Here is a 144,179-nt window from a genome sequence, read left to right as displayed (position 1 = left end):
GCACAATAAATTATTTCACTGCTTAGGTATTGGATTTCAAAGGGATAAAAGAGAACACACAAGGATATTAGAGTGGCCTATATTGGATCTTTGGGAATTGCTGTCAAATATTGATGAAAACAGAGAGACTGTAGGAGATCAGATAAAAGGAAGAAATGATTACATTTGGAAGAACAATGTGAAAACTGCAGCCAACGGAGACTTCAAATGTAAGTGAATAGCAATCCACCAAAGAACAAAGTTGGAGGATGTCCCATTCATCCGACTCCATTTACAGTCAAGCAGCATATGTAAAAATGTTATATCACATTTCCCCTCCTATTTGAAACGTACAAAACATTGTGTTTAACGGCTTTGGCTGCACGCGACCGTTACTGTTTGTCAATAAGCTTGTGGCTGGAATGCATGAAAAAACAAAGACAATGCCAGTTTCAGTTCTAGTTCTATAACTTTCTGATTAGACAACTAACTTTCCTAGTCAGTTTTATTCTTGATGCACAGTTATGGCAAGCATACAGTTTTATTGCCAGTATACCACAAGCAATGCATTGTAGACTTAGACCCATGAGCAGGGCTGGCTCAAGGTTTGAGGGTCTCTCCGCCTAAGGTTCTAGCAACCCTTCCATGTTGGCAGCCTGAACCCATGGCAGTGGGTGCTCTCTCCTCCTCTATTTATTTCCACCCAGATATGCATGGGCAAATTAACCTCCAGAAGGGGATGATAGCAGCAGTAGAGGTAGTGGTGGCAATCTTCTGATGGGCAACTGATGGTCGTTATTATTTATTTATTCGACTTATTATCATCTCCCTGGCTAAGGAGGGCCCTTCCCTGGAGAGATTTCAGTATTGGCACATGTGGGACACAAGAAACAGTATCCAGAACCACAGTTACAGTGTATCTGCCTATTTACAGGAGGAGGGGGTGGTACAAAAGTGATAAAATATTGCAACAATGCTGAATCCCTGGTGACTTGGCACTGACTCCAAAATGGAGACCTTTCTGGATTAATTAACAGCAGATCTGCCAAAAGCAGTACAAAGTTAAATAAGCAAGCCTTCCACTTTTCCAATTTGATAGGATTTAGACCTGAATTCTGTCTTAGGTGGAATTTGACTGCAATCTTAAATTACACACATAATTACCCACCAGTCATGGGCATAAGAACATAAGAACATAAGAAGAGCCTGCTGGATCAGGCCAGTGGCCCATCTAGTCCAGCATCCTGTTCTCACAGTGGCCAACCAGGTGCCTGGGGGAAGCCCGCAAGCAGGACCCGAGGGAAGAACACTCTCCCCTCCTGAGGCTTCCGGCAACTGGTTTTCAGAAGCATGCTGCCTCTGACTAGGGTGGCAGAGCACAGCCATCATGGCTAGTAGCCATTGATAGCCCTGTCCTCCATGAATTTGTCTAATCTTCTTTTAAAGCCATCCAAGCTGGTGGCCATTACTGCATCTTGTGGGAGCAAATTCCATAGTTTAACTATGCGCTGAGTAAAGAAGTACTTCCTTTTGTATGTCCTGAATCTTCCAACATTCAGCTTCTTTGAATGTCCACGAGTTCTAGTATTATGAGAGAGGGAGAAGAACTTTTCTCTATCCACTTTCTCAATGCCATGCATAATTTTATACACTTCTATCATGTCTCCTCTGACCCGCCTTTTCTCTCAACTAAAAAGCCCCAAATGCTGCAACCTTTCCTCGTAAGGGAGTCACTCCATCCCCTTGATCATTCTGGTTGCCCTCTTCTGAACCTTTTCCAACTCTATAATATCCTTTTTGAGATGAGGCGAGCAGAACTGTACACGGTATTCCAAATGCGGCCGCACCATAGATTTATACAATGGCATTATGATATCGGCTGTTTTATTTTCAATACCTTTCCTAATTATTGCTAGCATGGAATTTGCCTTTTTCACAGCTGCCGCACACTGGGTCGACATTTTCATCGTGCTGTCCACCACAACCCCGAGGTCTCTCTCCTGGTCGGTCACCGCCAGTTCAGACCCCATGAGCGTATATGTGAAATTCAGATTTTTTGCTCCAATATGCATAATTTTACACTTGTTTATATTGAATTGCATTTGCCATTTTTCCACCCATTCACTCAGTTTGGAGAGGTCTTTTTGGAGCTCTTCGCAATCCCTTTTTGTTTTAACAACCCTGAACAATTTAGTGTCATCAGCAAACTTGGCCACTGCACTGCTCACTCCTAATTCTAGGTCATTAATGAACAAGTTGAAAAGTACAGGTCCCAATACCGATCCTTGAGGGACTCCACTTTCTACAGCCTTCCATTGGGAGAACTGTCCGTTTATTCCTACTCTCTGCTTTCTGCTTCTTAACCAATTCCTTATCCACAAGAGGACCTCTCCTCTTATTCCATGACTCCTAAGCTTCCTCAGAAGCCTTTGGTGAGGTACCTTGTCAAACGCTTTTTGAAAGTCTAAGTACACTATGTCCACTGGATCACCTCTATCTATATGCTTGTTGACACTCTCAAAGAATTCTAATAGGTTACTGAGACAGGACTTTCCCTTGCAGAAGCCATGCTGGCTCTGCTTCAGCAAGGCTTGTTCTTCTATGTGCTTAGTTAATCTAGCTTTAATAATACTTGCTACCAGTTTTCCAGGGACAGAAGTTAAGCTAACTGGCCTGTAATTTCCGGGATCCCCTCTGGATCCCTTTTTGAAGATTGGCGTTCCATTTGCCACTTTCCAGTCCTCAGGCACGGAGGAGGACCCAAGGGACAAGTTACATATTTTAGTTAGCAGATCAGCAATTTCACCTTTGAGTTCTTTGAGAACTCTCGGGTGGATGCCATCCGGGCCCGGTGATTTGTCAGTTTTTATATTGTCCATTAAGCTTAGAACTTCCTCTCTCGTTACCACTATTTGTCTCAGTTCCTCAGAATCCCTTCCTGCAAATGTTAGTTCAGGTTCAGGGATCTGCCCTATATCTTCCACTGTGAAGACAGATGCAAAGAATTCATTTAGCTTCTCTGCAATCTCCTTATCGTTCTTTAGGACACCTTTGACTCCCTTATCATCCAAGGGTCTAATTGTCTCCCTAGATGGTCTCCTGCTTTGAATGTATTTATAGAATTTTTTGTTGTTGGTTTTTATGTCCTTAGCAATGTGCTCCTCAAATTCTTTTTTAGCATCCCTTATTGTCTTCTTGCATTTATTTTGCCAGAGTTTGTGTTCTTTTTTATTTTCTTCATTCGGACAAGACTTCCATTTTCTGAAGGAAGACTTTTTGCCTCTAAGAGCTTCCTTGACTTTGCTCGTTAACCATGCTGGCATCTTCTTGGCCCTGGCGGTACCTTTTCTGATCTGCGGTATGCATTCCAGTTGAGCTTCTAACATAGTGTTTTTAAACAACTTCCAAGCATTTTCGAGGCATGCCAGATTACTCCTGAATTCTCAGCATGGTTACATCCATAGATCAATCTATATGGTTTTTGCGATGGTAAGATTTCATTGATGTGAATTATTTGACACTATCATCAAAACATGATTTTCACTTGCAAAACTGATCCAAGTACGATGGCTTAACTCTGTGATTTTCAAACTGTTTGTCTTCAAGGAACCCTTTGCACATTGACTTACCTGCTGAGAAATCCACATAAATCTGTCATTGAAACTTGTGCACTGCAGAAGATTCTGAGATGCGTTATTGGGACTAACAATGCACAGCTCAGTGTTCTTAGGCCTCACCACCACCACATGTAAATTTACACCCTCAAATATGCCCAACACATGGCTATACATTGCAAGAGAAGATTGGCAATGGTCTTTCAGAGACGCTTATTTATTTATTTATTTATTTATTAAATTTATATACCGCCCGACTAGCAATAGCTCTCTGGGCGGTGAACATAAAATAGCATAAAAATACAATGAATAACAAAATAATACTAAAATACAATCAACAATCCAATACAATAAACATTTTTAAAAGTAAATCAGTGTAACTTAAAATGCTTCAGAGAATAGGAAGGTTTTGACCTGGCGCTGGAAGGAGAGCAGAGTCGGCGCCAGTCATACTTCCTTGGGGAGACTGTTCCATAGTTCGGGGGCCACCACTGAGAAGGCCCTAGATCTTGTCATCACCCTCCGGGCCTCCCTGTGAGTTGGAACCCGGAGGAGGGCCTTCGTAGCAGAACGTAGTGCACGGGCCGGTTCATATCGGAAGAGGCGTTCCGCAAGGTATCGTGGTCCCGCACCGTATAAGGCTTTATAGGTTAATACCAACACTTTGAATCTAGCCCGGAAACATATTGGCAACCAGTGCAAGCTGGCCAGAACAGGTGTTATATGCTCGGACCGCTTGGTCCTTGTCAGCAATCTGGCCGCCGCATTTTGCACTAGTTGTAGCTTCCGAACTGTCTTCAAAGGTAGCCCTACGTAAAGCGCATTACAGTAATCCAAACGTGAGGTTACCAGAGCATGTACCACTGATGTAAGGTCCTCTTTACTCAAATACGGACGTAGCTGGGCTACCAACCGAAGTTGGTAAAACGCATTCCTAACCACCGAGGCTACTTGAGCCTCAAGTGAGAGGGAAGAGTCTAAAAAGACTCCCAGACTACGAACCCGGTCCTTTAGGGGGAGTGTAACCCCGTCCAGGACAGGGTATATATCCACTATCCGATCAGAGAACCCGTCCACCAACAGCATCTCAGTCTTGTCTGGATTGAGCTTCAGTTTGTTAACTCTCATCCAGTCCATTGTCGCGTCTCAGTCTTGTCTGGATTGAGCTTCAGTTTGTTAACTCTCATCCAGTCCATTGTCGCGGCCAGGCACTGCTGATGATATAGGAATTCTTTTACAGCATTTTTATTGCAGTTTTTGTTTTTTTTATGTTTGTATTGTTTTATTGAGTTTTAGTCCACTATAGAGATTTATGGCAGCCTTCTCCAGCTTGTAGATGATAGTTGTAGTCCAACAACATCAGGGGGCCCAAGGTTGTGAAAGGCTGGTCTATGTTTCAAGGAGAGGTTCTCAGACTGTGATCTGCAGACCACTGGTGGTCCACAAGCTCTATTCAGATGGTCCACAGAAAGGCCATGGAACTGGGAGACAAGATCAAGGAAAAAGCCACAAGTCGGGACCGAAAAATAACCAATGATACAAAAATATGCCAGAAACCTCAGGAAGACCTTGTTGTTTAAACAAGGATCAACTTGCATGCATTTTGGTGCACACTTCTCCCAATATACACATTTCTGTACTTTGTTTTGTGTGATATTTGCTTTTTTGCAAGTAATTTCCCCTAATGCATGTTTGTTTATTTACACACATTTTTGTGTGCACCTTTTCCTAATATACTCATTTTTATGTACTTTTACCTGGAGATCTACATCACAAAATTTGGACTTTCAAAGCATAGCTGTGTTTCAGTTTACATATTGGTTCTGGAAATTCAAATTAGGTGGGTTGGCATTAAAATGTGAATTGGACAGATTTCTACCCTATCCTTACAGCTGAGGCATAGCTAATTGATTAGTTGTTCTTTGTATACTTTGTATACTTGATTAAGAACATCAAAGATGTTTTGTTGTATTGGATCAAGATAAGCTTTTGGGGCACTCTAGTGTTCCACAAAGCTGAGTGTGAAAATGTCTGATCTAAATGAATGGCAAATAAGGTACCAAAGATCCCAGGGTGAACCAAAACATTAAAGACAAACCTGTGAAACAAAGAACTTTGTTAACATCCTGCTTTCCCAGTCTTTATGTTACTTCCCAGGCAAAAGATATTTGAAAGAGAGACTTTCAAAACCACAAATTTCCACTCAGATAACTTTCATGAACAATGGAGGACTGGCAACACTCTCTCTATCGAGACAAAGAACTTTGTGATTTTTTTAATGCTTCAATTTATTATGCCTAGTAAATGAAAAAAAATTTCCATTCAGAAATGTGAAGCTTCTTATGTCCCTTTGAAAGGAACAACACAGGGAGCATCATATAGGCAGCACAGCTTTAAGAGTTTTAAAAAGACTGTAATGTATTTAAAAAACAATTTTCTTAAAACCTCCACAAATAGCCTTGGTTCAGCTTTTCAGATAATTGAACAGTGGAAAAACCATGCACCCAACAACAAAAATTCCAGTCATTAGGTTCTAAACAGTGATGGCTTTACCTTAGTGCAGGGGTGGGGAACCTTTCGCCCTCCAGATGTTACTGAATTACTACTTCCATCATCCCTTGCCATCGGTGAAGATTGCTGGGGCTGATGGTAGTTGTAGTTCGGCAACATCTGGAGAGCCAAAGTTTCCCCACCCCTACTTTAATGGAAAACTTGTCTGTTCACAGATGTTGGAGAACTCAATTATTTCTCAATTCCTCTAGCCACTGCGGCCCTCTGCACCACACCCTTTTGTGTTTTTAAGCCCCCCCCCCAACCCTAGGGAGAAATATATTTTGGAGGATTGGGGATCTTAAGGGGCATGTTTCAAATTTGGCCAGAATCAAATATGTACATGAAAAACAAAAGTTAGGAGTTTCCCACCCCATCTGACCCCACTTGGAACTCTGAGCATAAAGCTAGGCAACTGAATGCTAAGGATTGGGAGACCTTAGAATGTTGAGGTGAACAAGAAACTTTTGTTCATTCAAAATATGTGTGCCATGGACTTTCAAATGACACCTCGATGATGCAAGCCAGTTAGGCCATTTGGGAGCCTTTTGATGGAAAGCCACTGATTAAAGTCTTATAAATGATATTCGCTGCTTCTAATATATGATAGGCTTAACCAATGTGGTGCCCTCCATATATTCTTGGGCTCCAGTTCGCATAATCCCTGACCATTGACCATGCTGGCTGGGGCTGATGGGAGTTGGAGTCCAACAACATCTGGAGGGCACCACATTGGCTTCCCCTGCAGTAGCTGGACATTAGGAATGGAGGTGGGAGGAAAAAACAGTAGCTGTAGAATAGGTACAAGGCACTGTCTAACTCACCCACCCCCTGACAAAATTGGCAAGCCTTTGGTTTCTGAGGCCTAACAGGAACAACCCATATAATTCCAAACATTTCTGCTCAGCAAAGAAGGAAGAAGGAAGTTGTTGTAGGGATCCAAGCCTCCGTGCCATATCTAGGGATGAAGGAGGAATTTGTTTGGTCTACTGCAGTTTTGGTTCAAAAAAGGGTGCACAAAAATATGTGTAACAATCAAAATATGTATTTTACAGAAAAGAAGGTATTGAAAAAAATTGGAAAATGTGTTTTTTTGTTACAACCCAAATGGATGGACTTAGATTGAACGTTCCATCTTCAGCCATATCCTTTTAGGAGACTATGGAAGATCTTAATCCTCAATTGCTATATCATGGTAGAATCCAGTAGAAATCTAAATTATTTCCTTTCCAGAAAAATGGATTAACACTGGAGAAAAAGTGTTGGAAGACTGGTACTCTTTCCATAGCTTTGTATTTCTGCATTTTTCTTAGTTAGCATCATAGCCTCAATGTTATTTAAATTTGCTTTTGAGAAAAAACAACAACAATTTCCTGTTTCGTTTATATAAAGTGGGGAAAATCTGTCATAGATGTATATGAAATGCCTGCTTTGCTCCTTCAAGGATGAATTAGGGTGCAAGCCAAATTTTATTTAAATTGTTTTTAAGCAAGGGTTGCAATAGTGCTTCAATCAATGTATATTTATATTCATTTTTAAAATGAACACTGGGCCAAAATCTGTTTTCAGTAACATATGTATGAGCATATCTGCTGACTTCACTGCATAGTGGCAAATACAGAGAACGGAGAGAACAATTTGGCTGTGCTCTTTCCACTGCGTATATGCAAACATACAAGAGTGTTATCCATTGTCACACAGCTGGAAGTGAGACTAGGCTTTTTTCCACAAGTACTAGGAGGACTACAATTAGGAAATCCATGATGTTATGCCTTTGGTTCAAAATCCCCTGGGCTGAAATTTTATATCCACAGAGTCAGCCCAGAATGTGTTTGTACAATTGAGTTACATACGTAAGCCTGAAAACATTGATGGGAAGCTATCTGTGTGATGCCAGAGGTAGTGGTGCATCTATGCCACTATGAAAAAAATAATATTCTAAATCAGGGGTGAGGAATCTCAAGAATGAGAACTGTATGCAGGCCTCCTGGCCTATCTGGCCCTCGGGACCCTTCCCAGGTTGCACCTCTCCCCGCCCCTACTTTGTGCCCTCCTCAAATGCCTGTGCCTGGCTGGAAAGTGACCTTGAACTCTGATAATGCCTCTTCCTTGGAGGGAGGGAGGATGGAGAGATGCAGGGCATGTACATGGGGAAAGAAGTCTGGGTGGCTAGAATATAGCCTACTGAACAAAGGTTAAGAGCCATGTCCATTGCTCTACCCACTTGTTGCCTCTCACCCCACCCATTACTAGCATACAGCCCTGAAAGCTTGCCCATGAGGAAATGGACTTGAGCCCCTCAAGTCCCTCTTCTAAATGAAGGAAAAGTTATCAACGACACTACGCACCTAACTACCAGTGCATACATACTATAAATTTGAACTGGTTTGAAGTGAAAATGATGAGTATGATGTAGACCCACAAGAAGAGTCCTTTGGCAGCTTAAAGAGGGGCAGAGCAATCCAAACCCCATTTGTGCTGGGGCGGGGGTTGGACTGGGTGGAAGTATCTCTCTGTTCAACTGTGGCAGCAAAGCTGGCTTCCCACCGGAGAACAGAGTTATGCAACCATCACTCTGCCAGTATGGCAGTCAGTGGAAGATCTCAAAACAGCATGTTCTGGGGGGAGGGGGCAGGGGATGAGCCAGCCTGGGATCTGTTGGATACCAAGCCAGTCCCATTGCCATTACATGATGGCATCAATCGTGATCCAGCCCCAATCACTGCATCAGCTTCAGGTTGGCACGCTGATCATCCTGTCTCCCCTTCTGCACCAGTCGCTGTGTGCTGCAGGGCAGTGAATGCAGCAGTGGCCCTGCTGATCCATAAACACCACTGCCCTACAGCCCAGGAAGTGGAGGCTGGTCCACCAGGTCTACTGGTAAGCAAAATTGCAAGCAAAAATTTTACGGTTTCAAAACGAATCTCAAAAGCTGTACTCTGTCCTGTCATCATATGACACATGCATATCCTTCCATTTGAACTTAGAAACACTTCTGGGAATATTTCTGACAATCAGCTCTCTGCACCTCTCAGCTAACCCAATCCAAAATTATATTCCTATGACCAGGAAGTTTCACCCATCCATCTATAGGCAGAAATACCATGTGAAAATTTTGCATTTAAGAGCTGTAGGCACTTCAGAATAGACACTTTTGCAGGCTCTCTTCCCTTTGACCCGGATGGCAATTCAGCCAAACACAGGAAGGTGCTTATCGCAGTTCAAGGACACATTCCAGCCAGGGAGGAAAAAAATCAGATGACACGGAGTAGGAATGGTAATGGGTGTGGCTTAGGGAGAGTGGCATCGCCTAGGAAGACTCTCAATGGCCCTATATAAAGATTCATGTAGCTGTGGGAGTGAGATCCTCCATCCCTAGTTTAGATGTAAGGGGAGATATTGAGGGAACAGAGAATCACCCTCTCCCCTTCTTCTAGCAGGAGCATCCTGCTCACAGGATCAAAGCCAATCAAAGTTATTGTGGCATACACTTTCAAAGCCAAAGCCTAAATTCACCATATGCATCACTGTTAGCCGCCTTGGTAGGAGATGCTTCTGCATCTGGCTGAGAACACAGATAGCAACTTTTATCAGACACACCAGAATCACTGCTGTGTCATCACAACAAACCAACAGTCCTGCTGGGATCGGATCCAATATTCCATCTAATGTGGCACCCTGTTGCCCACAGTGGCCAATCAGATGCCCCTAAGCAGCATATATCAGGGTCCCAGCCTTCCGCAGCTGTTGTGGCTTGCACTGGCATCCTTCCTCTGCACAAGTGGATAATGCAAAATAGGAGTTGACCCTTCATGGTGGCTGATCATACCGTAAGATAGCCTGGCCTTCACATTTTGGGTAGAGAAGGCAGACAGTGCCCTGTACGTGACCATTTCCCCCCCTTGATCCATTCTTGAAACATTTTGAACTTGCTTCTCCCCTTCCATATAAGCCAGTGCTACAAGCAGTTCACAACTCAAATGAACTGCAGGACATTCTGGGAAATAAATTACTGACAATTGATGAAAAACAGTCTTTCACTTGCAAATCATTGTGCAACCAAGTTATGTAAGGAGGAAACACCAGGGAGGTAAACTCTTGGATTGGCAGTCAGATAGCTTTGCCTTTCAAACACCATGCATAACCTTTCAAATTCTTTAGGGAGGAAACAACAGCAACAGAATTTGGGTTAACACGTCCTGATTGTATAAAAGGGGAGAACCCTCTGGGGTGGTCTTTCAGAAATTAATGACTTGTCAGAGAACTGAAAATAGGCTGAGGGCCAATGAAAATATTAAGCCATGGTGATGCACTATGTCAGACGCTTCTACCGGAGGACTCACAGTATGCCTGCACTGCTCTGGATTCTATTATACATCTCAGGATTAATTGTGTGTACTCTTGAAACTGATAACTATACCAAGAGCATCTTTTCTACTTTGGGTTTATGCTGGTCCGGTCATGAGATAAGCTGAGGGAGCTGCATCAGGTGACAGTTTTTAAGCATCATTAACAGACAGACATTTTCATTATATATTTTTATTGTGGGTGTAATTTGAATTCTCTGTCTCACAAGAAGTGTCTTGGACCATTTGAGAAGCTGGAAAAGAAATGGACCTTTTCCTGTTTTACATAAATAAAGGCTTAGATCCTAACTAAGTGTCCATGAATGGAAAGATTCCTTGTAAAAGGGGAGTGGGAAGATAATTTTTGCCAATTCTCCCTTCCCCACGCAGCTTCCTGTCATGCTGTTCTAGAAGGCCTCGCAATCCGCCAAAGCAGATTGGGGGAGGGCACAGGGAAGAGACATCAGTGAAAGTTGCCTTCCCTCTTTCATATGAGATTAAATCTGCCATCAGAACGCTACGGTTGTATCTACTCAGAAGTAGACCAATGGAAATGAATGGATCTAAGTCAGTCAGGTCCTTTAATTTCAGTGGGTTTACTTTGTGTATGACTAATGGACATAACCCATAGCTAGGATCCTAAGCCCATATCTCCTAGAGATCTAGGAGGGGAATTGCCTCAAAATTCAAGGGACGAGAAAGGATGACAATTTTTTATCCAGGAATTATCCATAAATAATGGGGTCAGGAAACCATCATGCTATCCAATTTTCTTTACAAGATTCCTTTTCAAAGTATTCACTTCAACCCTGTAGCTTGGGTGGGGCAAATGGGTGCACACTCTGAGCTGTGCTTCACCTCCCTTAAGATTTTTTAAATTATCTTTTTAATTTGTCACATGACAGACAATTAAAGCCTCCATCTAAAGAATGACAGCTTGTTTTAAGAACAGGAGCAATTTAAGAATAGGACCCTCTGAAAAATTCAGTGAATTAAGCGGAGCAAGTATACATCTATAGAGCTCCCAAAGTCTGCTCACTCAAGGCCTTTCCTGACTGAGGGTGGGTGATCACAGTCACCCTATAATTATTTAAGTGATCCTGAAAAAAATAGTCTGTATAGTAAGTAACATGACCCTTGAAGAGTTAAATGTTTGTATAGTGGGTTAGAGTTAAACTCTACTCCTTGGACTTTCCTTTGCTCTGCTTTTCAGTTTCAGTTGTGTTTTCTACCCGTAGCCAGCAACGAAGAAGTTTGTTTGCCTGCAGTAAAAAGTGTTTGTTTATTCTGCACTTATTATGATATTTAGAGCAGGATTAGGTGCTTATTGGTAAAGGGTGAAATAAAGAGATAAAGTAATCTAAAAAAAAAATCTAGCCTAAGTTACCCTTAACTCTTTTAAAGCACTCATTATAGTTGCAGTCACAGTGGCTATTTTGTTTTCTTTTTCTTGAATATTTGATGGCAAAGGATAAAAACAGTGCTAAAGCAACAGAAACACTGCTGTGCACACTACAAATAGTTGGCTAGCCACCTTGCTGTAACTCAGGCCTAACTTCTGATTTTCCCAATGTGTGCAGCTCAGCATGAGGGCTTTTCAGGGTTTCTGGGCAGAAAAATCAACCCAGCAACCAGTAAAAAAATCCAATTGCTTCCAAAATTATTTTATTTATTAATTAAATTTATATCCCACCCTTCCTCCCAGAAGGAGCCCAGGATGGCAAACAAAACACTAAAAACACTCTAAAACATCTTAAAAACAGACTTTAAAATATATTAAAACAAAATATCTTTAAGAACATATTAAAACAAGCTTTTTTTAAAAGCCTTTAAAAAAAGCTTTAAAAACATCTTGAAAAGCAAATTAGTTTCCATTTGCTTTGTTAGTTCTTTATATAACAACCAATTAAAACGTTTTCCTGATTGTCCAACAGGAAGGAAAATCTAAAGGTCAGGAACAAGCCTAGAAGGAGGGTACCTCAATGAGAAGTTAACAAACACATCCCAAAGTATTTATTTTCTTTCTGTGAATGTGTATCATGAACCTACCATTCAGAAAACTTTCTTGCATGTTTATCAAGCATTTTTATAAGTTTACAAAAGGAAGTCTATATTGCAGTAAAAACTGGACAAAGTTAAGGACTCAATCTCATTAACTTCAACAAGAAAGTTATGCATATTGTTCTCGGCATGCTTGCCCTAAATGCTTGACTATGGTTGCATTGTAATGACCTCTTATTCTGTTTCTAAACCTATTTTGGATTGGTGTTGTCCTGATACAAGATTTTATTATTTTATTTTTATTTATTTATTATTTGATTCATATCCCGCCCTTCCTCCCAGCAGGAGCCCAGGGCGGCAAACAAAAGCACCAAAAGCACCCCAAAACATCGTAAAAACAGACCTTAAAATACATTAAAATAAAACAACTTTAAAAACATTTTTTTAAAAAAGCTTTAAAGATATCAAACAAAGGTTAAAAAAAATATTGTTTTTTAAGAAAAGGTCTAAAAAAACATATTAAAAAGCAATTCCAACATATATGCAGACTGGGATAAGTCTCAACTTAAAAGGCTTGTTGAAAGAGGAAAGTCTTCAAAAGGCGTCAAAAAGTTAACAGAGATGGCGCCTGCCAAATATTTAAGGGGAGGGAATTCCACAGGGTAGGTGCTGCCACACTAAAGGTCCATTTCCTATATTGTGCAGAACGAACCTCCTGATAAGGTGGCATCTACAGGAGGCCCTTACCTGCAGAGCACAGTGATCGACTGGGTATATAAGGGGTAAGATGGTGTTTCACCTGGTCCCAAGCTGTACAGGGCTTTGTACACCAAAACTAGAACCTTGAACTTGATTAAAGTTCAAGATTACAACTGAATATTTGAGGAAACAAGGTCAATGCTAGTTTTTAACTTCTTAGTTATAGTATAAACTATTTTGTTTGTTTATATCTTTTTTGTATCAACATCCTTTTTTCTTACGTAACCAAACATATGACAGTCATTTAATTCCTAATGTTCATACAATATTTTCTGTTAACTTACATAATGGGCTATGTAAAAGTCATGTTAACACGCTCTCTGCATGGAAGAGGACAAACAGGAGAGGTCACTGCCTTCCCCTTTCCCTGACCCTCACATCCTCTCCACCAGTGTGTGTTTGTTGGGGGGAATTGGCTGGCACTATGCACCTCCCCGCCCATTGCCCCACCTAGAAATATGGCTGCCCCACCTAACAAGGAAGGCTGGCTGCAGGGCTTACAGTGCTATCCTGTTATATATCTATATCTATATCCACACACTGCTTACTGCCAAAATAGGCATTTAAGCAGTTTACAAATATAAAAACTAATGATGCAAACATTAAAATATAAACATCCATAATTAAAAAATACAATAAAACAATCTCATTGAAACAACACAGTGATTAAAACAGGAGGCTCTCCCACTGAGTTCAATGCGACATCCTTCCAGGCAGGATACAGAGAATAAGCCTCACTTAACTCAGTGGGACTTTCTTCTCTTTTCAGTAGACATGTATAATAGAATTGCACTCTTAGGGTTTTGTCTATTTCAGCAGTCTGAACTTTTAGCCTGGATTGTCCAGAAAATTTCTGACGAATAATAAGTAGTTCTTACTATTTTATTATGCAAATTTTTTAGACTGCTAAATATCCAGAATATCAGTAGTACACAGAATAAGGAGAAATACATCATATAAAACTTCAAAACATTATTAAAGCCGAGCAGACACATTTCAAACATATTCACAGTTTTGAAACATATCCACAATGTAAGCACTGTAGTATCTCAGACACCTTCTCCTGTTTATGAAGCCCCACTTACCTGGGCAGCATGGATAAGCAGGGCATAGTTGCGAGGAGAGAGCGATGCTGCCGCGGCCATCTTCGTTAAGGGCAACGTCGTGTGTTGCAGCGTTATGTGTGCGTGACGTGCGGCAGGGAGGGGAGGGGCCATGGGCCTATTTAGGCCAGGCCGCCCCTCCTACCTCCTCTTTCAGCGAGCAACAAGAGGACAACGAGGGACATAGCAGAGAAAGCTGCAGGACAGTCAGCGTTGGTTGGGCCTATTAGGCCTAATTTGTTACCCCCAGAGGGGGTTTTGGCAGCCCCAACAGCTGTGGGTGGAAGCATTGCGGCATGGCTGCGACTGGGGCAGGCCTTGTAAAGGGGCCTGACCAGTGGGCCTCGTAGTGGGGCCTAGCAGCGGCACGTCCAATACCCCCCCACACCTAGCAGTTGTGGAGGGGTTGATTGAGGCCTTTTATTAAGCAGCGCGACGTTAGTGCTGCTGCTGGTTAAAAGAAAGACAGGAAGTTTAAAAATAAATGAGACTATACTGGATATACAAACAAAATTAAATATAGTCATGCTAATACACTGGTTAAAGACAGACTCATGCACATAATGGGAAATTAAAAATAAATCAGAATAAAAGGGACGAACAAAAGAAATTGTATCTAATTCTTCTAGTTTAAGTTCCCTCTGAGCACTCTCCCCCCAACAGGTTCAGCTTAGCCCCCCCTGATGATATACGCAGGTTGGTTCTTTATTATATTATTACAGGGTGGATGCATGATGTGATGGCAGAGCCCTTTTGTGAGGCGTATGACTTCTTGCTAGGCCCAGGCATAGGTACAACTTCTTGCTAGGCCCAGGGATGTATGAGGTTTGAAGTACTTAATTATATGATTATTATACTACATACTAGTATATTGGTGGGGCCTAGTGAGCCTTTTTAGCCTTTGGGCCTTTCATAGTTATATGATCATAAGGGTGGAGATAATAGTTTGCTAGAAAATGTCTAAATTGCTGTATCTTAAGTGAGCGATCCTTTTGCATTCCAAGTGTTAATTTCAGGCTATTTGTTCACTCTGAGACAGAAGAGGCATTTACCTGAATTTAGTTAGGAATGGAAAGTTTAGCAGATGGTAATCATATTGATTGGGGAATAGGAATAAAGAGGAAAGCCCGATTTGCCTAATAGAGATCCCTCATATTACAGGATCTTAGACTCTTATTGACATAGGGCTGCCTTTTAAGGTCCAGGCAGACTCTTTCCCCCTTTACTGAGGATTGTGGCACCAACAACGAAACATCATTACCTGAAATTACATTTTAGTTAGGACTTCTGATATCATTACCTGGAATTACATATAGCGTGCAACTGTTGCATTGGCTCATCTATTTTGATATGTGTTGGAAAACCTGCTATAGTGCAGCCACATATTGGTGACAGCAACACATCTTCAGCATCTGCTGCTCTTGGATTTATGATATCATTTACTAGAAAGGGATATAGGATGTTAATTTTGCATTTTGGACATCTATTATGATAGGTGTTTGGAAGCCTACAAGAGGGAGGCCGCTGCAGTGGGCCAAATATGGGTGGCAGTGCCATATCTCCAGTATCTGTGCTTTGGGGGACTGGGTTAGCTGCACTAAAATGGTGGCTGGGAAAGTGTGCTTACTCATAAATTATTTCCTTTCTTTATGTGAAACAGGGAAATATGAGGCCAGTGGCCCTCACAGCAGTGAGGAGAAGCACCCAGCAGTAGCTGCTCAAGGAAAGCGTCCCTCCCCTGTTAAGCTCGAGGTACTGGGACCTTGCTTGCAGACTGCTCAGTTCCTGGGGAGGTTTGTTTTGTTATGGGGTTTTCTTTCAGTTTCTGGATCCCATATTGTAGTCTCAGGGCTTGCCTTAAGGGCCTGCACTCTTAAATTTGTCTTGGGCATAGACGCAATGGCAATCAGTAATGGCTTCCTACCAGTTAGTTAATGCACTGCCTATGAGAAAGTATGACATCTAATCTGTTTTTTCATCTACTGTGGGGATACAAGGGGATTTATAGCTGCTGGGTTTTTGCCTTTTCAGTCAATTCTATGAAGTAGAGCATTACATATGGGCTGCTCTATTTGTAGCACGGAGCGCTTCAGCTCCTTCCTTGAAGGGGCTGTCGGGATGAGAGGGTAAAAAATTTGGATGCATGTTAACACCTGATGTCACAGATTATGGAATGGCTATGTAACTGGTTCATCTTAATGGCTGTGTCAATGGACCATCCTGCCCGGTGTTAACCTTCCTGGGTATACCACCTAATTCACCACCAATCATACTTATGTGGTCAGTCAGTAAGGGCTTCATGCCAGTTAGGCCAAGAAAGTGTTTCTTGTCTGCCCTCCAGGTATTAGAGGTCTTTTCCGGTGGTTTATGAGGTCGTAGCAGGGCTTTCACAGCCTTACTACAGGTTCAGGTTTGTGGCTGTATAATAATTTAATGCTTGTTGTGATCAAATATTGATCAAGAAATTAGAGCCAAACTGCAGGTTACATTTTATATTCTGGCCCAAATCATTTGGTCTAGTTTTCCCACGCTCCTGGGGAAGAACTAACTAACTTGCTGTAGAATTACGTGACATAGCTCAGGGCTAGAGCCTCTGAACTGCAGGCTGAAGGTCCATAGCATCTCTAGGTAGGGCTGGGATGTAGAACTGGAAGTCCGTGGATGCATCGGGGTTTTTGTGCTGGCTGCAGGCTTGGACTTATAGGCAGTGAGGCTTGGGAACTCTCCCGTCCATTTTAGTGGGATAACATGGTCATGGGACAGGTCTGTGACTTCCTTCTATTTCGGAACGGTAGGGTTATGGCCCTTGTCTGTTCCTTTGTTCTCTAGTGCCCAGATTTGAATGTTTTCTTTTGGGGCATGGTAAGGTAGAGTATTGACACTGTTTTACTGAGGTGCTGTCATGGACTCAGGTGGAGTGGTTCAGCTGTGCTGTGCAACCGCACATTGGGAGATTGGGGAGCAGAGTCAAAGATGGCCATAAGCCGGTCTGTCGCCCCAGCATGCTCAACAGCTATCAGAATGCAGGAAGGGGTTTTCCCAGGACTTCTGGGCCGGCAAGGGCTATGCGCCAGAGTGGCCTATTCAGTGAGTCACCTGCTGGGATTGCCTAGTGAATGGCTGGAGACTGGGCCTCTCAGTCCAAGCACTTCGAGGTAAAGGCTGATGATTTCCCCACTTATTCCAGGGACTTTAGAGTCCGCCGTATGTTAGCTGGGTGGGCTAGAGAACACCCTGCCACCCTCGATCCCCGTTGCCCTTTCTCACAGGACATTTTATTGAGTATGGTGGGCCAGTGAAAAACAGTATGCTCCTCAAGCTATGAAGCCAGACTATTCCAGGCGGCAGACCTTATGCTGGTTTTTGGAGCTTTTAGGATAGGTGAGGTGGTGGCTGGATCCAAGGAAGATTTGTCTCGACGGGCCCTCCAGCAATCAGATGTCTCCATGGAAGGGAGTTGTACCTGTATAACATTGATGGACAGGCAATGTTGCTGGACAGGGATGGAGCAGCTGCGCACCCTATCCTGGGCTTACAGTTAGGCCTCAGTCAATGGGCTGCAGTGTGGTGGCTTGGTTGGCGAGGAATACTTTGGGACGGACTCCTACCCACTTTGTTCCAGCTTGGCTCAGTGCGGACATCTCCGCATGTGGTGGTCATTTCCCGAGTTGGGAATGACCTCAGTATTTGAGGCAAGGCCCTCCGGTGGCGGGCATGTGCAGACATGCAGTTCGGGACGCAACGATGGCCTCGGTTACCTAAGGGCATGGCCCTCAGTTTGGCAGGCATGTGCGGACATGCAGTTGGCGAGGCAACGGAAGGGCATGGCCCTCAGTTTGGCAGGCATGTGCAGACATGCAGTTCAGGAGGCAACAGAAGGGCATGGCCCTCAGTTTGGCAGGCATGTGCGGACATGCAGTTCAGGAGGCAACGATGGCCTCGGTTACTTAAGGGCATGGCCCTCAGTTTGGCAGGCATGTGCGGACATGCAGTTGGCGAGGCAACGGAAGGGCATGGCCCTCAGTTTGGCAGGCATGTGCGGACATGCAGTTCAGGAGGCAACGGAAGGGCATGGCCCTCAGTTTGGCAGGCATGTGCGGACATGCAGTTCAGGAGGCAACGGAAGGGCATGGGCCTCAGTTTGGCAGGCATGTGTGGACATGCAGTTCAGGAGGCAACTATGGCCTCAGTTACTTAAGGGCATGGCCCTCAGTTGCAACGAAAGGGCATGGCCCTCAGTTTGGCAGGCATGCATGGCATGCAGTTAATAAGGCAATGTCGGCCTTGGGTACGTCTGCTTTGGTCAGACATACTCCCGCGAAGGGTTTGGCGTGGTGTCTGGAGCCCGATAGGGATGGACCAAGCGCGAAAGAAGGTCAACCGGCAAATTCGGTTGGCTATTCTGGGGCAGGGGGGGTTGGCTATTTCACACCCTGCATTCAGCATTGGATGGGTGAACTGTACAGGGCCGATGGCGTTCACCTGTCTGACACAGGTAACGTCTTTTTGGCAGACCTGCAGAGGTGCTTCTCAGCAGTGGGTAAAAGGGGACTAAATAGAGATTTGTCCCCTTTTTGTGGCGGGAAGGTGCAGGAAATAGGTAAGGACAGCTCGGTGGCCCCCTTAGGCACCTTTGGAGGTGATTGGCGGTTCCAGAGGCCTGTCTGTCAGAGCTTTGCGGCTTGAGGGCAGGAAATGGGCTGCTTTTGGGGCCAACTTAACTCATCCACCCGAGGGTTGTGCGGCCCCGGGGGGTGGTGACCTGAGAAGGCCCCCCTACTCACCTACTGGGTGTGGCTGGCGGAAGGGGTAAGCAGATGGGGCTTGCCCTTGTCCCAAGCAGGGGCTGGTCGCCTGTGAGCTGTATGGCAAGATTCTTGCTTATAGATCTGCACCTAGGTTTCCCTCTGCAGGTCACTTTAAAAGGTGTTTTTGTATAGTTTAATAAAGTGGCCCTTGTTCAACCCAAGCTGATGTGTCCTTGTCTTATTTCGCCCCTTCACTCGCAATTACTGTACTACACAAATTTATTGAATCATATTGCATTATTAGCTACTTAAACAACTGTGGAAAATAATGATTGTTTACTTATAGTGCAAACCTAGAAATCTCTGCTCAAACATTTGAGTTCTGAGCTTTATGTAAAATAATAAAGAGTGCATACAGGATTGTAGCTTGAAAACATTGGTCCCAGCCTATTTTATGAGGAAGAAAAGGCAATCTCTCTACCTGGAAGATAGTTGTTTCCCCACTAGCCAATGAAAAAACAGGTCACTTCCCGCTAAAGTGGCCATATCTCCTACTGTATAGAGGACAGACCTCTGTTTCAGGGGTTTCCAAATCTTTCTGGGCACATTTGGGAATTTTCAAAAGTATTGTGGGCACCACCACAAAATGTCAGCTTTAGGGGTCTTTGCCCAGCACAGAATCACTGCCATGGCCCAAGGGAGGCCCACTCACAAACTTTTGAGAGTGCCCTCTGCTTGCATGCAAACATGCAAACAGAGTCTCAAGGAGGAAGAGGGGCAAATAAACAGGTCCTAGCAGAACAGAGGAAGCCGATATCAAAGAAACGTAAGACTCCTTCCAGATGGGGGGGGGGATAAAAAATAAAAAGCAAAGATGACTCACCAAAAGAAGGGGGACAACAAAAGTGCAGGAAAACAAAACCAGAATAGACCCCCAAAGAGAAGGAGAGGAAAACAAAAAAGCACAAACCCCCAGAGATGAGGGAAAGCAAACACTCGCTATGCCTTCCCTCCTCTCCACTTTCCTTTCCTTTCTTACTTACAGAATATTTTCCCGCATTCCAGCCTAGTGGCTGTGCTTTCTGCTCAGGTGCCAATCTCACCCTGAAAAACTAGAGAGCTGAAAAAGGAAGTGGATTAGAGCAAGGCTCCTCCCACTTCCTCTCCTGCTTCTCTGTAGTTTTCTATTTATTTATTTATTAATTTATTACATTTATATACTGCCCCATAGCCGAAGCTGTCTGGGCGGTTTACAGTAATTCTAGGCTGAGACGACTCCCTTCTCACTGCCAAATAGGGAGGAAAGGGAAATCCTGGTGAAGAGAGGAGTGAGAAGGAATGCAGAAGTTTCATAGGAGCCATTGTACCTGTAGGTGTGACATTGGGACCCCACCTCTATTTGAAGGAGTCCTCTATTTGAAGGGCTGCCCAGTATAAGTGTGGTTTAAAGGTAATGAGTTGTCAGAGGACAAAATTTAAAAGTCCTAAAAGAGGAAAGGTCCATAAACTAGGCAAACAAGGGCCTTCAAGTTGCCCGTCAACTGTTAGCACCTGGATAGCAAATTAAGCAGGTCACTTGGAGAGATGTATTTATATTTAAATTAGTGGTATCCAGATCTGTATCCAGATGGTATTTATTATATTTATATATTGTCCTTTTACCTTTTATGTACACCGCCCAGAGAGCCTTCGGGCTTCGGGCGGTATATAAATTAAAATAAATAAATAAATAAATAAATAAATCTGCACCTGTAAATATACAAATTTATGCAAATCTGTATTCTCTTTTATTTTTTATTGTAATGTGTAAGAGGCCACTGTCTCCAGTTGGAATCATCCTTTTGTGAAAAAGTAAACTGTATGTAAGTAGTTTCACTAGAGATCATATCACAAACATATGTTGGATAATGGAATGGAGCAAGGAATTTCAGAAGAAAATCACCCTGTGCTTTATAGATTACAGCAAAGCCTTTGATTGTGTAGAATAGATCATGAGAAACTATGGAATGCTTTAAAAGAAATGGGGGTGCCACAGCATCTGATGCTCTGGACAAGAAGCTACTGTAAGGACAGAATATGGAAAAACCGATTGGTTCCCAATTGGAAAGGATGTGAGACAGGGGTGTATTTTATCACCCTATTTGTTTAATCTATATGAAGAAGATATCATACAGAAAGTGGGATTCGACCAAGATGAAGGAGGTGTGAAAATTGGAGGGAGAAATACAGTACCAATAATTTAAGATACGCAGACGATACCATACTACTAGCAGAAACCAGTAATGATTTGAAACAAATGCTGTGGAAAGTTAAAGAGGAAGCACAAAAGCAGGACTAAAGCTGAATGTCAAGAAGACTAAAATAATGACAACAGAAGATTTATGTAACTTTAAAGGTCACAACGAGGACTTTAAACTTGTCAAGGATTATCAATATCTTGGTACAGTCATTAACCAAAATGGAGACAATAGTCAAGAAATCAGGAGAAGGCTAGGAGGAGGGCATCTATGGGAGAACTAGAAAAGGATCATTCAGACCATGGTATTCCCGATCTCTATGTATGGATGTGAAAGTTGGACAGTGAAAAAAGAAGATAAGAGAAAAATCAACTCATTTGATATGTGGTGTTGGAGGAGAGCTATGCGGATACCATGGACTTCGAAAAAGACAAATAATTGGGTGTTGGAACAGATGATACCAGAACTATCATTAGAAGCTAAAATGATGAAACTGAGTTATCCTACTTTGGACACATAATGAGAAGACATGATTCACTAGAAAACAAAATAATGCTGGAAAAACAGAAGGGAGTAGAAAAAGAGGAAAGCCAAACAAGAGATGGATTGATTCCATAAAGGAAGCCACAGACCTGAACTTACAAGATCTGAACAGAGTGGTTTATAACAGATGCTCTTGGAGGTCGCTGATACATTCATAGGGTCGCTATAAGTCATAATCGATTTGAAGGCACATAACAACAACAACAACAAAGTAGTTTCACTTAACCAGGTTGAAGGAGTGGGTTGAAAAAGGATCCACCAGTATTCAAAATTCACATTAACCCAGAAGCCTGATAGGTGGACTTTGGTACTAGTACCTAAAACTTCACTGAAGCCGCCTCTAGTGCCATAATAATAAATCCCCAACTGTAAAGTTGATTGCATAAGAGCAAAACAATTTTAAGTGATTATATTAACAAAAAGCACTTCTTCTGCTCGAAAGTTTACATGTAACTGGCTCTGAGTACACACTTTGTTTTTCTTAGGAAAGAGGGAAGCTTAATCTTGCCTTCCATAACATTTGAAGAGTTTTTCAAAAGCAACATTGAATAGACACTGGTGTCAAAAGATTGTTCCATAAAAACACAGTCACTAAAACCTTCAGCACAAATTAAATCATCCTTATATTTTGGTGGAGTTGGAAAGCAGAGTAGGTCATACAATTGGTGATTCATTAGTGCTAATTAACAATTTTTCCATGCCAGTTGCAAACTGAAGAGAGCCTGTTTTTCAGCATTAATCATTCTAAAGTTACAGTCATGGTAAGATTTATATATCAGCCTCTTGTGAGTTTAACTGAATGCATTTCAAAGCAAGTTTATAAACTAGATTGAAGATGTTGATGTCTAAAAACAATTGGATAAAAGCCATGGCAAATTCACTGCCCATTCATATGGCAAAAAGCCATAGGATCCTTTCCTGTAGTCCATGACCCAATGAAATTGTGATGAAGGCCATAATTACACACCAAAGGGAACGACTACTTTTTTCCCTTCTAAACATAACTGCAGCATGATCTTTGTTGAGATTGCATCTGAGGAGGTAAGGGTTAAATGGCTCGATTAAGGCTTCTGGGACTCCACATGTAAGTAGCTTGACTAAACTGAGCTCTGTTCAAAGCAGCATGGTCTGGGCATAAGGTGAATAAATACAGATTTCTTGTTCCACCTGAAGGTTCTGGAGGCAACATCGAGGGATCAGGGGAGGAAAAAGTAGTTGAAAGTAGCCTTCCTTGGTTGCACACAAACATATGATTACTGTGGAGTGGAGGAATTCTTTAGTGTTTGACATTCTACCTAATTCATTTTATGGATAAATGTCTGCATTAAAGTGTTACACCATGGACATCATTCCATTTGTGTGTTTCCATGGACTATTTGTTTACTTCAGTGCTTTCCTTCAATAATCCGTGCACAGAACTGTGTGTTTCATCAATAGCTTGAAAAGTGTAAATTCTGCAAAAATATGTTACCATTTCCTTTTGTTCAGCTGCCCATTTGAGCACTTTGGCTGGAGGCTTTTGCTGCAGTAAGGAATTTAATTTTAATGCCATATTTCTGTACTTGTTTTCTTTTGCTGTTTTTTACAGAGAGAGAGAGAGAAGCTTTCATTACTGCAAAAAATTGACTAAATGGATAAAAGTGTGTCTCAAGCTGTGGACATTTTCCCTGGTGCTGCTGGGAACACCCTAAAGAAAGAGAAGGGGGAAAATTGCATGCTTTTTCATGCCATGTTATAAATATTCAAAGGTCTGGAGCATGATGGCCTGCTGAGATTTTTGAAAAAGAGGAAAATTGTAACCCAATACAGAAGTTACTCTCCACATGTTCCAAGGATTGCTGGCGGAGTGGAGCCCACATGCTGCCTCTACCTCCAATGACTCTGTTCCTGTCAGCTCATCCCCAGACCATAGTGAGGAAAAATCTATGGTTTGTGTTCTGGGAACATGTGTAGGGTAATTTTTGTATGGGCTTGTGAGTCTCGGCATAAAGACAGATAAGCAACTTAGCACATAGATGAGCAGCTTAGCACATAGAAAGGTTTACAAGGTTGTCTGCATTAACACAAATGTACTTTTTTCTGTCATATTCTCTGTGACACAATGCAAATTAATTTGTTTCTGCTGCAGTTGTGATGTGGGCATTAAGGTGGGAAAAGCCCTAAAAGAATGTTCACTTTACACTATCAAATCAACAGAGAATTTCACAGACTTGACAGCAACAGAATACTTACTAAAAAGTCAGAATTTAGAACAGATTAATTATTTAATTCTCTACACAAACAAAATAATAACCAGGAAGTCCATCCATGAATTGGATGGCAGTCGCATTGTTTGATACCAAGCTACACATAAATATTTTGTAAACATGGATTTAATGAAGCTATGTGCCTTTTAAGAAATTGCCTATAATAATAATAATAATAATATTTAATTTGTTTGTCGCCTATCTGGCAATTAGCCACTCTAGGCGACATACATTAAAAAAGATAAAATACAATAATAGGGACACTTTCTTTTTCCTTGTCTGTCTGAAATTTAGCAGGTCTGATCTGAGCAGTAGAATGAACATCCTGGCAGCTGGATTGAAAAGGTAGTTACCGCAGCAGAAGAGCAGCTGGGTTTCCCACTGAATGCATTGAGAAATGGAAACAAATGGGAATAATGAAAATGAATGAAATAATAATGAAAATTAATGTGATTTTAATGAATGGACAACTAAGCAAATTAGGTTTTAATAATGAAATAACCAAACAAATGGTATAACAAAACATGCAAAAGATCTTGCTCACTCCATATTTCTAAATCTCTGGAGATTTTTTTAAAGTGTTACCAACAGAATGCAAAATGTATATATCTAAAAATCAGAGCAATTTGCTGTCATAAAAAGGTGTGATTATTATTAGCCTGTCTGCCCTGTGCATGTCTGCTTAGCTAATACTGAGCTGATCTTGGTTTTGTGGGATGTTTATGAAATGTTGTTGTTGTTGTTGTTATTCCATGTGTTACCATCTAAATGATGGTAATACAGCTTTGCACCACATTACATACAGATGTTTGCTAGGAACAAAAATATAGTTCCATTTGCAACTCAAATATTCTAGACCTAGGCTTGCCTTAAAACTAGAGTAGAAATTAAGATGTTATTTCTATTTTCTCACTCAGATTTGAATATTTACTTTATTTAAGAAAACTCTTAATTGCTGTACAGTGTACAGCACACTTTAGAATGTTTGCACATATATTTTCAAGCACTGAAAGTAGAGAGCTAGATGAACACTCACAGAATAAACAGTGCAAGCAGGACAATTGGGGGGAAAGAACTGAACTAGCAATGTATTAAAACAAGAGAGAGATAAAAATGCAGAATAAGAAAACAAGAAAAAGAGTGTTAGAAAAAGCAAGTATCCGCCGAAGTTTGTAAGGATAGGAACCAAACAGCACAAGAGATACTATGAAGAGAGAGAACTGAAAGAGAATGGGTAAATAAAGAAAAATACTCTAAATGCCAAAAACCTCTAGTAAAAGAAAATAAAGCTGAAAAATAGCAGAGAGGAAAGCCACAAAATTGCAGTTTCCACAGCAGAGCAAGCAAGTATCTGTGATAGTTTTCCCTGCAGCGCTTATTTGGTGATCAGATCATCAATAGGCAGAGGACTTGCAAAGGGTCTGTAGGGCACAAGGGCCTAATGGCCAGGCTTGGTGAGCAGAGGCAGGGCAGGGCAAGGGCACTGCTAGATACCTAAATACTGTATTGCAGTGTATGAAATATATCAAGGCTGGGGAACCTCTGTGGCACTCCAGATGCTGTTGAACTCCAGCTTCCATCAGCCCCAGCCAGCATGGCCAACAATCCAGAGGTTTTTGAGAGCTATAATCTAACAACATCTGAAGGGCCACAGTTTCCCCAGCCTTGCAATATATACAGATCTTACACATATGTATAAATGCAAATTTAGCTCTCTGAGCAAATTAAGGAGGTAGGCGGGATCTTACCAGCATGCTGCAGTTCGCAGGAAGCCCACCAACCCTGTAAACAATTATTTTAAAGTATTTAAAGTTTTTAAAAAAAAATAAAAAAGGGAGGGAAGGTGCAGGAAATCTGGGGCCCAGCACAAAAAAGGCCAGGATCTGAAGCTACTTCACTGAGAAGCTGCCCTTGTGGGTCACTACATAGGGCAGCCGCACATAGAGCCATTGGGTTGTATTCAGTACAATGGTGAATGTGTTATATTCAGTACAATGGCTATGATTAATGTTCTGTCAGCACAAGGATTTTTCCTTGTGCAATGGAATGTTCTCCCCCTCCTTCCTGCTACATCTGTGCTGGAGGTTCCCCTGACCTCCCAAAGCAGATTTGGGGACAGTGTGGGATGGTCACAGGGGGAAGGAGGAGGGGGGAAGTCCCATTGTCTCATTGAATACTGCTCATCAGTTCTTGACATGGGGCAGGGTCTGAAGGTACATGGTGTCATAGGAGGACGAGCCCACAGTGGCTAGAATCTCTCCAGCACTTTATGAAAATCCTGTTAGCCGCACTTGAATACAGACCTGGATAGACAAGAATTTCCCCCAGGGAACCACTGTAATTTTGCCGAACACTCACCCAAATACATTGCAAGGTCTTTTGGATCAATCAATGTGGTTATGAGATGCAAAGACAGGCTCAACCCACAGCAGCTGACCTCTGTATCTCAAAGTACCAAAAGCCACTTCACAGCACAATAAGAAGTACCAGGAAGTGAGTCAACCTTTAGTTTAGCCCTCAGAGGTAAAACAGGATGCAGTATGCATATGTACTATGCAGTAACCACAAGGCAGAACTTCAAGTGACAATTAATCGCTTAGCCACAATATTATGAGGCAGATGCATTTTAAAGAATAGAAATCATACAAATCAAGTTCAGGTCTGTGGCTTCCTTTATGGAATCAATCCATCTCTTGTTTGGCCTTCCTCTTTTTCTACTCTCTTCTGTTTTTCCCAGCATTACGGTCTTTTCTAGTGAATCATGTCTTCTCATTATGTGTCCAAAGTATGACAACCTCAGTTTCATAATTTTAGCTTCTAGTGACAGTTCTGGTTGAACAATCAATTCTTTCCAAAAGCCTAGGTGAAAAGGTATATCTTGATTTGACGCTAAAAGCCTTATGACGGGGCCATCAGCCCTTCAGGGAGAGGGAATCTCATAATCAGCACTGTGCAATGGGCTACACCCACTGGTGGAACATTGACAAGCAACACCCTTCATCTTTCCTTATCCTTCAACTCAGTACCAAAATGAGTATTTGTGTGATAGGAACATAGGACAATGTCTTATACCGAGTGAGAGCATTGGTCCATCTAGCTTAGTATTGTTGACACTGACTGGCAGCAGTTCCCAAGGTTTTAGGCAGGACCTTTACCAAGCCCTACTTAGAGACACCAGGGATTGCTCCTGGGACCTTCTGCATGCAAAGCATGTGCTCTACCACTAAGCTATGGCCCTAATATCCAATCCAATGATTCCTTCTCACCCTGAAGCAACTTCCAGCAGTGAGAAAGAAAGGCAAGGCAAGATCATTAACTTCTGTGGTCCCTTTGGAGTTAGATCATCTGGACTAACATCAGGTAAACATTCAAACTCCTGGGTGGTTTCCCCATCAAAACCAAACTTCTGGATCTCTGGCATAAGATAGTGAAGAATGAGAAATATTTGAAGCACTGTACAAGCAGAAAGGGAGAGCAGCATAGCGAGAGTTTACACAGCTCTTTGCTTCAGTTGAGTTTTGTTGATACTCTGAATTCTTAGAATACATATGAAGGGATATAGGTTGCATTGCTTTGTATACTTTGAGAAGTGCATGTGTTTGAAATACATGCTTGATTTCTCATAGTGGCATGGCACTGAATGTCCCATTTGTTTCATCTCCCACTCATTATGAGGTATGTACCTCACCTCTGACTAGGGATGGAAAGATCTGTCAAATGTGGATCTCTGTTTCTCATTTTTCCAATCTTAAATTTGGTTTTCTGCATTTCTGCGGCAATTTGTGATTATTTTTTTTAAATCCTCATGAAAATTCTCAAGCATTTTTGTATGAATTTCTCGTAATAAATACATTTTTGTAGACGCTTTAGACTAATGTACACATTTTTGCAAGCCAATTCTTGTCATATAATGCATTTTATGTGTTATTTTCACTCACACATTCATTGTAATTTTCACGCATACATAACAATGAATGCAAAAATGACATATGCATTTTTGTAAATACTGGTGAACAGCATAGCAAAATTCAAACGTGTGAATCTGGAAGGAGCATGTCCCCACAGCAGCAATTCATGATAAAAAAACCTGTAAAGGTGCCATGCTAGCTGGCTTATATTTCAGTCCTCAGGCTTAATTTTTTTTTTGTTGGAAAGCCCTTCCCACTTTCCGTAACTGCCCATAAATCCCAATTGCTTCATTTATGTTTTAATGATTTTTTTGGATATGGGGTATTTCTTGAGATAAGTTTATTTCTATAAAGGCTTTCTACTTAAAGAACAGTTATACTTTTGAAGATGGAGTCCTTTTAGTTTTGGGTCTCTGGCCAAGTTTTCTTTTGACAAAACAGCACATTTATTACGATGAGTGCTTTTAATCAGTGTTTTTCCTCGGTGTGGCCTGTTTGCACTGAAGATCACTCAGAAGATAAGTAGATACTGTGCCCAGTGTAGAGAAAGTCCATCAGTAATGCTGTGCAGTTTCAAAACAGGATAGTATGAGGGATTTCAATGGCTTCCGTTGTGCTGGCGTCATGCTATAAAATGGAAGTTGGAGCTCCTTAACTACATAGATGAAACCGTGTTTTTCCAAAATGCAGTGGAATCAATTCTCTCTCTCTCTCTCTCTCTCTGTTTCTGTCTGTCTCTCTGTCTGTCTCTCCTTGTGGAATTTCCATTGGGAAAATACAACTTGAAAAGCTCTTGGCCTTGCTCCAAGAATACAATATCTTTAATGGCCCTTTCAACATTTGCCTATAATCATTCCCTCTAACAGCAAACTCAGGTGTTAAATACCAGTGGCTGTGTAAGTACTGAGAAATAAGAGGAAAGCAGCAATATGCTTAGAGGAATCGAAAGGTGGGAAGGGAAATGGCCACCCCTCTGAAATTCTCAGAAATGTCTACCACCATTCTAAATGTTTTGGGGCATTTCCAATTGCCGAACAAATGTGGACCAAAAAGGTTGACTCCCAAAAAATTTGGAAAAAAATTGAATTGCTGATAATATGCTTATTTTTATATTAAATGGTGTTTTATGTTTTTAACATTGTACACTGCCTTGACATTTTATGATATGGTGGTATACAAATACTTCTATAAAACAAACATCTTGTTGGACAATTAGGTCTCGCAAATGTATCTTTAATCAAAAGAGTAAACCCATTTTGGTTTTTGAATCTGTAGAGGACAGGATGTTGCTGAATAAATAAATCCATTCTATAGCAGGCAATATTTCATTTGGTAGGGAGCTCGGATAGTAACCCTTTATTTATATTTATAAAATATTTTCATATATATACATATACACATGCCGCCTATCAGCCCTAAAAAGTGCCCCAAGGCCATTCACATTAGAATAATATTACAATTACAACCAGAGAACACTGTAACAAATAATTAATACAAATCCAGGCAAGTAAGAATTGAAATGACGTTAAACAGTGGGATTTACTCTTAGGTAAGTTTGTATAGAATTGCAGCCTTATCTGTATGCATTGGTTTAAGAATTGCTAAGAAGCGCTCATCAGCTGGAGCGGAGCCACTCTGTTAACTTCCTGGAAGTGACCAGAAAGTAGCAGGGAGGTGGCAAGGAGGTCAGCATAGAGCAAGCACACCAGCAGAGTCAGTCCAGCAACTCCTGCTGGAGCATTTGCACAACTCCCTGCCACCTCCCTCCAGGTAAGGAAAAGAGACCCACCTGCCAGAAAGATAGCATAACAATTCCACCCCACCTGGTGGAGCTGCTTGGGAAATTGGTGTGCTATTTAGAGAGACCACTGTGAAGGGCACTCCTTTATTTGAAGGGCTGTAGAGAATCTATTTGAAGGTGTCCTATGTATGAAGGGCTGTCCAAGTCTAGTTGACAGATACAGAACCATAAGAAGGGAGAGCAGGAGAGGCCTTGAAGTTGCCCGTCATCATTGAGCACCTAGTCAGCAGGTTGAGGAGGGACACAGGTTGCTTGGTCAGAGGAATGCTCCCCACTATTGTGGGATGGATTGTAGTTCTATGTAAATTAGTGACATCGAACTTGTCAAGGATTATCAATACCTCGGCACAGTCATTAACTAAAATGGAGACAATAGTCAAGAAATCAGAAGAAGGCTAGGACTGAGGAGGGCAGCTGTGAGAGAACTAGAAAAGGTCCTCAAATGCAAAGATGTATCACTGAACACCAAAGTCAGGATCATTCAGACCATGGTATTCACGATCTCTATGTATGGATGTGAAAATTGGACAGTGAAAAAAGTGGATAAGAGAAAAATCAACTCATTTGAAATATGGTGCTGGAGGAGAGCTTTGCGCATACCATGAACTGCGAAAAAAACAAATAATTGGGTGTTAGAACAAATTAAACCAGAACTCTCACTAGAAGCTAAAATGATGAAACTGAGGTTATCATACTTTGGACACATCATGAGAAGACATAATTCACTAGAAAAGACAATAATGCTGGGAAAAACAGAAGGGAGTAGAAAAAGAGGAAGGCCAAACGAGAGATGGATTGATTCCATAAAGGAAGCCACAGACCTGAACTTACAAGATCTGAGCAGGGTGGTTCATGACAGATGCTCTTCGAGGTCACTGATTCATAGGGTCACCATAAGTCGTTATCGACTTGAAGGCACATAACAGCAACGACAACAAACTTGCAACTAAACATATAATTCTGTATCACTGATTGCTTTATGCTTTCATTATTATATTTTAGACTATGGTTTTTAATGTGTTTTTAGCTGTTAGCTGCCCTGGGCTCTGTATAACAAAAAATGTACTGCCTTCAGGTCAATTCTGACTTACGGCGACCCTATGAATAGGGTTTTCATGAGGCTGAGAGGCAGTGACTGGCCCAAGGCCACCCAGTGAGCTTCAAGGATATGTGGGGATTCAAACCCTGGTCTCCCAGGTCATCATCCTCATCCTCCAATACGTCTACTTAGAAGCATGCCCTTACTCTCAGGTAAGTGTGGGCTGGATTGTGTACTAAATTACCATATGCAAATTTTATGCCAATTTGTATCCTCATGTGTGTGTTTTTGGCTATGCATTTCCAAATTCATTTTGGCAATGAGTAAGTGGCCCCTCTGTGTGTGTTACAAGAACGCCTCTTTTCATCTGTGAAGTGCTGGAGGTTATGCTGGTTTTTTGTTTTTTAAAAAAATCCACCCCACATTTCTGTCTTGCAAATGTAGAAGACAGCTACCAACAAACATTAAAATTACAACAAAGCAAAACATGATGTGAAAAATATAGATCATTTTGAGTAAAAACAAACCATACAAAGGTAAAAGAGCCCTAAATGGATAAGCATCAGCAATAACATAGATTTACACATTTTCTAGGCTGCTGAAAGTAAATATTCTTAAGTTGGTGCCTGAAGGTCAGTGAGGAACACACAAGGCAAATATTGACAGTTTCACAAAATAGAGAATATGTTTTCAAGGACCTAATTTATTAGGGAATTAGCATAGCCCCAGAACTCAATTTCTGGTTCTAAGGCTCTGTTCAAGAACAGGTTAAGTGATAAGATCGCATCTTGGAGAATTTGCTGAGTACTGCAACTTTACCACTGAACACCCATAACCAGTTCCTGCACACTTTGGTTTACCAGAAAGGTCAGAGGGTGATTTCAAGATGGCACTGTTTGAATAAGCTCTGGTTGAGCCTTAAATACACATCCAGGAAAGAATCCGATACTCAGAAACACAACTTCTATCACTAAGGTTTCTTTATGAAAACCACTTGCAACTGTATTCTTAACCCCCCCAAACACAAACCAATATAAACATTTACTGGAAAGCATTAGTTTCATGTAAAATAAAATATCTATTTACAGTTATATATAAATATATTCAGACACGCAGGCAGAATGGCATAAATGTTTTAATTATGTGTTTCCCCCTTTTGGATGCACACCTTAACATGGTGAGGGGGTTTGAGAGTGTTGAAGAAGCTGAGAGCAATGCCATCAGGAGTCTAGACCAAGAGCATAGACTCCTAGCATGGTCACCCAAGGTGGAATGGTCAAAGTTGAGACACCAGACTAAGATGCATCCAGACTCAGAGGAAGGCAATGGTACACCACCTTTGAATCCCTCTTACCATGAAAACTCTATGAACAGAGTATCCAAAATGCAACACGAGAAAGTGCTGGATGATGAGACCCCCAGGTCAGAAGGCACTCACCGAGCTACTGGGGAAGAACAAAGGACCAGTACGAGTAGTGCTGTGACTAATGACGCAGCTGGGTCAAAGCCAAAAGGAAGCCCAGAGGCTGATGTGCACAGATGCGAAAGGAGAGTCCGGAGTTGTACGACACACAACAGGAACATGGAACGTGAGAAGCATGAACCAGGGAAAGTTAGAAATCGTCAAGCAAGAAATGGAGCGTATCAACATTACAATACTTGGCGTGAGTGAATTAAAATGGACGGGAATGGGACATTTCCAATCAGGCAACTACAAAATATTTTATGCAGGAAATGAGAAATCAAGAAGAAACGGGGTTGCTTTAATAGTGAGAAGTGATGTAGCAAAAGCAATTAGGAGCTACAACGCAAGGTCTGACCGAGTGATATCAATGAGATTAAATGGGAAACCTATTAACATAACCATCATCCACGTCTTCTCATGAGAAGACATGATTCACTAGAAAAGACAATAATGCTGGGGAAAACAGCAGGGAGTAGAAAAGTAGCCTCTTGTCCAGAGTATAGGTTGCGCATCAGGACAATCAGATGCTGTGGCACCCCCATTTCTTTTAAAGCATTCCATAGTTTTTCATGATCTACACCAGCCTTGTCCAACCTTTGGGTTCCCAGATGTTGCTAGACTGCAACTCCCATCAGCCCCAGCCAGCATGGCCAATGGTCAGGAATTATGGGAACTGTAGTCCAGCAACATCTGTGGCCCAAAGGTTGGACAAGCCTGATCTACACAGTCAAAGGCTTTGCTGTAGTCTATAAAGCACAGGGTGATTTTCTTCTGAAATTCCTTGGTCCGTTCCATTATCCAACGTATGTTTGCGATATGAACTCTGGTGCCTCTTCCCTTTCTAAATCCAGCTTGGACGTCCGGCATTTCTCGCTCCATATATGGTAAGAGCCTTTGTTGTAGAATCTTGAGCATTACTTTACTTGCATGGGATATTAAGGCAATAGTTCGGTAATCACTGCATTCTCTGGGATCCCCTTTCTTTGGAATTGGGATATATATTGAATGCTTCCAGTCTGTGGGCCATTGTCTAGTTTTCCATATTTCTTGACAAATGTTTGTCAAAATTTGGACAGATTCAGTCTCAGTAGCTTGTAGCAACTCTGTTGGTGTGCCGTCTATTCCTGGTGATTTGTTTCTTCCAAGAATTTTAAGAGCAGCTTTCACCTCACATTCTAAAATTTCTGGTTCTTCATCATATGGTTCCTCCGTGAATGAATCTGTTATCCTTGCATCTCTTTTGTAGAGTTCTTCAGTGTATTGCTTCCATCTTCCTTTTATTTCATCTTGGTCAGTCAGTGTGTTCCCTGTTGATTATTCAACATACCTACTGGTGGTTTAAATTTCCCTTTCATTTCTCTAATCTTTTGGAATAGGGCTGTTGTTCTTCCCATTTTGTTGTCCTTTTCTATTTCTATACAATAACTATTGTAATAGTTTTCTTTGTCCCTACGTACTTGTCATTGTATAGTTGCATTTAGGGTTCTGACCGTGTTTCTATCTCCTTTTGCTTTTGCTTTCCTTCTCTCTTTAACCATTTTAAGAGTTTCTTCAGTCATCCATTGAGGTCTTTCTCTCTTTTTAACAAGAGGTATTGTCTTTTTGCATTCTTCCCTGATAATGTCCCTGACTTCAGTCCATAGTTCTTCTGGTTCTCTGTCAACTAAGTTTAAAGCCTCAAACCTGTTCCTTATTTGATCTTTATATTCTTCTGGGATGTTATTTAAATTCTATTTTGGCATTATGAGGGCATTGTTGTTCTTCTTTAGCTTTACTCTGATTTTCGATACGATCAGTTCATGATCTGTACCGCAGTCTGCTCCTGGTCTTGTTTTTGCACAAAGTATGGAACTTCTCCATCTTCTGTTTCCAATTATTTATTTATTATTTATTATTTCAATTTATATACCGCCCTTAGCAGAATAGCTCTCAGGGCGGTGAACAAACAAGATAAAATACAATATATCATAGTAAAAAATCACAAAAACATGTACAAACAAACAACAGAAAGCACAACAAAAATGAAATACAACACAAATTAAGAAGGATACATGTTAAAAGTAGAAAGATTAAGAAAATTAAAAGATTAAAATGCCTGGGAGCATAAAAAGGTCTTTACCTGGTGCCGGAAAGATAGAAGTGTAGGTGCCAGGCGTACCTCTTCGGGGAGGCTGTTCCACAACTCAGGGGCCACCACAGAAAAGGCCCTAGATCTAGTAACCACCCTCCGGGCTTCCCGATGAGCTGGTACCCGGAGGAGGGCCTTAGATTCTGAACGAAGTGAACGGGTAGGTTCATAGCGAGAGAGGCGTTCCACAAGGTATTGAGGTCCCACGCCATGTAAGGCTTTATAGGTCAAAACCAGCACCTTGAATCTCGCCCGGAATCAAATAGGGAGCCAGTGCAGACGCGCCAGAATAGGTGTTATATGCGAAGACCGACTGGTCCTCGTCAATAGTCTGGCAGCCGCGTTCTGCACCAGCTGAAGCTTCCGAACTGTCTTCAAGGGCAGCCCTACGTAGAGCGCATTACAGTAATCCAATCTTGAAGTTACCAGAGCATGAACAACGGAGGCGAGGTCGTCCCTGTCCAGATAGGGGCGTAGTTGGGCTACCAGACGAAGATGGTAAAATGCATTCCGTGCCACCGAGGCCACTGGGGCCTCGAGAGACAAGGAAGAATCGAAAAGAACCCCCAAACTACGTACCTGTTCTTTCAGGGGGAGTGTAACCCCATCCAGAACAGGGTGAACATCCACCATCTGAGCAGGGAAGGCGTTCACCAGCAGTGTCTCGGTCTTGTCTGGATTGAGTCTCAGTTTATTAGCTCTCATCCAGTCCATTATTACGGTCAGGCAACGGTTCAGCACATCAACAGACTCACCTGAAGAAGATGAAAAGGAGAAATAGAGCTGCGTGTCATCAGCATATTGATGGCAACGCACTCCAAAACTCCTGATGACCGCACCCAGCGGCTGCATGTAGATGTTGAAAAGCATGGGGGACAAGACCGACCCCTGAGGGACTCCACAATGGAGAGTCCATGGTGTCGAGTGATGTTCCCCAAGCACTACCTTCTGGTGACGGTCCGTGAAGTAGGAGCGGAACCACTGCCAAGCAGTGCCCCCAACACCCAACTCCGCAAGTCTCCCCATAAGGATACCATGGTCGATGGTATCAAACACCGCTGAAAGATCAAGGAGAATCAACAGAGTCACACTCCCCCTGTCCCTCTCCCGACAAAGGTCATTATACAGGGCGACCAAGGCTGTTTCGGTGCCAAAACCGGGCCTAAAACCGGATTGAAACGGATCTAGATAATCGGTTTCATCCAAGAGCGCCTGGAGCTGGCCGGCAACCACCCGTTCCAAAACCTTGCCCAAAAAAGGGACATTCGCCACCGGTCTATAGTTGTTCAAGTTATCTGGGTCCAAGGAGGGTTTCTTTAAAAGATGTCTCACTACTGCCTCCTTGAGGCTACCAGGGACTACTCCCTCCCTCAAGGAGGCATTAACCACTTCCTTGGCCCAACCGGTGGTCCCAGCCCTGCAAGCTTTCACTAGCCAAGATGGGCAAGGATCCAGAACAGACGTGGTTGCCCGAACCATTCCAAGCACCTTGTCCACTTCCTCGAGCTGCACCAACTGAAACTCATCCAATAATGAAGGACAAGGCCGTGCTCCGGACACTTCAATGGATTCATCTGTCGCAACATCGGAGTCAAGATCCCTGCGGATACATGCGATCTTATCTTGAAAGTGTCCAGCAATTTCGTTGCAGCGGGCTTCCGATGTTTCCATAGTATCGTGGGGGCCAGAGTGTAAGAGCCCACACACGACTTTAAAAAGCTCCGCTGGGCGGCATATGGATGATCTAATAGAGGCAGCAAAATAAAGCTTCTTTGCTGTCCTTACCGCTTTTGTATACAACTTATTGGTGGCACTTACGAAGGCATGATTGTATCCACTGGGAGTTTTCCTCCATCTGCACTCCAGCCTCCTCCTCTCATGTTTCATCGCTCTCAGCTCCGGGGTATACCACGGAGCTGTATGAGCTCTACAGCGGAGGGGGCGCGCGGGAGCGATCGTGTCAATAGCCCGGGTTATTTCCGTATTCCACAGTGCGACCAGGGCCTCGACAGGAGCACCAGTCCTATCAGCCGGAAAATCTCCCAGAGCCCTCTGAAAACCTGCGGGATCCATCCGGCTCCGGGAGCGGATCAACTTAATAGATCCTCCACCTTTGCAGAGGGAAAGAGCCGCTGTAAGTCTAAATCTCAGCAAGCGGTGATCTGTCCATGACAATGGGGTAGATGAAAAACACCCCACCGCCAGATCACCATCTCCATGTCCAGTGGCGAAGATCAAATCAAGAGTATGTCCCAACACATGTGTTGGGCCGGTAGAAAATTGAGACAGCCCCATTGTTGTCATGGAGGCAATGAAGTCCTGAGCTGCGCCAGATAAGACAGTCTCGGCATGGACGTTGAAATCCCCCAGTACCAAAAGTCTAGGGGATCTCAAGAGCACCTCCAAGACTATCTCTGTCAGCTCAGCTAAGGAAGCTGTTGGGCAGCAAGGTGGATGGTACACCAACAGTATTCCTAGTCTGTCTCCCTGGCCCAATACAAGGTGGAGACATTCCAGACCAGTCGCCGTCTGGACAGGGTGCTTGGTGAGAGGGAAAGAACTCCTATAGACCACAGCGACCCCCCCTCCCCGGCCCTCAGATCTACCACAGTGCTGAACCAAATACCCGGGTGGACAAAGCTGGGAAAGAGCAACTCCTCCCTGATCAGCCACCCAGGTTTCGGTTATACATGCCAGGTCGGCACCCTCCTCCAGAATTAAATCATGGACAAGTGAGGTTTTATTATGTACCGACCTGGCATTCAAAAGCAGCACTTGGAGATCCGAGAGCTGGCTGATAGGACAACCAACAAACCTGTGGGTATGAGGAGAACCGGAACAAGGCACAGACACAATTTGTCTGGGACGAGTTCCCCTTACCTGGCCTGTTCTCCTCCTAACGCCATACCTCCCATTACCCGTCACCATTACCCTGGTGATGTCGACGTGTACAGTCGTCTTTTTGGTTGCTCAAACACTGTGTTGGCAAGAAACAAATCATTGGCTTCACAGAATTCAATAAGTCTTTCTCCTGCTTCATTTCTGTCTCCTAAGCCCCATTTCCCCACAATTCCTAGTTCTTCTCTGTTCCCTGCTTTTGCATTCCAGCCCCCCATGATTATCAGGACATCTTGTTTTGGTGCGTGATGAATTTCTTCCTGTACTTCTTCGTAAAATCTCTCCAATTCTTCTTCTTCTGCGTTTGATGTTGGAGCGTAACAGATCCTGTAGAGTTGGCATTATATGGCTCCAACATGCCATGCTGCTCAGCATTCTGACAGCAGTGTTCTGCAGTAACTGTAGCATCCAGGCCATTTTCAATGGTTGTGCACTCCAGTGTGAGAGAAGGAGCACACAACTTAGAATGAAGGGGGAAAAAGGGAGATATCCATGAAATAGTGAGATATGGCAGTGGGAGGAGGGAATATATTTTTCTAAGGTCTACTAAGTACGTGGAATTTTTATTTTAAAAGGCTGCATGAGTTGTCCTGTACTGGAATGGAATTATGAGGGGCATACACCCGTCTAAAATGTTCTTCCCACACACTACCAAAATATAATCAATTATTTTTAAAATAATAATAAATACACCTACTGCAGGAAAGGGAGTGCGCCAACTAACACAGGGGACCGTCCTAGGAACTACTCCATTTACAGTTATGAGATGTCCATTGGGCCTTTGGGAGCTGATGTACAAAGCCATTGGGTTGGGAGCTGATGGCTTATTGCAGTCTCTACCTCTCCTCCTTCAAACCCACGCTCAAGCCAGGAATAATCTGCTCTCAGAAACCAATGTGTAAGACAACTATATAAATATTGTCAATGTAAAAACTGGCTTACCGACAGGAAACAGAAGGCGTTAGCAAAAGTGAAGAGTTTGAGAGTAGGAAGAGGTAATGAGTGGTGTGCATGGAAAGGTCAATATTGAGATCCGGTTTTGGTTTACCATGTTTATGAATGGCCTTGAAGAGTGCAAAAGTGCAACTTCAAAAGCAGCACTTGCTGATGACACACAGTTAAGTAAAGGTGGGAACTTAAGTGACAAGGAAACAGGAAAGCCTCAGTCAAAGGGATGAGGAGAAGCGAAAGCTTGAAGCAGCATTGATTCAAAACCAAGCTGAATACAAAAAGTGGCATATGTTATTCCATGTCAATAATGCTAACAGGGCTATATCTTCAGTTTATTCAGCCTATGCAACTGCAGGGGAGGTACCTTGACTGAGCTATAGTGAATTATGCCAGGGAATGTAATGCACAAGGAAGGTAGAAATATGGAGCACATCTTCACTGTTTTCTTCATCGGAAGGAATGTGCTAGATGTTTGTGGGGTGGGGTAGGGGAGAAATTCGATCCATTGCACATTTAAAAGCTAACATACCTAATTTTGCAGTTATTAGTTGCGATTTTAATTTCTGTGTATATGTTTTTATATTGAGTGTATTATATATTTTTACTGTACGTTGCCCGGAGTGGCGGGACAACCTGCCAGAAGGGCGTCTAATAAATCCAATAAATAAATCCATACTTTCTGAAATAAGATGAGAACTGAAACTCAGCCATCCTTCCAAATATGCATCATTTTAGGGAAATGCATGTACTTTTCACATTAGGAAACTCTGCATAATTAAACCGGGGCTCACAGAGCACTTAGCATAATGCTGAGTCCAGGTCAGAAAGAACTGCACAAACCTCCAGATTTCTGCCCTTCCCCCCCTTCCCAGGACCTCTTGAATCTCCCCCTAGCAGTAATAAATACTAGTGCAGAGGGGTGGTATTGGCAGTCCCAGTGCTGAAGTGATGGAATTCCCTCCCAGGGATGTGTGGTTGGTTGACTCCTTTCCAGTCTTTAGAAGAGTAGTGAAAACATACCTCATCTGGGGGGCTTTGGGGTCTCTGGCTTTTGCCAAAATGTTTTAAGGCATTGCCTGCTACTCTCTTGCTTTTAAATTAACTGCAATTTTATTTCAATGTTTCTGTTGCAATACATATACATACTAGCTAGCTTATGAATCTCAGGACAGACACCAAGTGTGCTGACGATGTTATATACATAATAATAACAACAACAACATAGATTATTGTATTTATTTATATAAGAATAGTATTTATAGTCCCCCTCTCTTTACTCTAAGGTTCCAGGGCAGAAATACATGAACATTAAGTTCAAATTTGTTGAAAACCACATGGCAGCAGCAACGAACCAAACCAAAAAACTCTTCTCAGTTGGTATTGTACTTTACCCCTCACCAAAGGCCAGGACAAAGAGGTGTTTCTTCACCTGCTGAGAAAAAGAAAGCAGCATGGAGGTGGAATGTACTTCGGAGAGGAGGTCATTCCATAGGTGTGGAGGTAGCAGAGAGAAGCCCTCCCACGGAGCCCCATGCCACAGGTCACATTAGCCATTGGAACCACCAAAAGGGCTTCCTCTGCCAGTCTTAATACATTGGGCAGGTTAATAGGTGGGAGAAGGCATTCTTTCATATATACATATTAATCTTATTTAGCAAGATTTATACACTGTTAAATAAAACAAATCTCTAAGTGGTTTATGTTGTCCTGGCCAACTCCATTGGATCCAGGCTCAGACTCACTGGTGTGTTTTCCCCTGTTATGTTTAATGTGGAATGTCAGCTTAGAGTGTTTCATAGATCTCCTTACAGGTTATACAGGATACTGCATCTCTACACAGCATTAATAGGTGTTGCTACTCAAGCTAAGACGTTGAAGGTTTGGGGTGGGCTGTTTCTATTGGCACTGGGAAGACTCCGCTGAACAGGACTGCGTGAGGAAGCAAGCACTCCTAAGTTGAAGAGCTGGTGCTATTTGTGCACATCTCCGCATCATTGGGAATGGCAGAGATGGCACTTCACTGTGATCTGCCTCAGACACTGACTCAGGTTGAGCCTCTGATTCTTCCTCCTCAAGAGGAGGCATGTGCAGTGGCAGCAGCAAAGGCTCAGGCAAAGAGAGAGAATGGAGGGGAGGAAAAGGGGCTGGCTCTTGGGTCAGGAAGCATTTCTTTGGTTGTAAATGGAGCTAAGGGGGTGGAGCTGTCACTGTCAAGAGCCTGGAAGCCTTCAGCACCCCCTGTTGCAAGCTGCTGGGTCCCTCCCTAGGATCTCATTTCTCCTCCGGACCACTCTAGGAATGCTCTACGGGGTTCATGACATACAATCATATTGATTTAAGCTGTCATGAGACCTTGGAACTGGCTGGTTTGGTGGGACAAAATGTTTACTACAATACAATATTTTCTTATATTTGTATCCTGCTCTCCTTCCAAGCATTCCTGCACAATATGAAAGGGGTTTCTTCCTATTTAATCCTTACAAAAACTCTGAGAACTTGGTTAGGTTGAGAGTAGACCTGTTAAAGAATTCTGTTAGAAACAGAAGAAGAAATTGTTTTTGTTCCAGATCTGGGACAGAAATCAATCCAGCAAATAAGATGGGTATCAATCTAAAGAATACGATCAACGTTCATTGACATTTTATTTTTAAAGTCTGCAACTGATACATAATTTATGATTTTTACATTGTTTTGAAGATTCTTTTGCATTGAAATGAATTGTATAGAAATATTAGGTCATTATGTTAAATTCATAACATACATAAATTATGTAAATCATTACACAAATTGTTAAATAGCAGACTTTGAGGCAAATAACAGTATTTGGCAGCAACTGAACTACCGCAGAATGCAAGCAGCACTGACTGTGAGGAAGACAGGTGGGAATAGAAATCACTGCCTTCTTTAGATCCCTAGTGATAGTTCATAGTCACTCTGTGAGGTTTTTTTTCTTTTCGTGGCTGACTGGGGCTTTGGATCCAGGTGGTGGCAAAACATATGTGCTCATTTAGAAGTGGAAAACGTCTTTTTAAAAAATAAAAGAAATTGAAAGCTTAGAGTGAAAAAAAGGGTATTAGAGCAAGGAAATACACTTTCTAGAGCCAAGGATCACACACAGTCTAGTTTGGGACCCACAGCCAATCCCTGGAGCCTCCTAGTCCTGCTGATGTTTCTTCCTGTTTCTGAGCAAGCAAGTTGTGTGGGTGTGAATGAGCAGCAACCTTTGCAAACCTTCTCTCCCCCCACTCCGGGAGATGGTATCTACTAGGCCCAGAGGGAAAGCTAATTGGATGGTTAGTAGCAAGAATGAAGGCCCACTGAGAGGGGGTCCCCACTGAGAGCATCTTCTCCAAGGGCTCCTTCAAATCTGAAACCAGCACAGGTGCTTATGTGCACACCCCTTTATCAGCACTGGATTGTTCAGTCTAAATGTGGATGTTCCCCCAGAGCTGTTAATTGCAGGGCAAACTAAAACCAGAGCTTGGAAAAGTTACTTTTTTGAACTACAGCTTCCATCAGCCCCAGCCAGCATGGCCACTGGATTGGGCTGATGGGAGTTGTAGTTCAAAAAAGTAACTTTTCCAAGCTCTGCTAAAATCGCCAAGAGCATTTCTCTAGTTTGGTGAGGAAAGTTTGGAAAACGTTGTAGCTTGTCTCCCAGTTGATCTTTTTATTACTTTATAGTGGTAAAAGCTATTTAAAACCATATTCACGCAGCCACTCATTATATTCCATAATAAAACAGGCTGTACTTATAGCTAAAAAGTAGAGGCGCAGTTATATACTCATTCATTTATCATGGAAGATTTTTCATTTGAGAAAAAATGCATACTTGAAAAGAGTAATGTACTTCTGAATTATTCTTTAAAATGTACAGTTTTACACTGCTCTCTTAGCAAGCAGTTTTATTGCGTGGTAAAAGGTACTGAAACATCTTACGTCTCACCAGAGACATCTTTATACTGTTCTCTCCTGGCTGATCAAGAATGATACTGTCAAACGCGGGGGTTCACAGAGGCATGCAGCTAATTAACAGATAAGGCCAGTCCATAAATCTGCCAGGCAGGAGGAACCAGGGGGTCAGCCAGCGTGTTTACCGTTTGGGAAGCGCCGAAGGAGGAGGTAGAGAAGTCCTTAAGGGAGTCCAAATGTCCAGAAACCAAGAGATCTGATCAGGCAGACCAGGGTTCAAGGCACAGGTTTAACAGGAGTGCTGGAGTAATGTCTGCAGAAAGGCTTGATGTTGACTCTAGCAAGGAGTCTCCCTTTCCTTCCAGCCTTTTGTACTCTGCATGCTGGCCCAGGTGCTTCCAATCAGCCTGTTGGTGTCTTCTCTCTGCTGGGGAAGGGTCAGCCTCCTGGTCGTTTCCTGATTCTGGCAGGCAGGCTCCCTCAGGGGCTTGCCTCTGGTCTGGTGAAGGGTCCTGGGCGTTCTCCCTGCTTGTCCCCTCTCCTGGGTCTGCGGTCTCCCATTCCTCTTCCTCCTTGGATGAGTCCTCTGAGGGAGGCATGACAGATACCTTATAACACAATGGGAATTTCCAGTAAATTGATTTTTTTAAAAGAAAAATATTTCTTTCCATTTTCTGCAGTAAATTTCTCCTGTAAATTCACTAATAGGCAAAAAACCTTGCAGTTTAAGAATGTACCTATAGCCAACAGATGTTTCTATCAAACTTTAAAAAGCAGGGAAATTGGGCAGCTATAGTGAATGCACCAGGGAAGCAGGAGAACTGACCTCCTCTCTGAGATACTGTACTGCCCTACAAATTTGTCAAAATGCAAACACAATTTGGGTTGGTCTTTCACAGTCCAATCCACTTGCTGTGTAGCTTGGAAGAATTTGGTAACATGTGCCTCTGAGCATATGGTGTGTGGCGGCAACACCTGCCATCTCCAAAGATGGAGAATTATCTTTTTGTATGTTTGTTGGTGTTCTTCTTACTTTGCTTCTTTTCTGTGTTACTACTGTTTCTACAGAGAATCTAACCTAGAAAATTATATTTCTCTCATTATTCATCTTAGAAATCTGTGTCAATTTTATTTTTATTAATTTCAAAGCCTTTTTATTGGTCAGTGTCATATGATGGTGAAGACAGCCTTCTGCGTTTCAAACTGGAGGTTATTTCTAATTTGGGCGCATTAACAGTTGAATATGAAACCACAGTTTGATGTAAAATCAGACTGATTACAATATGTTGCTACTTAAGCAATGACTCTAGGTGTTGGAAAGAACAAACTTGGCCTGCCCAAGAAGCATGTTTTCAGCCTGCTATGCTTAAACTACTCCACTTAAGGAAAGGTGGGCATGGTCAATTAAAAATATGGAACACACCTAGAATTTTGCTAGAATATATTTCACCTCCCACTGTTTTATCTTGTGCAAACTGAGACACTCCTCATGTCCACTGGAAAATATTCTGTAGAGCAGTCAGTGCCATTATTCCACAATTGTTTTTGGAGCTTTTTTTCAGTGTTGCAACATATTGCTGTACTTCACATATTCATAAAAACAGAAGCAAAAGAAAATGATTTACTATAGGAAATTTCACTAAAATTGCAAAGTAAATCAAACATATTTAAAGTGGCTATCTGAACAATATCAACTGTTTTAATATAGTTGCTTCCTCTCTGCTAAAACAAGATCAGCACAGCACATGTCTTGTTTCTGTTATTTGGGCTGATTGCAGGTGTAGCCACCACTCACCATATGCTCAGAGGCACGTTACCAAATTGTTGCAAGCTACACAGGAAGTGGATTGGACTGTGAAAGACCAACTCATTGTCTGTGCATTTTTAAAAATTTGTAGAGCAGTCCAATATCTCAGAGAGGAGATCAGGTCTCCTGCTCCCCTGGTGCATTCAGTATAGCTGCCCAATTTCCCTGCTTTTTAAAGTTTGATAGAAATATATGTTGGCTATAGGTACATTCTTAAACTGCAAGGTTTTTTGCCTGTTAGTGAATTTCTCTGCTTTTTAATCCAGGAGGTAAGAAATGGGATCCTGTGCAAGTTTGCTAAGAATGGATTTATCATTTGCATGCTTATTGAGTTCAGTGAGATTTACTCCCCTGCAATCATGCTTAGGATAGGTAAAACTGACCATCGGGAGGGAGGCCTGGCAGGGGAGGAAGAAGAAGGAAGAGGGGAGGAGAGGAGGAAGGGAGGAGGAAGGGAGAGGGGAAGGAGGGAAAGGCAGGTCAGATAATTTGTATGTGTACTGCGTTCAATGCGAGTTACTCCCATGCAATCATGGTTAGGATAGGTAAAACTGACCATGGAGGAGGAGAAGGGGGAGGGGCAAGTAGAGGGAAAGGAGGAGGGGGAGAAGGAGGGGATTAGAAGGGGAGGGCAAAGGAGGGGATCGGAAGGGCACGGGAGGGATGTAGGAAGGGGGAGGGAAGAGGCAAAAGGGAGGTGATGGGAGGGAGGAGGAGGGGAGGGCAGGTTTGATCATTTGCATGCTTTTTTAGTTCAGTGGGATTTACTCCTGTACAATAATGCTTAGGATATGTGAAACTGACCTGGGGAAGGGAGGGGGGCAGGAAGTGAAAGTGGAGGGAGGAAGGGGTGGAGATTGGATGGGTGGGCATTGGGCACAGGGGAAGCCACTTTCCTTTCTAAAAGGAAAACATTGTGAACAGTATCATTCTTTTTCAGGGTTTTCCCCACCTTTTTATTCTACAGCAGGCACATGTATTTATTTATTTATTAAATTTATTAGTCGCCCATCTGGCTGGTTTACATGTAGACTCCCATCCAAGTTTAAACCAAAGCTGTTCCTGGCCACATCTACACCAGACCTTTATTTCCCTTTAGAGAATTTGCCAGTACACTACTGTAGTTTTAAGTAGGACTTAATCCATTAAACTGTTAAGTTAATCAATTAAGGGTGCAATCCAACTTGCATTTACGCCAGGCTAAGGGGAGTTGGATTTGGCGGATCTCCAGCAGAGCCAGTTGGGTCCTGGCTCAGCTGGGGCACAGCTGGGCCAGCTTGGCTCAGCCTGGACCCAGCCAGCTCAGCTGAGATCAGTGCAAGTGAAGCTGGCATAAGGCCTGAAAAAGGGGCATGGGGTGTGCATCAGGGGGAAAGCCAAGGTGAGGGGACTTTGGACAACTCGTGTTTGGAGCACTCCTGCAGGTCCCAATCCAGGGAAAAGTTATGCTGAGGGAAAAGGCTGGTCTAAGAAAATAATTGCAATAGAGTCAATGGAAAGGGCTTACTCCCCGGTGGGGGTATTAGGGAGAACAGGCTTTCACTTTCTGGTCCCTGTGCACAGCTCCTGTCTGAGCTGGCGTTCAGCCAACCCAGAGGCTCCTGAATGACAACTTGATGTGGTGGAAATTTACTCCGGCTTCTCTTGCTCCAGCACAACTTATACCAGCTTCCACTGAGTTAGAGTGTGTCCTAAGGGGATGATCCAGTATCTCTCTGGGGCATTGCTGAGTGCATGAGTGATTCCCAACATGGTGGTCCCCATCATCCCTGCGCAGCCACATCTGCACACCAGCTTTGCTGCAAGACAGAGAACGACTGGCTGGTTCTCAGGCAGCATCTGAGAGTAGATTTTGAGAGGAAGGCAACAAAGGGCCCTTATCCAGATTGGGAACACATTCAATAACAGGGTTCAATGGCTGCTTTTTCTTCAAAATAAAAGCAGCCAATTTTAGCACCCTTTAAAAAAAAACTGTATTTATCATAACATGTAGTTTGGCCCTAAAGCTGAGTCAAGTAATTGGTGACTGTCATGTTTTGTTTTGTTTCTAAGGGTGCTTTGCTTCTGGTTAAAAGGGACAGATTAAAGATAGGGGTTGTCTCCAATTAGGTTCCACTCAGAGTATACCCGCTGAAATTAATGGACCTAAGTAAGGCCTGTGCATTCATTTCATTGGATCTACTCTGACTAACATTGGATACAACCCATGAGTTCTATGTCTGGGATTAGACAAATTCATGGAGGATGCTAGCAATGGCTACTAGCCATTATGGCTATGCTCTGCCTCCATAGTCAGAGAGGCAGTATGCCTCTGAATACCAGTTATTGGAAACCACAGAAGGAGAGGGTGCTCTTGTGCTCAGGTCCTTCCCATAAGCATCTGGCTGGCCGATGTGAGAACAGGATGCTGGACTAGATGGGCCTTTGGCCTGATCCAGAAGACTGTTCTTATGTTCTTAAGACCTGTACAGGACCTAGCTCAATTGAACATGTACTTAGCATAAATAAAGTGTCAATAAAGATATTGATTGCACTCTTGCTTGATGCAGGGGAGTGTCACATGCCAACCTGTCATGGAGCAAAAGCCAGAGGGCACCTTACAAGACGTTTTATGATCAGATAATAAGGGAAAGTGGTCTCACAACAGCTGCATTTCTCACAGAGGAGGGTCTCTTACCCCACATGGAGCTTCTGCTACCACTGCATAGCCAGACAGAGCCAGTGCATTGGTTCATGTCACGTTTGAACCAGCCATAAAACTCACTGAGTGATCCTGGAGCAGTCACTATCCTTCAGCCTAAAGGGTTGAAGCCAGCTAAGTCATTTGCCCAAGCAACATGACCTCCATTCCTGCAATGGAATTTTCTGTCTCTCTGCTGTTCCAGAGCACCCCTCTGCACTGCCCCCAACCTGCTTCGGAGGGTTGTGGAAAACCCCATGGCAGATTTGGGGTGGGGTGTGTGCGGACATGGAGAGGCAATGGAGGAGAAGGTTCATTGCATGAGCAGAATTTGTTCTGCTTGTGCGATGACATAGTTGGACCCAAAGTACCTCACAGGGTTGTTGTGAGGATAAATGGATGGCAGAGGAAAGGACCATGGAATTAGCCCTGAGCCCCATCGAGGAAGGGCAAAATATAAATGTGGTAAAGCTTAAGAAGCTTTGGTAATTGAAGAGTATATAAAATAAAATTCCCAACATTTGATAGGCATTTGGCTAGTGTTCTTACAGAATCTTGGACTGTAAGCCAGTGCCTGGATGAAGCAGTACACTGACACTGTAAGGCTGTGCTTATATCAAAATAAGCCAATTTGCCACTAAGGAAAATAAAATGAAATAAAAATTAAAAATCTACATCTATGTCAGCACACCTATATGTCACATACTTTATTTAGAAAATAGATCACTGAACATGTTCAGTATACTTTTCATTACCAGTATACTTTGTTCCAGGTTGTGCTGACTGGGCCTGATGGGAGTTGTACTCCAAAACATCTGGAGGGCACCAGGCTGGGTAAGGCTGCTTCACTCACACATTGCACACAGAAACACTGGGCTCTATAAGCACAAACTGAGTCCTTCAGCTGACATGAAGGGAAATATCTGAAGGGGGAAATGGTTGAGTTCATAACCCCAAAATGATGGAGTCATAGAACTCTTTTTTAAAAAAGGACTCAAACTTTCCACTATGATAAAACCAGAAGCTAGGATTAATACGTTAGTTTTGACATCCATTGTTCAGTGTTCATATTTTTCTATGTAAGAGAACAGTGTTTAATTCAGAGCTTGTGGGATTTAAAAAGAAAAACATAAATCAATCCCCCCCATCAATCAGTGGTTTGTGAAAATCTAGATGATGAATAAACCATACAAACTGGCAAGTTGAATTAGCAGCAGTTAAAGCAACTCTGTAGTCATAAACAGTAAACAAAACATAGTAACCGATTGAAACACAAGAGATTCTTGTATCATAGGAGTGTAAATTATTAGCTTAATAATGTCAATGGCAGGGATTGCAAAGGCAAAATTAAGCCAACAGTTCCCCCTGTGGCAACTGGGAAGTACTGCACTTCGAAATGGACAAGCAACTGGCCCAAAGGAAACCAAAAAGATGCTCTGAAATCTCTGTAAGCAGTGGAGATTGGTGGCTCTGATGTCAGCGGGGCCATGAATCTGCTCTGGGTTTTGGTCAGAGCTTTCAAGCAGCTGCCCAAGGTGCTCAGCTCTAAAACCCAGAGCACAGCCCATCTGACATCGGAGCCACCAGTCTTCAATGTCTTCATAAAGAAAAGCATCCAATCAGCTACCATGTAGTTCCATAATGACATAAATAAATAAGTAATATGCACCAAATATTGACCAGTTTTTATTTTCAAACAGAAACTAACACTTGGGGTAGGGTAGATCATTTCTTCCCAAAGACAGAGCCAATATTTGACCTTTTTAATGTTGTTATCCCCTGGCAGTGGCTGCTTCCTCCTTCCTGAATTAGTGACATAGTTGATCCTATCCAGTAAATGAATCAAACAGTGGATGGAGAATGATGATATCACAACATTGTTCAGCCAACTGGACTTGCCTATGTGATTATGTCACTGAGCGTAAGTGAGGAACTTAAGAGCAGGGCAAATGAGGTAAGTGAAGCAATAATTTTCATAAGGTGTACCCCCCATGCCCAGAACAGGCATTTTTTCAGCAGTGCCAAAGATGTTGCAACCTTCACCCCCCCAAAAACAAACTATTAGTAGTTTCAGCTCAACTCTAGGTTGCTTTTTTTATTAGGAGGGTGGGGGTTGGAATACGAAAAAGCATCCCTCCTTTTTGCAACTTTTCAAAGATCATTTCAAAATGTGACAAGATATATTGTCTGTTCAAGAAGCACTGCTCTCATTCTGAATGGGATTTGGTTGTCCTAACAGCATCAGCTACTGTACATAATCTTTTTATGTCATCTCATTCAGTATGGGATCCTTGATTGGCTGGAATCACACTAAAATGAAGAAAAAACACTGAAACACAGGGAGAACCAATAGCACCAAAGCAACAGCAGGTAGGAAAAGCAAATGACAACGAACAGGACCAAAATAATACTGTGGTATATTATGTGTGATTAAACTGTCAGGCTCAGTAAGTTCTACATTTTATATGGCTACGAAGAACTTACGTTCAATTACTGGGCCAGTTTCTGCTGTGTAATTAAACAGATCTACCCATTTAATATAAAACACATAGTACAGAGTTTCTTGGGCTGTAATCTTTCAAATGACAGGTTTGAATTCACTTTCTCACACATGAACACATTAATAGCTGCCTGCCAGTTGAGAACTAGCTATTTCATTATAGGAAGAGTTCTTCAATAGAATGAGTTCTTCTTATAATGTCAGGAATGATTCAGAATAAATATGCAGTTCCTCATCTATAACCTAACATGTTAACAGTCCCAGGGACTGTGTATAGTTCTGCGATTTATCTCATTATGTAGGTTTGGCTCTTACTCATTGGGCTGCAATTGCCTGGTCACAGAGAGTGAGTTTATCTCTGCCCAGTGAGGTTCCAAGTTCAGTTGCTCGTTAAAAGTGTGTCCATGGGAAACATCTACCCCCCTGCCACCCTTACCATAAGCTTTAAAAGTCATGGAAAGCCATGTGTTTTAAATATATGGTGTGTATGTGACACCATTCTAGTCTTCTCTGATTGACAACAACTCATCAGGTTCTCAAGCAGACCTCTTTCCCATCACCTGTAGCCTGATCATTTTCACCGGAGGTGGTAGGAATTGAAGCTGGAACTTTTTGGCATGCCAAGCATGTGCTCTACCACTGATCTATGGTCCCATACCCTAGGCAAGCTTGATCAGATAAGTTCAGAGATTGTGCACCTCCTTTCCCCTCAAAAGCTTCAAGAGCTTTGCTGATAGTTACCTGGAGCCTTAAAAATTCCTCTTTAGGGGTGTTTGTTTAGCTCTGTCTGAGTACCAGTTATTGTCTTGGACAGAAATAAGATGAAAGCTTAAGGCAATACCATGCCATCAGTGTATGTCTCTTGATGTACATGCAGCTTTTTTCTTTGACCATCACTAATATTAACCTATAAAACCACTGTGAGCAGGAATGCATGGATACAGAGTGCAAGTAAAAAGAGTTATGGGGAAATAATTCATCCACATTTATATCCGAACTAGGAATACTGGCAAAACATTAGGGGAGTTCCACAACATCATCATCTGATTTCATCAATGTAAAGCCAAAAACAGCTTGCTTCCTTTGAGACCTCCCTGATGCCCCACTGAAAATGTATCCAATCAAGCAAAACCATCCTTGTGACGGCACCATCCATGTGCCAATTTGAGCAGCAAGGGAACATCACAAGGCATTCTCCCTGCCTCAGCAGAATCAACCCTGAACATTCCTGTCTGGGCTGCCTTTGAGGTTTAATGGCCAGGTTTAAGCAGGTGTGGGGTAATTTTAATTAGTTTTAGTATATAGTATTTTCTATTTTATTGGGTACTTTTTTGTTGATTTTATTCCATTGTTGCTTCAAGTGTTGCAACTTGCCCTTAGCCCACATGATGGGGTAAGTTATATTCTTTTAAGCATTTATGCTACATTAATATATAGGAGTTGAATACTATTTTTCTAAGAGTTCTCCAACTTTGTCATGGTGACTCTCCTGGAGTCCAAAAATCAAGATTGTCACTCTTAGAGGGAGTCCGCCAGAGAGCTGTGGTTGCTTCTTCCTTGTTGCTTCATCCCACAATGATCCTGATAATGTAAGAATATAGCAGACATGTAGCATAATTGTCTGGAAGGAACCAATGTAACACAAGTACATGATCCATCCCCTAGTGGAAGCATAGCTCTTCCTATGTAGTCTTGCCTTTCTATAGTTTTTGAGGCATAGGTATTCAAGTTATTTTATTAATTATTATTTCACAAGAAGCTGATGCGTATGTGGTTTTCCCCTTCCATGTTATCATCACAACAACTATGTAAGGTAGGTTAGGCTAAGAAAGAGTGACTGGCCCAAAGTCATCCAATGAGTTTCATGCCTGCTGGGGTTTGAATCCAGTCCTAGTCTGACACTCTAACTACTACATCACATTGGCTCTCCAGTAGGGATGAAGGAGAAAGGTGATTCAGTTCACATTTAAGGCTGAATCTATCAAATCCACACTTTCCCAAACAATATGAGAACTGAAACAGAGATCCTTGTTCCTGAATTTTGTGATGCAGTTCTCCAACCAATGTTTTTAAAAATGCATATATTGGAGGAAAATGTGCATTAAAATACATATATTAGTGAAAACAGCGTTACAAAATGCATTATATTAGGATAAAACGCTTGCAAAAATGTGGACATTAGTCAAAACTACATACAAATATGCATGTGTTAGGAGAAATTTGCACAAAAATGCTGAAGAATTTTGATGAGTTTTTAAAAGAAATCCTCAGCAAACACAAATTGCTGCAGAAATGTAGAAAACTGAATTTAACAATGGAAAAATTAGAAACTGATAGAACCAAAATCAACAGATCTTTCTATCCCTCCTTTCCAGTGATTCTGTCAGCTGCAAGTTCTTGCTTTTGGCAACCGTGAGTGGTGGAGAGCATATGCATTTATGAAGAAACACTAGAAAGAGAAACAAATGATTGCACAACAATGCTTTTACCAATCTCTGAGATAACATAGCCTCATAAATGAACTAGAAAAGCTGCCTGACTTTGAAAAACATTTCAGTCCATCTCTCTTCTGTTTAGCCAGAACAGGAGGTGTCTTGACAATATTTTGAGGAATTACTCTCTTGTTTACTGATTCACTCTTCCATGAATTATCAATCCCATGTAATTATGCATCTGGCTGATATTATATGCATTAAAGTCCGCTAAAGGGCCCTAGATTTTGTTTTAAAATTTTCCTACTTTATAGCTGTTTTCTCAAACAGAGTATTATGCTCCATTGTGTTTCTAACTCCCGTCAGATTTCCCCCCCTGCTTTAATATGAACACTGACTATTTCTATTCTTTACTTCACACAAACTGAGAGGATTCTGAGTTCTACTAGATTCAAAGATATTTTCACCTCAAGGTCATTCTGGATCCTACTATCATCCTGGTGGACCCTAATTTATCAGAATCTAAAAATATGATTTGATATCTGTTATATATGTTCAGAAGTTTTTAGTTGTGAATATGTTTGCCATGGCATGTAAACTACTGGCAAATGCATTGAAATCAGACATTTAACCATCTCCTGGTCAGTGACAATATGGAACTCTAGGCAAATATATAAGAGCGTTGTGTATAAACATATGTGGGAAGGAAGAACATAAGAATACCGGAACCTGCTTTACAAAGAGTCAGACCATTGGTCCATCTTGCTCGGTATTGTCTACACACTGACTGGCAGCAGCTTTCCAGGACTGCAGTTGGAGGACATTTTCAGCCCCACCTGGAGATGCCAAGGACTGAACCTGGGACCTTCTGCATACAAAGCAGATGCTCTAATACTGAGCTGCAGCCCTTCTCCGGCACAACAGAAGCAACTCATCAACAGAATAACATATCAGAGACTGTTAAGAAAGATTTGGACTCTTTTTATATCATTCTGAAAGAGACATAACCCAAGCAACCTAGCCCTTGTGAATATTTTAATTATATCAGGCTGTGATTATGATTTGTGTATTAATTGTTTTTCCCTTAAATTAATGGTTGCGTGTATAAATTCTTAATCATGAATATTAAACATAAATATATTTTAAAAGACACACACGCATACTAACACCCCAAAGCACTCCATTTTGACCAAACTGTTTCAGTCTTCTCAGAGAAATGCAATCACTTTTATCTGTTGAGTAGAGAGTATTGTGTTTTCCCCACTCCAAGGAAACCCATCACCAAAGGGGGAAGTTCAAAATCATTGCCTAAGGATCCTCTGTCTGCTAGAACAAATAAATTAGGGCAGAGCTGAAATTTCTCAGAACAAATAAATTAGGGCAGAGCTGAAATTTCTCAGAACAAATAAATTAGGGCAGAGCTGAAATTTCTCAGAACAAATAAATTAGGAAAGAGCTGAAATTTCTCCAAAAATATTTTCTGGCAGCTTTTTGATTATTTTTCATTTTTGAGCTCATCTGAACCTGTTACAGAATTTCAGTCCTCCCCTGGAAAATAGTCAGCAAAACGGCCTCCACATTTTTGCCATCCAGTATTTTAATATTGTTGGAGGAAGCAAAGGGCTGGGCCCCTGCTCCTTCCAGTCCTTCTCTCTTAGCCTATTCCTTCTTTCATCCACTAATGTGAGCTAACAATGGAGTTTCATTTAATATTATGTGAGCAGAAATTTCTCAGAAGAGCATTATCTGAGAAAAAACTGATGGAGAATTTAGCAATCACACACACACTTTTGCTTTCCACAAACAGCATGGCAAATTTTGGGAGACCATTTTCAATTGAAATAAAACATTTTTACAGCACAATCCTCTATGTCTATTCAGAAGGCCACATTCACACTATACATTTATTCCTCTTTAAACAGACATGGCCTCCCCCAAAGAATCCTAAGAAGTGTAATTTGTGAAGGGTGCTGAGAGCTGTTAGGAGGCCCCTATGGCTCTCATAGAGCTACAATTGTCAGAGTTCTCCCCTTCAAGAGGGACTGATGCCATGACTATTGAAAGTGAAATAATACTGGAATAAATGTATGATGTGACTGTGGTCCCATTCAGTTCAGTGAAGCTTACTCCCAGGTAAGGGAGTACAGGATTCCAGCCTTAAATATGCATTTACATATAATTGTGTTTTTGAGCTCAAAGCATACAATAAAGCAATACATGAGCAAGAAACCAGGAAAAAAGTTTGGGTTAACTACTTAGGGATTACTGGAACTTTGACTTGGAAGAAGAAATGTGTTTAAAAAATGTGAACAAAAAGATAATCTTATCCACCAATTTTAAAGTGATGTAGGAGGGGGTGAGTGGCAGGAGAAAGAATCAGTTCAGATGATTAACTGTCATAAGCAGAGTACATACCATTAGATGTGCCAAAGACCAACTTGAAAGGTTTTTAAATGTTTCAAGCTGTGCAAGCATGTGTTTCGTCAAAAAGGCAGAACTGATTACTGTGATCACAGGCTAAAACCTTAGCTAAACCGAGGGCAGACAATTTTTGTAAATCGTTATGCTGTGATTATTAGCTATTGAAATAAATGGTTTTGAATGTTTATTAGCTTTAGAATTATTCTTGCCTTCTCATCTCCCTATGGCTGGTGAATAGCAAGGATGATCTGTACAATGGAGGGGATTTTGGTTCTCTCTGGTCATTACACAGCTGTGAGTCAACCAGCAACAATGGAAAAAATGGTTCCTACTAATCTGACATGATGTTTTAAAAGTCATTAAAGCTATTTAAAGCTAGATATTAATATTATTATAAGATATTAAATTATACTTTATTATTAATATAGTATAGACTGAATTACTACACACACCTACATACTGCTATTTGCAATATCCATGTGAGCCTCTGAAAACCAATGACATCCACTCATGTGCACAAAAGAAATCCGCTTATGCAATGTGGCTTTACGTTTCTCTTCTCGTCTCTTCAGCACCTCAGACAGTCGAGATCTGCTTCAGAGGGTCCCCCAACCCCTGGACACCTACTCATGTGACACTGGATTTCACCTATAGTATATAATTTAGACATGACAGTAAATCAAAACAAACAAGCCATAATTGCTGCTTTCCCTTTTATTTATAATGATGGGAAAGATTCCGGAACCTGCCCATTTTGCTTCTCATGAACCATAGATCTATGGATTAAACCACATAATCAGCTAACCAATTTACACATGTATTTATGTTGTGGTCCGAGGGCTGATTTTCTTTCTTTCTTTCTTTCTTTCTTTCTTTCTTTCTTTCTTTCTTTCTTTCTTTCTTTCTTTCTTTCACACTTTACTGCTACAAATGTTTTTTTTAAAGCTGTTTTAAAGTGCTCCAAGAAAATGTTTGTACATAACACCATGTACCTATGGAAGCAGTTAGTAGTGTAGTGACAAATTCAGAAGTGGAGAGTCTTGCCATGACAATCACGCTACCCCCACTCACAGCCACGCCCCTCACTCATTGGCTTGTTGTCTCTCATCATCTCCACATTCTTCAGCCCTTCCCATGCATGCCTTCTTCCATGACAGCAGATGTCCCTAGGAACCAATCAGCATGGAAGGGGAGTGTGTCAGCTACTGAGAAGGCTCTTCTCAGTGGCTGACTCACCTCTTTTCATTCTGATTGACTCCAATCAGCAGGAAAGGACAGGAAGCATGTTAGAAGGTTCTTCTCAGTGGCTAACACACTCTCCTTTCATGCTGATTGGCTCGTAGGGTACTGGAGACATAGAGACCTGGCAGGGACCCTGATCCTAAAAAAGTAAGGGGTCAAAGCACCCCAGATGACTACACCCCTTTGCGCAGTCATCTTTTTTTCTGTACAATGACCCTGGTAACCTTTTAAGAATATTGGATAGGGGGGATGGCTGCTCCCCCAGGTACATGGTGGCACCCATTTTTTTCTCTGTACAATTTCCCAGGAAGAGATTGAATAATTTGACAGGCAGTCATTTTCTGAAGCATTTTAAAACAACTTTTTAAAAACTGACCACAGAGGAAATATTTGCTCTAAGCAACTATTGCGCAGTTGCAAATATCCCCTTTGGGGGCAAGATGCTTGAGAAGGTGGTGGTGGTCCAGTTTCAAGAATGTTTGGAGGAAACTGATTACTTGGATCCATTCCAGTCTGGCTTTAGGCCTGGCTATGGCAATGAAACTGCCTTCATCGCCCTGGTTGATGACATCTGTCAGGAGAAAGATAGGGAGAATGCGACTCTGCTTGTTCTCCTTGATCTCTCAGCATCTTTTGATACAGTTGACCATGGTATCCTTCTAGAATGTCTCGAAAAGGTGGGAGTTGGGGGCACTGTGCTTCAGTGATTCCGCTCATACATCTAGGGCCGCTTCCAAAACGTTGTTATGGGAGGCTACTGTTCAGCACAATGGGAATTATCCTGTGGTGTTTTGCAGGGTTCCATCATGTCCCCTATGCTATTTAACCTCTCTATGAAGCCACTGGAAGCTGTCATCAGGAGATTTGGAGTGAAGTGCCATCAATATGCAGATGATGCCCAGCTCTACCTCTCTATTCCATCTCAATCAGGAGGGGCAGTTGAGGTGTTGAACCAGTGCTTGGAGACAGTGATGGACTGGATGTGGGCCAATAAATGGAGGCTGAATCCTGAAAAGACAGAGGTGTTACGTGTCCAGAGTTCTCATGTCCAGGGGGTAGTACGATGGCTTGTTCTGGATGGGTTGCTCTTTCCTTGAATGGAACTTCCGGGACCACCACTTCCGGTAAGAAGCCTTTCTGTTCGCTCTTGTAGATAACAGAACACAATAACAAATACGTGATTCAATTTTCCATGATTCGGAATTCTGATCCTCGCATATTCAAGCTGCTTCTGTCTAGCATCTGCCAGTTTCAGAAAGACTGCAGCAAAAGGCAATAAAACAGGCAATAAAACAGCGGCAGTAGGGCAAACAGAATCCCTATAGCTGGACTAATTGCCGCCATTAAACTGTGCGTTCGCTACTTTCTCTGCAACCCTCAAAGAGCAGCTATTAAGTAACCTGATCCAAGACGACCCTAGGACAACGCTGAAAGCAGGCTGATCCCCCTCTCACTCACTCACTCATCCATCAATACGTGTTTTTCTTGTTGAGTTCGCTGCCGTCTCGCTGCCGTCTCTCATTAACGCTTATATATTAAGTTGTAAAGCATTAAGCTGTCTAGCAACAACCTCTCTAATACTGACTAAAGGAGTCAAATAATAGGAACTTAATGGCTCTTTCAAAGAGAAACCTTTATTTACAGGGAGCGATGCACGGAACGGATATACCTCCAGCTGGCGTCCAAACAAAAATAACAATTTTTTTTCCAAGTGAAGGCAATACTTCACAATTGAGGCTGCAGTCCCCAAAAGCTCAGAGAGCACTTACATCATCGGAATCAACCCATGATTGGACACTTGAACACGGGTTTTTTACTAATCCTAACTCAGTGGATAATGCTGCTAAAAGTCTTGCTGAGGAATTAATAGATGCAGGATTTCACTCTAACATGAACTCACTTTACTCAATCTGTGAAGGCCCGCCTTCGGAAGTGTTAACTATTGATTCCTATCAAACTTTGGAAGATCAACACTCGCCCCCTAGTGGTAATATAAAGCAGTCAATTTTGCCTGTGGACGACGTGCATTTAAAAAGACACTTGGCATTATTAGAGGAAGTCAATTGCGTTAAGACTTATATCTCAGAGACTAACAAACTACTTACCACCTTGGTACAAGTGATTGGCCCTATTCTAACAAACCACCAAGAAGTACGAAATCCTGACGGTCTGCCCAATGCTAAATGCAAAAGCAATGACAAGTTGGCAAAGAGGACCCCTCTGGTGCATGCTGCCAGTAAGCAGACTAAGAAATCCAAAAACATCAAGAATCCCAAGCCTGCCAAATGTAAGAAGTTCAACTTTAAACCACTGTTCAACTTATTAGACTCACAAACAAAAGTAAACAACTCCAAATTTCACCAGAAAGATGACCAAAGGAAACCTGTTACTATGCACTCTCCAACAAGGTCTGCTCCAAAAAGTAAAGATTGTGCTATTGGCACCGGAGATGACAGCGATCTTCTCACCATTAATAATATGGACAACTCTACAACATCGTCACTCTCAACAGATACCAGACCGATTTTACCTTCAGAATACTGTAAAACTCACTCCTTTTCGTGGAACTTAGTCCTTCAACCTTCTAAATTGGTATTCTCCTACAACCGGTACAAACGCGGGATCACTATAGACCATCCAAGTATTTCCTTCTTAGACAGATGTATCGAAAAGGCTCTACATCCAGGGCTACGTACCAATTACATCAAATCTATGAAGGACATTTCTGCCAACTCCCACAAGCGGCGCCTGATAGTGACTGTACACTCGCAACATCATGCCAATCAAATCTATCATACAAGAGATTCCCTTTTAAGGAGAAATGGCATCATGATTCAGAGATACTATCTTAACAAGGCTCCACCTGGACCACTGGTTGCCTTATATGCTCCTGTGAGACAAGAGGGCAAACAGTCTGCACTAACTCTGAACACTGATTCCGCTTGTCACCACTCTACATCTACATCCTCAGAGACAACTTTTCGACATTCGGGAAATGGCAAGGAATCCAAATCGACAAGGAGCCATATGAATGAGCTTGAACCAGAGGAGACTTTACTCACAGATCTGTATACCCAGTTGCCGGATACTGAGCGATCGACCCTAATTAATAGGTTCTATCGACTGATTGCACATTGCAAAACAACAGCAGCTGAGGTGGACTTACAAAACAAACTGTTGGAGACAAAAATCGCTGGAGGGGAGTCACTATGTAAATCCCCTTTAGTACAGGATGCCATCATTAATTCCGATAACATACCCAGAACAAGTACACTCCTTAAGCCTATTTTGGTGGGAGATAAATGGGATAATGTGAGATTTTTATATCCAGAAGAATTAGGTTCTCCTTCCCATTCAAGCGAGATAAGTCAGAAGAATAAACTTTCTCAAAATTATAGAATAAACAGAGAAACGTTGGAGGACAGTGCCGTTCCCAAAAGGCGAGCCAACTGAAATCACACTACATACGGAAATCATAAACCAGGCAATGTGCCCACCGCCCTGATTTCTCCTCTGGCATATGCAAAAAGCCTTCCCCCCAATAATGAAGCCCTACGTCTACTCTCCTGGAACATCTCAGGATGGAATTCTAAACTAAGTGACCCAGAATTTCTTGATTTTCTAAATCAACACGATATAATCAGCGTACAAGAGACCTGGTCAAAAGAATCGCCTATACTAAATGGATATTCTATCTACCATTTACCTGCTCACCACTCAGGCAAAATGAAAGGCAGGGCTAAAGGGGGTTTGGCAACATTTATTTCTACCACGTTGACGGCCCAACACATGGAATTACAATCACTGGATAACATAGCAATGGCAATCCTCCTAACATTTAAATCTTTGTCCATTGTGATCATCAACGTTTACATGCCACCCTCATTCGTGAGAGCACAGTTGGACATGCGCTGGGGAGAGTTGGACGAGTACATAACGGAGATTGTGCATTCCTTCCCAAACGCGGAGCTAATTTTGACCGGCGATTTTAATGCCAGGATTGGAGTCTCTGCTGACTCGCATTTTGCTTCCAATCTATGGCAAGGAGAACAATCTGAACAGCATGATCCTGTACATGATAGAGTCTCAAAGGACGCTAAGATAAATTATGGGGGGATTTGTCTTGCTCGCTTGGTTGGCAGTCATGACCTGCTAATACTAAATGGTCTCAGGCATTTTGTGGATATCGGGGAATTCACTTTCATTTCTACCCGTGGAAGCAGCGTGGTAGATTATATTATAGTAACAAACCATCTTCTGAGGTCAATAACTGAATTTGGAGTAGGAACCAGACAAACCAGTGACCATCTCCCTCTCAATCTTACATGTCACATTCCTGAAACAACCCACTTAAACTCAGAATACCATCCCACGCTGAATAACATATACTTAAGACTTAAAAGAATGATATGGACGGAAAACTTAAGCTTCAAGATTGCAATTTTCCTTAAGTCCACATGGGCCATGGATATTCGTGGACGGGTCGTGCAAGATAACAATTTACACACATGCCTTATCTATTATGGGCAATTACTTGCACACATAACTTCTATTTTGACCCCAAAAATCACTAGAGTTAGGAAGAATTTAAGCTCCAATCCTAGATACTTTGACAGCGAATGCTTAGAGCTCAAACGCAAACTGAGGAGTATATATTCACAATACCGCCTAGATAACGCGGAATCCCTTCCCAAGGATTATTATGTCATAAAAAGAAAATATAAACTGACTTTGACCAGTAAGAAAAGACAGGCCACTCGGGATGAATGGAATTTGCTTATTGATGCAGCTAGATCCAAAGACTCAAAAAAATTTTGGTCCATCATTTCCGCTTCTGAAAGATTTACATCACACTCCTTTTGTAACATACCGCCCCATAAATGGGAAAAATACTTCAATGATCTTTATGAAGCCAATGGTGTTACTAACATTGACCCCAACATCTCTTTTGATTGCACCAATCTCCCACAGTGGCCCCCCGTTACGAGTAGAGAAATAACTGACCTAATTACAAGGCTCAAATCATCCAAAGCCCCTGGCCCAGATAATATTCCCCCGGAACTTCTGAAAAATTTCCCTGACTGGTGGGCACCGATCCTTTGCAGCTTATTTACCAAAATAAATAACACTGGTCAGATTCCCAAGGCTTGGCAAGAAGCAATAATCGTGCCTATATACAAAAAGGGTGACAGAGAGGACCCGTCCAACAATAGACCAATTAGCTTGCTTTCTGTAATAGGCAAGCTATATACATCCTATTTAAAAGCTAAACTTACTAGTTGGATGGAAGGAGAAAGCATATTAGGCGATGAACAGGCTGGATTTAGGAAAGGTCGATCTGTGATAGACCACTGCCTTCTCCTAAATCACCTTGCAGAGAAGTAAATGTCACATCGAGGCAACGGTCTGTATGTGGCTTTTGTGGATTTGAAGTCCGCGTTTGACTCTATTCCAAGAGACATTCTTTGGAATAAACTAGCATGCTCCACCATAGATAAAAGGCTATTTTTTCTAATTTATAATCTACATCAAAACACCACTTTAAGAGTCCGATGTGGAAGGGATGGAGGCTTAACGAATTCGATCCCTGTCAATAAAGGGGTAAGACAAGGATGTACGTTAGCCCCTCTACTGTTCAATTTATTTTTGAATGATCTCAAATCCAACTGCATATCTCAAGATCACCACATGCCAAAAATTGCGAACCACTTTTGTCCTCTTCTCCTATATGCTGACGATGCTGCACTCCTCTCTCTTTCAAAGATTGGCCTAAAAAGGTTAATACGTGTCTTTATGGCTTACTGTACCCAGAACCAGTTAATTATAAATTATCAAAAAACCAAAATTCTAGTTTTTTCAAGATGACGTCATTTAGGGACCTGGACAGTTAATGGTCAGCGCATAACCTTAGTGTCACAATTCAAATATTTAGGCATCATCTTCCACTCATCTTTGAACTGGTCCTCCCATATAAAAACTGCTGTTTCACTTGCACGAAATTCTGTTAAAAAAATTCTCCGTTTCTTTTATCACAAAGGAGGGAGATACTTACCACCAATATTTCAGGTATTTCAGACAAAAATTATCCCCCAACTATTATTTGGCTCGCAACTTTGGATACAGGCATTTAATCCCTCAATAGAATCGGTCCTTTCCACCTTCTTGCGTCAGACTTTGGGTCTACCAAGATGCGCGCCGGCGGCTGCCCTCAGACTTGAAGCTGGTTTGCTTTCCATGGAATGTCATGCGTGGCTCCTTACTACAAACTACTGGGCTAGAGTATCGTACGATCCACCCCCGGGTTATTTAACCCATATCTGGGGAGATACGTATTCCTCAAGTTGGAATAATTTCATAAGAAACAAACTCCGCATGATAGGCTTATCACCTGAATACCTCTCGTCCCAAACTTTATCTTCGGCTAAACTTGCCATCCGTACGCGGCTTAGAGATATAAACTTCCAAACAGCCATTACACAAGCTACCAAAACTTGTTCACCTATATATTTCCAACTGAAATTTGAACCTCTTAAGCAAGCCTCTTATTTGGATTTCCTTGAAATTCCAAAGCTTCGCGCAGCTTTCACTAGAGCCAGATTCAACTCTCTTCACTCTGCAATACTCCTGGGAAGGTACAAGGGGATCCCCTATAACCAACGCTTATGTCCATGTGGGAAAGATTCTGTGGAATCACTTGTTCATGTTATCTTAAACTGCCCAATGTACGATTCCATACGCTCTAAATACCTAGAGAACATGCTGCAGAGCATTGATTTGCTGACTCCTGTTTCAGGAAATAACAGAGAAATCACATTGAAAGTCGCTAATTTCTTATATGCCGCTCAACAAATCCATTCTAAGCTCCCCTAGGAAAAGTACTCTTTTATTTTTGAAATTCCCTGTATATATATGTATATATTTGAAAGTTTACACTGTTATTTTATCTTATCCTTTGTGTTTTAATCCTGTTGTATCTTATGCTCATAACAAGTTGGGTCTATGACCGCAAATAAATATTCATTCATTCCTTGAAGGAGCAGGTCCGTAGCCTGGGGTGCTCCTTGATCCAACATTGTCACTGGAGGTTCAGATGGCTTCAGTGGCTAGGAGTGCCTTTTTGCAGCTCTGGCTAGTTTGTCAGCTTTGGCCCTTTAGGACAGAGAAGACTTGGCCACAGTGCTCCATGCTCTGGTAACTTCCAGACTAGATTGTTGCAATGTGCTCTATGTGGGGCTACTCTTGAAGATGACTTGGAAACTTCAAATGGTCCAAAATGCAGCAGCCAGATTACTGGCAAGGGCTCCTTTTAGAACTCATATAACCCTTGTTTTAAACAGCTGCATTGGTTGCCAGTTCGTTTCCAGGCGCAGAACAAGGTGTTCACATTAGTGTTTAAAGCCCTAAATGATTTAGGTCCCAAATATCTGAAAGACTGCCTCCTCCTTACAGACCGTCTCGGGTGTTGAGATCAGCAGAAGGGGCCCTTTTGGTAGTTCCAACACTCTCGGAAGATTGGGGGGGGTGGCTCCGGAGAGGACATTCTCTGTGGCAGCCCCTAAACTGTGGAACTCCCTCCCTACTGAGGTGCGTCTGCCAAATACACTCTACAACCTTCGGTGAATGCTGAAGACATACCTATTGTTGTTGTTGTTGTTGTTATTCAGTTAAAGAAAGAGCCTTCCCTTAAACTGTCCATAAGTACTTTTGTTTGTTTTGTAAAACTGGGCAGATTTTTAAGGATTTTTCCTAAAAAAATAATATCTACTTACAAACGTAATAAGAACTAGTTTTGTGAACACATGAAACCAGCATTTGACATAAATTGGCTGATCCGTCCCCCTCTAATAATGAGTCAGTCAATTCATTTCAACTAGTATGACATACCTCTAGTAACTGTGGGTCTCTCTGCTTGCCTCTGCACAAAAAAGGGCCTTATAGGGTGGTGAGTTCCAGTTCTTTGGAACTCCCTTCCTTTTGAAAGATACCAGATGCCACCACCTTGGGTTTTTGCATATGGGAAAGACCTTTTCTCCCCCCAATCGTGCTTGCCCAGTTGAGCAATGTTAATTTATTCACAACTAGCACCATGATGATGTTGAAATTTCTTGTATTCTCTTCTTATAGTATGTTACTGTTTTATATGATGGCTTTTTTTGTACACTACTTGGATATTTTAATGTTAAGCCATCTAAAAATCTTGTCAAATAAATAAATAAATATTCTTTCCAAAATGCTTCCAGCCATAAATTAGAGCAGTCCCAAGTTTTTAGTGTTTTACTGTAAGATTGCAAAAGATGACCATGGAAATAGCTTAGAAAATCATGTCTGACAACTAAAGCTACAATTGCAAGGCATTAAAGCAAAAAGAGACATCTTGTGCATAATTTAATTGTTGTAAATTGCCCAGAGAGCTTCAGCTATGGGGCAGCATACAGATGCAATAAATAAATAAATAAATAAAACTTTCAATTGAATCAAGGAAGAAAAAAAAGATCTAACAGGTAAGGTTAACAAACTGTTTTACACCAACAACTGAAAGGTAAAACATCCCTTTAGACATCCTATTAATAATACACTAAACAGAGGTTATAATAACAAGGTTTTTAACTGGTCAACAATTAATCAACCTGGCCAGGGTGTCCATACCTTACAGAGTTACAGCTGCTTGATGATGTTACTCTAAGGTGGTTATTTTTGTTTGAGTGACTACTTTTTATTGCCCTAGTTAGTCCTTTAATGCCAAGATTTCAAATTAAGGATTCAAGAGCTTTAATGTGGATCACATTTGCCGCCTTGAGTAAGATGAAATGGATTTCAGAATCACTTCACAGCTGTAACCTTAAGTACTGATTATGGTCAGTCAGTCTTTTCCATTTATGCTTAAGACTCACTTTTTGGTCTTATGTATTTACTAAAAAAAATAGGGATTTATGCCTCACTCTTCAATAGATTCCCAGAATGGCTTACAAAATATTAATATATATTTTTTAAAAAAATTGAAACAATAATACCAAAACTCCCCAATATAAAAAAGGAGTTAGCAGAAGCAAAAAAACACTAAGCAGCATAAAAATTTATGAGGCATTTCCCAGCAATTCACTGGGAAAATAAAAAGATCTTTGCCTGGTATCAAAATGTTATCAAGGTAGGTATGGGGTTGATTTCCCTGAAGAGAGCATTCCACAGCCAGGGTACCATCACTGTGTAGGCTCTATACCTGTACCAACCAATGCATCTCAGCTAGTGGAGGGCATTCCAAGAAGAGTTTAGTGTACAAGCAAATAGGGTGGACATTTATGCATCACCAAAAAAGAGATAATTAATTACCCCCAAAAGGGCATATGCTCATTTATAAGTATAGATGCAAATGTATAAATAATTGTCATGAACTAGAAATACATCCCACCACAGTGGGGAAGAGTGTGACAAGGTGATCTGTGCGCCTGCTCAATCTGCTATCCAGGCAGTAACTATTGATGGGCAAGTTCAAGGCCCCCTGCTTTCCCTTCTCACTTTAAACTGGACCTGGGCCAGACCGTCTTTGAATAGAGAAACATCCTCTGCAACGTACAACACACTCTACCTTCAGGCAGGGCTGTGGAGTCGGAGTCGTGGAGTCGGAAGCAATTTTGGGTGGAGTCAGAGTCGGTAGAAACTTTCATAGGAATTTAGGAAAGTTTTCTTGTTCAGAAATTTTAATCAAATAAATTAATAATAATAATAATAATAATAATAATAATAATAATAATAATAATAATAATTTAATTTGTGGGTCGCCTATCTGGCCAATGGCCACTCTAGGCGACATACAATTTAACAACAATACATTACATCATAATAAAATACAATATAACAATAAAACAATAAAACAGTTCCAGTACAGAGTAGTAGGCTATTGGTCGTAAAAATTTAACCCTCCCCGTAAGTCCCAAAGGCCTGTCTGAAGAGCCAGGTCTTCAAAGCTTGGCGGAATACATTCAGGGAAGGGGCATGTCGAAGGTCATACGGGAGGGAGTTCCAGAGAGTGGGGGCCGCCACTGAAAATGCCCTCTCTCTTGTCCCCGCCAACCTAGCTGTTTTAGTTGGCGGGATTGAGAGAAGGTCCTGTGTGGCTGATCTTGTTGGGCGGCATGGTTGGTGGCGCTGGAGGCGCTCCATCAGATAAACTGGGCCGAGACCGTATAGGGATTTAAAGATTAATACCAACACCTTGAATTGGGCCCGGAAAATAACTGGGAGCCAGTGTAAGTCGAACAACACTGGGGTGATGTGTTCCCGGCGGCGACAGTTTGTAAGTAGTCGAGCCGCAGCATTTTGTATAAGTTGTAATTTCCGGACCGTTTTCAAGGGTAACCCCACGTAGAGCGCATTACAGTAATCCAACCGAGAGGTGACCAGGGCATGTACCACCAGCAGGAGCTGATGAGCAGGAAGGTAGGGCTGCAGTCTACGAATGAGGTGTAATTGATACCAAGCTGCCCGGCTCACTGCCGAAATCTGAGCCTCCATGGACAGCTTGGAATCAAGAACAACCCCAAGACTGCGGACCTGGTCCTTCAGGGGCAATTTCACCCCGTTGAACACCAGGTCAACATCTCCCAGCCTTCCCTTGTCTCCCACGAGTAGCACCTCAGTCTTAACAGGATTCAACTTCAGCCTGTTCCTTCCCATCCATCCACTCACGGATTCCAGGCACTTGGACATGGTCTCCACAGCAGACTCTGGTGAAGATTTAAACGAGAGATAGAGCTGAGTGTCATCCGCATATTGGTGACACTGCAGCCCAAATCTCCTGATGATTGTCCCCAGCGGCTTCATATAGATATTAAATAGCATGGGAGAGAGGATAGAGCCCTGTGGCACACCACAATTGAGAGGCCAAGGGTCTGAAACCTCCTCCCCCAATGCTACCTGTTGATGCCTGTCGGAAAGAAAGGAATGGAACCACCGTAGTACAGTGCCTCCTATTCCCGATTCCTCCAGGTGATGTAAAAGGATACTGTGGTCGACAGTATCAAAAGCCGCTGAGAGATCGAGGAGGACAAGAAAGGTGAATTCTCCCCTATCTAATGCCCTCCTCATATCATCAACTAGAGCGACCAATGCTGTTTCAGTTCCATGTCCAGTCCTGAAACCCGATTGGTATGGATCCAAATAATCCGTTTCATCCAAGTGTGTCGACAACTGATTAGCCACCACTCGCTCAATGATGTTGCCCAAGAATGGTAGGTTCGAAATTGGGCGAAAGTTATTCAAAACTTGGGGATCCAAGGAGGACTTCTTTAAGATGGGCTTTACAATTGCCTCCTTGAGTGCTAATGGCATTACACCCTCCTCCAAGGATGCATTGACCACCGCCTTAATCCCCTCGCCCAATTTCTCTTTGCAGCTCACAAGGAGCCACGATGGGCAAGGATCAGTTAGACAGGTGGTAGGCTTCACAGTCGAGAGCACCTTGTCCACATCCTCAGAAGGAAGAGGTCAAAACCGATCCCATTTGACCGGATTGCAACTGGCCAACTCTGTTTCATTTACTGTGTCCACGGCGTATGGAATTGAGCTCCGTAAATGTTCGATTTTGTCGGCAAAGTGCTTTGCTAATTTGTCACAGGAGGCCTTAGACTGTTCCAAGGGTTCCTGAGCAACTGGACCGACCAGGCTTCGGACCACTTGGAACAACCTCCTGGGACAGCACTCTGCGGACGCAATAGAGGCAGCAAAGAACCTCTTTTCTGCCTTTATTGCCACTTGGTAGGCAGTTACTGCTGCTCTAACCTGTGTCCGGACATCTTCGGAACGGGATTTCCGCCACCGGCGTTCTAGTCGTTTCACCTCCTGTCTCAGATTTCGCAACCGTGGAGTATACCAAGGTGCTAACTGAGTTCTGTTCAGGGGGAGAGGACGTTTCGGCGCCACGCGGTCCAGAGCCCTGGTGATCCCCTCATTCCACTCCATCACCAGGGTATCGACCGTGCGGCCTTCAGCAGGTTCCAATTCCCCAAGCGCAGTCAGGAATCCTTCTGGATCCATTAGGCGTCTGGGGCGGACCATTCTAATAGGTCCTTTTCCCCTACGGAGGCTGTGTGGTATCGAGAAGTCTATATTTACCAGATAGTGGTCTGACCATGACACGGGGTGGAAGAAGCCACCCCCAACTTCAGAACACTTCCCTCCCCTCCCAGGACAAATATAAGGTCGAGAGCATGACCGGCTACATGGGTGGGCCCAATATTACTAAGGTGCAGTTCCCAGGAAGCCATGGTTTCCGGGAAATCCCGAGGGGCTCCTACGAGAGTGGCCTCAGCATGTACATTGAAGTCCCCGAGAATTAACAGCTCTGGGGACAACGCACGTACAGCCGAGACCATCTCTAGCACCTCGGCCAGGGAGTCTGCTGTGCAGCGGGGTGGGCGGTACACAAGCAGGATCCCCAAACTGCCCTTCGGGCCCAACCTCCAGTACATGCAGTCAACAAACTTAGTCCTATGAAGAGGAGGTCTGGTAAAAACTAGAGACTCCCGATAGATGACTGCCACACCCCCTCCCCGCCTTCCCACCCTCGGTTGTTGTGCATAACGGAAACCTGGCGGACACATGGCCTCAAGAATGGGAGCTGAGGCCTCATCCAGCCAGGTCTCCGTAATACATGCCAGGTCTGCTTGCCCATCCAAGATTATATCATGGATATGCGATGTTTTTTGTACTACAGACCTGGCATTACACAACAACAATCGAAAGTCGGTAGGAATCCTGCATCCCCCAGTTGTCGTCTGGTTCTGAACAGACCCGGAACATGGGATGGGTATTACACATCTATCCCGTGTTCCCCTCATCTGGCATGGTCTGCCAACAGTACCATTCCAGCGTCTGCCACCCACTGTTTCTATAGTTTGGCCCCTCATCCTCCCTGTCACATCCCCCCCTGACTTGTGCATGCCCCTGTCCCTGTTCGCCAATCAGACAGGCCACCCACCCTAAAACAATAATGAGCCGGAGACCCGCCTCTAACACTCTGATACTGCTAAATTAAATTTAAATTTAAATTAAAAATCATTACAATTCCCCACAACCACACATCCACACATCCATACATCCCCACAGTCAAAATCAGCCCAAAATCAACACAATATATTTTAGGTTCTATCAATCTAGCCTGATGATTCACGTGGTGGTGATGAAATGCCTTGTGCTACCATTTTACTATGGTAAAATTGTTATTACTAGTTAATATACATTTGCCATTTATGAAGGAGTCGGAGTTGGACAGTAGAAAAATAGAGGAGTCAGAGTCAAAGGTTTGGCGTACCGACTCCACAGCCCTGCCTTCAGGTATATCAGTCTCAAGCCATGGAGGGCTTTAAACCAGTTTTGAATCATAACAATACAGTGACATAGCTGTATTTTGGGCTAATTGCAGTTTCCACCAGCGTAGGTGGAGTTTCGTTGTCAACAACAGCTCAGTCAATAAGTTGGTAACACAGCTGTGCTTAGTTGTGGTGACTTCTGAACTGACACCTTCCTTTGTGTGTAAGCTGTTTTGTGTTGGGCTAGAGATAATCTCTTAGCCTGCTATCTGACACAGCAGCACACATCTGGCCTTCATCTTAGAATTCCTAATAGCAAAGCTAAAGTGTAATTGCCAAGCATAACTATCCTTTACTTAGGGGCCACAAAATGGCTGAAATGTTTGGTCAGGCAATGAGGCCAAAAGGAAGATGGCTCCTTAGCTTAAGACTTTTGCGGCTGAAGCAGAGTTGGACATATGAAGGAGCAGGAGGCTGCCATAGCTCCCAAAATAAGGAGGACTGTAATCAGTTTTACTTTGTCTTTCCCTTTTCCTGGGCCTTGGGACCCATCCTGGTGGCAGCACATGACAAACTGGAATGCCCATTGGTATGTAGATAAATATATTCAAGCTCTCAATAGTCATCAAATGGACAACTCAAGTACCGGGTGATATCCAATGATAGTCATACCCAGAATAGACCCAATGAAACTGATGGGCTAAAGCCCATCAATTTCAGTGGGGTCTACTCTGAGTATGACCAACCCATGGGAGAAAAAGGAATTAATTAAAATGGAAAGATGGTTCGTAACACAGATGCTTGATCACATATGCAGCCATATGCAGAAGCGTACATGTGTCCCTGTAAGGGGCATGATTTCTAAGACCTTGGGCCTAGAGTCACCTCACCATTGGGATTTTGCCTTGCACACCTTGGGTGCAGAGTCTTTTATTACAGGAATAAACAGTGGTTGGTAGGTACAAATATACATGGAAAGACTATTCAGACAACTCTGCCTGGACCACCAGCTTGACTTGCTTCATTCTCTGGGGAGCAAAAGAGGTAGAAAATGACATCAGTGAGGAGAGAAAAGGATGCCAGTGATCTGGCAGGTTGCTATGGCACAACCAGGAATTTCAGAAAGTAAATGATGTGGGTTTGGGCAACATGATGGTAGAATGGAGAGTGAAAACAGGAGAATGACACAGAGATTCAGAAGGACTGAAGTGCAAATAATTTTACCTGCCCCATAGCTGAGTAAAGCATGTGCATGTATAAGGCTGAGGTGTCACAGTTTTGACCACACCCACATTTGGCATGAGGTCATTAGTCAAGGTTGAATACAGCCCTCGGGCCAAAAAGAGGTTAGTCACCCCTGGCTTCAAGGGAGAGCACAAGGCTTCGTGTTCCCTTTAGGTTACTAGCTGAGACTGATGAAAATAACAAATATGGAGAAGAGGAAACGGTACAAGGCAGAGGAGACAGAGAAAGAGAATTTGGTAGGACTGGGGCAAACAATCCTGGGAGAAACTTCACAGAGACTGAACAATGTGGTTACTTAGGGTAGGGATGGAAAGATCTGTCAATTTAAGTTCTCTCAGTTTCTCATATTTCCAAATTCAGTTCAAATTTATTTAATTCAGTTCTCCACATTTCTGCAGCCATTTGTATTTTTTTAAAAAAATCCTCATGAAAATTCTCCAGAATTTTAGTGTAAATTTCTCCTAATAAACAGATTTTTGTAGGCAGTTTTGACTCATGTACACATTTTGCAAGCGATTTATCATAATATAATGCATTTTTGTATGTGATTTTCACTCATATATTCATTTTTATGTACACTTTCCCCTAACATATACATTTTTGTAAAGATTGGTTGGCGAACTGCATTGCAAAATTTGAATAAGTGCAAATTTTGAAGGGCGGCTGTGTTTTGCTTTTCATATTGTTTTAGAAAAACCTAATTTGATAGATTTGGCTTGAAATATGAACTGAATCTAATTTTTCGCCCATCCCTACTTGGGAAGGTTTGTTTTTCAAGGGGAAGGTTTACCTAAAACAAAAAGGGAGCTCTCTAAAGAAAAGAGATGGGATACTTTAAGTTTCCTGCCTCAGGGCATTTAGGAAGCAGGTGGGCCATACACATCCCAGCCATTGGTGCTGAATTAAAAGGTAGAGGTGGGCACCATGTGCAAAACTCAATTCAGACACCAGCTAAACTCCGATTGATCTTGACCATTGGTGGCTAGCACAGAAGTACAGAGTGCAAAAGCGACTGTATGTGCAGATCTCTGGTGGAAGATGCTAAATGCTAATGACTGTTGGTCATTACAAGTAGGGACAGTGCTTCTTGGAAAGAAGCTTTTATTTATGACAGGGCTAACAAATGCCAAATGGATAAGTGTATCTGTGGTGGCTTGTGTGCAAAAACAAGTCAGATGCAATAAGCAAGGCAACTGCACATTTCCAGAGTCTTTGCATATCAAATATAGTTATCTTCATATATTCAAAAGGCTGTCATAGATGGAGCAAATTTAATTTCCATTGCTCCAGATAATAGGACCCATACCAATGTGCACTGAGCTTTAGTCACGTTATTCTTTTGTTGTGTTTTATATGCCAGATGTATCACAAATTACCAGCAGACTGGAATTTTCTTGTAATTTTTAATGCTGGATGACTACCTTTCAGGAATGTTGTAGTAGTGAGTTCCCTGTATCACCATGGAGCTGAACTAGATGACATTTTAGGTACCTTCTAATTCTATGATACTATAATGGGTGAACGTTTAACTCCTGTTTGGGAGGGCAGATAGTGTATGGTTTGCTTCCTTGGCTGTGCTGGCTCAAGCCCTGCTTTGCACAATCACAGGTGATGCAAAGCTTTAGGAGACAAGGAGTGGGCGTGCTTAAAATGACACTGAAGTGGAGCACCATGGTAAGATGGCAGAAGACAAGAAATGAGGCTGTTTCCTACCTAGGCTCACTAATTACATTGTCTCTTCCTGTACGTGAGGCTTTTGTTTTGTTGTCAGAAGCCTCAAACGTTTATTTTAGAGCTCTTCAACAGTACTAAAACTGTGGGAAGAGAGGTTTGCTCTTTCTGAAATTGCTGAGTAACTGATGTTTTTGTTGTAAATGAATAAACACTATCAAAGCACTGTGTGCTTATGAATGGAAGCACATCAATTAAAGCCAAATGAGCACCAAGTGAGCAAATCACAGCTGTGCACCTTGTGCCCAATAATCCTCAAAGAAGAATCTGAAATCAAATTCACAACTCTGTTTCTCTCTCTGCGTGTGTATAGTCTGCAGATATACTCTATGTATGAAGGCAGGGGTACTGTTTATATATGATTTTAATAAGAACAATTTTTTTTTCCCCAAATAAAATTGTGATACATCCGGCATGTAAAACACAACAAAGGAAGAAAGTGGCTAAGGTTCAATGCTTATGCCAGGCTCTGATCATGTAAACCTTTCAAATGTAGTAATTGTGCTTGACTAGTGATGGGCTACCCTCCTTTCGACCTTTATTTCCTGGCTGTCCAAAGTGAGTAGGAGAGCTTTTCTTACACTTCACATGTACAGCCCAAGATGCCTTTGTGAGCATTCTATGGTTTGATCGTTCCTTTCACCATAAATTGTAGCTGTGCCTTTTTTACACTCCCCTCTTCTCTTGCCCCACCTCTTTCATCACAACTTTTGACTGTTGAACGTGGGTGTGAGTATGAAAGAAATGATCGAGGTCATGCCCCTGGCGCTCAAATGTGTTGCCTCTCCCTGATTGACTGCCAACCTCAGTGTGTCCTCCCTCTCCTCCTCCCACTGATAATATTCCTCTCATTGCTCCATGTTTCCCAGATGTTTTCTTATCATGCTACTGAATCGTACCGTTTCAAGTGACTTCTCTGAGCAGATGTTCTCAGGCATTCTACAGTGTTGACAGCGGGATTTTTTTTTTGCACAAATGCCATATTGATTTGTATTGTTGCTCCTCTCACATAATAGAGATTCCCAGTTTTAAAAAAGGAATAAATAACATCAATGTTTCAGTAACTGACTACAGTGACTGTGGAGATCTACACCTGCCTGAGTGATGGTTACTCAGTCTGGCCCCACCTAGGTATTGAAGGATCTGTCGATTTCAGTTCTCTCCGTTTCTCAATTTTCCTATCTTAAATTCAGTTCTCCACATTTCTGCAGCAATTTGTGACTTTAAAAAAAAATCCTCATCAAAATTCTTCGGCATTTGAGTGCTAATTTCTCCTAACAAACACATTCTTGGATGCAGTTTTGACTAATGTACACATTTTTGCAAGCCATTTTTACTAATATAATGCTGTACTCAGGGCCGGTTCCAAAGGGCGGCCAGGTTGGGCACTGGCCCGAGGGCCCCGCAGCTACAGGAGCCCCTGCGGGACCCCTGAGGGGCCCTCCGCTCCCCTTCCGCAATCCGTGGCACGAGCCGCACCGTGGATAGCAAGACAAGAGCTTCCGAGCCACCCCCCGCCGCCGCCGCCGCCACTGCCTGCCACCCGCCACCCGCTTCACCTACCTTTCTCTGCTGTTTTTTGAGGCTGCGCGCACTGCGCACGCAGGGTTGCCATCAATCAAGATGGCAGCCAAGGTTTCCGTAAGGGACTGAAGCCTCTGCCGCCATCTTGGTTAATGGCAGCAATGCGCGCGCTGTGTGCCATCAGCCACAATGGCAGCAGAGGCTTCAGTCCCTTACGGAAACCTCAGCTGCCATCTTGATTGATGGCAACCCTGCGCGCGCAGTACACGCAGCCGCAAAGAACAGCAGAGCAAGGTAGGTGAAGTGGGGGGATGGTGGCGGGTGGCGGGCGGCGGCAGGTGGCTCAGAAGCTCTTGTCTTGCAATCTGCGGCGCAGCTTGTACCATAGATCGCGGAAGGGGAGCAGAGGGGCCCAAGGCAAGCTGATGCCCAAGGGCCCCGGCATTCCTGGAGCCTGCATGTACCTTCCAAAACTGTGCTGGGATCTGAGGTCTTGACCTTTCAAAGCAAACTGCAATATTTAGAGCTGAAATCCTGAACACAACTAGGTGCTTCTACATCCTATTCTATGTTGGTTTACTTCAACATATAACATATATAGTATTTTTCATCTATATATTTTAATAGATATTGGACCTATTTTCTCACTATGTGCTGGTGTGAGGTGATCCAAACTCTGGAGGTTTATCCATCAATGTACCTATTTATTGAGCATTCCTCCTAATTTGCTTGCACAAAGCTAACAAAGAGATTAGATTCTATCCAATAGTTACTGACCAGTCATTTTGATTTGTTTGTTGGGCATTCTGATTCGCTTACGGGACACTTAGACACCTGCCCATTAGTCATTAGTTTATTCCACACTTTCCAATACAATTCCCCAAACCACTTTCCAAACCACAAAATGTCTGATTCCTTTTTGAAGTGAATTTGACATAGCCCTTGAATCCACTTTAACTACACAAATCTGAAGGGTTGTATTCAACTAATGAGTAGACGCATTGAAATTAATAAACCTACCTTAGTTTTGCCCGTTACCTTTAATGGGTGTACTCTCATTGACTACCACTCAAGTTATGTTATATACTTGAATGCCTCCAGCAAAATAGTGATAGTCTGAAGGCACCCTGTGTGTCAAATGTTCAAACTCTCATAATAATAATAATAATAATAATAATAATAATAATAATAATAATAATAATAATAATAATAATAATAATAATAATAATAATTTGGAGGGAGTTCAACGACTTTGCATATTCCAAGGAGCCAACGTTTTCCAAGATGGGAACTCTTGGTTCAATGTAACACATGGAGTTCCTGAACTAAGCAAAGCCTTTGTTTAAGCCATTTCTAGTTTCAAAATGTCCCATTTCCTCAAGGGTCTGGATAACGTTGCAGGATGGATGTCCATAGCTTATAAATACAATGGAACCTCCTTAATTCTCAGTGGTAACGAAAACTATTCCTTGATCATTGCATGGTAGCTGAGTGTGATGGAAGTTGCCGCCCTGGGCTCCTGCTGGGAGGAAGGGCGGGATATAAATCAAATAATAAATAAATAAAATAATAAGCTGGAGTACAGCAACATCTGAAGCACCACAGATTTTTCATCCATGCCATAGATGAACAGAGTATTTTTAATGAGCCTTAGACTCCATCCTGGGCACACCACAGTCAAGTGTGAGTCAAGCCCCATTTCCATTATACATTTAAAGCAGTATTATACCACTTCAAACAGTCATGGCTTCCCCCAAAGAATCCTGGGAACTGTCATTTGCTAAGGGTGCTGAGAGTTCTTAGGGGGCCCCTATTCCCCTCAGAGCTGCTAGTTTCCAGAGTTCCCTGGGAAGAGGGATTAATTATTAACCCGCTCTGGGAACTGTAGCACTGTGGGGGGAATAGGGGTCTCCTAACAACTCTCAGCACTAAACAACAAACTACAGTTCCCAGGATTGTTTGGTGGAAGTCATGACTGTTTAAAGTGGTATCATAGTGTGTTAAATCTACAGTGCAGATGGGGCCTCAGTGAGGGTGGTGGTAACACAATATTGCTCAGGCCTCTATAAACCCACCTGCCAACTCCTGGCTTTGGGCAAACCGCCATCTTTACCTGACAGGGCTGTTGTATGAATACAAAATGGGATGACCCTCATGTATGCCACTCTGCATATCCTGACAGATGTATATAAAGGTGATTAAATACATATAACTCAGTGGTGTTTCACCACTGAAAAATGCACGTGGATCATTCCTCTGCAGAAGGAATGTCAGGCTTGGTGTTGGCAAAAAACTGAGGCTTCAGCTAACCTATTTCCCCTCCCTCATTTTTGTTCCTGTAGTTAACAAGTTGTTCCACATATCATTTTTACCTTTCCAAAATGCCACATTTTCAGTGTTTCTAGCACTGTGCAGACAGATGCTGTCACACAAAATAAGAATATTGCAATGGAAATGCAAACATGATCCTCATTCACCCATATGAAATGTTGTAAATTTGGGCCAAAATAAACTTGTCAGAATTGTGCCTCTGTAGTTCACACCAGGGAGTGGTGCTGCACAGCTGGGGAGCTGAGCTAATAAGTGATAAAAAAAAACACTTATTAGCTGGAGAGGAAAGGCTATTATGGCAGCACATAAGCTGGGGGAGGGGAATACACCTCCGCCCCACTTCAGACAAATAAATGACAAAATGTGGAAGCCATAAACATGAGCTCCCAGTAGTATAACAATGGGAAGGGACTGGACAAGCGCTTACTTCACATGTGTTTTCTGAACTAATCCACATATGAAGGCGATTAAAATGCCTTTGACAAATTGGAATGATTTTCACAAGTGAGCACCGGGCCTCCCTAAGGAGGTCCAGTTAGTTGCCAAGGAAGGTGTGAGCAAAACTAGAGGAAGGCAGAAAGGCAGGAGGAAGAAACTTGGATAGGATCAGACTACACAATGTGCAAAAACACCAGCGCAGCAAGGTCACAAGTAAGTCCCAGTCAGTTCAATGCAGTGCTGCCTATGACAGCTGCCACCATCTTCAGGAAGGTAGATTTCAGCTGAACATTAGGAGAAACATCTGATGGTAAGAGCAGTTTGGCAATGGAACTTACTGCTTAGAAGAAGCATCGGCTGGTGGCTCCATATCAGTGGGGCAGTAGAATCTGTTCCAGGTTTTAGTCCAAACTTTCTGGAGCCATCCAAGGCTCTGAAAGCTAAACCCCAAACTAAAACCCAGAGCATATTCCACTGCCCCACTGACACTGGCTCACTAGCCACCACTGCCTAGAAGGGTGGTGGGCTCTCCCTGGCTGCCTGTTGGTCTTCCTACAGAGGCTAGCTAGCTATTGGTTGGGTTTCCCGCCCTGAGCAGGGAACATAGGAAGCTGCCTTATACTGAGTCAGACCACTGGTCCATCTAGCTCAGTATTGTCTACACTGACTGGCAGTGGATCTCCCAGATTTTCAGACAGAGGACATTCTCAGCACTACCTGGAGATGCCAGGGATTGAACCTGGGCCCTTCTGCATGCAGAACAGTTGCTCTGCCACTGAGGTCCAGCTCTTTCCTTCTAGGGGTTAGATTAGAAGTCGTAAAGGCCCCTTCTAACTTATGATTTATTAACTGAAACGAAATCCAGTACTTTCTTACTATATATTAACTCATCTCAACTGCCATTCTGTTAATGAAAGCAAACGCCTCAGAAAGCTCTTTCCACCTTTTTCCAACAGAAAAGTTGACTTTACTAGGGTGGCTTTTACAACATCACAGCGCTTGCTTTTCCCCACCCTGTGAAAATTAAATAGTTCCAGCTTAAAGCATTGACACGTTAATAAGGCTGATTCACACAGATGAGAAATGTCACACAGATGAGGACTTCTAGGGCAGCATGGATGGCAAACTTCTGTAATTAAGTAAGCACAAAAGGGGGGTGGTTTGTTGCTGTCGCCTTTCCAATACAAACCGTTTCCCACCACACCCCCCAATTTCTCTTTTGTTCCCTTGCGAGACTTTTATAGCCCAGTTCTCTCCTTGTTTACTGTCAAGAAAGCGCGCAAAGGACCACAGTCTTCACTGGTGTTAGCGTGCATGTATACTTAGAGCACAACCCTGGTAAGTGTTTTCAATATCATGGCTCAACTCTGAAATATCCCAAGAAAGAAAACGTCAAAAAAAAAAAACCCTCAAGAAGTGCAGAGTGCGTTTTCATGCCTGCTAACTTCAGAGGAGAGGATCCCGACACATAAAACAGCTTATAGACCAGAAGGAATCCTTCCCATCCAAGGAATTGATGTCCTTTACTAGAAATGAGGTAGCAATCCTGGTCCAACTAAACCCCATTGAAATCAGTGGAGTTTCTTCTGAGACGTATAAGATTACACTGAATCCCTTTCCCCCTTGGAATTTCGCTCGTCTCTAAATGGTAATCCGCACTGAAACGCCTCTAACCCCGCATTGGATCCAGCCATACCTCATGCTATCGTCGGTTCCTCCCACCCGGCTTCCGCGCAAAGCACTTCCAATCGAAGCCGGCACAGCTCAATGGAGGCGGAGCCGCCAGTTCTCAGCCACAGGCTCCGGACGGTTTTCCGACGCGCCGGCGCCGTGAGTTATCGCCGCCCCTTTTCGTTGCGGAGCTGCGGGCATGGCGGCCCAAGTCGCGCTGCACAGGAGCGTGGTGGCCCCCGCGGAGAGACACACGGCTTCAGTCATCTTTCTCCACGGTTCAGGTGGATGGTTGGGATCCCTGCGGGAGCTTCTCCTACTTTGGCCAATACTAGAGAATGGGGTGGGAGTAGTAGCATGTCACAGAAAAGGAGTTGCCTGCAAAAAAAGGGGGATGGCTGCTTGTGGGGTAGAGAGGCGAGGAGAATTTGTAAACTTACTTTCTCCTCCGTTCTTTAGAGTTAAAAAGAAAGAGGTTCAGGGGTTCAAGCCAGCCTGACTCACATTTCTACATGAATGGATGCGTGTGCGTGTGCCCTGTAGGGGCTCATTGCTGGATGAACTTTGTGTCTACTGAGTGTAAAGGGATTGCCTATCACTTTGCATTTGGGTGGTGTCCTTTTAAATCAGGGATGGAGAACCTGTGACCCTTCTGGTGTTATTGGACTCCGATGACCAGGATGATGGGAGTTCCTGTCCAACAATATTTGGAAGGCACCAGGTTCTCCACCCTTGATGTTAGCATATTTGGTTTGGCAGGAAGGACACATCTCACTGACTTTAATGTGGTGTGTAGAAATGGGATTTTATCAGTGAAAGATTGACCCATATAGGAAAAGCTGTAGGGATATTGCATTTTTGAAACACTTGTTCTGCATCAGAGCAATGACGTGACACTTTAATTTTTGTCTCGCATATTCCTGAGTGTATGGAAAACAGTATTAATTTGAGCCTCCTATTTAGGTAAGTGTTTCCATACTTGTGGCTTTCCCTTTACAAGCTGATGCAGACATGAGAATGGCTGTGGCTGCCCTTGTGTAAACAGCTTTAATTCACTTTAACCATTTCTCCACATACGAATGTACTAGAGTATATGGAAACAGGAGCCACTTGTGTGAATCTGCCCCCAAACAGCAATGTTTGGTTGTTGGGAAAATGTGATTTTCTACAATGCTGTGTAGAATATGGCTGTGTAAGTGCCTATTGGACAGTGACTGCGCCTTCACTAGTGACAACTTACGCAGTACCCCCTCTTGTGCATTTGGGAAGCTGTTTTCAAGTTTGATTCTACATCATGTTTTTAGTTTTATCAGAAGCTAGAAAGTTTCCACTACTATTCAAGTATGGAAGTGTTCGTGCACCCTTATTTTCTACAAAAAGAAAGAAAATATCTGCAAAGCTACATATTTACTCCTGCACATCCCCTGTCATTTGTGAATCTTTGACTGCAATCATATATCCACTTATCTGGGAGTAAGACCCATTAAACTCAGTGGGACTTACTTTTTGTGTACCTGTATATGGCTTTCTGCTCTCTACCTTTAACCACCCCTCCTTTTTTGCTGCTTGGATTGAGGTTTTCCCTCAGTCCTCCTAGTAGAAAGTCTACCCATTTGATGCCTGTTTAGGGAAAGGACCATGGTTCAGTGGCAGATCACATGTTTTACCAATAAAAGGTCCGAGGTTCAATCTCTGGCACCTCCAGGTAGGCCAGGGAAAGATTCCTGTCTGAAACCCTACAGAGCTGTTGCTAGGCAGCGTAGGCAATGCTGTTCTAGATAGTCTGATTTAGTATGAAGCAGCTTCCTATGTTCCTGTTTCTTTAAATGGCTGATAGCGCTTCTTGTAATGTTCCAAGAAGGTGTGCAGATACAGAACCCACCTCTGCAAGTTCCCCTTTGAAAGTCACAACCAGGTAGCATAGCCAGCCAGTTGCAGAGGCTTGTGACTGTGCTGTTGATTACAGGACCTGGAAAGAAGGTGATATTTAACACCATCACCAGTGGTCAATGTAAGGATGGAGATGGAAGACTTCTTTCAAAACATTCCAAAGTGCAATCTGATGTTTCAGTTCAGCATCCTGGGATGGTGTAATCAGAGGGAGCCTAAGACATTTTGGTAAAAATGTATTTGTCTGGCAGTGCTTCCCTAGTGAAGTTTTAAGCCACAATGGGACTTTGAAGCCCTCCACAACCTGGTGTTCTCCAGATGTTTTGGACTTCAGCTCCCTTCATTTGGCTATGTCCACAACATCTGAAAGGCACCAGACTGCTCTGGATTATGCCCAGTGATTCACCCCATCTCATGGTGCTAACCATTCAGTAAAAAAAAAATGTATATGACCGCTTGCACATTTTATCAATCATACATTAAGGCACCCCTCCTTTCTTCCATCTTAGTAATTATAATTGTTCTAACTAGCATTACCACTACTCAGGAATCAACATCCTAACTCTCCCCGTGCCTTTGTTATGCAAAAATCTGAAGGTAAAGATGTTCATAGCATGAAACTAAGTATAATTACCTGCCAACTGTTACAGATTAAACTGCTGTTTAAGGTCTAGCTACACAGGCCAATCCAAAAGTTGGCAACCCTGTTAGTAGTAGCTCAGACTTTTTCAGGGAGACATGACAATTGGGAAGAAGCTGGAGGCACAAGGGAATTAACATAAGAGTCTTTATTGTTGGTGTTATTTATTAAATTTATATTGTATCCCCAGTAGGAGCCCAGAGCTGTAAACAAAACACTAACAATACGCTAAAACATCTTAAAAACAGACTTTGAAATGTATTAAAACAGAACATCTTTTTAGAAAAGCTTTAAAAACATCTTAAAAAGCAATTCCAACAAAGAGGCAGACTGGGATAAGGTCTCAACTTAAAAGGCTTGTTGAAAGAGGAACGTCTTCAGTAGGCGCCAAAAGGAGAACAGAGATGGCACGTGTCTAATATTTAAGGGGAGGGAATTCAATGGGTAGGCGCCACAACACTAAAGGTCTGCTTCCTATGTTGTGCGGAATGGACCTCCTGACAAAATGGTATAGTCCAGTCCTATGCATCCAATGAATTCAGTGGGATTTAGTCTCATGTAAGTGCAGTCTATGGGACTCCCCATAGCTTCTCTACAAATTGAATGCAAAGTCATTGTTTTTGCTGTCATCTCCATTTTACTCCAAATTTGCTTTGATTATACAAATAATACATTCTACAGGAGAGGGTCAAATTTAGGGTTTGAGGACAATTCCACTGCTGACTCAAGTACTGTACAGCCTTTCATTTTTGATGCATTTCTGTTGGAAGTATGAGTGTGTTTTACAGTTGGATTTAATAGTTTGGGAAGTTAGGGTCCAAAGGTGCTTCCAGACAACCTTTTTATGTAGTATTCATCCTGATTTGTTTGCAGCAATGTTGCTAGGCGACTTTGGTTAAATCAACATTCACAACTGATTTGGTTACGAGGAGACTGGGCAAAGTGGCGTCAAAGCAAGTGCTATTTCATGCATTCCACTGCATTTTCCCATCCATTTCCTTATTGCAAGAAGTCTGATCTTTTGTGGATGCAGGTGTGTTGCACCATAGCTCCAAATCAGCTTTAGTTGCACAATCTGAATTTGCCAGTATGTGATTGAATTCCACCCAAAAATAGCGACAGTGTGGAAACGACTTAAGGGAATGGTCAGATTAACTTTCTCAGTATGGACTGATGTGGTGTTCTGCATTGTTCTCTGATGCCTAGCTGTGCCTGTGATGGTGATTGGCTGTACCAAAAACAATTGCACCTTAGAGGTGTGCCCATTCCAAAGACTTCTACTTTGTACTGATTTTAAGTTAATTATTGGGGGAGAGGATGGCCTAGACAGTGAGTACACAGTCCCAGAGTACTTTAATGTTTTTCATCACTTTAGGGCCATCTTGTTATCTGACCACAGGCATGCTGAGTTTGTTATTCCTCACCAAGTGAGATCCTCTTCCAGCCCAGTTAATTTGTTGTGTTTGAGTAGGTGAGCTAGATCAAAGCCTTTTTCATGTGGGTTTAAATAAACTTTTTTTTAAAAGTGTGAATGAGGCTATAGCACTGTAAAGTTGCTTAAAATGTTTTACTACCCTTGTATTTATGGAAATTAGAAACGTTGTGGTTGCCAGTACCAGGCCCAGAGACAACACCTGTTGCTCAAGGTCTCCAGGATAGTGAGGACTTATTCACAGAAGGTGAAAGCTACCTTCTGTTCACTCCTCTCTCTCTCTCTCTCTCTCTCTCTCTCTCTCTCTCTCTCTCTCTCTCTCTCGTGCGCGCGCACACACACACACACACACCCTGCTGTGTAGATCTCTGTGTGTTGCGACAGTGGAGGTAGGAGGACAACAGAATGGGATGTTACAGTATCGGGCAAGGAATCACTGTCAGGAGCAGCATGCCTCTGAATGCCAGTTGCTGGGAATCACAAGTGGACAGAGCACTGTTGTGCTGAGGTCCTGCTTGCTAGCATATGGTTGGCCACTATGAGAACAGGATGCTGGACTAGAGGGACTTTTGACCTGATCCAGCAGGGCTTTTCTGAGGTTCTAATATCTTTAAAGCAACAGCTCAAATCACTTTTACCCCTTATTTAATCTAAGTTATATGATAGTCTTCCCCCACTTACTAAAACAAAGAAGAAAAAACCCACCTAACAGTGCAATCCTATGCATATTTCTTTAGAAATAAGTCCCATTAACTGATTGATTGGAATGAGCCTAGCCTCCCCATTCCCTGGGGTCATTCACCTCTCCTCTTCTGATAAGGCCGAAAAGAGGGGATCAGAAGCTTTTATTTCCAATTTTGTTTAATCACAGGTTAGCAACAGCCTGACCCATAAACATGGTTAATCTTAAGCAGGGCTGTGGAGTCGGTACACCAAACCTTCGACTCCAATTCCGACTCCTCTATTTTTCTACTGTCCGACTCCGACTCCACCCAAAATTGCTTCAACTCCACAGCCCTGGAAAGGGCTGTAAATGTCTTTTTAAATTGGAAGCTCTCATAGGAGCATTTTTATCGCTGCCTGAATATGCACTGATCTTGGCATCACAGCATTTGTCTTCATCTGGGTCCTGTGTCATACACTGACACACAAAATGTTTTCCATCTTGAGTTATGGTGAAATGCTCAACTACAGCTGACTTCATGGGAATCTTCTTTGACATTAATTTGTCAATCAAAATTTATTTTGAAGTCGGAGTTGATACATTTCTACCGACTCCACCCATAATTGCTTCTGACTCCGACTCCACAGCCCTGATCTTAAGTATGGTTTGTTTGGGGAAAAAAGGCAGCTTCATAAATCATGGTTTGAGGTAGGTTTGTTTCAAACAAACCATATTTAAGATTAGCCATAGTCTGTTGGGTTTGGATGAGATAGCAAGATGCGATTAATCCAAAATGGAAGCAAAACCTTCCATACTCCTTATAGTTACATTAAAAGAGGGGAGGAGTTGTGATAGACCATAGTTTATCATGATGTTCAAATGCAGCTGCGATGTCCAATGGGCCTTACTCCGTATTATGGGGGCGGCCAACATGGTGCCCTCCAGGTGGTGTTGAACTAAAACTCCCATTATCCCTGATCATTGACCATGCTGGCTGGGGCTGATGGAAGTTGAAGTCCAATAACATCTGGAGAGCATCTCATTGTCTATCCCTGCCCCAGTAAGTGTGCTTATTTTATTTTTTATTTCTTACATTTATGTCCCCCCTTTCTCCTTTCATGAAACCAAAGATTGTGTACATGGAGTTCCCAGTGATTTGAGCAAACCCAGACCTGCTTAGCATCAGGAAGGTGGTGGCCTTGTGTGCCTTCCAGAACATACTTTGGGATTGCAGCCTCATAACAAGGATAGGGAGCCTGTGGCTTTCCATATGTTGCTGGGTTTCATCCCCCATCATCCTTGATGACTGGCCATGCTGGTTGGGGCTGATGAGAACTGGAGACCAACAACATTTGAAGAGCCATACCAGTCATAAAGGGTAGCAGATATGCAAGCCTCACACTGCATAGTGAGGAATGTGCATCTTGGAAGCTCTCATTAATATACATTGAAAATTGGCCTGACACATTTTTCTTCAATATATTCAATCTGTTAGTTATTAAAGAGGACCTCTGGTTTTACCAGTTTACAAAATGATTTTTGGATCCTGTAAGAAAGGACTTTTGTGCTCACCATGGAAGGATCTGTTTTGGATAATCTTTGGGTAGTGTAGTGGTTAAGGTGTTGGACTACGACCTGGGAGACCAGGGTTCCAATCCCCACACAGCCATGAAGCTCACTGGGTGACCTTGGGCCAGTCACTGCCTCTCAGACTCAGAGGAAGGCAATGGTAAACCACCTCTGAATACCGCTTACCATGAAAACCCTATTCATAGGGTTGCCATAAATCGGAATCGACTTGAAGGCAGTCCATCATCATCATCATTAAGCCAGAATTCACTGCTTCAGATGTAACAGGTATAACTCTTTTATACAAGCCAGGATTTTTCCACTGAAACTGGCCTACAACAGAGAACGGGATGGGTACTGAGGGAAGAGCTTTCAGCCCCATTGTTTATGAAGCCTGCAATGATCATCTGAACCGGGCCACAAAGCTGCTCTGAAATCCAATAAGGTTGAGCATGTCTTTACAGACGTCGTTCAGTTTCTCTGCTGGATATGTAAATATCTAAAGAAGTCTTTTCTCTTTTTGTATTACTCAGGTGATACTGGCCAAGGAGTAAGAGATTGGATCAAAGGGGTTTTGAGTCAAGATTTGTCTTTCCAACATATAAAAGTCATATATCCAACAGCTCCCGCCAGGTATTCTTTAATGCATTTTCATACTAGCCTTAAGTTCTCTTTTTAAACTGTTTGGAATAATGCTAGTACAAGACCACGTAAACCCAAACATGGTATTAGGTATCATGTGACTTAAAGTTAGGTAGTTGTTTCTTCACTCTCTTAATTATCAACTATTACTGTTAATGAGTGTATAATGGGTGGTATCCAAGTGAAGTGTTCCATCAGTGCAAGGATTATTATTATTATTATTTATATCCCACCCTTTCTCCCAGTAGGAGCCCAGGACGGCAAACAAAAGCACTAAAAACACTCTAAAATATCATAAAAACAAACTTTAACATATATTAAAACAAAAAATCTTTAAAAGCATATTAAAACAAAACATCTTAAAAACAGCTTTAAAAACATATTAAAAAGCACTTGCAGCACAGACGCAGACTGGAATATGGTCTACTTAAAAGACTTGTTGAAAGAGGAAGGGCTTCAATAGGCGCCAAAAAGTTAACAGAGATGGTGCCTAATATTTAAGGGGAGGGGATTCCACAGGGTAGGTGCCGCCACACTAAAGGTCTGCTTCCTGAGTTGTGCAGAACGGACCTCCTGATAAGATGGTATCTGCAGGAGACCCTCACATGCAGAGCACAGTGATCGACTGGGTATATAATTTGTGCAGTGGAACTTCGTTCCCTCCTCTCCCCGCACACACCCTGCACCAAATCTGCTCTAGAGGGGACCTCATGCCAGGATGGGATGGGGGGATGATGATGATGATGATTCATTTATATCCCGCCTTTTTCCCAGAACTGGAACTCAAGACGGCTTACAAGAATTAAAACAAATACAGTTAAAAGCATACAAATAAAACATACAGAAGTTATAATTAAAATGTAATTAAACTAACTGTAAAATTAGAACTATTTAAAACACAGCGATACAGATCAGTAAAACACCCTATTTAATAGCCCGTGCAGTCAGCTCCCAACAGCCTGTTGGAACAGAAAATTCTTCACCTGCTGACCAAAAGACGGCAAGCAGGGATCCAGTCTAACCTCTTAGGAAGGAGTTCAAGAGCCTGGGGGCAGCCACCAAGAAGGCTTTTTCCTGTGTTCCCACCAGACATGCCTGTGAGGGTGACAGGACCAAGAGAAGGGCTTCCCCTGATGATCTCCGGGCTCGGATGTACTCATATGGGAAGATACAGTCCTTCAGATAGCCTGGACCCGAGTTGTATAGGGCTTTATAGGTCATAACCAGCACTTTGAATTGTGCTCGGAAACAGACTGGTAGCAGGTGGAGCTGTTGTAATGACAGAGTTGCGTACTTTAGTTAACAATTTGCTGTGGCTGTTTGGACCAGCTGAAGTTTCCAAACATTCTTCAAAGGCAGCCCCACGTAGAGTGCATTAAGAGTAATCCAAATGGGATGTGACTAAGGCACGTGTCACTGTGGCCAAGCCAGACATCTGCAGTAATCCTTGTGCTGACGGAACACGTTAGTTGGATACCACTCCAAATTATTGATGTATTGTTTATTGGTTTAAAATTTTGTTAATTATTTAAATCATTGTCATCATCTGCTTGTTATTCAAAGTTGTAACTAATTAACTTGAGGGTTTGATGCTCTGTCAGTGTTTAGGAAATAGCAGGAATCAGCTTCCCTCTAACTTGCTCTTTCTTTCATCAGTAGAAGAGGGAGCATAAGAAATTGAAGTACCTGTAGCAATGGGAATGACCCAGACGGGGATGTGATTAGAATAGAATGTAGTGCAGACAATATTTTATTTTTTTATTTATGTATTAATTTTCTATCCCGCTTTTCATCTCAAGGGAGCCCAGCAGCAAACAATAGTAGCAGAACAATGCAATTAAAATTAAAGTTAAAGCATATTTAAATCATTTAAAACCATTAAGAACATCTTAAAACATTTAAAAACAGTCACACAGATCGTCATGGCTAATAATTTGAAGTTTGCCAGGAACAGTAGCTTTCAGACATCAAATGAACAGGAATGTTTTTACATTCCCCCTGAGAATTTATAATAAGGGAGACAGATTCAGCCAAACGGGGAGGTCATTCCACACATCGGGAATTGCCACCAAGAATACCCTGTCATGAGTTAGCACCAACCTGACAGCACCCAGCAGCGGCATCACCCAGTAGTGGCATCACCAAGAGGGCCTCCTCTGCCAGTCATAGGGACTGAGACGGTAGATATTGGGAAGATGCTCTTTTAGGTACTTGAATCTCAGGCTGTGTACACTAGTGCTAACACCTTCAGTTGGGCTCACTGGAAGCCAGTGCAACTCTTTCAGGACTGGTGACACATGATCCCATCAGACTGCATCACTCACCAATCTAGTAAGTGTATACTGCACTAGCTGCAACTTTTGGATCATCTTGAAGGGCAGCCCCACACAGAGCACATTACAGTAGTCTAGTTGAGCTGGATATGCAGCTGATGAAGATCCAGTCCACAGATAGATACGCCCAAAGTTGAATTTGCTTTTGCTTTTGCTTTTTTCCACATGCATAGAGGTGACGGATGTAGGAGACGGACAGGCTTTGACTTCAAATATATAAGTGTGAGTGTGTTGGTTTAGAATGCTGATATGTTTAAATATAAATGTGCTGATTTTGTAAGGGTGTGTTTGAATAAATTCAATGTTTTTTTTCCTTTTCCCAACGGTAGTAAGACAAAATTGTGATATAATGGGGGCTGGCTGTTTTAATTGTTTTGCTTTTTTATACTGTGTAAGAAATCCAATTTGTTTAATCTATTATGTTTTAACATGTTTGTTTTTCCTTGAAACGTAGGGAATATTCTGTTTAGTTTATTATGTATATTATGATTTTTTTCTTGTACTTCTTGTACTTAGTTTAATATGCAATGTTTATATTACGTTGATACTAAAGAGGATGCTTTGTTCAGTTAACTGTATTTTATTGTTTTTTGTAGTTGTTATTTTAAGACGTTTGGATTTGTTGTACACCGCTTAGAGTTTTATTTAAATATAAGCTGTATATAAATGAACTAACTAAATAAACAAAATAACCGCTTAAAGGAGGAGAATAGAACTCTGCACTTCAGCTCTCCTTTTTGTACAGGGTTCCTGAATGAATTGTTTCCCAGTATGACTAGCAACATAAGCTGCCCCTAGTCAACTGATAAATCCAGTATCCTCCATCTGAAAAAGTCTTACTGTCAAAGCTTCCAGTGAGCATGCATCCAAGCTCTTTTTGAAGTGGCACAATACAGCTTTTTATCCTTCCCCCCCCCCCAAACATATCCTTTATAATTAAGAGAGCCAGTGTGGCGTAGTGGTTAGAAAAATCAGACTAGGATCTGGGAGATCTGGGTTCAAATCCCTGATCGGCCATGTAGCTCACTGGGTGACCTTGGACCAGTCACTGCCTCTCAGCCTAACCTACTTCACAGGGTTGTTGTGAGGATAAAATCGGGAAGGGGAGAACCATGATTGTGTGCCACATTGAGCTCCTTGGAGGAAAGGTGGGATTTAAATGTATTAATATAAAAATAGAACAATTATTTTGGGATTTTAAAGTATAAAGATGTTGGTACATGTAACTGTGGTTTTTTTGCCCCCACATGTGCATGTATGTGTATTTCCCACCCTAAAGATCAAGACTTAAGGATAGAAACACACTCACTGTTCTGCCAGTTCCAGTGTGTCTCCACCTCTCTTTTCTGAAAATGGAGGCACATGATGCTAGACAAACCCAACCCTTTTTACTGTAAAACCTGGTGGGAGCAAAGAGATTTCGTAACTGATCGGCAGATGAATCTGTTCCCCCTCCAGGCGTGGCTAATGGAAATGCTTTGCTCTGGTGGCTAGTGTATTCACAGCCTAATACCCATTAAATTGCCATTTGTTAAATAAGATCTTTGCCTTTAGCTCTTTCACAAATAAAGTTGACAGCTTCATTCATTAATTGATAGAACTCCTGTGCTGAAAGGTAAAATGGAAATGAACTGCCTTCCAGTCGATTCTGACTTATGGCAACCCTATGAATAGGGTTTTCATGGTAAACGGTATTCAGAGGTGATTTTACCATCGCCTTCCTCTGAGTCTGAGAGGCAGTGACTGGCCCAAGGTCACCCAGTGAGCTTCATGGCTTTGTGGGGATTTGAATCCTGGTCTCCCAGGTTGTAGTCCAACACCTTAACCAGTACACCACATTGGCTCTCTGTGATGCTAACCATGGAGTAGTTTACGAGATTTTATTTATTTGGGAGGGTATTTATGTCCTGCCCTTCAACCAGGTGGCACATGGCCACAACCGTTCACCACCTAAGTATGACTGTGAACCTTTCCTTGCCAAGCAGAAGAGGTTGTGCCATTTTAATCATATGTCTATGATTAAATATATTTAATAATGTATAACAACCTTCACCGATCGGTTGCCCTCCAGATATTTCAGACAGCATCTTGCATCAGCACAGCTCTGCTGGGCCTGTTGGGAGTTGTAATCTGGAGGGCACCAGGGTGGCGAAGGCTGCTGTATAATAGCATCTTTCAGTGATTACCTTACACCAACTCCATCAATGGCTGTTGCAGTCAATTTTTTAAGTACTGTGGTTGCATTTGAGCATGAAATCAAATCCGTAAGTAATTTGTAGGGCTTTTTGCGTAAGGATGAGTCACTCGAGAGGCCAGAGTTTTACCCTTCCCCTTATTTAATGATTCTTTATTCCTACAAAGAAAATAGCAAACGTTAAAATATAATGGAACTCAGAAGGCATCCCAGGCCATGGGGAAAGAGCACAGACCCTGGTCGTTCCTGGGTCACCTGCAGCGATGCTGCTGTTTCCCAGAGATCGGAGGAAGCCCTTCCCAATGCATTGCCTTCTCTCTTTTTCATTGAGCTGTAATGTAATGCTGCTATTGAGACCTTTATTGGGGAAGCCAAGTCCAATCAGAGGAAGAGTAGCTGAAACGGCAATACAACATGACAGCCTGCAATGTGTTTACTTGGCTCTCAAAAGCTGCATCTCTGATCTGCTAATTAATTAATCTGAATTAATCTGATTCGGTTTCCCTGATGTCAGCAAGACAGATGTGCAGCCCTAAAATTTGCTGGACCACTAAGTCAATGATTAGTATAGAGCGTGCCAATTGTGGCACAAACATCAATTTGTAGGAGGGGATATTCTCGGCTCCCTGATGTCATGCTGCCTGGCCTGTGTGAAAAGTGGGCAGAGCTGTGTTTAAAAAAATCTTTTTTTAAAAAAATGCAACCACAGCCCACTTTCAGTAACAAGGCCAGTGTGGTGGAGTTTGGCTGGAAAACTGATCAGCAAACTCGGATAAACATCTGCTGGGAATACTTCCAGTATAGGGTTCAGAAACGGGTATACATCTGTGATTCCCAAACTCTGCTGGGACAGGCATACAATTGTGCTGCAGCAGCAGCTGAAGGGTGCCTTGAAAAATTAACAAAGACTCCTGTGTCACCATAAAGACCAACAAATTTATTATGTCATAAAGCTTTTGTGGACTACAGTCTACTTCATCAGATGCATGAAGTGTTATTCTGTGTGTGTTTTGCTTTATATGCACATTCAAACACACACATGGTTGGGGGAAGTGTAAACAGTGATGTCAGAAGGAAATAAAATGCATAAAAGTACAGGTGGTGATGATTATCTTGCTAACAGATGCCAGTCCCAAAAAACAGTACTTGATAACATAGGCATCCTGGCACTGGTAAGCCAATGAAAACATATTGTGACTGAAAAAGAATCAGTTGTGCCTATTTTGTCCACATGTTTTTAAGGTGCTACAAGAATTTTTGTTTTTTGCTGCAAGAGACTGACATGGCTACCTCTCTGAAAATTGAGAAATTAAGATATGTTGTCTGCTTTCTAGATCTTTTGGAGTTGTAAGGCCTCATGTGACTTTTATCCCCCCTTTTTTGCCCTTATATGGGCAGTGACATCATCTGAAGAGAGGGATTAAGAACCTGATGCAGACTGCTACAGGAATGGCAGAATCCCAGAGGCATTGTCATTGCCGTTGCCGTGGAAGTATAGTGCCATTCCTGTGTGACCCAACAGAAGCATGGGATGCTATATTAACTGGGCTATCTTGCTGTTGCAGGGAGGATGACAAACTGATGTAGAAAATTTCTGCATCTTTTTTTAGTCTAAGGATAAACCATTTTTAATCCAGAAAAAATACTTGTGGCCTTGATATCTAAAGATTGTAAAAAGCTGCCCTGTGTAATCCGTTGGGTCCCATTAGACACTGGCGATGCAACAGTTTGAATGTTTACAGTTGGGGTATTAGTGGATTCATGTTTAGTGCATTTTTCTGTACCAGTAACCAGTGGTCTATGAACATTTGGAATGGTTCAGCTGGGGAGGAGACTATCGCTGAGTACTAGAGCACATGCTTTGCATCCAAAAGATCTTGGGTTCAGTCCCTGACATCTCCAGTTAAAAAAGGATCAGGTAGCTGCTGTAGCAGGTAATTTATTTATCAAAATGTATGTATCACTTGAGTGTAATAAAACCTCTAAGCAGTTTGCAAGAAATATTATAATTATCCATAAAAACAGTTCCAAGCAAATAATTAAAAACATTGAAAAGATATAAAATTAGCAGTAGACTTAAAAGAGATGAAAACATATCAAGTCCAGATAAGCTTCCCTAAACAAAAATGTTTTAAGTGGGTGCCAGAAAGAGTGCATCGAAGGTGCTTGCCAGATGTCAATAGGCCAAGTGTTCCAAGGTGTAGGTGCTGCCACACTAAAAGAATGATTTATTTTAATGTGGAATGAGTACTGCGTGGTACCTGTAACAATGCCAGTTCTCAGATCAAAGCAGTTGAGTAGGCATATATGGGGTAAGGCGATCCTGCAAGTAAACGGATCCCAAGCTGTTAATGGCTTTATATGCTGCTAGCATATAGTATCAAGTGCAAGGGAAACCCCATATAGAATGCATTGCAGTAATTTTGAAGTCACCAGTGCCTGAACTACTGTGGTCCATTTTTTAAATTAAGCGTCTCCAATAGCTTCTTTGTCTCTGCTCATTAACCATGCTGGCATCCTCTTGGCCCTGGTGGCACCTTTCCTGATTTGTGGTATACAGTCCAGTTGATCTTCTAATACTGTGTTTTTAAACAACTCGCAAGCATTTGGGAGCGATTTGACCCTCTGGACTCATGTCTTTCAACTTGCTTTTTACCAGTCCCCTCATTTTGGGGAAGTTTCCTGTTTTGAAGTCAAATGTGACCATGTTTGATTTTCTTGACAATTGGCCATTTACACCTACATTTAAGTTAATAGCACTTTGATCACTGCTCCCTATCAGTTTGACAACACTTGCATCTTGCAGGAGGTCATGGATGCTACTTAAGATTAAGTCCAGGGTCACCGCCCCTCTGGTCAGTTCCATGACCAACTGTTCTAGGGCACAGTTATTTAGGGTATCTAGGAATTATATTTCTTTCTCGTGACCGGAGTACATACATAGCTAGTCTGTGTCAGGTTAGTTGAAGTCACCCATTATTACAACATTTCCTAGTTTGGGTATTTCTTCAGTTTCATTTTTCATCTCAAGATCTCCCTGAACATTTTGATTGGAGGATGACAATGTCGCCAGCACTAAATTACTCTTGGGACTTGGTATTACCACCCACAACGATTCTGTGGAGGATTCTGTCTCTGGGGCGTTTCTAGCTTGCTAGATTCAATGCCCTCTTTCCCATATAGAGCGCCACCACCTCCAATATGTCCTTTCCTGTCATTTTGATTTATTATTATTATTATATCCCACCCTTCTTCCCAGTAGACACCCAGGGCGGCATAGTTTATATCCGGGATAACCATGTCCACTGGTTTTCTCTGTTCCACCAGGTTTTCAGTTATTACTGTGTCAGTGCTGTCCTCTAAAAGCAAGCACTCCCATTCTCCCATCTTGATTCAGAGGCTTCTAGCATTAGCGTATAGACACTTGCGTACAGTCTCTCTCTTCAAATGTCTTTGGCACTTTTGGTTTAGCCTGTGGTACTTGTGCCTCTCTGGATTGCTATCCTGTGCCCCTGCGCTCACCATGCCTAGTGATAGGCCTACCCCATTTAAATTTTTATCTTTATCCCAGTGGGGAGATTTGTTCCAAACCTGCCCCTCCTCAGCTTCTGTTGGCTGTTCCTTCTCCATCAGTTTAAAAACCGCTCAGCCACCTGGATCCAAAAGCACCCTCTTCCCTCTGTATCCAGAAGCACCCTCAGACTGTGTACCTCCTCCTTCAGGGAGAGTGGAAGGATAGGCAATTAACCAATTTCACAGACACGAGAGCCACTCACCCACAGTGTCTCCGCCTTGCCATAATTCAGGCTTAGCTGCACAGGTAATGGGAAAGCTCCCTGCAGTCAGACTAGCATTCCACAACCTGGCGGCCTCCAAATGTTTCAGACTACAACTCGCATCATCCCCCAGCCATCATCACCAATGATCAGGGATTATGGGAGTTTTAGACTATAGTTCAGTAGTAGAGCATCTCCCTTTCATGCATATAATCCCACGTTCAGTCCCCAGCATTTCCAAGTAGGGCTGGTAGAGTCTCAGTCTGAAATCCTGGAGAGCTGCTGCCAGTTAGTGTGTAGGCACTCCTGACCTAGATGGTTTGATTTGGTAGAAGGCAGCTTCCTGTGTTTCTAGACCAGCAACATCTGGAGGACACCAGGTTGGGGGAAATACAATACTGGACTAGATGGACAAAAAATGGGAGCGTGTGTGAGTCCGCTTCCTAAATGATCAGGACAGATGTAACATATTTATTCTCTCTTAGCTGTGATTAACAGATCAGGGCATAGAGACTCCAAAGTCACTGCTGCTCCAAATGAGACTCCCCTGTAGTTTATATGAATGATGGATGTATAATAGTCCTGCTTGGAGTATTGTGGCTGACAATCAGGGCGTGCTAATAAGTAAACTGTGACACTTGTATCATGACATTAGGTCCAAAAGCCTTGAAGGGGGCAGTGTGCTAGCTCATGTTCATTGTTTACGTTGGGGATGAGGAACTTGTGTCCTTCCAGGTATTCCCATCATCCCTGACCATTGACTCTGCTGGATAGGGCTGATGGGAGTTGGGCCAACAGCATCTGGAGGCTGTGACCCCCCACCCCGTCATCCTAGTTTACATGCAAGAGGTAAATTTAAGGGATGAATTTTTCAAAAGCAGGGTTCTAGAAGGTTCATAGTTGTGGCGAAACAATTTTACAAACATTAGCGAACTTATTCATTAGGAATTTGGGGAGGAATCATGGTTTGTATTTGCGTGAGTCGTTGAATTAAGTATGATGTAGACACAACAACTGCATCAACTTTCAGTGGTTAAATATAACTTCTAGCATCATCCCATATGTGCTTACTTACTCAGAAGTAAGTCCCACTGTTTAGTGAGACTTCCAGGTAAGTCTGCATAAGGTTGCAATGTTAATCTTCTGTTTTCAGTTATTGTGAGTAGATGTGCTGTGACTTGAAGTTAGGGCTTTAAAAATATCACCCACTGCCACGTCTGTTTTTAAAGCACTTATAGCTGCAACTTTATATGCTGTTTCAGCTGCTAGAAGTGTGACTTAAACATTTTGTTTTCTTTTTAATGTCTAAATAAGAATACTGCTTTTTTTCTCCTTTCTCTTAAATAGAAAGTGATAGTTTAAATTGGCATTGTAGCAGCTAACGTGGTCAAGTTAAAATTATTTCGTCTCAACTTTTTGAAATGATACCCTACCTTTTTATGTTTCCCTTCACCAGATTTAGATCAAAGAATCTTTGCGTTATGTAGCATTTCCTTCCCACAATTCTTCCCACTTTTCACAAAACTCCCCCAGAGTTAACCTATGAATAACCTGAGAGTACACTTTACTCTCTACATATTCTCTTTCAATAGCCAACCGATAACTTATGTACTTTTTAGGATATATTTTGCAAAGAATTTTGATCTCCTTCCATTTAAGTAAATGTTTGTGGAGCCCTTGAAAATGGCTTCGTAGAAAAGTGCAGACATTTTATTTCTCCCTCTCCCTGTCCCTCTCTCTCTGGTACAGAATTACCGGTCAGTTGGCACTGTTTCAGATAGATTGGCAGCTACTTGATCCGAAGCCTTTTTGATCATAATTGAGCTGAATCAGTAAAACTGTGTCAGGGAGCATCCACTGCATAGTGCCCACCTAGATTCTCAAGCAAATATTTTATTAAACCTTCAGATTGAGGATTCCTATCCTTGTTCATAAACCTTCTGAAGACCAAGATTTGTATAGATGTATATGAGAGAGTCAAGGATTTTCTTCATTATTTTATCGGGGGGGGGGGAACCTTGCCCGTAACGTATGCTTTGATTCTCTTTGGTGGCACAATTTAAAAAATTGTAGGCGGAATTAAGACTTTTGCATTTCTTTTCTCCTGGCTCTCTTTGCTTTTGGCAAATTGATGGCATTTAGGCAGGCAACTTTAAGGAGATCACGTGTGTGGGAGTTGTAGTCCAAGAACTTCAGAGCTCCCTTGGGAGGAAGGCCGGGGGACAGATTAAATAAATAAATAAACATCCGGAGGGCCACAGGTTCTCTGCTGATACAGGCAAAACCTAATGCAGAAGTGGCACTGACAGAAAAGAGTGCAAGATTGTACCGGAGATCTTGCCACTCTATACTTGTCTTCTTCATATCCAGAAATGCATTATTTCTAGTCATGGTATCCAGGTATCCCCAGGAGTCAGGAACTGCGCTCCTGGTTCCTCAGTGTCTCTTCTGGAGCCTCCATTCATACATGATTATATTCAGAACTTGACGACTGAAAGATCAAGTGATGAGTTGCATGTGTGTGAATGGGCCATACAGAAAGGGAAGTTCCATTGACCAAGGGCTTTTTTGGTGGAGTCAGCTGACAAATTAAGCTGCCATCCATCCACTCGTCCAGGAATCAAGTAGGGACAAAGTGTGCTTTTACACTGTGTAAATTGGCCTTTACAGGAGAAAGCAAGCATACATAGCAGTAAGTGTAAAACCAGGCACACCTGAAATCAGTGTCTCTATGTCATCAGACGTTGCTGATCTCTCTACTGGAGGACTCAATAAACTGATAAAAAGGATCGCAACTCCTCCAGAGCCCCCAAAGTGTAAGTGTTGGGCCCTCCCTCACCTCCAGTTGTCTTTTAGCTGCCAGTGGTTCAGCCATTTGCCATGTAATGCTCAGTTGGTTGCTAACTTTTAATAGCAATATATATTGTTGCAACGTTTGGATGCATAGGTGTTCCATGAGCCATTTTATACTGCCAGCAAAATAAATATTACTGAAATATATTCCAGTTTATGCTTTAAAACAAATCCTTCAGTCTTGCATCCTAAATTTTCTAAAAGTTCAGAAGCATATAAGTGACAAAGGAACATCTTTAAAATATATTGCTGTTTTTGGTAGGGCAGATTTCTTTTTGTGTTAGAAATTCTTTTAATTACATTTTAGGTCTATGGCTTACAATATATGGACATGGAAACGAAGAAACCTTCCTACAAAGCCCTAGGCTTGGATTTAGGGAAGTAATTAAGTATATACATCCATCTTCAATGGGCAAAGGACTAAACAGAGTGAGATCTAGCCAAGTGGTTAAATTAACTCCCATTAAAACTGGGGACACTTAAAACATGACTTAACTTTGGTAGGGCTAGTAGAAGTAAAAGAAATTTCAGCAGACAGCATTTAAATAAAGAAGCTGAGCTGGCATTTTTAATTTTTTTTTTCCTTTTTGCAAGCACCCATACATTAAGCAGTTCTTCAGTGTGGTAGTTGAAAACGCTGGCATCCGTGCTGCTGGTGAACGCTTCTGTTTCCAATGGGATGGGAGCCAAGAGACGTCAGGAGCTAGTACCAGTGCATTAATCTGCCCAGAGCTGGATGTCAAGAAAGAAAATAAACCTCTTTGTTCTGTTGCTGAAGGAATGGCATCCCTGCTATAGCCACGTCTACCCAGATTTAGCGCACACAGTTTACAAGAAAAGACTCTGCTGGCAATTTTTTTTAAGTGCAGTGTTTGTTCCCCTGTACCGTCTGACACCCTAATTGCCCATTAAAATTATGCTTCAGATCCAGACTGTATCGTCCCTTATCTGACAAATGTTTTATCTTGCTGCTCAGCTGGATTGATGGTCCTGGAACCAGGCTGCATTCCAGAGCTTCAGCTTGGAAGGAATGGATTACAAATTCTGCCACACAAAAAGAAAGAGAGAGAAAGAGTAGCACCCCCTTCCTAAATATGCCTATTTTGAACTAAAGTTTCTCTTGCATTCTGATTTAGGAAAATGGGTCTTGTTCAAAAGGATGGGGCCTCATTAGTGTTAATGGAGGCAGATGGTACAGACAGAGGAATGGCTGCACACAAGCTGTTTCAGTTGAAAAAGAATATGGAAGTTCCATAGGAAAAGGGAAGCTCCATATGTGTGTTGGGGTAATAAGAGCAAATTACATGTGGTGGTGACAGCTATTTTTTTAACATATTTATAAACCACATTTAACCCAAATTTAATGTGGAATAACTCCAACTAGACAGGAAAAGGAGAGTGGCAGATCTGTACAAGGCCTCCTTAGTGGGGAATAATACAACCATTTCATATCAAAGACTCATCTGCAGGATGTTAAAAAAACCCAAGTATAAAGTCTGGTAGCATTTGTAGTGCCTAAAGAAGGTTCCCAGGTGCCCTTAAGGAAGAACCACGCTTATGGATCTGTAGGTACATATCATTCAACCCATCTGTTGACAACGTGAATAAAAAAAGGATGCAATCCCATGTAGGCTCTGGGCAAATGCCATATAGGCAAGCACTGCAGAAAAATTTGCCTTGAACTCCACAATGCCTGGTATCCAAGTGAGTTCCAGAAAAGTGAATCCTGATGTACTCTCAGGCAAACATGCAGCAAGTGTTTTCATCTGTAAAAGAGGTGCACATATGAGCAGCGGAGAACGTGCCTCCCACACACAGCTTACTTCCTCAAGTGTTTTTTAGTTCAACTGAGTTCTGATTGCAAAAGTGACTTGGTTTTGAAAAAGGTGCTTAGGGAGATGGGGTGTGGGGAGGCAATTAGTGGGTGCAGGTAGGTAGGGTTAGACTCCCTCACCTGTGCATTCCTACCACCAGATCACAAGCCCCTCTTCCTTCTATGTCGGGGAGGGGGACTGCTGCCCTCCAGCTGTTTTTAGACTCCCTTCACCCCCAGCTAGAATGTCAGTGTTCAGGGATGTTGGGAGTTGCAATTTATCAGGTGGGGGTGGGCTCAGATTTCTCATCCCTGTTCTACATGATAAAGACAGTTCCACATTTAAATACAAGGAACTGCTGCCATCTTGTTCTTCAGCTTACTTCATATGCACAGCAATGTACCTGTGTGGGTGGTTGCTTGTAGTCCTCCTATTTGAGCAGATCTTCCTGTGGAAACCCAATGGCATGAGTGGCATTGCACAGTTTGGCATGAGTTTAACAATGCTAGCATATGTTCAACTCATCCTTTTAAGAAGGATTGCATCAGTGTGGTGGTCAAAATTCACCCAGTCTGTGTGGATGGGCACTACCATGTGGGGTGTTCTGCCCAGAAGATTATGGGTTGTGTTTAAGTAAGTCCTACCTAGAGTAGACCTGTTAAAATTAATGAACCTAAGTTGGCCATGTTTATTAACTTCAGTGGATCTACTCTGAGTAGGACTGGCATTGAGTGCCACACTATGTGACAAGCAATTGCCCACGTTGGTGCAAAATATTGTTTGAAAAACAATATTAGATATGATAGAAGCCATTTTCCGGCAATTTCTTTAGAAAGTGGGCAATTAATTCATATTTTGCCTCCTCATTAATTAAACAGCTGAGAAAGGGAAGTTTTATTTATTAAAATCATTTATGGAAATGAACTGCCTTCAAGTCGATCCCGACTTATGGCGACCCTATGAATAGGGTTTTCATGGTAAACAGTATTCAGAGGGGGTTTACCATTGCCGCCTCCTGAGGCTGAGAGGCAGAGACTGGCCCAAAGTCACCCAGTGAGCTTCATGGCTGTGTGAGGATTCGAACCCTGGTCTCCCAGGTCGTAATCCAGCACCTTAACCGCTATACTACACTGGCTTATGGCATATTTATATGCCGTCCTTAAATCAGAAGTTACCAAGGCAGTGTACATAATAACCTAAGACCATCTATTAAAACACATTAAAGTTTTGTTGTAAGCAGGGATACATTGTGTGTTTGGAGGCACTTTTTAAAGTCCCATAATTATAATCTGAAAGAATAGTACTTGGTCTCCAAAATGATGGTTCAGTATGCAGTTAGTTAATTTTAGAATCTAGTTTTAATAGTATTACACACACAGCCCCTCTTTAGGTCTTTATACCCAGAGAGCATCAGCCTATGGTTGAGATTAGCGGGGGGGGGTTGTTTTTTTGTTTTTAAACTACATTCAGCCTGTGAGGGCAAATTTGGCACTCTAGATGTTACTAAACTACAACTCCCATCATCCTTGGCCATTGTCCATGCTTTCCAGGGCTAATGGGAGTTGTAGTTCAGCAACATCTGGAGGGCTCTACAGTCTTGTTCACTTTGTGGGATAAATCTCTGTTATGAACATGATACAAACAACAAACTTGGGCTGAGAAAAGTGCATTTTCTAAATTCATCTGGTGAGAGTTTACAGCTGTAAGAGGACCTGACACCAAGCCTGGTTTGTTGTTGTGTCCATTGGTCCAAGAGCTTGATTTTAAGTAAGCATATTTCTCTGCCCTAACAATAATGCTTACCTTCTTCTCATTCTGTTGAATTGTAGTGATGAACCCATCTGGAAGATACTGCCTGGGGCAATGGACTGTGGGGAGATAAATTGCAAGCAAGGGATTCAGCTCCCAGTACTCAGGCACCCCTTTTGCTCTTAAATGTACTTACTCATGATGTATACACTTTCTAAATTACTGGGACAGCCGCATGTAGTTTGAGCCTTGCTCACCTGGGTGGTTGAGTGATGGCCATCCATCACTACCACAGCCCTAGCATATGTGGAGACATAGAATTACTTTGTAATTTCTGCAACTATATTACAGTTTTCCTCTCACACATTTTTCATCAAACTTTCTTGCAGACCGTATACACCTATGAGAGGGTCCTTGTCCAATGTATGGTATGACAGATATAAGATCTCTAATGATTGCCCAGAACATATTGAAACCATTGACTCGATGTGTCAAGCACTTACGGGTTTGATTGATGATGAAGTTAAAAACGGCATTGGAAAGAACAGGATACTCTTGGGTAAGATTTAACAGGAAGAAAATATTTGACGTTTGTAAGAGAGCTCATCCTGTGAGCGGAGCCAAGCCTGAAAATGTGGTGAGTGGTTATAGAAGCCTTGAACAGCCAAATAATCCCTTAATGCTTAGGTAGAGGTTATGCTAATGCCTTTTAGGTGCTATCTCCAGCCATTATAGTTGGAAGCAAGTACTGTTCTACTAGGGCTCGTAACACTGAAGTTCTGTTGCAAAGGGGAGGCCATTATGTGCTTAATTTAAGATGAATCCTCATAAGGAATCGGGGCAGGGATAAGCTGTCTCCTGACACTGCTTAACATAGTTTCTAGAACATAGTTTCCAGTTGGGATGAGAAGCAAAGTAAAAGTTGGAACCAAGCAAAGTAAGAGTTGGAGCAAATTCTGTTATTTGAAAATGGGCTGTGCAGAACTCTGTTGAAAGAGCTAGCAACTGCACAATAATAATATTTAATTTATTTGTAAAGTGCTTCAAGTTGTCTAGACACAGTACAGAAATTAAGATGGAGAAAATACCACAGTCCCTGACTGCACTTTTAAGAATCTAATTAGGCACGATGCAAAAGTACAAAGCAATAGGGAGAGGACAAGAACCCATTTCAACCGGGTGTCCTGGCTGCATGAAACCTCTACCTGCAAGCTGGTGCTCCTGCATTGGGTTTTCTTTGCCACTCACAACACGCAATTGTTTGAGGAAGGATATGCGATGTCTGGGGGGAGGGCAGGGCAGACGGGAGAAAGCACTTCCTCAATTCCACAGTAATTCCCCTGCAAGCAAATAACGTGTGACTAGGCCTAGGAAAACAGATACATTCAAGCACTTACTTTGCATAGCTACATAAAAGTTTAATGACCTGATGGAATGGCCACTGAAGCAGTTCTGGAAAATGAGCTACATGGTAGTTGCTCCCAGCTGATGGAGAGGGTTGTGCTGGCCACTTTGCTGCAGCCAGCCTTAAGATCATAGTCATGCTCTTGCACAGCACCCATTCATTTTGATGGCACTTGAAAAGGAGAATGTGGATTGTGCCCAATGTTGTTTAGCTCTTAAACAAACTCTGAGCCTGTTCAAATGCCCTGTAACAGAGGTCGCCAACCCTGTTAGACTAGACTTATAGGGAAAATGTCCTGTGTGAAGCACTTTTTCACATTTGCGTGAAATTGGTGCTGAGGGCATACCAATGAATAAACCAAGGTTGAGACTTCCGGGAAGGGTGACTTAGCCTGTGCCTGCTTTTGAGACGGGCTCCTGCCTCAAAAGAAGCTTATTCAGATATATCAGTCAGATTTTTTTTTTTTTTGACTGATTAAACTTCTCCCGGGTAGGGAGAAACGAAGAGATTAACCTCAAAGCCTATTTTTGTTGGGACGACCAGATCTCATTAATTTATGGGACGAGGTCCAGCCGACGAAGGTGGGACGGATTTTCAACAACAAGCTCTATCTGATAAAGCGAACGTTCATCTTATCTTCTAAGAGAGAACGCACTAACAGGCAAGCACCCTTCTTTCTATATTTTTCTTTTACTTGACTTAAATTGTTGCTGTTTAAAAGAGATTTGCCAGATTGATCGGTTTTTGACATCTCACTGGGGAGCCATAACTTCTCTCTGCTACTCACTAATTAATAGCTTATCTCTGTTTTTGTTGCAAAAAGCTGTCCTGGATTTGCATTCTAAAGATATACACAGAAGAGGGATTTCTATTCCAGATTTTTATTTTGAAGAATATTATATTGTCTGAGACTACTCTCTTTTTGGTCTATTTTATTTTGACGAATCTGTTTCCTGACGACCGCCATTAATTGTTTCGATCCTGGGAACTGCATTTTGTTTACTTAAGCATGGAGAGATAAGGCTGTCTGCTCTGTTTATACTGTGATGTCACCAAGTTTGGAGTATTAACCCAATTGTTGCTGAAATAAGAAGTGGTTTTCCTATATTTTTCTTTTAAAATGGCAATTAAGAAAGTGGCTGAGAATCTGGAAATAACTATGTTTCAGAAAATAATGGATGAGATTGAGATAACGAAACAAAACCTGCGACAGGGTTGTAAGGAGCTGAAAATTGAATTGAGTAAAATGAAGCAGGAGATTAAAGATATAGGGGTCCCTGTGAGAGAGGTGACCCTGGAAGGGGTCCCTGTGAGAGAGGAGACCCCGGAGATTGGAACAAACGTGGAACAGGAAAAAGATTTGGAGTCTATGGACTTTAGAAACAAAATCTATTGCTTGGAGACACAGGAGATTAAAGACATAGGGGTCCTTGTGAGAGAGGAGACCCTGGAGACTGGAACAGGGGTCCCTGTGAGAGAGGAGACCCTGGAGACTGGAACAGGGGTCCCTGTGAGAGAGGAGATCCCGGAGATTGGAACAAACGTGGAACAGGAACAAGATTTGGAGTCTATGGACTTTAGAAATAAAATCTATTGTTTGGAACTCAATGTTATCTCTGAAGAAATTAATGAAGATTCTAGAGATAAAGTTATCAATGGCATGGATAATCTTCTGGACTGGATTGATGTGATGGAGCCCAATATAGAGAAAATCTATGGAATTAACTGCAGCCATGTGACAATGGAAAAACTTTCAAGAGATGACCCAGTGTATTTTGAAAAAAAGAACAGAGATATGATTTTACAGCAGTATTTCAGCAACCTATTCAGAATGGATGGCAAGAAAATATTTGGGATAGAGGTAATTCCCATCAGACTCTTACTATATGACTATGGTTTTGACAGCAAGATTATTATGGAATACTGATAATGGAAGATTGGATACTGAAATTACTGGACTTAACAAGACTACTGAAGATGGAAGATGGAAAATGGAACTAATAGGGATAATAGAACAATGGCTACTGAAATTACTGAACCTAACAGATTCTGATGTGATGGATTAATTGAAATGTTTATTTTGACTATGGTTATGACAATAAGATTATCATAATTAGTAATGAGATGGATTAATCGATATGCTTATCTGGAAAAAAAATTGATAGATATATTTCTTAAAGAATTGAAACCTCTCTTTGACTTTTTGTGGAAAGAATAAAGTAATGTTTATGAGATTTGATGATTAAGTAAGATAACTACTGGAGGAAAGTGATTTTATAATATGACTTAAGAGACAGGATTGTTATATATTATAGACTTATAACTGATTTGATCTTTGACAAATGGGAAGTCAATATTTTACTCTTTATTTTTTATTTTTGTTTTTTTTTCTTTTTTTTTTTTTTGTTTAACTATTTTTGATTTTGTTTTTTGTCTTTGAATGTTTTATGATTTCGTCTTGTATGTTTTATGAAAATCTGAATAAAAATTATTGAAAAAAAAAAAAAAAGAATAAACCAAGGTTGAGAACATTTGTTTTTGATGTGGGAACTTCTACAGTCATATCCAGATGCCACCAAGATCCTGAGTGGTGGAGCCAGAGCAGACCTTCCCTGTTTTATTTCTGGATCCAGCCCTTCCTTGCTCTTTGAAGGTCCCTGTTTGCCTTTCCTTGATGGCTCGTTGCCCTGGCTCTTGGGAAATAGTCAACAGAGTTTCTTTGATCTGGTTTTCCTATTTTACCTGCTGACACTGAGGCATACGAGAAAGAACAGGTGTATTCCATAGGACTGGATGGGAGGGCATCTCAATATAGTACATTGTACCGAGTCCTAGAAAAGCAAGATCTCAGAAAATTCCAACCTTTTTCTGTTTGGAAAGTCACTTTTTAGGAATAAGTTTTTGCATGGAACTGTTTTGCTTTGCAAAGATGCCCACACTGACTGGTGACTGCCCAAAGGAAACTTCCTTTTGAGCTATTTAAATAGTGTAGGTGAATTACCACACAGTTTTTTCAAAATAAGAATAAAGTAATGCAGTAAGGATATCTTGTGTTCAAGATCTTACATGTTTTACATAACTGGAAAAAAACCCTGTAATTCAACCTGGGAAGTATCATTTCAGTAACTGGATAGTTCTAGCCAAGCTTTCCCTGTCCTGTGCTTCATGATTGTTGCATGCACCCCAGTCTCCAAGCAGTGGCAGACTTCCAGAGGTTCCAGCACTTACACACATTCAGTTTCCTTGAATGAAGGTCAGTGGAGACTGTGGTGTCTTTAGGCTTTATGGTTTTATTTACACACATATACAACCTGAGCATAAGATGGAAGGGGCTCTTTTTTGCCATCCACAGTATCCACAAAGCTCTCCTCCAACACCACATTTCAAATGCATTGATTTTTCTCTTACCCGCTTTTTTCACTGTCCAATTTTCACATCCATACATAGAGATCGGGAATACCATGGTCTGAATGATCCTGACTTTAGTGTTCATCTTTGCATCTGAGGACCTTTTCTAGTACTCTCACAGCTGCCCTCCCCAGTCCTAGCCTTCTTCTGATTTCTTGACTATTGTCTCCATTTTGGTTAATGACTGTGCCGAGGTATTGATAATCCTTGACAAGTTCAATGTCCTCATTGTTGATTTTAAAATTAAAAACATCTTAAAAAGCAATTCCAGCACAGGTGCAGACTGGTATAAGTTCTCTACTTAAAAGGCTTGTTGAAAGAGGAAGGTTTTCAGTAAGTAGATAACAGAGATAAAAAGAGATAACAGAGATAAAAAGATAACAAAGATGGCTCCTGTCTAATGTTTAAGGGGAGGGAATTCCAAAGGGTAGGTGCCACTACACTATAGGTCCACTCCTTACGTTGTGCAGAATGGACCTCCTGATAAGATGGGATCTGCAGGAGGCCCTCACCTGCAAAGCGCAACAATTGACTGGGTATGTAAAGCGTAAGATGATATTTCAGATATCCTGGTCCCAAGCTGTATGGGGCTTTAAAGATCAAACTCAGCACCTTGAACTTGGCCCAGTTGCTTGACACTGGCACCCAGTGCAATTCTTTCAGCAGTAGGGTAACATGTTGGCAATATCCTGTGAGCAGTTGTGCCACTGCATTTTGCACCAGCTGCAGCTTCTGGACCAACCGCAAGGGCAGCCCCACGCAGAGTACATTACAGTAACCCAGCTTGGAGGTTACCAGTGCATGGACCCCAGAAGTCAGGCTATCTCAGTCCAGAAACGGCTGCAGCTGTCTTAACAACTGAAGCTAGTTAAAAGGCACTCCTAGCCTCCTAGAGGTCACTTGGGCCTCTAAATGACAAAGATGCATCTAGGAGCACCCCCAGACTACAAATCTGTTCTTTCAGAGGGAGTACGACCCCATCCAAAGGAGGCAATTCACCAGTTATCCAGACTTGAGAACCACCTACCCACAGCGCCTCCGTCTTGCTAGGATTCAGACTCAGGTTCTTGGCCCTCATCCATCTCACCACCAAGTCCAGGCAGCAGTCCAGGACTTACACGGCCTCTCCCAGTTCAGATATTACAGAGAAATAGAGCTGGATATCATCAGCGTACTGCTGACACCTCTCCCCAAATCTCCTGATGACCACTCCCAAGGGCTTCATATAAATAGCATTGGGGACAAGATGGTACCCTGCGGCACCCCACAGCACAACTGCCAGGGTACCCAAAGACAATCACCCAATGCTATTCTCTGAAACCGAACCTAGAGATAGGATCAGAACTACTGTAAAACTCTGCCTTCAGTAACTATCTTAACAAGTCAGCCCAGAAGGGTACCATGGTCAATGGTATCAAAAGCTGCTGAGAGCAAGTAAGAATAACAGGGTGACACTCCCCCTGTTATTCTATCAATAAAGGTCATCCATCAGGGTGACCAAGGCTGATTCAGTCCCATAACCAGGCCTGAACCCAGATTGGGATGGGTCAAGATAATCCATTTCATCCAAAAGTACTTGCAATTGCTGTGCCACAACCCTCTCAATCACCTTCTCTAAAAAAGGGGTATTTGGAACTAGGGGGTAGTTGTCACAAACCAATGGTGGGCTTTTTCAGGAGTGGTCAGATCACTGCCTCTTTCAGGGAGGCTGGGACCACTCCTTCCTTCAAAGACACAATGACCACACCCAGATCCACTCAGTCAAAACCCCTTGGCCAGCTTTAATATGCCAAGAAGGACAAGGGTCAAGACAACATGTTGCTGGCTGCATTGTTGGGAGCACCTTGTCCACGTCATCAAGCCGCATCACCTGAAACTGATCCTAAGAAGTTGCAGCAGACATTGCACTGGACACCTCACTGGGTATTACAGTACTCACTGGGTACTACAGTAGATGTGGATGGGGAATCAAGATTGCTATGGAGATGAGCAACTTTACCCTCAGAGTGCCTTGCAAACAATTCACAGTGGGCTTCCATAGGGTCTAAAGCTCAATTTTCTGGAGTTGATGTTAACAGACGCTGGACAACATGAGGAAAGCTTCACTGGACGGCTACATGAGGATGCAATGGAGGCAGAGAAGTGTGCTTTCTTCACTGCCCTCACAGCCACACAGTAGGCATGGTTATGTTGTTTTACTTCTGATCATGTGCCCAATACGTCTCATTGTTCCGCAATGGAACAAGGCCACTTGCTCTGTCTACTGGAAACTGCCCCAGGGCATTCATGAATCCAGGGATTCCATTAGTCTCTGGGGTGGACCATCATAATCTGTCCACCACCCCTGCAGGGGAAGATCAGAGCCGTAAATCCAACCTTCAGCAGGAAGTGGTTTGACCATGACAATGGGGTGACATCCACCACCACCATGCCATATCCAGACCACCCCTTCATCTGGAGCAAAAAACAAATTGAGGGTGTGCCCTGCCCTATGTGTCAGACTAGTGACAACTTCAGATAGTCCCATGGTTATTATAGAGGCCATGAAGTCTCGAGTCAGAACACTATAAACAGTCTCAGCATAGACATTGAAATCACCCTGACTATCATTCTGGGCTCCTCCAACACCACAGCTAAGTCAGTCTCTGCTACCTTGGTCAGAGAAGCCGTTGGGCAGCAGGGTGGACAGTACACCAGAAGCAATCCTAGTTTATGTCTCCTTGGCCCAACACCAAATGCAGGCCCTCATAGCTAGCGCAAGAAAAAGGTTCAAGGTTTTGGTGTACAAAGCCCTATACAGCTTGGGTCCAGGATACCTGAAAAATCGTCTTACCCTTATATACCCAGTTGATCACTGTGCTCTGCAGGTGAGGGCCTCCTGCAGATACCATCTTATCAGGAGGTCCGTTCTGTACAACATAGGAAACAGACCTTTAGTATAGTAGCACCTACCCTTTGGAATTCCCTCCCCTTAGACAGACGCCATCTCTGTTATCTTTTCGGCCCCTGTTGAAGATCTTCCTCTTTCAACAAGCCTTTTAAGTAGAGACCTATCCCGGTCTGCGTCAGTGTTGGAATTGCATTTTAATATGTTCTTAAACCTTTTTAAAAATGTTTTTAATCTTAGAAGATGTTTTGAAAGCTTTTTTAAGAAACTTTTTTAAAGATGTTTTTGTTTTAAAGTTTGTTTTTATGATGTTTTAAAGTTTTTAGTGCTTTTGTTTGCCTCCCTGGGCTCCTGCCAGGAGGAAGGGTGGGATATAAATCAAATAATAAATAAATAAGACAAAGTGGTTTTCTGGTGACAGAGATGGAAGTTCTGTGGATCACAGCAACCCTCCCCTGCTCTGTCTCTGCAGCCTGTGCTGGTGGTGTAACGAGTATCCAGGTGGGCAAAGCTGAATCAGATCAACTCCTCTCAGCTCACCCACCCAGATCTTGGTAATAGATACCAGATCAGCACCCTCACCCATGTTCAAATCATGGATGAGTGTGGTCTTGTTGTGTACCACCATGAACCCATCCATGGGTGGATGTAAGGAATAAGGCACAGGTACCCTTACCCTTGTTTTCCATGGTAGGTTATCCTCATGGCTATATCTTCCTCAAGCCATGGTCACTGAAAGATAGTGGCATCACCCATGTCCTTCCCAAGACTCATCCTAAACACATCATACAGGCAGGCCCCGCTTATATGGCAGTTTCCGTTCCGGACCCCTGTCGTAAAGCGGAAATTGCCATAAAGCGGAACCCAATTGAGTATAATGGGGTGTGTTGCGCGAAAATGACACAAAAATACAGCAAAAGCGCAAAATTGGCTTTAAAACGGAATGAAAGCTGCCACATTAGCAAAGCACTGGGAAGCGGGGCCCTACTGTATAAGTAACAACAGCCCATCATCAAAACCTACCAGACCCACTCAATACCTTTCACACAGGGTACATCTACTCTCGTCCCCCTTCTCACATCCAGGGAGGGCCAGCCTTCTGCCAGTTGCAGACGCTCACTCTCAAGGCATCTGGTGATTTTCTCCTATCACGGTCCCAGTCCTTGCAGAATTTACCAGGAATCTCAGCTGTCTCAAGAGACAACAAACCTGGGGAGCAAGCAAGCAAGCATCCAGATGCCAGATGCATCTCAGGGCAGGTCTTCTCCAATCCCACAGTGCTGCAGCATTGGTGCACATTAAGTTCATTCTATGTACATATAGCGGAGAGACCATAGTTCATAGCAGAACACATGCTTTGCATGCAGATGGTCTTGAGTTCAATCCCTGGTGATGTGAAAGACCTCTGTAACTATGGTGAGCTGCTACTAGATGTGCAAATAGCCTCACCTTGGTTCACACCAAACCTTAGATTTAAAGGCCTCATTCTAGATGGCAACTGGTCACTCATAACAATTGATGGCTGTGAATATACATCCCAGATGTATCATATCCTTCTGTAAGGATCTGCATTAGCAACACACATAGAATACTTTTCTATACCTACCAGGGATGGGAAACCCTTGACCTTCCAGATGTTGCTGGAGTACAATTTCCATCATCCCTGATCATTGGCCATGTTGACTGGGGCTGATGAGAGTTGGAGTCCAGCAAGATCTGGAGGGCCACATATCTCCCATCTCCATCTTAAACACATTGATCTCTTTTTCAATATTGGGTGCAAGCTGTATTTTTTTCCCCTCTCTGCTATACTCGCAATGGAGTAAAGCCATATGTGATTTTTAGTGACCTCCAACAAAGTCCTCACTTCCTCTCTCCTAATTTTGCTGGTCCTTCCTTCCTTCCTTCCTTCCTTCCTTCCTTCCTTCCTTCCTTCCTTCCTTCCTAGTAATTTGGTATGCCACAGAAATGCTGATCCAAGCCAATTGCCCCCTGCCACCTGTAGTCACTTTTGTAAGCAGCCAGTGAAAATAAACTTTCTGTGACAGAGCTGTAGACTCAGTATCATGCCACAGAATACTTGCATGATTTTTGATCCCTTGTATCATTACAATAATGCAAGGCACACAATGATTTTTTGTTGTTGTTTGTTGCTTGGCTTCCATAGCTACTGAACCACTGGAGAAGGAATATGAAAGTTGCTGTGTTTTTTAAAATATATAGTTATGGGCCTATTCACTCGCTTCTGTATATGGACAGGATAATAAGGAAGTATAAAACTGTACATGTTGGAGAAAGAGCATTGTCAGTTACAATAACTGACAATTGGACAACTGCAGTGCTTAGCCAGTTTGTGCCAAATGTCCAGATGATCTGTGTTGCCAATTTATGACTTGTTTGAAATGGCAACCGCTTCATTTCTGCTGAAATTTTCTGTACAATTAGGCTGCTCGTTCCTAGTGACTTCAGTGGGATTTAAAAAGCCTCACGGTGCCATAATAGTAGTTTCAAGACATCATGTTTCATGTTTTTCCCACAGGCAACTAACTACTTATAACTGAGATTATTAAACCTGCAAACAGTTGAGGCTGGTGGCTCCAATGTCGTTGGGGTAATGAATCTGCTCTGGGTTTTAGTCCAAACTTTCAAAAAAGTGTCCAAGGTGCTGACATCAGATCCACCAGCCTCCACCACCTGTAAACCTTGTATATCTCGATCTGTGTGGTATTGCACCAATGTCATTGCATATTATATATTCTGGTAATCTATGAAGTATTTTGCATATCTTAGTAATTGTTAGTAATTGTTAGGTATAAAGGAGAATTTTGTATGATCTGCATTTTAAAGAGAACTGACCTAATTTGCACATCCTAGACTAATACACTCATCTGGGCGTTAAGCGGTGTAAATAATAATAATAATAATAACTTTATTATTTCACACATCTCCGAATTTTGCAATAGAGGTCTTAGCTCAAAAAGCTTACCAAAATGCATTAAAAATATTTTTGGATAAAATGTGTTTAGAAATGAGTACATTTGAGATAATTATTTAAATAATATTTTGTGATCATGTATGTATTTGAAAACAAATTTTCAAATGGATTTTTAAAAAAATGCAGAGTAATATGGGAACAGTATGCAGTGGACTTAAAATGGAACGTACTATATCGACACAGACAAGAAGCAGTCTGATTCATCCATCTCTAGATACTGCTGTATAAATTTTATTTTTAGATTGCACTTTACAAATTGAAAATTGGCCCAAAAGCTGCCTTGATTTGGCTGTGTCTACATGTTATATTCAACACAAGCTTATATAGGATTCATGTAGACTTCCATGTGTAGAGTGGTGCTTTGAAATCACAGCATTTTGCTTGCAACAAAACCTATTGTTTCTAGCCTGGGGTCTGCAAAGCTTTCACTCTGCAGTATTCACCTGGAGGTCACAGTGTTTCTAAGTGATAAACTGTAGGTTTCTCCCAACAAAACCAAATTTTAAGAAACAAACTTCTGGCATTCAATTTTCCCTGAATTGCAGAAGCTGCATGAAAGCCCAAGTTATGTTCCCCCCACAGCAGGTGACTGCATTATCAAGCACTGCTGCTGAGTAATTGCAGGTTGCTTTGCCAGCTAGTGACTAAGTGGATTAAAAAAAGGGGGAAAGGGAAAAAGAAATGAAGAAGGGGGGGCTGCAATCCTGTATACACTTAGCTTGGCCTGTCGATTTCAAAGGGACTTACTTCCGAACAGATATGCATAGGATTGTACTGCAAATCATTTACAAACTCATAATGAGTGTTCAGTGTACCCGATTTTGCTTTCTGTAATCTGAAACATCAAAATGTACTTAATTTTATGTATGCACGCTATGCATCACTGGGCTTTGTGGACGTTTGGTGAGCGCTTTTTCTTTGTGAACATAGTTGCAACCTATACAGCTTAAGTTGTAGGTGTTGCATGTATGCCTGTAAGTCTTTGGAAAGCAGAAATTCATAGTTGAAAAGCAGTTCTCATAGCCATGAATATATTAATGTAGAGCAAAACTTGTCCACTGTATTTTTACAAAAGTAGGGTTGATGGCTTCATTCACCGACTGGCATAAGGAAATAAATAAATAATAAATAAAATTTTATTTTTAGGCCGCCTATCTGGCCGAATGAACGGACACTCTAGGCGGCGTACATAATTAAAAATACAACATATAATACAGTTTTAACATATAAAACAATTATAATCCACCAACCTACATCTATACACTGTAAACGCCCTCTGAAACAACCAAGTTTTCAATCCTTGGCGGAAACCTACCAGGGAGGGGGCATGGCGAAGGTCGTATGGCAGAGAGTTCCAGAGGGTGGGGGCCACAACTGAGAATGCCCTCTCTCTGGTCCGCACCAGCCTAGCTGTCTTAACTGGTGGGACCGAGAGAAGGTCTTGAGAGGCAGATCTCGTCAGGCGGCATATTTGGTGATGCTGGAGGCGCTCCTTTAGATAAACTGGACCGACACCGTATAGGGCTTTAAATGAGCAGAGACTCATGAGCAGTTTTTTTTTTAAAAAAAAGTACCTAATTGTGGTTCATCTATAAAATATCAGCCTGACTGCTAATCTACCTACGTTTCCATAGCAGAACTATTCCTTCAGAATACAGTTGAGGATTTCATCAGTGTTATGAGCCCATTTGTGTTCTTCTGTGTATGTTTTTTGTTAACCTGTGCAATTTCTCACTGTATTAGGAGACTGCACGACTGTCTCGACGAAACAAATGGGAAGCAGCTTTTTGTTGCAATCTTATTTACCTGAGAGTGAATCCTGTTGAAGTCAGTAGGTCTTATTTCTGAGTACAGGAGTGCTCTGTCAGACTGCAAAACTTTGTACATTTTCTTAGGAGCATGCCTCATTGAACAAAGTGGAACCTAACTATGTAAATAAGCTTGCATAAAATTGCATTGTTAAAATACCAATTTTTGGAGCCTGTGACATGGAATGGGAGCCTGTAGCCCTGCAAATGTTGTTGGACTCCAACTCCCATCATCCCTGACTATTGGATATACTGGCTGGGACTGATGGGAGCTGAAGTCCAATGACATCTAGAGGACCAGAGGCTCTCTGTCCCAAGCCACAAGAGAGGTAACACCAACTAAACCATAAGTCTAATTTATTCATCCAAAATTGTGAATAGTCACTCATAATACCACAGCCCTTACACCTAAATGAATTGGGGAAAATTAAAAATTATAAGTGTTGATTGCAGTAAACATGGACTGAGCTTTGTGGATGTTTGGCAAATACTTTTCTTTGTGAACATAGTTGCAGCCCGTATAGCTTGATTAAGTCATAGGTGTTGGATGTATGCCTGTAAGTCTTTGGAAAGCAGAAAGTCATAGTTGAAAAGCAGTTCTGATAGTTGCTCAGGGCTCTAAATGTTTGGACATTGTATGCTTTCAACATGTTTATTTTTCCCCTTAAAATATCCATAGGAGGTTTTTCGATGGGAGGAGGCATGGCAATGCACTTAGCCTATAGGCATCACCAAGAGGTAGCTGGAGTGTTTGCTCTTTCGAGCTTTCTCAATAAGAACTCTGCTATTTACCAGGTGGGTATTGATCTCTTTGTTAACTCTGTCTCCCCTTGGTTTGATCTTTTAAAATCTCAGAAGGTTGTGCATCCGTGATTGATGTCAAGTGCATTTTTGTTTTATCATTAATTCCCAGAATTGTTGTTTGGCCTAGCTTAGTAGATTATATGAATGTAAATAATTATAGACCACTGGTAGCGAACTCCCATCAGCCCCAGCCAGCATGGCTAGTGGTGAGGGATGATTGGAGTTAAAGTCCAACAACATCTGGGGAGGCACCATGTGGGCTATTCCTGTGTTAGACAATCAAATTGCATTACATTCAGTTTAAATTAAGGCAAGTTTGTGGGGCCTGCTTTTTTCCCTCTCCACAGTAATTTATTTGTTTGTTTCTTTTGTTTCATGTTGAGATTTCTTTGTACGATCTGGTTCTTGCATAAGAAGTCCACCACACTTTTAGCTTTTAAGGCAACATGGGTTGTTTAGCATTTCAAAACATGAGTTGTCCAGTGCTGCGTCTCCTTGTTAGGACAAGTGCAAAAAAAAAAAAAAAAGACTGGTAACTTTCCTGGTTATATGTTTCAAATCTAATGCATCTGGTCTCTGCTTTTCTATATCTTGTGCTCTCTAGAAGTTGATGTACTGTTTACTACTTTTTTCTCTATTTCCCACTTGACTAACCAATTTCTTTCCATCCATCAAACTGCTTATTCCAGGCTTCTTGAGTTGTATCCAACTAAATCATTGCATGTGGATAATGACTATAGAATAGTCATTATAGTCTAGAGTAGACTATAGTCTAGAGTGCAGTGGAATTTCCTCTCCTCCCCCTGCATGCTCCCCACACTGCCTCCAAATCTGCTCTGGAGGGTTGGGGGAAACCCTAGAGTAGATTTGGGGGGAGGAGATGGAGGGCAAGTTCTGTTTGCTTGCAGAAGTTGCTCTGCACACACAATGATTTCGTTGGATGCAACCCCTCTTCAGTACCTCTTTGTTCAGCAAAGACTTGGAGAAGGGTCATAGCTCAGTGGTAAAGCACTTGCTGTGCATGCACGAGGTGCTAGGTTCAGTTTTGCCACCTCAAGTTTCAGAGCTAGGAAAAGATCTCTGCTACTTTTTACTAATTAAAGTAAACAATGATGGGCCTAAATGGACCAGTGGTCTGAGAATAGAAGACAGTGGACAGTTGTTTATTAGACATTGTGCTTCCCTTTTAAACTTGCTAGATATTTCATGCACACACTAATATAGGCACCTCATTGGGTATCCAGGGGTAAAACCTTGGCTTTCAATTTTCTATTGTTAATTGTTTGCTTTTTTAAAGATTTGTAACAGTGCAGTTGTTTCTTTTGCCAATAGTCACTAAAGAAGATTGAAAGAGAACCACCAGAGTTATTTCAGTGCCATGGAACTGCTGATGAACTGGTTCTGTATTCATGGGGTGAAGAAACAAACAAGATGTTAAAATCCCTGGGAGTAGTGACTACATTTCTGAGTTTGCCAAACCTTTATCATGAACTAAACAAAAGTGAGCTGGAGAAACTGCAGGCTTGGATTTTGAAGAAATTGCCAGAGCAGCCATGACTAATGCCCAATAAAGAAGAGTCTATATAGGAAAGAAATGCCATTTTGCATGGAGTTTTCTGTGTTTCATGACTTTCAGTCCTGTAATATGATTATTTCTTATTAATAGAAATGCTCATTTTTTCCAAAGATTATAGATCAAATGAGAATATTAAAAACTCTCAAAAAAGTAAGTTGCCATAAATTTCCTGAGGTTTATCTCTGGAACTTTCTGGATCTTGTTTGTGTATATCTTGCGATATTAAATAGCATGAAACAGAATTATCAGGCACTAGCAGAATCCCATCTCAGTATGATGGGAAAGGGTGTGTGCACGTGCACATATACATGCTGGGAAAGCTTGTAAAGCCCAGAGACTTAAGGCTATATCTACAATTATATATGTATTTATTTTGTTCTGATTTTTTTATCAGCCAAATTAAATGTTGACTGGTAGCAGGCTGGTTCAGAAGATCGTATCTGAGGTTCAGAATTATTTAACAGAACACGCACTCATATTGCAAACAGATTTTGAAACTCACTTTCAAAAGTAGTTTGCATGGAGCAGGCAATGAACAAACTCAATGTCGTATTTGGCACATTGAGGTAGTTTTGATCCTGGTCTATATCTCCAAGGCTGCAGTCCTATGCATACTTAACTATGATCTCCAATGAACACAGGTGGACTTAGTTCTGTGTACAGGATTTGCACAGGACTGCAGAATTGTGAAATTCATTCATCCAGAAGCTTGCTGAAAATGTTTTCTAAATACTTTATGTGTGGTTTTATTCTCTCTGTGAACTGAGGCTGAGAGAGGGAGCCACTTGTCTCTAGCTATTCAGTGATCACTTTGGAACTCATCAAAAGTACATACAGAAGCATAATAATTAGTCAATGTCCTTTAATGTTTAAAAGTTAACTTTTTCCAGAGGCATTTTTTAATAACTATATCATACAGCCTCATTTCAGTCTTTAAGAGTTGAAGGCTGTTTGGCAAATCTGAATGAAGCAAATGAGTGGGCTTAAGCAGTCCATTCCATGATACCTTCTGGAGCTGCCACTGTCGTTGGCAAGGTACATAATTCAGCAAGCAAATGAAAACAGCTTCAAATTAGGCTTGAATTCTCCTGGGCTCAGTAAAGGTTTTCTGTTCTGCTTGGAAATAAAGTTTGTGGTAGGGTTTTGTTTTGTTTTAATCTTCCTCTGTTACAAATTGTTTTTTAAAGAGGGCTGCAACTAATGAATAGATTAACAATGAATATTAATGAATAGATTGACATGCGGCTGCAGACAGCTGGAGCCAGAGCACAATTATAGCCAAGACTCAAATCAGCTGATCAGGTCCCAAATTATTGGTAACAAAACTGGAATGCCACAGAGGTTGTGCAGTTAAATTATTTATTTATTTGATTTATATCCTGCCCTTTCCCAGTAGGAGCCCAGGGTAGGAAACAGAAAACACTAAAAACACTTTAAAACATCATAAAAACAGACTTTAAAATATATTAAAACAAAACATTAAAAACATATTAAAACAAAACATTTTTAAACCATTTTTAAAAAGATTTAAAAACATTTAAAAAAGAAGGTTTAAAAATATATTAAAAAGCAATTCCAACACAGATGCAGACTCGGATAAGGTCTCTACTTAAAAGGCTTGTTGAAAGAGGAATGTCTTCAGTAGGTGCCGAAAAGATATCAGAGATGGCGCCTGTCTAATATTCAAGGGGAGGAATTCCAAAGGGTTGGTGCCACTACACTAAAGGTCCGTTTCCTATGTTGTGCAGAACGGACCTCCTTATAAGATGGTATCTGCAGGAGGCCCTCACCTGCAGAGTGCAATGATCGACTGGGTATATAAGGGATAATACGGTCTTTCAGATATCCTGGTCCCAACCTGTATAGGGCTTTGTACACCAAAACTGGAACCTTGAACTTAGCCCAGTTAGATTAGTCTCCTATTAAAGTATTTGACAGTCAAGTGATTTTAAAAAAAAGAAAGGAAATAGTCCTCAGATCCTTTAATAATTTCATTCAGGGGAGGAAGGGCGGGTGGCGGAAAGAATCCAGACAAATGATTTGTGGACAGAAATGAGAAATGTATGAAAAATCCTGGATGTATTAGAACTATGGATGGGTCCCATTGGCTGATGCTGGTTCAAACGCATTTTGTCGACCTAACAGGCCAACATGGATTTGAGTTTGTTCTTTGTCCACTAGCCACTGTCTTTACTGATCCGTATTTTTCTCCTTGCAAAAATATTGATACTAATGTCGATAATTTTATAGGAAATATTGATAATTTTACAGGAAATAGTATTTTCAAAAATATTGATAAATGAAAGGAAATTCTAATATATATATTATTCTTGATATTTTAAGGGTGGATTTTTTTAAAAAATTCAAAAATAGTCATGGAAAATTACTACATAAAAATCTGATAGACAACAATAAGTGAATTAATGGAAAATTCAGTACCAAATCCAAACTGGGCAAAATTCTGGCACATTGCTAGTTTGAATTACTTAATTTATTAATGGTGGGAGAGGAAGTGGAATCCCATCAATTCAAGCCATGGTGCAAAAGAGTAATATTTAAAAAATGCATTTAAAACAAAGTCAAGCAATTTTTTTTATGTGGTACATTTCTAACTTGCTATTCATCAGATTGCAGGGTAGGCCACAATACAAGTTACAACTGCAGGAGAATAAATAAATAAATAAATATTCACACACACCACAGCAAATCAACAGTAAACCAGTTTACAAAAAGAACAAACTACAGTCCATCCAAACCTTAACATTACAAATCTTATAAAGACTATAAGAGCTGCCAAAGTGGGCAACTTACTGCCCCTTTCTTTCTTTCTTTCTTTAATTTTATTTTGTATCCTGCAAATGAGTAGAGCTCTTTACCTAGCCCCACGTCACCAAGAAACATTTCTGTGCCAGCAGCCAGACATGCTTCCAGAGACCATTATACAGATGGCGTATATAACAAAATAAGTACACAAAGACTTACTAATGTAGGTAAAATTCTCTCTTTGAGATAGACGGGAAAAAAACCCTCTCTCAGTCCAAAGTTCCAAAAAAGTTGCTAACAGACTGACAGCTAAGCTTACTCTCTGAGAACAAAGCAGGTCTTTCTCACAGCATCCGACTGTGTGGAATCTAAGTAAAACGCAACCTAAGCCACTGTATCAGGTTTCTTACAGAGGCCAACCAGATACCTCTGGGAAGCCCACAGGCTCTGCATGAAGGCAGCAGACTGTTTGCCTCCCAGCAACTGGTATGTGGTGTCATGCTACCTCTGGGCCCAGGGGTGCCACGAAGCCTAGCTATCATGATTACTGGCCATCATCCCCCATGAATTTCTCTAATCCCCTTTTAAAGATATCTATGCTAGTGGTCATCATATCTTGTAGCCGTGAATTCTATGAATGAATGTGTTCTGTAGAAGAAGAGCTGTGGAAGAGAGATGTGAGGAAAAGACGCAGAGCACAGAGGGGATTCTCTTGAGTTCCTGCCCCTATGTAGCCAAAATGGCAAGTGGGAGGAATCAGCAGGCTTAGGGAAATCCCAAGATTTGCAGAACAAAACATCTATGGGGCGGTGGGACCTATGGAGGGAAAAACTCTAGCTCAGTGGGCATGGAATCCTCATTGACTGTTGGAGGAAAAATGGAGGCAGGAGAAGGGATGAAGTGGGGCATGCCTGGCTGGTTAGAACATTGGACAGATTCCATTTGTACCCCATTAATGAGCCAAGTATTGGTTGTATTGCTGTAGTTTTTGAATTTATTTCAATCAAAGCAGGATGATGAAATGGGAAATATTATTGCCATGTCTGGCTTTTTTTTTTGACAATGTGCTCTGTTTGTGTTACATAATTCAGTGTGACTTGCCTCCAGAAGTCTGAGCGGCATTAATGATATGATGATATCAGAATTATTCCAAAGGCCAAAGCACATTTGAGCTGACAAAAAGCAAAAAAGAAAAGATAATAAGCAAACCTTCTGTAAATGCATCATGAAATCATCTTTGGCTCTTTCTCAGTTCATTTTGAAAAAAGAAAAAGATGATGCTTGTGTGAGCAAAATATGTCAGCTTCTAAAGGGCTGGCAATGCTGTCTTTAGAATGGCAAGCTTTTTCTTACTGTGAAAATAAATGTTCTGAAAGTGTCTTTGATTAATGCCAGACTACTGACATCTCTAATCTTCTTCATATGGTAGAGAAGAATTTGTGATCTTGTTGTCAGGACTACAGAACTGCATTTGTTATGATCACTGGAGGTAATATGTAAATAGTTCTTGTTTTCCATATTGGAAACTCATTTTTCAGGTTCTTCGTTCAAATTATGAAGTAATAACAGCCAACCAAACCAAAACAGGTGAGGCCATTACATATGAAGATTCAGGGTAGAAGAGAACAGAGTCTACCCACCTTTTAAAACGTGTATGCAAAAACTCTGCAATCCAAGGGTGAGATTGCATCTTCTGCCACTAACTTCAGGCGTACTTTCCATTCCCTGCCCACTCTGGAAACCAGAGATCATCCCAGAACTTCTGACATCACTTTCTGGATTTTGCAAAAATGCATGTTCCGAATTGTTCATGTTTTGCATCTCCTTCAATATTATTTATGATGATGATGATTATTTATTAACTTTCTACCCCACCCTTCCTCTCAGAAGGAGCAGAAGGCAAAACACTAAAAACATCTTACAAACAAAACATCTTAAAAACATCTTAAAAATAGAACATCTTTAAAAAAAATTTTTTTTTTTAAATTAACTTTAAAAGCAATTCCAAAACAGATGCAGACTGGGGTAAGTTCTCTACTTACACAGCTTGTTGAAGGAGGAAGAGTTTCAATAGGCACCGAAAAGATAAGAGATGGTGCCTGTGTAATATTTCTCAGTAAAAAGGACAGTTCAAAAGAACATGTCCAATGGTCTCCACCTCCCGTGCTTCGCATGGACAAACTCGATCTTGATAGGGCACTCTATTATACCTACCATCGAGCAGGGCAGATGGCAAAACATTGAATCTGGCCAGAGTAAAAGCTTTTCTATATTTGGCCACAGTTAGATTTGTTAAATAAGACATAGAAGAAAATACTCTTTGATTTAGACTCAGATTAGAATATGCCGCAGCCAAACTTAAATTATTCTGTAATTCTATATCCTTGATCCGTTGCTGGATGGCTATTTTGGCCTTAGTGAACCCAAGCTCTATGAGAACCTCAGGCGAAAAACCCAGGGCGTAAAGTTTGTTGTATATACGTCGCTTCCATCTAGATTGAAATGGGTCTTCTACCGTCAGGGGGGCCAATCCTATGGGTGTAAATATCATTTTGAGCCAGTAATTGATTCTATAGATCCAGGCACAGGATTCAGTTAGTAGAAGACCGACCTCGAGGCGTATAGCCACATTAGGTACACAAGAGGGGAGGCCTAAAATGGCTCTTAGGAACTTGGATTGGATAATTTCCAGAGGGCCATACTCCTCGAGCGCACAAAATTGCGCTCCATAGAGCATCTGAGCTATTACCTTGGCACTAAACACCTGGATCGCCGAGGGGACATATTGCCCCCCTTTACCATAGAAGAAAGATAAAAGTGCCTTGACAGTCCTCTGGGCATTCGCCGTAGCATAGGTAACTTGCAGTTTCCAGGAGCCAGAGGAATGGAAAATAATGCCCAGATACCTATAGATTGTGACCTGCTGAATCGGATGGTCATTTATTTGCCATTTGTGTGTGATCTTTTTCTTGGTGAAGATCAGCACCTTGGTTTTATCATAGTTTATTTTAAGCATCTCCTCATTACAGTAGGCCGCGAGCGCCCTCAAGAGGCGCCGAAGGCCAACACTTGTTTGAGCTAAGAGGACCGCGTCGTCCGCATATAATAATATGGACAGAGGCCTATTCCCCAATTTAGGGGGATGAGAATTTACTGACCTTAGGTAACTAGGTATTGAGTTTATGTACAGATTGAAAAGAGTAGGGGCAAGAATGCAGCCCTGTTTGACTCCATTCAAGGTGGGAATGGGCGCTGACAAATGCCCTGCTCGATCAACTCTAACCCTTCAGCTAGTGTTCTCGTGTAGACTGCGAATTAGAAGCAGCAGCCTTTTATCAATATTTAGGCTCTCCAGTTTATACCAGAGTCTGTCCCTGGAGATCGAATCAAATGCCGATTTAAAATCTATGAAAGCAGCAAATAGAGTCCCATTTGGTATTGCAGAATATTTTTCAGCAAGGTGTTGGAGGACAAGACCTTGGTCCATGGTCAATCTTCCCGTCCTAAACCCCGCTTGTTCATCGGCTATGACTTTCTCCTCTTCCAGCCAGGTAATTAATTTTTCAAGTAAATGCTTAGCATATAACTTGCTGATGACACTGAGTAGGCTAATGGGCCTATAGTTGGCTGGATCCCCTCTATTTCCTTTTTTAAAGATTGGTATAACAATTGCTAATTTCCAGTGAACCGGAATTTGTACAGACTGGTCAATTGCGGTAAATAGGGTTGCCAAAACTGGCGCCCACCAATCCATATTTTCCTTCAGTACTTCTGACATAATATTATTGCTACCCGGGGCTTTGCCTGTTCTGAGAGATTGAATAAGGGAGTGGGTCTCAGAGATGGTAACCGGAGGCCAGTCAGGTAGAGAGTACCATTCCTCCCCTCTCATTTCCACGTTGGAGTGTGTCTTGGCATATATGCCACGGAAGTAAGTTTCCCAGACATCGACCGGGATGTGGGAATCCATAGCCCTTAAGTTGGGTTGCCAACCCTTGGCTACCAGTCTCCAGAACATGGCTGAGTCCTTCAGCCTGGAGGCTTTAATTAGATTTTGCCAGGCCTTGCGTTGTGCCCTTTTCTTTTTTTCTGCTATCAGGTTTTTATAGCTTCTTTTCAGCGCTAAGTATTCTGGAGGTAATGTCGGAAGATCCAGAGATCTATAGAGTTTATAACTCGCCAAAAGGGACTTTTTTAAAGCAACACATTCTTTATCATACCAGGGTTTAGAAACTACCCTGGTATATAATTGTCCACCTATTCTACCTGCACTCCCCGTTTTCCCTAGAATGGTTGTAATCTCTTGGTACTGTGTTAATATTTGTGATGGGTGAGTTGCAAGCAAGAGAGCATTGCGGCAATTAAGAGCCTCCTCTGAATTTAATAACTGAGAGAAAGCGTTAGCTAAGGTAGAAGTCCAGCTTGAGCGAAGCACTCTTTGAGTCCCCCGTTGTTCCATCTCCATGTTTAGCGTAGGTTCAAGGGCAGCAGAACCCAACTGCTTGCCTATGTCAAGAGTAATGGACAGGGGAAGATGATCACTTTCAACGCAGTTGAGGATGCAACAACTGTTTACCAAATCAATCACATTAGAGGAGACTATAAAATAATCTATAGTTGACGCACCAAACTTGCTAATATAAGTAAATTCACCCGGCCTATCTCCCACCACACCCCCGTTCAATATGATCATTTCTAAGTTGTTGACCATCTGGAGAAGACAAAGTCCTGCAAAGTTACACCTAGAGTCTTTAGACTGCCTATTAAAGGGCAGGTTAGCCCTCTCACAACTTGGCGGGAGTAGGTGGAAGTGGGAATATAGACCGGCATCATTTGGCTCAGTTCTAGCATTGAAATCACCTGCTAAAATAAAAGAAGCTTCTGGGAAGTCAGTCATCAGTTTAAAAATGTATTCTTCGAGTTTAGTCCAGTGCGCTTTGATTAATAGTTTTCATTGGAGAGGAGGCAAATAAATATTAATCAACAATATTAGTCTCGAGTGAAACCTTAAAAGGACCGCTAGCGCCATGTTATCTAAATCCGGTAATCATGTATGCGTACATCCCAGTTTGGTTGACACTAAGATCCCTAGGCCTCCTTTTGGTCGGCCACCAGATTCACTGGGAGTAGCCTCCAACGCATGCACTACAAAATCGGTGAGAACTAGGTCACCTATGAACCAAGTCTCCTGGATTAAAATAACGTCAAACTTTTTGATAAAGGCAAAAAAGAGGGAGTCCGCATGCTTATTTTTCCATCCCGCTACGTTCCAAGAAAGGAGGGGGGGGTTGTTGAGTAAAATTATGTCACATGAACATGGGGGGAGGCTCCCCTCAAGACGCACCTTTACAGGCACTCTGCTCCTTAGGAGCCTCAGGGCTCTGGGGGTGGTGAACCTCTATGAAGTTTCTATCAATAGCCTTACTGACTTCCTTACTGCTTTCCAATAGGTTATTGGAGTCCCCAAATTTCTCCAGTACCTCAAAATTCTCATCTCAACACTCAATGGCGTCCAATAAGGAGTTATGGCTAATAACATTAGAAGGCCTCCAAGAGACTGCCCATTTCGGAGTAGTTATAATAGGCGACTTCGCCTCTAAAGGGCCCAGTTCTTTTTCCTCCAGGTATCTCATCTCCGTCCAGTGGTGAAGGTTGAGTACGGAGGGGTGTTTATTGCTCAGTGCTCCACCCTCCTCTGGTCTGACAGAGTCTCTACAAAGTCTAAAATTGATGCTGGAATTAGTATTAGTATTAGGCATAGGGGCAGCTGGGCCTGTGGCTCCACCAGATGAATAGTGGCTAGCCCCTGGATATTCCTCAAGACTGCATTCCTTTGAGGCCACACCTAAATTCCCCCCTGAATGAACGCTCCCCTTCTTGCTTGGCTCACTGTGCTGATATATAGTTTCCAATCTAAGTTTCAGAGCATCGAGCCTCATTAATATTTCTGCCTGTGCTTCCCTTGGCAATGTGTTATAAGAATTGAGGAGCATAACCTCTTCTGGCTCAAGGGAGACTTTATCATTCGCGGGCAGAGGGAACCGGGTCGAAGGGGAACCTTGCTTAGAGGTCCCTTGTATAGGGTCGACAGGCTCCAAGGGAGAAGCTAGACGCTACTCTGATGTCAAATTCCTAGAACCCGGTAGAGGCCTTGAGGGTGTATCTGTTGACCTAACCTCAAGACGATGAACCAAGGGTCTGGGAAGGGCTACATCCTCAAACACTCTTGTCACATGGTAACCCCTATTGTATAACAGATGTCTGTGGAAATATAGTACTTTAGCAAACTCTCTCCCCTTAAAGGTGATTAAAGCACGCACATGGTAACCTGGAGCATGAAGATACTTTATACGCTCTAGTTCCTTAATTTTAGGGGGGGTCATAATGGCCTTCCTCAAAACATTAATTAGATGATGTTTACGCTCTTCCTGCGACAAGTAACTCCTCTTAGGATAGTTGAGTACCAGTTTTTTACAGTTAAGTACTAAAGAGCAGCTAAGTTCTTTATCCAAGTTCCTCGATGAAGGTTTCAGATTAGGAGTAGAATGTTCCTGAGTCTCCAGTGAGTAATTCCTCTGTAAAGCAACCGAGGGTGATGGGTGTCGAGGGGGCGGTAGACATGGGACACTGTCCTTCGGAAGGGTGGAGTTATCCTGTGTTACTGTCTTTCTCTGGTAAAGGCTTATGATGAGGGGAGCTCTGTCTGTTGCCTCCTTCGAGATGTCAAAAAAGTTTGTTGTAGTTCATCTTCCTGTAGGATGGGAGCTTTGGGTTAGTAATATTCTTGGATTTCTTGTGTGCTGGGGCTCCCTTTTTCCTCACAGAGCTCTTCTGTTTCGTAGCACGGGATGAAGATGAGTTAATATTTGACTTGGACTCGTCTATCAGGCATCCTGGCTTTTCCTTTGCTGGGTCCTTCGCTGACTTTAACACAAGTTCTGTTAATGTTGTCAAAAGTGCATTGCTCTTATCTAGGAAGGATATAATAAGTTCGATATCCTTCTTTAGTAAAAAGAGCCATCCCTCAGTTGGGGGGCCTTGTGTGTTCTGTGTAATGAAAGGCTCCGGACACTCCTGGGGGACATAAATTTGTTCCTGAAAAGCTCCCTCCATTGATTGTTGAAGCTCAGAAGCAGATGATGGCAACTTTAATCCATGATTCGTGGAGGGGAAACCAGACTCTGATAAAGTCCTATCTTCCACAAGTGCCAATTCAAGTGCGAGATTAAGGGCTGTTTCATTCTCTTGTGGCACTTAAGTAGCATATTTAAAGTCAATAGACCAGTCCATAAGAACTGGCTCCTCGCCCACGCTCTTTAAGGACTTAGTTTCAGGGAAAAATTGAGTGATTTTTGTTTGCATGTCGTGCCCCTTTAAGTCAGCAGACCTGGGGAATGGAGTAATACCGAGCGCTCTATAGCCTGTGCGAGTAAGCACCATGTCTGGATTAAATTAAAACACTAATAAGAGCAGAGAGCTTCAAAGAAGGCTGTCATAAAAAAATAAAGATGCCAAACAATGTTCCGAGACTTATATCAGTTGCTTAGAAGTCTCCGTAAACAGCATAGTGTGAGAGCTTGTTAACAACCTGCAGGGGAAGGAGCCCGCAGCGATAGCAACTGTGACCTTCCAGCATCAGAAACAGAGAAGCAAGATGATTAAGGAGGGAGCTAGTGAGAAGATAAGAAGAGGTAAGGGTTGCTAAAACCTTGTAACTTCAAAAAACCGCTTACTTGGATGGAAGTAGATGCAATAATAATAATAATCAGTAAAGTCCACACGAGCTCCCTCTGCAGCGTCTAATTAATTCGCCATCTTAGTTCGCCATATGCTTCTGCAAAGACATTTAGGATAGCTTGAAGATCTTCCTCTGAATGTGCGGAGACTACATTATCATCGGCATATTGAAGTTCTATGACAGAGGTTGTAATTACCTTACTTTTTGCTTTCAGCCTACTGAGATTAAAAAGCTTTCCATCTGTTCAATATGTGATTTCCACGCCAGTGGCAAGTTTACATGGTGTAGAATCATGGCGATGAAAGTAGCAAATAAGGTCGGAGCAATGACACATCCCTGTTTGATCACTTTGAGAGCCATTGTTATCCAAAATTGTTGCCATCATGTTGTCATAGAGGAGTCGCAAAATATTCACAAATTTATTAGGGCATCCAGTTTTCAGAAGGATGGTCCAGAGAGTAGTTCAATTTACAAATTATGGTACAAATCCCTTACATTCAATAGATGGTACCAAACCCCTTCTATGATAAGCTTCCGCCGGGCCTTGAAGACCTGGCTCTTCAGGCAGGCTTTTGGGGTGGGTTAGGTTTCTTACTGTTATGGTTTTAAATTTTAATGTTTTAATGTATTGTTGTATCTTGTACGTCGCCCAGAGTGGCTGGACAACCAGCCAGATGGGCGACTAATAAATTAAATAAATAAAATAAAAATAATAAATAAACCTCTAAAGGACAAAGAGTCTATTGCACTGCATTGGAAAGAGCATTACCACAACCTCCTTAATCATAACTCTATTGTGGCTGATGAGGTCTTCTTGAAAATCCTCCAACAACAAATTAGAGATGAGCTTGCAGTATCCCCTAGTTTGGATGAAGTCAGTAAAGCCATCAAATGAAGAATAACAAAGCTAGTGGACCGGATGGGATTCCTGCTGAAGTCTTTAAAGAAGGTGGGCCTGAACTTATACAACAACTTCATAAACTCATCAAAAAAATCTGGATGGAGGAGATCCCAGAAGACTTTAGGGATGCCATAATTATCACTCTTTTCAAGAAGGGTGATAGAACAGATTGTGGGAACTACCGAGGCATCCTTCTTCTAGCTACTGCAGGTAAAATCCTTGCAAGGATCCTCTCAAATTGCCTTCTACCTATCTCAGAAGACATCCTCCTTGAATCCCAAAATGGTTTCCTCCCTTCCAGGGGGACATTGGACATGATCTTCACTGCACGACAGCTTCAAGAAAAATCCAGGGAGCAAAACCGACCTCTGTATATGGCACTTATTGACCTCTTTGTAAATATGATTAAGATTGCAGCTCTAGAAAAAAATATTACAGAGTGGTAACTCAGAGAATACAATAAAGTGATACATGAGCATAAAACATGAAATAGTTGGGATTAGCTACTTAGGTCAGTGGTAAAGCACATATTTTGCATACAAAAGGTTCAAATATTAATCCATGGCATCTCCAGGTCAGGCTGGAAAAGTTCCCTGTCTGAAACCCTGGAGAGCTGCTGCTTGTCACTGTAGAGTAGATCAGGGGTGGGCTGAAGGTAGATCAGGATCTACTGGGTGATTTCTGGCTAACCTGCAGTTGATTGTCAAGGATCCTAGTTGCCTAACAACAACAGAATGACTCCCCTAATGTAAATTAGCTGCAGAAATGAAGAAAACTTGGAAGTAATCAAAAATGGATTTGTGTGTTGAAGGACTGTGAGCTCAACTCAGTCCTGGCACCCACAAATCCCTATAGTGAATAGCTGCTCAACTGCACCATCTTTAATTCTAAGTTATGGGTTTTTGCAATCTGGTGGTAGATCTTGAGGTTCTAGTAAAACACAAGTATATCCTGCAAGCCTGAAGTCTGCTCTGCCCTAGAGTAGACAATAGTAAGCAAGATGGTTTGACTAGGTATAAGGCAGTTTCCTTTTTTCCTAAGACATACAGTACAGAAATGCTTATTATTAATATTTTGTGTCACTCCCAAAACGTCACGTCTTTCACTCCTGTCTTATTTTGAATCAGTGTTTTTGTAACCAGCGTGTCAATCAACTTAATGTGTGTTTACTTCTTATATATGAAGTCATTTTTTGTACATGAAGTCATTAAGTAATTGCCTGGAAAAAGGTAAACATTTTTTTTAACATCCATGAGGCAAGGCTTAAAAGTTGCCCTGATATCTTTCACAACTGAAACTAAATAGCGGTTGTATCAACAAGAAATCTGTCTTCTATCTTTGCAGTGATGTCATGTGACAACACCAGCCCAAGCGGCTTCACATGGGGCTATTTCAATACTCTTCATTCATGTTCAGGAGCCTCATCGTGATATCACTTTTTCCCCTTTATAGCAAAGGGAAGGCTATAATAGGGTGGTGCCTGTTTGATGTATGTGTGTTTTCAAGTGGGTTTAGGTTTAATAGTTAAAATGCTGTGGGGCACAACTTGGATGGCTTGGCAAAATATATGGCCTCACTGTAAATTCTTCAGAAGATGATTTGGCTTGCCTGTTTATTGCTTGCTTTAGAACTATTTACCTGGTACTGTTAAAAATATGTTACTTAGTAAAACTGATCTGTTATAAAAACTGAAACCATAAAGAGTGGACTAAACTAGATGTTCAGCATTAGATCTGGGCCTGGGAACCCCAGATCACCAACAACAAATAGCTACAAAGTTTAGCAGGATGACACAAGTTGCAGACAGACATTGGCAAGTAGGAGGAAGAGCTTAAACCATCTTCCTGGGCGTCAAGAGTTGACATTGTTTGGCATCTGCTAAGGTCCATACTCTAGCAGGAGTCCATTGAAAAACCAATGAACATGGGAACCTCAGGAGCCCATTGAAAAATATGTCAATTTGGGGGCAACTGCTGAGGTCCACACCCTAACAGGAGTCCATTGAAAACACTAAACATGGGAAACTTTGGGGGTCTACTGAAAAACATGTCTCACTGTTACTCATTGCTGTTGTCATTGTTCACCTTCCCTCTCCAAACAGTGACAGGAGCAAGAAAGAACAGCAGCTTACATTCAATTTATGCTTCTGCCTGTCTGTCATGGTGTGGAGGGATAGGACAAGCAAAAGGGCAACAACAAGAGCAGGGAGGAAGTGGCGCTACTCAGGGGGGTGTCCATAACCCAGGAGGGACTACTGAGGACACAGTTTTGCAGGAGAAAAGTGGTAGATGCAGGAAGGATCATCACACCCACCCACACGTTCTTGATAATCAAGCATGCCCTCTTCACCACCAGCACTTTTGCAGATATTGTTTTGATGTAAATGTTCAGTTCATCCCAGTGCTTCAGAAAATTTGAGTGTACTCCTGGATTCGGTCCCTGAACCAGGATGCCCAGGTTTCAGCAGTGGCCAGGAGATCGTTTGCCTAGTTAAGGCTAGCATGCCAACTGCACCCATAAATTTCTAATAAATTTCAGATCTAGCCACAGTGACACATGCCTCAGTTACATCTTTTTGGACTACTGTAATGTGCTTTACATGGGCTATGAAGAGCATTTGGAAAGTTCAGCTGTTTCAGTATGCTGCAGTCAGTATGCTATTGTCTAGGGCTAGTCATAAGACATATTCATATTCCCATGTTAAGACAGCTACTGGTCCATTTTGGGGTACAGATTAACATGCTTGTTATGACCTACAAAGCACTCAATGACTTGAAACCAGGTTATCTGAACGATGGCATTCTCTCACACAAGCCTGTCCAGGTTTTAAGATATCTGGAAGATGCCCTTTTGTTTGTCCTGCCAATGTCTGATGCACATGTGACAGGAACTTGAGAAGTGGCCTTCTCAGTGTCTGCTTCCAGGTTCTGGAACTCCTAAGAACATAAGAACATAAGAAGAGCCTGCTGGATCCGTCTAGTGCAGCATCCTGTTCTCACAGTGGCCAATCAGGTGCTTGTGGGAAACCCGCAATCAGGACCTGAGTGCAAGAGCTGTCTCCCCTTCTGCAGTTGTTAGCAACTGATAATCAGTGGCATCCTGCCTCTGACAGACAGTGGAAATAAAACATAGCCATCATGGCTAGCAGCTGCTGATAGACTTATTTTCTCATCCTTTTTTAAAGCCATCCAAGTTGGTAGCCATCACTGCCTTCTGTGGCAGAGAATTACATAGTTTACGTGCTGTGTGAAGGACGTCCTTTTGTCTGTCCTCAATCTTCCAACAAAATACCAAGCCCAACGATGCTTCCCTACATTGCCTGCCACACCCCACACTTGCTGAGAGGTTTTGTAAAAACTATTTCCTTCTACTTCCAGAGAATTTGAAACTAGAGGTGTCTAGTTAGCATTTGTTTGTTTGTTTCCACCTATTTAGACTTCCGCAGTCTCCTTGAAGCTGCAAACATTGGCCCTATGGTCTCTAGAAGAGGCTGTTCCTGTGCACAGCTTCCTTCTCACAAAACCTAACTTTGACACCTATCACCAGTATGTAATTATTGTTGTTGTTATTCTGTTGATTCATCTTCGTCTCAACGTGGCCTCATACATTTGTCCCAATTTCACACAGCCTGACAAGACCTAATAAAGCAAATAAAGGTGTAAGAGAAAGTATCATGTTACTAGAACAATCAGTGTCTGTGCCTAAATCAGCAAATAAATTTGGCCCCTGTCAGCATCACTAAATCCTTCTTGGAAATAATATATAGTCATTTTCTTCCATGCCAGGAAATCAGGAAGTTTGTTACCCTGTCAGCTTCTCTGACAGAACACTGCTACCCTCAAGCTTGGCTGTGTTTGCGTTTGGCAGTCCGGCTGACCACAGCAAACCTGTTCTTCACACACATGTGCTGAAGCACTTGTGACAAAAAGTTGAAGTGGGGGGGAGCACTCTTTTCATGCCGCTGTGACAGGTTTGGCAGTGGCTTAATTCTAAAATCCTCCTGTTGATGGACTATACTTAAATGTTCCACTTTAGAAAGAAAAAAAACCACTGAAACCTTCCATATTGTAAAGCATCCAAATGCTCATACGAGATGTGAAACCAGAAAGGGTTGAAAATTGTGGTAGTAAAACAATTTTTTCTCACACTCCAGCTCCCTTTTAAAGTTGCCACTCACTCTGTTTGCCTTGGCGTCTGCCAGTCCATGGAGATACGTTTCCTGAGGGTATGAAGTGACCAAGACAAACTACTCCTATTGCTCATTTTTATTCTTAGGAAAGCTACTCTTAGAGAGTTGAATTTATAAAACATCAGCCCTTGAATAAATACGTGGACAAATTCCTACTTGCACGGGCTGAGTTTTATGGAGAGTTGGAGTTTGATTGCCATGAATGAATGAACGACAAGGTCATCATTTCTCATTGGGGGGGGGTATTTTTTAAAGGAGCTAGTGAACCACAGAGGAAAGAAGCTTCAAAAGAATCCTCTTTGCCAATAGAGGACTCTCACTTTCTCTGTTTGTCAGCTTTTGTTAACATCCACAAGACATTTTAGTCATTTTCCAATCACCTGTCTGTCTTGCAAGAAAAACTGCCTTGATTCATTGGCCCATGTTGGTCTGCATGTAAAACTTTCCCATTTGCCATGAGATGCAGTAAGAACAGAATTAACTAGAGTTTGAACTGGGCACCTTTTGTAACTACAGAGCAGCCTTGCAAAGAAGTCTACATAAATTATTAACCCCTCCCCAACCCCATTTTACTAAGCTGTCTGCCTTTATAGACCTATGTCAAATATGGGGAACCTGTGGTTCTCCAAAAATTGTTGGAATACAGCTCCCATCATCCCTAACCACTCATCATGCTGTCTGGTATTGATGGGGATTGGAGTCCAACGAAATTCACATATTCCCATCCCTGACCTATATAGTTTTTCTTCCAAAAGAAGAAGAAAAACCAACCTGTTAAACCTGGAGTGGATTTACCACAAGAGATCAAACAAGTAACTATTTACAAGCCAACACAGAGTCAGTCCTACCATTGGGCAAAGTGAGACAGCTGCCTCAGGCGGCAGATACAAAGAGGCAGGAGTCAGGCAGAGCTTCTTACTGGAAGAGAGGGGCAAAACCATGGTGAGGTCAGGGCCATGTAGACACACTGGTGGGAGTGCCAGATTGGCTCTGTTGGTGCCCCAACACTGCCCTGATCTCACATTTGCCTCACTCCTTCCTGTCTGGAAAGTGCAGTGACAGTGAGACGCTATTGCTCTGGCTCTGCCCAACAGGTGAACCCCTGCTGGCTGTGCGTGTCACATAGCCTATCCTGCACACCTTAAGCTAGTCTGCTGCTGTCAGGTACGGAGGAGGATGCTATCCCATCACAAGGGTTGAAATAAGATTTATCTGCCAAGCTGGTCAGCTTTTGTACATGGAATGAGAGAAAGCACCATTTTCATAGCAGGTAGGTGGTGTCGTGGGCCAGCCCTTATACAGAGTCCTTTTAAATTGGTAAAGTGTTTTACGCCTTGATTATATTTGCCCTCACCACAACTCTGTGAAAGAGATCACTGTCATGTTGGTTTTCGATCTGGGGGACTGAAGTTAAGCAACAACTTATTCTATCCCACACAATTAGTCCACAATAGGCATCTAGGTTGAAGTGTCTCCATGACTAAAATTGAACCTTTTATTTTTTAAAAAAGCAGTATAAAAGTGTGTTGTTAAACAAAGGAATGCATAACTAATCCAGCGTTGAAGCACATAGATTCTTGGACAATAATAACAGATTAGAGGAACCACTTGATAAGAACCTAACTGTGTTTCTCTAACACACCATCACCACAGCAGCAGCAGCAGCAGCAGCAACAACAGCCTACATCAATTTTGGATGGTAATAGAGCCAGCCCTGTATCACATATACAAGATCACATTTCTATTTCTTGTTGGTTAAACTTATTATTTATTAAATTCTTATACCGCCCTTCCTTCTACTAGGAGCCCAACTTGACCATTACATGGTTTGATATTTGCAGTAACTAATACAAATTAAACAACCTATTGTACCTTTACGTATATACAGAAAGTACAGCGGGAATTCACTCTTTGGCCAGTTGTGAGTGAGCGGATGCCAGTCCTACAGGTGCTTATTGGATGTTGTCTGTAACACCACTGTGAGGTGTTTGTCACAAATTCCTGCCCCATGTTTAACAATCTGTCAATTTAAAACTGCTATTCATGTTAGATTCCCCAACTCCCCCGGCTTCTTCTTGATCTATGCACAAACGGCCTCTCAAAATTCTCCAGTGTATATGCAGGTAGAGAAATTTTGATTTATCCAGGGAGAGGAGAAATTCTCCACCAGTTTCTTGGGAGTAATGTTCACCGATAGCAGCGGCAATAGCATAGCTTCCTTAAGGGTTTGGTTTGGTTTGGTTGCTGTCACTTTTCTTCTTGGCAACCATTTTACATCCTCCACAATGCCCCAGACCTAACATAGTCCCCAGGCATTTGGGGTGGTGGTAGTGGAAAGGAATGGCAGGTGCCACACATAAAAAAATATATGGTGGAGAATAGTTGTAGAAAATTCTACGAATGTGGACTTATTTTTCTAGAAGGTAAAATACAAGAAAAATCTCAGAAAAGTTCTCAGAAAAAAATGTCTTCTGGATAATTTCAGCTCAGCTCTCATTTCTTCAGATATTTTGCACTCACCATATCTCAAACAATTTAAAAAGAGTCAGCGTGGTACACTTGTGTTGATATGCTACACTATAACTGGAGAGACTGGGGTTCAAAGCCCCACTCAGCCACAAAGCTCACTTGGGCTAGTCAGTCTCTCTTAGCTGAATCTACTTTGCGGAGTTGTTGCAAGGATAAGATGGGAAAGACGATGCATGCCATCCTAAGCTTTATAGAAGAAATGCATTCAAAAGAAAGGCCTATCCTATATACAAGCTTAGCCTCCCCTCTCCTTCCATTAAATGGGGACAGGGATATCACTGGGCAGATCTAGTGCTAATAGAGGTGTAAGGGAAACACAGAAATATTAGGTGCTGTTAATAATGGTGACTGTACTAGAAAGCAACAAAAGTACCTTTGTCTAGAAAAAAGTGCATTACTCTGCTTTCTTTTAGCAATTGTTTAAAGAGAAGCCTAGGGCAGGGAATGTGGGCATAGTTGCTCCATTAGTTAGTACCCATGTCACAGAATCCTAAATTACAACCAAATTAACAACCTTGGCATAAAGAAAGGCTTATCTGGTCCACTTGATTTAACAACTTGTTACAATGGATTGTTCCAGGCTGTTGTTTTTGTTCCCAGATAGCTATAGGATGTGAATTTATAAAAGAATCTAGCATGAGTCTGAATTAAGGTAATCCTCCTCCTTTGTATAAGCACCACAAAACTGATGTGTCATCTGAATGCACCCTCTGAAAAGACTCATCAATTTGCAAATTGCTGACCTGGGCAGACAGGCATTGCTTCATCCAAAGTAGGGAACTCTTTAACAAAAAAAAGTGTGTGTGTGTGTGGGAGGGGTAATCTGTAGAGTTGTTTATTTTGGAACCCGCTCCTCTCTGTTCTTAGTGGTGACCTAGGAATGAGCTCACATTTGGAAACAAATCTGTCTTCTGTTTTCACTCTTAAAGAATTACCTACTCTCTAAGCTCCTAGTATTAGAAGTGGACTTGTATCAAAAATACAATGTGGAATAGCAGTGGGGGTAAGGGAAGAGTGCAAATATATCACAAATCCTGGCAACCACACTTGTGGGAGTGACAGTAGCAAATAGAAGAAAGCTTTTTAAGGCCAAAACTACATGTGATGCTCAATTGCCTGCAAAGCTGTACTCTTGAGTGGACAGCTGAAGGGGACAAGAGCAATCCTTTCATGTCTAGCTGTTTTTCTACTCTGCTTTGTACTCTCCAGCCTGTATTTTTACTAGGGATGGATGGATAGATCAATATGTTTCTGGTCCTTGTCAGGTTTGCATATGTTCATTCATAAGTCTGTTCCACCCTGTTTCTGCATTATTTTGTGATTTTTAAAAAAATCTTCACAAGAAGTCATATTTTAATTAAGTATACATATATTGAACATATTTCTACAATATGCATTTCTAAATTTATTTTATCCTAAAACACACATTTTACATATTAATTTTTGCATTGGGGGGAGCTGAGAACTGTATCAGAAAATTCAGTGTGAAATTCAGAGGATAACTGGGTTCTTGTACATGCTTTAGTCTAGGAGGTGGTGAGTTCATATTGGAATTTACAAAAAACCGAATCCTTCAAGATAGTTTCATGCAGTGGGGAAAATATATGAGTACTGCTGAAAGCCACTGCTGAAAGGCTTGTACCGGCTGCCAATTAGCTACCCAGCTAGGTTCGATGCTAATGCTGGCATACAAAGCATTATACAGCTTGGGACCAGAATACTTAAAAGATTGCCTCACTTCTTATACACCCAGTTGATCAAGGCGCTCTGCAGAAGAGGTCCTGTTGCAGATTCCATCTCTTCAGGAAGTCCATTCACTGCAATGTAGGAATTAGGCCTGTAATGTGGTACCTACCCTTTGGAACTCCCTCTTGTTACATATCATTATCTTTTCCGTGTCTGTTGAAGAACTTTCTTGTCCAACAAGCCTTTTAAGTGAAGATTTTTTTCTCATCTCAGCCTTTGTCTGCCTTGGCCTAGAAATTGTATTTATATATTGTTGGTACTTTTATTGTGTGGGAAGTCATTGATATATGAAATCAATGCTTAAAAAATATCCTACCATCCCCTAGGGTTGAGCTGAGTAGGATTTTTCCTGGGAAAATAGCTGGAAGTGAAAGTATTTAGCATTGTCCCTTCCCCATGCCTTCCTCCTCTGAAGTGCTTTTTGTTTGTTTGTTTTTAAAATCACACATTGCTAATAAATCGAGTCTTGGGCATCTGAAATATAGCTGTTTTCTGGCATCCCCATCCTGTACTTGAAAAAAGAAAAAGAAAAAAAAATCTGAAAAACAAAATTCTGTATCACATGTACATTATACAAATGAAGCAAATGTGCATATGTTTTAACTGCAAACTAAGGCTCAGTTCAGACACTCAGCAGATACAATCTCAAATGATAGCAGATGCATTAAAGAGCCCATGTGAAGAAGATGAGTCATGCAACCAGTGCCTCCATACAATCTCCCTTTGTCAAATGTCCTCTATTTTTGTTTATTTATTTAAATCATTTCTATACCGCTTTATTTTTATATATATATATTTAAAAATCTCAAAGCGGATTACAACATAAACCTATGTGAAGGTTTTTTTAGACCAAATCCAGTTTAAGATAAGAATGATAAGAAGGAAGGGCCTTGAAGCTGCCCATCAGCAATTAGTATGTGGACAGCAGACGGAGCAGGCACAGAGGCCAACCTGATCACAGTTTTCCCTGTTATGGTGTATTTTTATTTAAATTATAGTACCTATTTCTAAATTTCCATCAAGGCATACAAATTAACATACATTATTTTTATGCAAACCAGGGTCCTCCTTTGCTCCTTTTTTTTGGCAATGTGTAAGAAGTGACCTTACTGGGAAAAGAGAAAATGCAAGTGAATAGTGTTGCTTTCTGTGGTTCACGCTTATGATATATCAAGCTGCTGCTTGTGTTGAACAAAGAACACTAGGGAAGAAACAGACACAGGAGCCCAAGAGGTAGCAACAAGACTGGCTTAAGTTGGACTCCACCCTGTGCTGTTTGGGTAAAAGAAAATAGGAGCTAGTACTCATACCTTGATAAAAGTGCTATGGGTGCCAGCACAAAATGACTGCCAATGGCAGCAGAAAAAAAGAAGAAAAGAGATGATGGTAGTACCAGGGACTATCATCCCACACACAAAAAAAGTAATGGTCTGACCCCTGGTATAAGGGAATGGATTGTCCTATTAGGCTGTAATACTAACCCCACTTACCTGGGAGCAAGCCCCGCTAAATTCAAGAGGACTTACTTTTGAGTAGACTTGGTAAACATTGCCCTGTAAGACTGCTTTGCCACATATTATTTGCACTGAAGGCTTACCCTTGAAAGCTGTAATATGCTGAACACAGTCATCTTGATCCTTATACCCATCAAACTACCATTACTTTTACGTTACTCCAGAAGTGAGAACTTAGCACATTTATCATTTGATGGCTGTCCAATCAAGTAACTACTTGAATGTTGTTATGATAAAACTTCCGTAGTATGTCACTTTTCAAACAAACTGTTTTGAACACAGTTCATCCTTCCATAACTTTCATTCATAAAATTAATTTATATCCTCATCTTACAACAAAATTGGCTAGCAGAGTAGTTCACATTTACAACACACACACATGCACAATGTAAGACATTTAGAGGTCAAAGTAACATTGTCATGTAGATACATTATTTGATCATACTACATTTATGCATGAACCATCTCCATGGGGAACATAAATCATAGCCTAGGATGGGCAAATACGTTCTTTGGGAGAAAGGGCAGGATATAAATCAAATAAATAAATAAATACTTCAGTTTCCCTTGGTTTCTCATTTTTCCAATTCAGTTCTCCACATTCCACTTCTCCACATTTCTCCACATTTCACATTGCATTTTTTTTAAAAAAGTTCTCATGAAAATTCATCGGAATTTTAGTGTGAATTTATCCTAATATGCACATTTTTGTATGCCATTGTTCCTAATATACTCATTTTTGCAAAGGTTATTTTCCCAACTGTAATGCATTTTTGTAAGCTATTTTCACTAATATATACATTTATATGCACATTTACCCTAGCAAATGCATTTTTGGGCACATTACGTATCTGGAGAACTGCACTGAAAAATTCAGAGATGTGCGAATTTCAAAGGATAGCAATATTTCAGTCCACATATTGCTTCAGAAAGTGCATATTAGTGAGTACACCTTAAAATGTGAACTGAATCTAATTTCTCCCCCATCCTTACATGCATTGAACTGTGGAAAACGTTAAAAGATAGATAGCAAGAGAGACACACTTTCAGCACCCTGACATCAAATTATCACTTTACTTCATGGCTCTAAATTTGTCTGTGAGCCTTACTTTACAGTATATGTAGTGTTCATGCCTTCACATACGCATTTCTTACCATTCCTTTTTCCTGATCTGATGTGTTCATTATTCAAGCACTTCAAAAAGATTTTTTTTAAAAAATGCTACAGATGTAGCAAAGACTTCTCTTAAGTCATTCTTTTCTATTTTTTCACTGATGTATTCTCTCAAGAGTGATAATAATATTTCTTTCTTTCTTTTTTAAATGCAGGTCTAATACGGAAGGAATTTTTATCTGGAAGAGTAGTATAAATTAGCTTTGACTGCCAGTTTCCACTGATCATTTCTTTCCAGGCGGAATTCCTACAAATTCTTGAGGCATGACCTCGGATGAAAAAATAATCCCCCTTTTAAACTTGTTGAGAAATTCCAGATAACTTCACAAGAGATTTAATTTTAGAGCATTAACACAATCTTGGTTTTGAAAGATAAAACTACAAGGCTGTTATTTGGTAGGAGCCATTACTGAATGATGAAGTCATTGGAGCTTATTTTATTGTGTTATCTTTTCCTCTCTTTCTTCTCCCTCCCCCCCCATTTTATTATGCATTACACAATGAACTCTGGATTCACCCTCATAAAAGGATAAGTATTTCAACAGATAACCTGCCTTCAGACAGTTTAAGAGCATAATCCCTATGAGGGTTGAGTTATTACATACACCAAAAAGGCATACACAGGGAAACGGGCATCATCTACATATCGTCATTTGAAGCTCATTAGTTTGTAAATCTTGGACCAGACAGGCTTATGGAAAAGGTGAATGCTGCCATAGATAGAAGATATCTGTATTGCATTACGCATTAGTGCCAAACAATTACAAATGGCAAATGGTATCGTTGATTCAGACTTCAGTTATCCTGAAGCAGATAAACGTTAAAATGAGGCGGTCAAGAGTTTGGCTGATGCCACCTTAGCTCTGCTCACATCCACCTCTCTATGAGAAAAGGATGGCTTTCTTGAGTTTTAAATTCCCTGGTCATCTGCAAGGAAAGTTCCCATTGGCTCCAATAATGAGCACAGCCCAGAGTACCCTGCGCCAGAAGGGAATCTTGGTGATGTGACTTTGGGCTCCGCTACAGGTGGAAGGATTTGGCCAATTAAAGAGAAATTGTACAGGAGTTGTTTCCAGGGCTAAAACCAGAAGAGTTATTATTAGTTCATTCCCCTGGGAGAGCTGTAGATAACTGGTGAATTTCTGCATGTTTATAAGAAGATAAGAAGAGCCTACTGGATCAAGCCAAAGGCCCATCTAGTCCACCAGCTTGTTCTCACAGCCGCCAAAGAGATGCCCATGGGAAGCCCACAAGCAGGACCTGAGTGCACTCTTACCACTTGTGATTCCCTGCAAGGCAATTTCTCATTGGAGCCAAGCAAAACTTTCATGTTCCCTGCCACTGCTGCATTGGATGACTCTTGGGCATTCTTGTGCATGTATCTCGACCTGGTATAAAGCAGCTTCCTGTAAGGGGCAGATGTGGGCACAGCACAGTGAACATTCAATCCATTCATTCTTTCAGATGATTTATATCCTGCTTTTTCCACTGCAGATCCCAAAGTGTCTGACAATATTCAAGTAAGAGCTATACTTTTAAAATGAAAGAAAACAAAACCTGCCCAGCTGGACCACGCACAGTCTGTGGTGTAGGGATGTGCTAGAATTCTGCCCAGTTTGGATTCAGTACCGAATTTGCCATTAATTCACTTATTGTCTATCATTGCAGATCAGATTTTTATGTAGCATTTTCTGTAGCTGTTTAAAAAACAGATTTTTTTAAAGAAAAAAAGAACTTCTAAAGTATTAGTATTAAGAATGATAATTTTATCAATATTTTCTTTCTTTTGTCTATATTTCCTTTCACAATATCAATTATTTCCTTTAAAATTATTGATATTTCCTTTACAATTTATCAGTATTAATATCAATATTTTGAGAGAGGGAAAATGAATCGGTAAAAGCCCCAAATAGTGGTCAAAGAATTCCAGACTGTGAGGTTCATGGAATGTTTTCAAAGTGGCAAACATCACAAATTTTCAGAATTGTAGTCTCCATCGATTCTGTCCCATTTGAACACATATCAGTACACTGTTGTGCTCAAACCCCTTTTCTAAGCAACAAGACATTCCAGGGGTACAAAGCTTATCCAGGTATGGTTTTCTTGAGAAAGTGGTCATTGGAGGATTAGTTATGTTATGTTAATGTTTATTTATACCCCGCCTTTTGGCCAAACGGACCTCAAGGCGGTTTACAGAAAAAGCAAACGCAAATATAAAAATACATCAACAAGGCAATACATCAATAAAGCAATACATCAATAAAGCAATACATTGTACAAAAAATAACTTTAAAAGTTTCTAATTTCTATCTAAAATACTGAAGCTGAATAATTTGTAGTGCAGCTCTACTATTGCATGACAATAGGCTTAGGCTGAATTCCTAAACACACTTTTTATAGAGCAAGCCCAATTAAACCCAGTGGAACTTTCTTCCAAGCAAGTATGAATAAAATTGCACTGTAAATCTCACATTGTAAAGGCTAGGTAGTTTCATGTATTCTACAATTCCTTAATTTCCTTAGGAAAATGGCTGAAGACCCATCACATCTCATTTTCCTTGATCTGTTTTATAGAAACAAAACATATTTAAAAAGGGAAGAATCACATAGGTTCTCTTTATTTATTAAATTAAGGTACGAATGTATATGAAATTAAGGTAAGAATGTCATATTGCCATCCCTCTCCCTCTCCCTCTCTCTCACACACGATTTTTTTCTGCTCTATTAAGAGTCCTCCAAGAAAAGCAACTGCAAGGTTGCCCATGTCTCTCCGAGAGCTTGGAAAAGTTACTTTTTTGAACTACAACTCCCATCAGCTCAATCCAGTGGCCATGCTGGCTGAGGCTGATGGGAGTTGTAGTTCAAAAAAGTAACTTTTTCATGCTGTGCCGGGCCTGGCAACCAAGAGGTCGTCTGTATCTTTAAAAGTTGTGCAGGGGGAAGGGAGAATTTCACCTTGTGGTTTTTCCCATTACAGTGTTGCAAGAAAACCTGCACTTGGCTGAATTTTCTCTTCTCTTAAAAATACAGAGTCATTCTCAGGTCCTGAGCCTGACAACCCTACCATCCAGGCACGTAAGATATTGCCCTTTCAGCTCTTCCCTAGCCATTGTGGGCCATTTACCTGTAATTTCCCTATGAAATGAGACACTTTGTAACAGGTACTCCTGGATCCATTAACCCTTTGTCACCCAAACTTTTTACAACAACAGTATCATCTAGGGATGGGCAAATCTATCAATTTTGGTTTCTCTCAGTTTCTCATTTTTTCCAGTCTTAGGGTTAGTTCTCTATATTTCCACATTAGTTTGTAAATTTCTTTTTTAAAGTCCTCATGAATGTTCATCAGTATTTTGGTGTGAATTTCTCCTTATACGTATTTGCATGTAATATTGCCTTACTTGTTTTTGCAAAGGAGTTCCACTTAATACAATGCATTTGTGTATGTTATTTTCACTGATATATGCATTTTTATACACACAGCTAGAGTATATGCATTTTTGTACACATTACTTGGTGATAGAGTGTGGTGGTGGAGAGCCAGTGTGGTGTAGTGCTTAAGGTGTTGGACTACGACCTGGGAGACCAGGGTTCGAATCCCCACACAGCCATGAAGCTCATTAGGTGACCTTGGGCCAGTCACTGCCTCTCAGTCTTAGAGGGAGGTAATGGTAAACCCCCTCTGAATACCACTTACCATGAAAACCCTATTCAGAAGGTCAGCATAAGTCGGAATCGACTTGAAGGCACTCCGTTGTTGTACTCGGTGGTAGAACTGCACTGCAAAATTTGGAGAAAAGTGAATTTAGAAGGATGGCTGTGTTTTGGTTTGCATATTGTTTCAGAAAGTGCAAATTGGTCAAGTCCGCCTTTAAAGGCAAATTGAAAGCAGTGCCAACATCTCATTTCCACAAAATCCACAAAATGGCGGCTTAGGCGGAGGAGCTTGTTTGGAGCTCCTGCTGCTTAATTTATTTTAACATCTTTTTAAGTCTTGTTATCACCATCTTTTTCCTATTTTTAACCCCTTTTTAAGTCCTGTTAACACCATATGGCTTTCAGGGGAGTGTGTGGGTGAGCAAATTGTTTTTGGCACTACCACTTCCCTTGCTCTGCCAAATTTGGCGACTGTGGACAGACGGAGACAGCTGGAATTGGAAGGTGTGGTAATTGAAGCCGGGGATTCGGCGAGGCCTTTTACCTTCTGCTGGCCCGTTGCTGGGCCTCGTTGGGTTGGTCTCGCTCCTGCTCTTGCCTCGTTCTTGCTTCGGCTTGGGCTTCCTGCTGCTGCTGCTGCCGCCGCGGCGTGTGTGGGTCCTGCCTGCTTGCTGTCGCCGGTTAGAGTCGTCTGGGCTGCTTCTGCTGCTGTCGCCTGTCCCGCTGGCTGTGGGGGTCCTGCCTGCCCGTTGTCGCTGTCGCTTGGTGTCGTCGTCATCTGTCGTCGTCGTCTGTCGCTGCTGCGTTATCCCTGTGCCTGCTGTGTTCCCGTGTTGCTGCTGCTGCTGGTTTATCGGTCTTTGCTGCGGCCGGGCAACGTCTGCCGCTTGCCGGGACTGCGACTGGCCGTTGCTGGGTGGTCCACTTCTGTTTCTGTCGCCGCGGCAGATCAGGCCCTTGTTGCTGCCCCTGCTAGGGGCTTCACCCTGCATTGCAGCCTGTGCCCCGTGGCGGTGGTGGCTTTGTTTCCTTGCTGCTGCTGGCGTTTTTGCGGCTGTGTGTATGTTTTTCCATCATTGCCACTGCAGTTGCTGCTTCCTGTTGGTGGCCTATGTCTTTTGTCACCATTGCCATCTGACTGTTTAAGAGAGATCTTGGAGCCTGCTCCTACGCGCACAGAGTGCGGGACTGCGTTGGTGTGTTGATCTGGTTGAGATGAATGGGTGGCTGGCTATTGAATGTATGTATGAGTGAGTGTGTATGTTTGGGGACCGTTGCCGCTGCTGCTGACTGCCATTGCTGCTGCTTTTGTGATCGTTCCAGTCGTCGTTGTTGCCTGGTGGGGGGCATTGCCGCTTCATCGCTTCTGAGCTTCTGACGTTACAGCTGCCACTGTTGCTTACGAATAGTCGCCGCCGAGATCACATCACACCAGTGTTGTTCGACCTACACTGACTTCCAGTTGTTTTCCGAGCCCAATTCAAGGTGTTGGTATTGACCTTTAAATCCCTATACGGTTTCGGCCCAGTTTATCTCACGGAGCGCCTTCAACGCCACCAATTATGCCGCCCGACAAGATCGGCCGCACAGGGCCTTCTCTCAATCCCGCCAACAAAAACAGCCAGATTGGCGGGTACAAGAGAGAGGGCATTCTCAGTGGCGGCCCCCACTCTTTGAAACTCCCTCCCACAAGATCTCCGGCATGCCTCTTCCCTAAATGTATTTCGGAAAGCCTTAAAGACCTGGCTTTTTCAGCAGGCCTTCGGGGTATCTGGGGAGGGTTAATCGATATAATTGTAATGCCTCCTACCCAGTTTTAATATTGTTGTTGTAGATCTATTGTTTTTATTGTATTACTGTATTTTATTAATTGTATTTTAATAATTTTGTAAGTCGCCTAGAGTGGCCATTGGCCAGATAGGCGACGAAGAAATTAAATTTATTATTATTATTTATTATTATTATTATTATTATGAATGGTTGTATGAATGAGTGTGTGATTGTGTATGGAGTATGAGTTTTTTATTTATTTTATTTTTATTATGTGCCTGGGGGAGAGGATAGGGTGTTGGGAGGGAGGACCAGAGGGGGCCCCAATCAGCGCAGTGACGGGTAATAGGAGGTATGGCGCTGTGAGGAGGACACGCCAGTTAAGGGGAACTCGGCCCAGACAACTGGTGGCTGTGCCGTGTTCCGGTCCTCCTCACATCCACAGGATTGCTGGTAGTTCTACCAGCCAACTCTCAAATCTCCAGTTGCTGCTTTTTAATGCCAGATCGGTAAATAATAAAACCTCCCTCATCTATGATTTAATCGAGGATGAGGCGGCCGATCTGGCATGCATTACCGAAACCTGGGTGAGCGATCTGGGAGGTATTAATCTCTCCCAGCTGTACCCACCTGGGTATTCGGTTCAGCATCTGGGTAGATCCGAGAGTCGGGGAGGGGGAATCGCTGTGGTCTATAGAAGTTCCATCTCTCTTGTTAGGCACCCCATCCAAGTGGCTAATGGCCTGGAGTGTCTGCACATTACGTTGGGCCAGCGAGGCAGACTGGGAATACTGTTGGTGTACCGTCCACCCTGCTGCCCAACAGCTTCCCTAACTGAGCTGACAGAGGTGGTCTCGGACTTGGTGTTGCGATCTCCCAAACTTTTGGTATTGGGGGATCTCAACATCCATGCCGAGGCCGCCTTGTCTGGAACGACTCAGGACTTCATGACCTCCATGACAGCCATGGGGCTGTCTCAATTTGTTACTGGCCCAATGCATGTGTCAGGACATACTCTAGACTTGATTTTTGCCACTGGAATGGGGGAAGGTGATCTGGGAGTGAGGAATCTTACATCTATTCCTTTGTCATGGACAGATCATCGCCTCTTGAGATTTAGACTCACATCGTCTTCTCCCCTCTGCAAGGGTGGAGGACCAATTAAGATGGTCCGTCCCCGGAGACTAATGAATCCTGAAGGATTTCAGAGGGCTCTGGGGGATTTTCCGGCTGATAAAAGTGACGATCCTGTCAAAACCCTGGTCACTCTGTGGAATACGGAAATGACCCGGGCAGTTGACACAATCGCCCCGGTGCGCCCTCTCCATTGCAGAGCTCAATTGGCTCCTTAGTTTACCGAGGAGCTAAGAGTGATGAAGCAAGAAAGGAGATGGCTGGAGGGTAAATGGAGACGAACTCCCGACGGCTGTAATTATGCACTTGTGAAGGCCTCCACGAAACGCTATGTGAAGGCGGTGAGGATGGCGAAGAAGCAATACTTCGCTACCTCCATTCAGTCATCTTGTAACCGCCCAGCGGAACTTTATAAGGTTGTCCAGAGACTTTTACACTCTGGTTCTCCGGACGCAATATTACCATCAATGGCCCGCTGTAATGAGTTTGCGAGGCATTTTCAAGACAAGATCATAAACATCCGTCGGGACCTTGACTCCAATATTGTAACAGTTGAATCTAATGAGGTGTCCAGAACACGGTCTTGTCCTGTTTTATTGGATGAGTTTCAGTTGGTACAGGTCGAGGATGTGGGCAAGGTGCTTGGACAGATACGGGCGACCACTTCCGCTCTGGACCCTTGCCCCTCGTGGCTAATAAAAGCTAGCAGAAATGGAACGGCTGGCTGGGCCAAGGAGGTGATTAATGCCTCGTTACGAGAGGGAGTGGTCCCACCTTGCCTGAAACAGGCGATAGTGAGACCGCTCCTAAAAAAACCCTCCTTGGACCCTGATAACGTTAACAACTATAGGCCGGTAGCAAATGTTCCATTTCTGGGCAAGGTTCTAGAGCGCGTGGTCGCTCGCCAACTCCAGGCTCTCTTGGATGAAACTGATTATCTGGATCCATTTCAATCCGGCTTTCGGCCGGGGTTTGGTACAGAAACAGCCTTGGTCGCCCTGTATGATGACCTCTGTCGGGAGAAAGACAGAGGGAGTGTAACTCTGTTGGTTCTCCTTGATCTCTCGGCGG

At 42.1% G+C, this 144,179-nt stretch overlaps 1 protein-coding gene across 2 annotated transcripts; it reads left to right on the top strand.

Moving 5' to 3' along the window:
* The first annotated feature begins 77,635 nt into the window (after positions 1-77,635).
* LYPLAL1 (lysophospholipase like 1) lies at positions 77,636-114,012 on the top strand. 2 transcript variants are annotated; one of them, XM_061625179.1, is made up of 5 exons: positions 77,673-77,838; positions 84,283-84,382; positions 99,500-99,669; positions 112,293-112,408; positions 113,750-114,012. In XM_061625179.1, exons 1-5 carry the CDS (start codon positions 77,754-77,756, stop codon positions 113,972-113,974), a joined length of 696 nt encoding a protein of 231 aa, XP_061481163.1. In that variant the 5' UTR covers positions 77,673-77,753; the 3' UTR covers positions 113,975-114,012. The 2 variants fall into 2 exon arrangements, with proteins under 2 accessions (XP_061481162.1, XP_061481163.1); XM_061625178.1 differs by lacking the exon at positions 84,283-84,382 and having other exon boundaries at positions 77,636-77,838.
* The last annotated feature ends 30,167 nt before the right edge of the window (positions 114,013-144,179 follow it).

The sequence above is a fragment of the Rhineura floridana genome, chromosome 4 (genome assembly GCF_030035675.1).
Source record: "Rhineura floridana isolate rRhiFlo1 chromosome 4, rRhiFlo1.hap2, whole genome shotgun sequence".
Taxonomy (NCBI): Eukaryota; Metazoa; Chordata; class Lepidosauria; order Squamata; family Rhineuridae; genus Rhineura; species Rhineura floridana.
Note: the sequence above shows the minus strand (reverse complement) of the source record. Positions and strands in the feature narration are given on the sequence as shown.

Bases quoted from the DNA above. Each gene is read 5' to 3' on its own strand.
- LYPLAL1 (XM_061625178.1), top strand. From the start codon at position 77,651: ATGGAGGCGGAGCCGCCAGTTCTCAGCCACAGGCTCCGGACGGTTTTC. The intron at 77,839-99,499 runs GTGGATGGTTGG...ACTTTCTTGCAG, and splicing joins CATCTTTCTCCACGGTTCAG to ACCGTATACACCTATGAGAG. The intron at 112,409-113,749 runs GTGGGTATTGAT...TTTTGCCAATAG, and splicing joins AGAACTCTGCTATTTACCAG to TCACTAAAGAAGATTGAAAG.